The 140448-nt window shown below is 32.3% G+C and overlaps 20 protein-coding genes and 1 long non-coding RNA gene across 28 annotated transcripts in view; 11 read left to right on the top strand and 10 right to left on the bottom strand.

Moving 5' to 3' along the window:
• Positions 1-8016, top strand: part of LOC25489857 (DNA polymerase delta catalytic subunit) — a 17855-nt gene extending 9839 nt beyond the window's left edge. The window contains exons 21-31 of one of the 2 annotated variants that reach the window (XM_013606117.3): positions 117-230; positions 352-466; positions 537-709; positions 856-927; positions 4494-4568; positions 4663-4752; positions 4834-4994; positions 5681-5754; positions 5867-5954; positions 6228-6326; positions 7710-8016. In XM_013606117.3, the coding sequence (XP_013461571.1) occupies positions 117-230; positions 352-466; positions 537-709; positions 856-927; positions 4494-4568; positions 4663-4752; positions 4834-4994; positions 5681-5754; positions 5867-5954; positions 6228-6315 (1050 nt within the window). In that variant the 3' untranslated portion in view covers positions 6316-6326; positions 7710-8016. Of the gene's footprint in view, positions 1-116; positions 231-351; positions 467-536; positions 710-855; positions 948-4493; positions 4569-4662; positions 4753-4833; positions 4995-5680; positions 5755-5866; positions 5955-6227; positions 6327-7709 lie in introns of those variants that run through there. The other variant, XR_005645296.1, reaches the window with a different exon arrangement.
• Positions 8017-8232: 216 nt separating this feature from the next.
• LOC11418943 (E3 ubiquitin-protein ligase RGLG3) lies at positions 8233-12847 on the bottom strand. Of its 2 annotated transcripts, none has more exons than XM_013606115.3 (12): positions 12652-12847; positions 11693-11987; positions 11425-11509; positions 11197-11337; positions 11001-11114; positions 10233-10330; positions 10058-10137; positions 9876-9981; positions 9296-9423; positions 9077-9215; positions 8923-8979; positions 8233-8534 (listed from the first exon to the last, which is right to left on the bottom strand). In XM_013606115.3, the coding sequence occupies exons 2-12, from the start codon at positions 11972-11974 to the stop codon at positions 8451-8453; spliced, it is 1314 nt and encodes a 437-aa protein (XP_013461569.1). In that variant the 5' UTR covers positions 11975-11987; positions 12652-12847; the 3' UTR covers positions 8233-8450. The 2 variants fall into 2 exon arrangements, with proteins under 2 accessions (XP_013461569.1, XP_003602643.2); XM_003602595.4 differs by having other exon boundaries at positions 9077-9218; positions 12652-12843.
• Positions 12848-14324: 1477 nt separating this feature from the next.
• Positions 14325-18294, top strand: LOC112420253 (uncharacterized). Its single transcript, XR_003010285.2, has 2 exons — positions 14325-14505; positions 15213-18294. It is a non-coding gene; the product is annotated as an uncharacterized lncRNA (long non-coding RNA).
• Positions 18295-25911: 7617 nt separating this feature from the next.
• Positions 25912-28768, top strand: LOC11424005 (gibberellin 20 oxidase 2). Its single transcript, XM_003602593.4, has 3 exons — positions 25912-26584; positions 26935-27256; positions 28246-28768. The coding sequence occupies exons 1-3, from the start codon at positions 26016-26018 to the stop codon at positions 28507-28509; spliced, it is 1155 nt and encodes a 384-aa protein (XP_003602641.2). The 5' UTR covers positions 25912-26015; the 3' UTR covers positions 28510-28768.
• A 7806-nt stretch (positions 28769-36574) lies between these two features.
• Positions 36575-42201, bottom strand: LOC11424994 (probable methyltransferase PMT26). Of its 2 annotated transcripts, none has more exons than XM_024780269.2 (9): positions 41846-42201; positions 40259-41269; positions 40026-40175; positions 38970-39240; positions 38462-38572; positions 38205-38379; positions 37525-37797; positions 37231-37425; positions 36575-37145 (listed from the first exon to the last, which is right to left on the bottom strand). In XM_024780269.2, the coding sequence occupies exons 2-9, from the start codon at positions 41222-41224 to the stop codon at positions 36917-36919; spliced, it is 2370 nt and encodes a 789-aa protein (XP_024636037.1). In that variant the 5' UTR covers positions 41225-41269; positions 41846-42201; the 3' UTR covers positions 36575-36916. The 2 variants fall into 2 exon arrangements, with proteins under 2 accessions (XP_024636037.1, XP_003602637.1); XM_003602589.4 differs by having other exon boundaries at positions 40259-41258; positions 41846-42200.
• A 9086-nt stretch (positions 42202-51287) lies between these two features.
• Positions 51288-52797, bottom strand: LOC11430449 (uncharacterized). Of its 2 annotated transcripts, none has more exons than XM_024778219.2 (2): positions 51978-52797; positions 51288-51645 (listed from the first exon to the last, which is right to left on the bottom strand). In XM_024778219.2, exons 1-2 carry the CDS (start codon positions 52688-52690, stop codon positions 51543-51545), a joined length of 816 nt encoding a protein of 271 aa, XP_024633987.1. In that variant the 5' UTR covers positions 52691-52797; the 3' UTR covers positions 51288-51542. The 2 variants fall into 2 exon arrangements, with proteins under 2 accessions (XP_024633987.1, XP_003602634.2); XM_003602586.4 differs by having other exon boundaries at positions 51288-51642.
• Positions 52798-53488: 691 nt separating this feature from the next.
• Positions 53489-55910, bottom strand: LOC11429490 (pentatricopeptide repeat-containing protein At2g21090). Of its 2 annotated transcripts, XM_039831713.1 has the most exons (2): positions 53900-55910; positions 53651-53819 (listed from the first exon to the last, which is right to left on the bottom strand). In XM_039831713.1, exons 1-2 carry the CDS (start codon positions 55356-55358, stop codon positions 53788-53790), a joined length of 1491 nt encoding a protein of 496 aa, XP_039687647.1. In that variant the 5' UTR covers positions 55359-55910; the 3' UTR covers positions 53651-53787. The 2 variants fall into 2 exon arrangements, with proteins under 2 accessions (XP_003602633.2, XP_039687647.1); XM_003602585.4 differs by having other exon boundaries at positions 53489-55909.
• A 12506-nt stretch (positions 55911-68416) lies between these two features.
• LOC11429488 (pentatricopeptide repeat-containing protein At2g13600) lies at positions 68417-71547 on the top strand. The gene is made up of 2 exons (XM_039831712.1): positions 68417-70928; positions 71008-71547. Exon 1 carries the CDS (start codon positions 68526-68528, stop codon positions 70641-70643), a length of 2118 nt encoding a protein of 705 aa, XP_039687646.1. The 5' UTR covers positions 68417-68525; the 3' UTR covers positions 70644-70928; positions 71008-71547.
• A 488-nt stretch (positions 71548-72035) lies between these two features.
• LOC11434075 (ABC transporter G family member 5) lies at positions 72036-74417 on the bottom strand. The gene has a single exon (XM_003602582.4). It carries the CDS (start codon positions 74140-74142, stop codon positions 72211-72213), a length of 1932 nt encoding a protein of 643 aa, XP_003602630.1. The 5' UTR covers positions 74143-74417; the 3' UTR covers positions 72036-72210.
• A 2810-nt stretch (positions 74418-77227) lies between these two features.
• On the top strand, positions 77228-78369 carry LOC11420727 (NAC domain-containing protein 104). Its single transcript, XM_003602581.4, has 3 exons — positions 77228-77412; positions 77589-77863; positions 77986-78369. Exons 1-3 carry the CDS (start codon positions 77250-77252, stop codon positions 78172-78174), a joined length of 627 nt encoding a protein of 208 aa, XP_003602629.1. The 5' UTR covers positions 77228-77249; the 3' UTR covers positions 78175-78369.
• A 908-nt stretch (positions 78370-79277) lies between these two features.
• On the top strand, positions 79278-82550 carry LOC11424992 (2-oxoisovalerate dehydrogenase subunit alpha 2, mitochondrial). Its single transcript, XM_003602580.4, has 8 exons — positions 79278-79645; positions 79735-79917; positions 80503-80660; positions 80818-80917; positions 81283-81394; positions 81504-81643; positions 81777-81962; positions 82248-82550. Exons 1-8 carry the CDS (start codon positions 79343-79345, stop codon positions 82413-82415), a joined length of 1350 nt encoding a protein of 449 aa, XP_003602628.1. The 5' UTR covers positions 79278-79342; the 3' UTR covers positions 82416-82550.
• A 1336-nt stretch (positions 82551-83886) lies between these two features.
• On the top strand, positions 83887-86999 carry LOC11420726 (cation/H(+) antiporter 15). The gene is made up of 3 exons (XM_003602579.4): positions 83887-84510; positions 84596-85594; positions 85692-86999. The coding sequence occupies exons 1-3, from the start codon at positions 84301-84303 to the stop codon at positions 86997-86999; spliced, it is 2517 nt and encodes an 838-aa protein (XP_003602627.1). The 5' UTR covers positions 83887-84300.
• A 3369-nt stretch (positions 87000-90368) lies between these two features.
• Positions 90369-92127, top strand: LOC11418942 (U-box domain-containing protein 25). The gene is made up of 2 exons (XM_013606112.3): positions 90369-90995; positions 91314-92127. Exons 1-2 carry the CDS (start codon positions 90857-90859, stop codon positions 92069-92071), a joined length of 897 nt encoding a protein of 298 aa, XP_013461566.1. The 5' UTR covers positions 90369-90856; the 3' UTR covers positions 92072-92127.
• Positions 92128-96963: 4836 nt separating this feature from the next.
• Positions 96964-103368, bottom strand: LOC11424003 (ras-related protein RABC1). The gene is made up of 7 exons (XM_003602576.4): positions 103207-103368; positions 102937-103078; positions 102792-102860; positions 102639-102704; positions 98602-98723; positions 97880-98008; positions 96964-97354 (listed from the first exon to the last, which is right to left on the bottom strand). Exons 2-7 carry the CDS (start codon positions 103067-103069, stop codon positions 97250-97252), a joined length of 624 nt encoding a protein of 207 aa, XP_003602624.1. The 5' UTR covers positions 103070-103078; positions 103207-103368; the 3' UTR covers positions 96964-97249.
• Positions 103369-114130: 10762 nt separating this feature from the next.
• LOC11424001 (probable polygalacturonase) lies at positions 114131-117330 on the top strand. The gene is made up of 5 exons (XM_024779339.2): positions 114131-114713; positions 115180-115300; positions 115567-115741; positions 115966-116036; positions 116187-117330. The coding sequence occupies exons 1-5, from the start codon at positions 114279-114281 to the stop codon at positions 116810-116812; spliced, it is 1428 nt and encodes a 475-aa protein (XP_024635107.1). The 5' UTR covers positions 114131-114278; the 3' UTR covers positions 116813-117330.
• Positions 117331-117333: 3 nt separating this feature from the next.
• On the top strand, positions 117334-118459 carry LOC112420373 (germin-like protein subfamily 3 member 4). Its single transcript, XM_024779340.2, has one exon. It carries the CDS (start codon positions 117366-117368, stop codon positions 118227-118229), a length of 864 nt encoding a protein of 287 aa, XP_024635108.1. The 5' UTR covers positions 117334-117365; the 3' UTR covers positions 118230-118459.
• A 1859-nt stretch (positions 118460-120318) lies between these two features.
• LOC11434074 (probable gamma-secretase subunit PEN-2) lies at positions 120319-121781 on the bottom strand. Its single transcript, XM_003602573.3, has 2 exons — positions 121393-121781; positions 120319-120684 (listed from the first exon to the last, which is right to left on the bottom strand). Exons 1-2 carry the CDS (start codon positions 121631-121633, stop codon positions 120524-120526), a joined length of 402 nt encoding a protein of 133 aa, XP_003602621.1. The 5' UTR covers positions 121634-121781; the 3' UTR covers positions 120319-120523.
• Positions 121782-122472: 691 nt separating this feature from the next.
• Positions 122473-127650, bottom strand: LOC11434535 (GDP-mannose transporter GONST1). 3 transcript variants are annotated; one of them, XM_003602572.4, is made up of 8 exons: positions 126996-127650; positions 126556-126695; positions 124835-124964; positions 124199-124297; positions 123861-124015; positions 123518-123634; positions 123159-123256; positions 122473-123038 (listed from the first exon to the last, which is right to left on the bottom strand). In XM_003602572.4, exons 1-8 carry the CDS (start codon positions 127224-127226, stop codon positions 122980-122982), a joined length of 1029 nt encoding a protein of 342 aa, XP_003602620.1. In that variant the 5' UTR covers positions 127227-127650; the 3' UTR covers positions 122473-122979. The 3 variants fall into 3 exon arrangements, with proteins under 3 accessions (XP_003602620.1, XP_039687644.1, XP_013461563.1); XM_039831710.1 differs by having other exon boundaries at positions 126556-126717; positions 126996-127648; XM_013606109.3 differs by lacking the exon at positions 126556-126695 and having other exon boundaries at positions 126996-127649.
• Positions 127651-128437: 787 nt separating this feature from the next.
• LOC11424991 (ABC transporter I family member 10) lies at positions 128438-132613 on the bottom strand. The gene is given in 6 exon segments (XM_003602571.4): positions 128438-128899; positions 128901-128924; positions 129934-130056; positions 130143-130268; positions 132101-132359; positions 132451-132613. Coding segments are annotated over 6 exon segments (675 nt in total). The 5' UTR covers positions 132531-132613; the 3' UTR covers positions 128438-128836.
• Positions 132614-135083: 2470 nt separating this feature from the next.
• Positions 135084-136575, top strand: LOC11420725 (NAD(P)H-quinone oxidoreductase subunit O, chloroplastic). Its single transcript, XM_003602569.4, has 6 exons — positions 135084-135409; positions 135514-135569; positions 135663-135728; positions 135819-135860; positions 136010-136069; positions 136197-136575. Exons 1-6 carry the CDS (start codon positions 135160-135162, stop codon positions 136224-136226), a joined length of 504 nt encoding a protein of 167 aa, XP_003602617.2. The 5' UTR covers positions 135084-135159; the 3' UTR covers positions 136227-136575.
• A 2908-nt stretch (positions 136576-139483) lies between these two features.
• On the bottom strand, positions 139484-140179 carry LOC11430448 (F-box/kelch-repeat protein At3g23880). The gene has a single exon (XM_024779017.1). It carries the CDS (start codon positions 140177-140179, stop codon positions 139484-139486), a length of 696 nt encoding a protein of 231 aa, XP_024634785.1.
• Between the last annotated feature and the right edge of the window lie 269 nt (positions 140180-140448).

The raw sequence follows: 140448 nt of genomic DNA, 5'->3' as shown, positions 1-140448 counted from the left end.
TTAAATTTCAAATATAGTCTTGGTGTAGTTTCATGCTTTGCTAGCACAATCAATTGGCCGTATTTTTATGTCAGATTCTCATATGACTTTCAAAGTAATTTTATTCTTGCTGTTAGGTAATATACGGAGACACAGATTCAGTCATGGTACAATTTGGTGTTTCTACTGTAAAAGATGCTATGGATTTGGGGAAAGAAGCTGCTGAACATATTAGCGGAACTTTCACAAAAGTACAGTTCAAATTACATTTTCTTTAGACATTGTTCTTATTTTGAATGTATTAGAAATTAATTGATTCATTTATTTGGTATCTTGATTTTTCATGTTCTTGTTATCACTTTGATCGTGAAGCCTATCAAACTAGAATTTGAGAAGGTTTACTGTCCATATCTCCTGATTAGCAAGAAGAGATATGCTGGTTTGTTTTGGACAAAAGAGGATAGTCATGACAAAATGGACACTAAAGGTAAACATTAATCTTTATCTTTCCGTTGCTTTTTTGGAAATGCCTCTTAAACTACATTTTCATTTTTCAGGTATTGAAACAGTTCGAAGAGACAATTGCTTGTTGGTTAAAAACTTGGTAAATGACTGCCTTCACAAAATACTGATTGAGAAGAACATTCCTGCGGCAGTTCAGCATGTCAAGAATGCAATTTCAGATCTTCTCATGAACCGTATGGATTTATCACTTCTGGTTATTACGAAGGTGAGAAGTCTATTAGGTCTACGGTGCCTCTATTGATTATTATATTGCTATTTGCATCTTGTGGACCATTCTGATATTTGATTGAATGCATTACTAAAGTAGTTTTGCTTTAGACTTTTGTTTAACATGCATGCTTGCTTTGATAGGGTTTGACAAAGACAGGAGATGACTATGAAGTAAAGACAGCTCATGTTGAACTCGCTGAAAGGATGCGCAAGGTTGGTTGTTATAATCAAATGTACTGGCTGTTCTGCTTTTTTTTTTTAAACATGTAGAGAATAATAGGTGAATGCTGTTCTAATTTATTCCTCAACTAAGGGAGCTGGTTTAAAATTTAAATAGTGAGATTACAGCTTAATTATCTCCTTAGATAAAGGCGAATAATAACAATAGAAAATATTAGAATCCTAGTAGCTGTAACAATTAAAGGGAAATAGTAAATAGGCAAATACTCGAATAAATATTCCAACCCCCCAAGTTCATGCATAGATATCTTATATCTATCATGCCCAACCCAACCTGTCTACTAGAAGTTACAGAAGGAGACATGATCCCAACATCAGGATTTGCGTTCAGATATCTTAGGATTCTGTAAACTGCATCGAGATGTTCCTCAAAAGGAGAACACATAAACTAACTTACTACATTGACTGATAAGGCAATTTCAGGTCCTGTATGTGGTAGATAAATCAGTTTACCAACCAATTTTTGATATCTTCCAGAATGCATAAACTGACTTACTACATGGGAGTATTTGCTGGTCGACGACGACAACCGCTCATTCCTGTTTCTTTCTGATCTAGGATGTATTTTTGTCGCGACACTACTATCCTGCAACCTCCATACGAAGTAAGTATCTCAAGGATTCCAAGTCTTTGATTTCTAAGTCGGAAGCTTGTTTCTCTTTCACTCTTGCCATCTCAACTATATTATCTCCGGTAAAAACAATATCACCAACATAAACTACGAGTGTAGAGATTTTTCCATCATGAGAGCACTTTGTGAACAAGGTGTGGTGAACTTGGCCTTGATTACCCCCTTGTTTTTTTATGGACCGAGTGAACTTCTCAAACCAAGCTCTGGGAGACCGCTTTAATCCACACAAAGACTTTTCCAATTTGCACACATTTGAACCAAATTTATCTTCAAATCGAGGAGGAACATCCATACATACTTCTTCATCTAAATCGCCATTGAGGAAGACCGTTTTAACATCCAAATGATGTAGTGGCCAATCCAGGTTTGCAGCAAGAGATAAGAGAATTCTTATAGTGTTCAACTTCGCAATAGGAGCAAATGTTTCTGAGTAGTCCATGCCTTAAGTTTGTGTGAACCCCTTAGCAACCAATCGAGCTTTATACATTTCAATTGATCCATTTGAAATATACATTACAGTAAACACCCACTTACATCCCACAATCTTCTTGCCATCTCCTCAAGTAACACTTCTCTCCACTTGAGAACTTCTAGAGCATCCTATACATTCTTTGGAATCTCTACACTAGACAATTGGGAGGTGTTAGCAGAAAAAGACAAGAACAAGTTTGAATATGATATAAAATTGGACATCAGCTGTTTAGTGCAAGATCTAACATGTATTCTAACAGCTATTAGATCATCTATATTAGGATAAATGATACGACTCTCAGAAGCAGATATAGACTTATTATTCCTTTTTGTAGGAGGTTGATTATTCCCTGATTCAGATTATAATGGCAGTGTTGGGATGTTGACTCATTGCCTTCATCATTGTTTCCCACTTCGAAACCTGTTCTCTTTAGATGACTCATCATTTTGTGGCATTTTAATTAGTTCATTATCTTAATTTTCAAGATTCTCAATGTTTTGTTCATACGAAAATGTAGGCTTGGATTCATCAAGTTCCTTACTCATAGCAGGAGTAGGTTCCGTTGGTGAATCATGGCCATTTTATGTTGGTGCAGAAGTACAAATTCTAGAATTGTGATATAGGCAAGAGAAAATCATTTAAAAAAACTTATGTTCTCTGTTTGAAACGAGTCTTCCTTTGAATTCCGTTCCTAGAGATGAGTATCATAAAAAAAAGGGAAATGCTAAAGAGTGCCCTTAGGGCACTTGTTAGCAAAACCCTAAAAAAAGGCATGTTTTCAAAGAATGTGACATCCATAATGACAAACATTTATATCCCTTCTGGGTTGGAGAGTACCCTACAAAAACACATTTTATAGCACGAAGTTCAAGTTTGCCAATGTTCTTATGTTCATGAACAATAGCTGTGCAATCAAAGATTTTTTTAGTGTCAAATCATTTGAAACGAGTAACTGGCAAACGTTCTTTGAAAGTATGAATTGGAGTTTCAAACTTTAGAACTTTGGAGTGCATTATGTTAATTAAATATACAGCAATTAAAACTGCTTCGCCCCACAAATAATTTGGTACTTTATTTGCGAAAAGTAAAGCTTTAGCCACCTCCAATAAGTGTCTATTTTTTCTTTTTACAACTCCATTTTGTTGAGGGGTGTTGGGACATGGACTTTGATGCACAATTCCATTTTCATGAAAAAAAACCACCCATCATTGTGAGTCACACTCCGGACTAATGCTTGCGAGTGGGCTCCACGCGCCGGTGAAAAAGCCGCATGGTACGGCGTCTGGCGGTTGTTTTTTAGTGAGGGTTTCGATTTTTTGAGACGAAAGCAATGGTGTTGTTTTTGGCACAAAATATGCTGTGTATGATTGTCAAACACCTGAACATTAGCGAATTAGGTTACAATGACATCAGACTGGGAACTGGCTGCATTGAAAGAAGAAAAATAACCGCAATGAAAGCGGAACAAATGCCGATGATGGCTAAGGCTTATGCGGAAGCGAGACCCGTAAGGTCGGGGGCCCTGATGCCATGTAGAAAATAATAGCACTTGCACATGGGTTAGTTGATCCTAAGGGACGGGGAAGCCCGTCTGATAGTGCTCTAAGCGCGTACACCAAAAGGGAATGAAGTTAAAATTCCTAAAACCGGGACGTGGTGGCTGACGGCAACGTTAGGTGAATGATGTTCTTATTTATTCTTCAACATGAGCTGGTTTAAGTAGTGAGATTACAACTTAATTTTCTCCTTAAATCAAGGAGAATAATAACAATAAAAAATACTAGTATCCTAGTAGCTCTAACAATTAAAGGTTAATAGTAAATTGGCAAATACTCCAATAAATATTCCAACAAAGCATTAGACTCATTTTGCAAGAGAACAATAGTATTGTCCAATATATGATCATAGGCTCATATGTGCCAAGAAACTAAATGATTTGCTATATAAAACCATTTATCAGACCTTGTAAAGATGATTTTCCTAATAGTTATGCCATTTGTGGAACTATGAAGTTTTATTTTGTGCTAGAGTTGTATTTATTGTTTTAGACTTATTGAGTATTAGGTTTTCATATTAGGCCTAACTCATCTTTACAAAACCGGCTTGTAAGGTGAGGGATGCGACATTTTATAAACTCATTTCAGGCCTTCTCTCTTTCTAATGTGGGACTTGGGTTTTTGTCAACACACCCCATTACGGCCAGCACTATTGAGCTTTGTGTGTGGCCCATATCGATAAATTCTGATACCGTATTAGGTTTTTATATTTGGCATAACCTATCCTTACAATACCAGCTTGTAAGGTGAGAGGTGTCACTCTATAAACTCATTTCAGGCCTTATCTTTACTCTATGTGGAACTTGAGTTTTCCCAATGTTGAGCGTTGAGTTTCTTTTATGGGCCACTAATGTATTCTATTTGATTTTGCGTTGGACAGCGAGATGCTGCTACTGCTCCAAATGTTGGAGACAGAGTACCTTATGTTATTATTAAAGCTGCCAAAGGTGCCAAGGTAATATCAAATGACCCCGATCCTTTTATTTGTTGGCAAGTTTTGTAAGCATTTATTGAGATTTTCTCTGAACTAACCTGTGTGAGAAAACCAGGCCTATGAGAGATCAGAGGATCCTATCTATGTGCTAGAGAACAACATACCCATAGATCCTCAGTACTATCTTGAGAATCAAATTAGCAAGGTTGGTTTTATGAATGCTTCTAATTTCTTCAATGATTTCTCCAATGTTTGCTGTTCTTTAGTGGGTTCATTCATGTTGCAGCCAATTCTAAGAATTTTTGAGCCAATTCTAAAGAATGCTAGCAAGGAACTTCTCCATGGAAGCCACACAAGATCTATTTCTATTTCTACTCCGTCAAACAGCGGTATAATGAAATTTGCCAAGAAGCAGTATACTTGCATTGGTTGCAAAGCTTTACTTAGGTATTATTATTTTTCTTCCAGTCTCATATTGTATTAACACACTGGGATTTTCCTGGCTGATTTTATTTTTATGTATTCCCTTTCTAATGGTTACTTCTTTTGGTTATAGTAAAGAAAGACATAGAAACTAGAGAGATTTGCCATTTATTCTCATCGTAACTTTTTCATTTGTTGTACTGTATATTGAGGTGACATTAATGCAGACCGTTATGAGATCTTGAATGTTTTCTTCTTGATGCCAGTTTCTATGAGCATATATCATGGTTGCATCTTAAGTTTTCAAATTAAAATCAGATTCTTAGGGTGATACATATAAAACCAATTTTTGTCTAGTAATTAAGATGAATGACTTTGCACTTTGAGCAGTCTAGGTATAATTTGCACTAGTTGGACACCTGATAGTACATAGGTTTTACTTTTTATGATAGATTTAGCATGTTTACAAACACCTTTTTGCTATGCAAATAAGAGGGAGTCTAAGTATTGGTTTGAAAAATTAACATGATGTGTGGTAAAGCTTTTGGAACTTTGATTTTCTTTTCAAATCAAAGTTTTAAGCAGAAGCAAGAATTTGTTTCTTTTGTAGTGGATTTTCCATGTTGCTTTTCATTCAACTTCTTTGACATTTTTTACTTTTCATGCATCTAATAACTTCCTTTTTTTTTTTTGTTTTGCGTTTGAATCAGTACTGGAATTAGCACTCTCTGCATACATTGCAAAGGAAGGGAAGCTGAACTGTACTGTAAAACTGTTGCTCAAGGTAGCTTCTCCCAACCCCCTCTGTTCAATTTCAAATGCTTTTGTTGTACTCAAATGGTACTAGCTGTTTTTTATTGGACAAAATAAGTGATAGTGTGGGCATGTGGCTGCAGTGTCGGATCTAGAGGTACTTTTTGGGAGGTTGTGGACACAGTGTCAGGAGTGCCAAGGTTCACTTCATCAGGATGTTCTCTGCACAAGGTATTTTCATTTGGTTTGTATTTCTGTGAAATTTATGTTAAGGGATACTTAGGTGGCTTGAGTTACTCAATTGTTTTTTTAAAGTGCCGGCATTTTTTAATATCAATTAATAATGTCATTACGTAAGGACAGTTTTGTTTTTCTCCTTCTCCCTTGACTTGTTTGTAGTGCTGTTATTACTTATCTACTCTTATGGATTTTGCACAAGAGCCTGGAATTTACTTGCAGTTACTCATTGTCACCACTGATTTATGCTGCATTACTGTGTTGCAGTCGAGATTGTCCAATTTTTTATCGACGCAAAAAGGCACAGAAAGATATGGCTGAAGCAAGGTTGCAATTGGATAGATGGAGCTTTTGAGGCTTTTCTAGGTCATTTTTTTACTCAGCTATTATCTCTTTATCTTTATAGCAAGCTAGTCAGTGACCCTTGTGAATTTCACCCATTACTCCATTCTATATCCAACAATTGGAACATGTTTGTATATTATTTAACTCAGGAGCATTCATTAAATATCAAATATTTATACAACTACTAGAACGACCAAAATTGTTTTCTTCTATCTTCGCAGCAAGCTAGTTTTTTTCTTTCTTTTTTTTCTTTTGTACGATAAAATTTTCCTTGCATATTTTACGGGGACAGATACAGAAAGACAAAATTGAACAAACGTTGGCATGCATTATCATATATATTATCGGGCTACAAAACTACATCATTTAAATAAAGGCTCTTTTATAAAAGAATGAAGGTTTCCCATGTTTGCCTTCTAAATTTGTCTCCAATACGTCATGCAATTTTTTAATAAAGTATAATAGGATTGATGGTTTCAAACACATGTACTTTTTTTATCTTTCAAATACTATTTGTGAGATATTTATCAAATAAATCGGTATTTCTTAAATATTTTTTCATTGTATATGTTGTTGAGAGGGTATGGAAGAGTGTTGGACGGTGAAAAACCAACACGAGAATGAAATAAGCTTAGATAAGATGATAATGTTATGTTGGATGTGTGATAAGACTATGAGATGGGACTAGAAATTACAACATTAGTGAGTTGGGGTAGCGCCTCTAGTAGAAAAGATGGTGGAAAATAGACTTAGGTGGTTTGGACATCTAGATAGAAGATTTGTGGTAAGGAGAGTAGAACGCGAGTGTAGTCAGATCACTGGAGGCAGATGAAAACCTAAAAATTATAAGAGAAACTATTAAGATAGATCTAAAGATTAATGAGATAGATCGAAATACAGTTCATGATAGAGCATTATGGCGTATTTGATCCATGTAGTCGATCTTATTTAGTGGTATAAAGTTTGGTTGTTGTTGTATATGTTGTTGAGAGGACTTGAGCTATGTTAATAGGGTTGACACAATGTTTTGGAGCTCAGTAGTTCATATACTAAGGAAAAAATAGGAGGTTGTTGCTTTGAGCTCGATCTCGGGTCAATATGGAGTAGACCTTTTCTTGTCTATATACTATGTAATTTAGAACCAGTTTAATAAGAGATTTAAAGGTTTTCTGTGTATTTCTGTTTGTTCGGAACCATCTGACATCCTAGTATCTCTATCACACCCACAATGTAAAATCTGTATGCATCTTTTTTACTTAAATTTCTGCTATACAGTTCATTATCGTTGCAGTGTCATAACAATTGTATTGAACAATACTGTGCATTGTATACCATAATAGGCAGTAAATGTAAATATATTCCAAGTCTGGTTATTTGGGGTTGACACCAGTGTTACAATTGTAGGCATCTTTAAATTCCACAAGTTATGCAGACGGAGTCCTACGACCTGCTCATGTGACCGTATTCGTCTCTCCTTCATGTATCAAATGGCTGATTTTTTTTGGCACGGTAGATGTAAGAGAAGCCACTGAAGAAGAGGAGTGGTATTGTAGATTTAAGATTTTGTTTTTGGAGTAGATTTAGGATTTTAGTAATTAGGACACTAGAAAGACTGTTCTGTAGTTTCGAAATTTGTTTGCAATAAATTTGTAATCTAAATAGTTAAATATGTTAACTATAGATTTCTTTTAAAAAAAAATTGTTAACTATAGATTTAATGGTGAAAAATAGTAGTCAGCAACTCCTATGAGGTCAATTAAATTTTTTTTTACTTACGAGTAGCCATATAGTAAGCTACTTCATCTGCAATACGCTGCAAGGAAAAACTTGTTGCACGTGAAAAATGGTAGGTGAAACACATGTACAAACATGGTGGGTGAAACACATGTACCAACAATTCGCTCTAAAATCAACTTCACTCAAATTTAAGGGAGGTAAGTAGAATTTCAAAATATTTAGCAACTTCAGAGAAAATTTAGATATACATCTCAATGAACACTTTGTTTAAGGACCACATTTACACTCAACATTTCTATACATCTCATTCTTAAGCTGAATTGTAAAGAAATGGTGTAATATATACGACTATTTATATATCAATGGGGGCGATACAATGTTATAGAATAAATTTGCAAGAAATCTGACTCAAGTATATAATCTCAAGCGAGTAGTAATTTGCTGCCTGCACATAGGGCATAAAGATAATGTTGCGCCACACTCCTTGCAAGTCTACATAAAAAAAATAAAAATAAATAAAAAACAGAGCATATAAGAATAAGAACCAGATCCACTTTTACATGGAGGTTAAACAAAAATGCATTTGTTCCTCTGTGTGGTAATTCCACTTGGCGGGTGAAAATAGAATGGTTCTTTTGGCGGTGAAAATAGAACATTTTTTCCAATGAGGTATCAACATTCAAAATGTTCACATCTGTGTGATTTTGATCGAATGATGATTGTCGCTAGTTTTCTGTTAAAATTTCATTCTTTTTACGGTGGATCAAAATCTATGATCTACAAAAAAATGATGCTTAGCGAAATGCAACCACTTTACTATTGCATTTAATCCACGTCTCAAGTTTTATTATTTGCACAAGTATATAATAAATTGACTTACTGTATGACCGCATCCAAAAGCCATGTCCTTTGGATTTGTTAGACAAATGGGGCATACCTTCAATACAAGAAATATGTTAATCTCACAGTTCATTTATCATTTTGAAATGAATCGTTGCAGTAGGAAAGATACAGGGAGCGACAAGGAAACATACTGGTTCTGCACTGGCTGGAGCTGTTGGTTCAATTGAATCGAAATTTGTAATGCGTGGAGTCGCTATGAATGCATTATCGTGATCTATTATTTCCTTAGGTGGTGGGAGAGGTCTTTTATGTTGATAATGAACTGGTTCACTACTGCATAAATGGGAATTGACACTCAGTTATCCTTGAATCTAGTAGTATAGCCATTATATTTATAATCCACAACTTACTTGGCAAGTTGTATATTTTGGGCTGCACGGTACTGAAATGGAATCTCCATAAGGGCAGCAAGTGCAAATTCTGTTTCCTTCTTGGATGCTTCTGTGTTCTCAGACATGATCTTTGTGAAGTTTACAAACTACATGAATAAAATGGAAAACAGTTGATGATTAATCAATTTCATCAGAAGGAAATTCATAATGCTAGAATTAAGATTAACTTTCTAAGATATGGAATGCTGGATGCGTTGCAGCATATGATTACCACGGAACAGCGTGGAATTTAAAAATGTTAAATTTGTGAGAAAAGGTTTATCACTTTATCTCAACTACTAACCCAATGTCCTGCATAATCTAACCATGGTATCAGACATTAGGTAAACCCATTTGTAAGGCATCTTACATTTACCAATTTTTAGAGTTATGTCTCAACTCTCAACCATGAGAACAGTTTCACAAAACATTTCAAATTAGCTGACGTGATATCGCCTTTGTCATTTATACGACAAATCCTGATAATTTAATATCTCTCTACAACGGTGAAAGTTACCATAAACGCAACAGTATTGAATGTTCAAGTGCTATTAAATACCTGAAAGTTGTCAAAAACACGCCCAGTAATGTTATCATCAAAGTGTTTCATCTCGTCCCATGGTCCATCTCCAACTCCAACCAAAATAATTGAGAGAGGATAGTGACTGAAAATCATAATCTCTCCACATAAAACACAAATACCATAAACAACAGCAAAAAAATACAGAAAAGTTACTTTACCTTGCAGCAATTATGGAAGTAATGGTTGCCTGTTCCTGTGGACTAAGCTTTCCATGCGGTGTACCAGGATTTCTAGTAACCTGGGGGGGAAAGAAAGATGTTCAGGAAAAAAAAATAGAAATGTAGGAAAATAAGCAAAGAAAGCATGTCATGCGAAACAATAAATAGATATAACCTGTCCATCAGCAATAATGACAAGAACGTGATATTGACCGTTGTTTCTTTCCACAATGTCAATTGCTGCATCAATTACAGGGGCAAATGAAGTTGGCCCTATAACAAAAATGAGGGAGTTGTTATAATTAAATTTAGATATCATATCATTGCCTTTGTACCACCATTCTGGATAGAAATGAAGATTAACATATAGTAAGGGGCTCAGATTCAACGTTATTCTGACATTTTAATTCATACTTCCAGTTCAAGTTACCTCACAATTCAAGATATGGAGATTATTTCAAAAAATCTAGAGCATGTAACACAAAATATCAGGATAAAGGCCGTGTCAATCCTATCATGTACCACCATCCAAACAAAAAGGTTAACCGTAGAAGGAGCTTTGGCAGACCAAAGTATAAGTTGTCAAGTGTAGAGTCAGCATAGCATAGTAGCTAGTTAGAATCAAAGAATCAAATCCTAATAATAATTATTAGGATTGGAATTAGAAAATCATATCAATTAGTATTTATTGTGTTTATTTATAAATAGAGATGAGTGTCAGTGTAGTCTGATTTAGACACATAATCACAAATTCAACATAGCTCAACCTCAATCCTAGGCTCAGAGGTGCTTAAAATTTTGAACTCATGATATGCTTAGCGCCATATACAGGAAATCATAATGCAACTGTCTCTCTATCTAGAATAACTATGGTATGCCTATTTGTCAAAAAAAAAAAAAAAGTAAAAACTGAACTGACAGATAAAGATGTAGTAACACAAACCTGACAGTTTCAAATGTGGAACAATCTGTCTATAGCGTGCAAGTACTTCCTCAAAACCATGACAAACTCTATTATCAGGATAAAAGCTGAACACATTCTGATCGTGTGTAGAAGCTACATAAGTAAATGCATTGAAATCAACAAAAGAGAAAACACATAATTTCTCTAAATTCAGAAGCATCTGCTTAATACTCACCATCACCAAACCCAAAACATGGTATCAGATTATCTTCATCAAAAGTAGACAGAGTCCGGCCAATTATGGAGATTGCTTGCTCATATGGATTAGGAGCACTTCCGATATGATGAAGGCTCTTCCGATGGAACGAATACTTACCTATAATTATCACAGTGTGACATTTCTACATTCATACGATCATATCCATATATGCATGTAAAATAAATTCATTTTAAAAGGACTAACCTGTCCACTCATTGCTTTTGGTGAAATCAATACCAAGTATCAAATTTGAAGATTCCAAACCAGCTTCTCTCAAAGCAGAAACAACCTGAAAGTGTCATAAATCTTCTATTATAAGCACGAAGTTTCTATTAGTCAAGTCTAACATGTGAAGGCTAATTAATATTCTTCAAAATAGCTGCATAAATACAATCGATGCAGCTTGAAAAGGGGCTACCCCTTTACTGCTAATATGCTCCATAAATCACATAACAAAATTAACAGTGAAGACCTGATCCAATGAGCTGAAATTGTCAGCTATATATGTTGGTTGCTTGTTATGATGATGGCGAGTATTCACCGAACTTGTAGCATGTGAAGACGGTTGATGATGGTTAGTATTCCCCAAATTTCCGGTATAAGCAGAGGGTTGATCATAGGTAGTGCTATCCAAACTCCCAGTATAAGAAGAAGGTTGATGATAACTGTTACTCACTGAACTCCCATCATAATTAGGAGGGTGTTGGTAGTAAAATTCATGTTGAGATTGAGACATTGATTCTGTATTTCCCATATTGCTACTAAGCCTGCTTTCAATAATATCAAACAACAGAGGTAAAAACATTGGATTGATTGAAACAAATTAAAACAAAACACCACCACCAGAGGCTAGAATGTGACAATGCGCGCGGTTCATCGTAAACAAACCGGTTATTTTAGTGTTTCTTGTTTCCATTTTCATTGATAAAGTATACTTCAGAAAAGACACTTTGGAAATTCTGAAAAATTCAAAATATTGTTTTAAGTATTTCTGGAAATGCATTTTTTCTAGTTAGCTTCCATCTTCTATGTGACAATTATTAATATGAAAAAGTCATAATCAAATGTCATTCCAGCAACTCAAATAAAAAGTAAAAAATGAAAAATGTTGTTAGAAAATAAACAAGAGTAATCAATTAAAATATCAAAGCTAATCCAACTGATAGTAAGGATATACCAACCATATTTTGGTGTCATTTACAGTAACTTATGCAAATATTATAGTAAATATATTCCAAGGTCAAACCTATTAGAAACAACTTTGTTCTAATGATTACCGAGGCAGAACCAAATTATGTGCATAATTCATAACAACTATAATCACCAATCCAGAAGCAGTCTATTACTTCAAGTCAATATAAGCAGTTAATAGCCAAAATCATACCAATAGATTTATTTCAAAAAATAAATAGCAGGATCAAAGTTTTTCACCTTGTTGATTTAATTTGCTTGGTTTTGTGATTGATTGAGGTTGCTGCTGAACTCCAGAAAGGTGATATTTACCTTCTTTTTTTTTTTAGGAAGACTTTTTCTTTTTTTTACGTAAGTTTTTGAGAGATACAGAGAATTTTGTTGATGATTCAGAGACAGAGACTAAGGAATTGAATACTGTATTATTATTATTATTAATATATTTATTAGTGTATATGTTTGTTAAAACGTGGTGGCATTTATTTATATTACTATTACTATATTGATGCGTGCACTGCAATCGTTGAAAAATCGTTGCTTCTCTGTTTCTAGTTTAGGAGAGAGTGCGTTATCCATTGTCAAAATTCTTGAATCACCGCTTTTTGTTTTTCTTTTCTTCCAAGCTTTGTTCCATCTTATCTTCTTTCTTCTTAATATTATTATTACTTGCACCTCACTTTTTCTAACCCCTCCGCATCCTGTTGGATTAACTAATCATTGTTTAAGGAGGAGTGCAAGAAATCTACCATTCTGTCATGCATTTTTCGTTTGTTAGAAATCAAAATATTATATTATTTATTTATTTATTTATTTAAGGGAAGTGCTATGCACACTTTTACTTTCACACATTTTTCAACGTTCACCATAAAATAGCTACATTTTTTTTTAGTGTTATACCTTAGTTTACAATTTATATACGCAGAAATATTGTGATTTTTTTCTTATAAAAAATTCTTCTAATCTTGGCCACCTATAAAAAAATTGATTAGCTTCGCCGGCTGTATACAAAGGAGCGAGATCCATATAAATTTCATCAACTAATCTTAAAAAAATAGGCTTAATAGCAGTTTTAACTCTCTAATTTTCTCAAAGTTGCGATTTTGGCCCTCTACGAAAAAAAAACTACAAAATCGCCCCCTAAGCTTTGCAACTGTAACAGTTTTGACCCCAAGGCTAATTTTTGGTAATAAAAATAACACGTGGCACCTTACTTAGGATGCCACGTCAGCTTAGACCGAATCAAAATTGGCCTTGGAGCCAAACTGCCAAAGATACAAAACTTAAGGGGTTAAAACTGCTATTAAACCTTAAAAATAATATGTTTCTTAACTTCTCTTTATTAAAATCTCCATGTTTTACCTTTTGCTTTTCTATTAAAAAAAGAAAACGTTAGTTAGTATCATCACTAACGTGCTTCAATATTGTGCTACCTTCAAACATTCCTATAAAATAAGAGAAATGATATTTGTACAACCTTTTTTAACAATTTTTATACAACTTTCTCTCCCATACTCACATTATATTCTTACTCTCTCTCTTAATTTTTCTCTCTCCATTGTTTTTAACCAATGAGAAGAGAGAAAAATGAGGTTGTCATAAAAGTTGTTAGCAAATAGTTGTTCAAATATCACTAGTCAACGACAAACAACAAGTAGTATTAAATTAACAATCATTTTATTATTATTGACAACAAGAAAAATTATTTTATTATTATTATTATTATTATTATTACTTTTTTTAAAGAAATTATTATTATTATTATTACTATTACTATTATTATAATAGATTATGTTATGAATAATAAGCTTAGTGGATGTCCATCTTTAATCTTCCACCTTCCACCTTCCTATTACCACTATCAGTGAATGTATGTTTAATGGTCCTTAATGACTTTGATCATTCACTTGCTCATTTGTGTCCTATAAATAGGACCTATATTGTAATGTGAATGACACACTTGTGAAGAGAATAATACAAAGTACTTTCATCTTCTTCTTTCTCTTCTTATTTGATCTTATGCTTTTAATTTATTTCTTAACATGTTATCAACACGAAGCTCGATCAATAGAGACAGGAGCATCTGATGCTTTGCAGGTAATTTACTTCACTTTATACATATCAGCTTTTAAGAACCTCTTATGTGATGTCCATATTAAATTCAACTCTCGGCGAGTTGCAGTTTTTGATTTTTTTTTTTAAATTATTAATATTAAAAATGGTGTTGCAGGGAATCGAACCACTTTACTATAGTTTTGAAGTTGTTAAAGCTTTACTTTGTTAATATATATAGTTGCAACTATATATATATAGTAGCAACTATATATATTAACAAAGTAAAGCCTTTAACAACTTTGTTATATTAACTCTATAACTTGTGAATGTTTCAGATCATTTCTATAGATGTTGATATTTAATAAGGTCAATGTTGCATGATGTTATGATATGATTATAACAAGCACTTAAGCACACCAATAGCTAGTTATTGTCCTTGGGTTTGGGTTCAATTTCTTTGGTACCTGCTTGATGTCGCAACTGAATTTCAACCGGTATTCTTTACCTTAACATGAGCCGGCAATTTATTTGGTAATACTGAGTTTTTGAATTCGTAATCTCTACAAAATTTTGCCAAACTCGATATATTGATTAATACTTATTGTGTGCATCTCTATCACAATTATATATTTTATCACAATTCCTTATTTAGTCTTGAATCATATGTGAAATTATTTTTCAAGTATAACTTGATTGTATTTGTTTAACCAGTTTTTTTGTATAGTTAACTTGTATTTATTCTTGTTCAGTTATAATATATTTCTTTGAAGGATTGCATATCGAAAGAATTGTTCTTCGTTATTATGAAGATCATGTGTAATATAATTCCTGAAGAATTAAATATATATGAAGAACAAATGATTTGTTCCTGAAGGATTGCAAACAATCAAATATTTATCATTGTTTATAAAAGTTTTGAGATATATATAGTTCTTGAAGAACTAAAATTTAATATTAAAGCATCCCTAAAGGATTGCTCAAAGAATGATTTTTTTTCCCTTATGAAGATTTGAGATATAGTTCTACAAGAACTAATAACTTAATATCAAGCATTCGTGAAGGATTGCATAATAAAACTATTGTGATTTCCTTTGTCATTGTTGATAGAGGTTTGTGTTTGAGTTCCTGAAGAACAAAACATTTAAAACTTGATCTTTATAAGATCTATTTGATCTATATAAATAAAAGAGAGAAAATATGAGAGAATATGTATATTTCTATGTCATTTGAAATGCTCCTGAAGTAGCAAAATAAATGAGTATCTTCAAGAATATTTTTGAAAGATTAGTCACATTTGTATTTGAACAAAGAGTGACTCTTGATCAAAATGGTGAAAGGTCACATTGAACGTCATTCCCAGAAGTGAATAGTTCATACTATTAGTTTCATATAACCAATGTTGTGGCTATGGAAATTAGTGTTTGATCAATGATTTTCTTGATACGATCATATTTCTATTATATGGATTGAAACGTGCAATATTGTTTCCTTATTCTACTATCAAAGTTTGGTTATGGTTTTCTTCTTTCTTATTGCATAAGACTTCTAGAAGGCCTGAATTACAAGGTAAGCAATCACAAACTCTTTTCTACATAACTCTTAAAAACATCTTCAATGAATTGACGTTCTCTTATTTACTTATAATTCCTTCAAGATTATTATATGTTAGATATGTATATTTTCTTACGAAATAAATTTATTCGATTTTGATCTTACATATAATATAAAATTTGGAGATGTCAAACTTGAAAATATGTCTTACTGACAAATATGTGATGTCTAAATTACTAATGCGTATGATTTATAAAGTTTTATTTGTTGGAAAAATTGTGTTTAATTCTTTTTACATTTGATCTATCTATGATAATGCAAAAAATGATCCAAGACTTTAGAATATTTATTATACAATTTCATTTCAACATAATTATTTTGTTGTTCGTTAGTTTCAAATTGATTAAAATAAATTAATCATATATTATTGTAAACCAGATGTTTACAAATCATGTTTCAAAATGTCTACTCTTGAGTGTATTAAACAATCCCTGAAGGATTGCTTAAATAATGATTCATTTTGATCATATATATTTCCCGAAGAACTACAAGATCAATGAAGGCTCTTAAAGAGCTGTAATATTGTTACATGAAGGAACAAAGTTACACATTGAGATTGAATTATATTAATCTAAGTCTCATAAAAATTCATTGAGTTTTAAAATAGCCATCTAAATGGATATCATACTAAAAAAAATGGAGATATTAAATATCTCTATATCTGAAGAAAATAAGTGTAGTGGAAAAGTTATTTTTATCTTTGATTTGACAGCGCTTATATATTATCCCGGATCTATTATGATGCAAAAACTAGATAATAAAAAAAATGGAGATTATTATGTCAACAAATTTGACCAAGAGTTTATTTTCTAAACTTTTCAGAAATCATTTGATAAATATCATTTGTCAATTGATATTGAACAACTAGTAGCATATGCTCATAAAAATGGACTTGAAGATCCATTATTTAGACGTCTAATGTTAATTGTATAATTGATACTTATCATATCATGTCTTATAAACTCTAGTTTGGTTATGAGACCATGTCTTATAAACTCTATTTTGAAAATCAATAATCTTGTTGAGATATTGATCTGCATCAAGCCAACAAATTACTATATATAAGTCCCCCCTTAATCTATCATTGGTTTCAGGTTAACAACCTAATATTTCTCATCCAAGTGAAATTTGGATGTGTTGTGTATATCACAATTGCTCCAATATAATGCACTAAGATAAATATTGAAAGAATATTGGAAAAATATATTTGATATGAATCTCCATCTATCATTAATTGTGCTGATTCAACTTATTTACAGTCCAGTAGGCTGATTATCAATTGATGGATTATTTTTTCCAAGGGGATATAATAAGCAGCTGAGAATGTGAACTTGAAGTTCAAATAAATTATTTGAAAGGAAATATTATTGTCTCATCTTGATCCTCACGATATAACTCATTTGCAAAGTTAAATAAATCGAATATCAGCTGTTAATGCTCCAAATGAAATAGATGTCCTTGTCGGATAATCTAATATGCAAATGAGTCTCAATCGTGCATGAAGCATGATAGATCAATTGGTTCCAAATATAAAAATCCTTGAATAAGAAAAGAAGCTTAAAGGAAAGATAACCCAAACAAGGATATAGAAACTCTAAAAGAGTTTTCTGACATAATTTATTTTTCAGTTCCAAATAAACTAATCAGGTACCTGAAACTTATCAAATATTATGTCATGAATGAAAATCTCAATGGAATGAGATGGAATCGAAATAAAGTCAACGTCGACGTGTTTTTAAAAATAATATAGCGCTATATGTGACAAGTGATAATGAGGATCATGAATTCAAGTCTATTAAAGATAAAATATCTGCAGATGGAAAGAGACAATTTCAGTAAAATCAAACTCGCTTTGTAAAGCTGAATCTTTTGGACCTGTAGTCCGCATCGAAGATGTGAAGTTAATTAGACATGTATGATTTTTCACGTGAAAAGAGAATTAAAATGGTAAAATAAATATATATAGAGTTTGATATGTTCACCTGAAGTGAATAGAAATATCTACCATTTATTTTTAAGAGACATATATTCTTTAAAGATAAATTTACCTGAAGTGAATTCAAGAACTTTTTCATACTTGATTAAGTTCATAGAACATGAAAGGCTCAAATTATATGAAAGATGTGTTACAATTTATTTATATGACTCACTTGATAGTGATATATGAAACCTCCTGAAGAATTTCATTTGCATAATACAAACCATCAAAATTATTGAAAAGATGTCATCTTTTTGCTTATTATATATATATATATATATATATATATATATATATATATATATATATATATATATATATATATCGTGGAATTTTAATTTTGTCAATACAGATATTGCAACAAAGTCAAACATACAATTTGTACCTTAGAGAAAGAACAATATCACTCAATCGTTTGAAAATGCTAACACCATAACAAGGAACTGGAGAATGCTCTTTATTAAAGATTATGATTTTATACATACAAGAAACTTGTGATTTTATAATTTTATAAGGAGACTCTTTCCACAACTCTATATGAAGACAATATCTCAAGAACTGCTAATTTGGAGAAAAGTATGAAGATATATCATATCTTTCTGAGAGAGTCACCACCATGTAAAGATTTTGAGTAACTAATGTGAAGGATTATTTAAACTTCTTTGTTGTCTTTATGAAGGGGGACAACAATATGTTCTGCACTCCTTTTCCCTTAAACATGGTTTTATCCCACCGGGTTTTTCTGATAAGGTTTTTAATGAGGCAGATTATGACACAAAAGGATGTTGTACTCTTTTTCCTTCACTAGATTTTTTTTCCCATTGGATTTTTCTATAGTAAGGTTTTAATGAGGCATATCCTGATGGACATCCAAGGGGGAGTGTTATGAATAATAAGCTTAGTGGATGTCCATCCTTAATCTTCCACCTTCCTATAACCAATATTAGTGAATGTATGCTTAATGGTCCTTAATGACTTTGATCATTCACCTGCTCATTTGTGTCCTATAAATAGGACCTGTATTGTAATGTGAATGGATTTCAATAATTAAAGTAGATATGCTAAATATAAATATGAAAGCAGATTGGCTACAGAGATATATAAAAATTAAATGTAGATCCGAATATTAGTAATAAATAAAATTAAATGAGAGGGGAGAACGAGGGCATAATTATTACCGACACTTATTTCTTTTTATTTTCTTACAAGACTTATATACTTTTTTATGTCAATCTTCCGTATCATAATTATTATATAGATTTTGCTAACAAGTGTTCTGAAGGCACTTGTTAAAGAATTAAAAGTAGTGATTTTATATTGAAAATGTCAACCCTTTTATTTAGAAAGTTAAATTCAACATTTTTCAACAAATTATTTTTTTCCGTAAAAAATAAAATCAAATTATTTTTATTTATTCTTTAAAAAAATAAATTATTTTTATTTATGTTCTCTTATTTTTTTCAATCCGTAAAAAAATACATGTTCTTCTTTCAAAAAAAATTATTACATATACTTTTATTTTTATTTTTTTTCCTTTTAAAAGGATGACGTGCATAACAAAACTCCTTTTGGAGAACATCAAACACTTTCTTTTTCATGGCATAAAGCAAAATTTGCAAGTTTTAATTTTAAGTTTCATGATTAGTGCTAGAACCTGTTCTTATGTTTAGGTATAGTCTAATCATTGTTCATTTTTGTTGAAATATCCCTGTAAATATTTACTATCTCTTTTGAGTTTTGACACATCTTATGCTAGAAGGATAGTCAGTTATTTTAATATTATCCCATTTTAAATTCTTAAAAAAGAAAATCTATTTATTAATATATTAAAAGGACAACATTTAAAATGAGGGTAAAATGTCATTTAAAAAGTAAACACACTTTAAAAGTTGTAGCTTTTTTTTTTTATATACAAGATAAAAAAAAAAACTCTTATAATAAGGATCATCGAGAGTACCATATTCCGATAATTGTCTTTTCTTATAAATTATATTTGTCCTTTTTTTTTTACGATTGGCTACTTTTTTTTCACATGAACTAAAAGTTGCTTTTAGTTTTTCAAATAAACTAATTTATTGGGGTTGATATGGTAGTAGTATTGACTTGAGATTTGAGAGTGTATTCTCCCTCAAAATCTTAAGTTTGATTATCTCTGATATCAATTTGAATTAATTAATTTAACTTTTTAAAAAAAGTTTTTCAAAAGAAACTAATAACTTTGTCTTTTCTCTTTGAATTCGAAAATAAAGTACCTATTTTAGTCACAAAAGTTTTCGTTTTTTTTAGTCAATAATATATGAAACTATAGAATCAAAACTACGGATTTAGAAATACATTCACTGTCAGATTCAATGATCGACTAACAGAAGTTAATTAAAGTCAAAGCGAAATCCTAGAAGGATTGAACTAACATAAAAGAGTTGAACATGAGAAGACACCCCTAAGATTAACATGAAAATATTGATGATGAATTTTATCATGAAAGATGACAACCCCACAACTTGATAGCCTAGTCATCAAAATCAAATACTACATTAAAAACAATGCCACGTTTAACAAAGAGCAAGCAATCAAAGAATGAAACGTGGTCCCGTTCACGTGCCCAGCATCGTGTTATCTTAATTGTGGGGTTTAAGAGGATAATCAAATCCTATCCAATCTTCATCAGCAGCAATATTTGACACTTTGAATAGATGTAAATGTTGTACTTTAGCGAAACAATGTTTCAGTCTCAGTTTGTTCGTGTTTGACGAGGATTGTACATGTTACTGTTACCATGTGTGTACCCATTGGAATTTTATTTTCCTGGGGCCAAAATTACATATGATTAAGACTTCAAACATTTTAAAGAAGTTTTGAAACTTTATATGGTAAAATTACCAAAATTTCATATATACTCCTAAGTTCCTTTTTTAGCAACTTCAAAATGTGCTTGCTAAGTAACTTCAAAGTGATATAGTACACACTGATTAAGTAAAAGAAAGTAGTAATGTATTACAAAATTTAATTAGAATTTTTGTTAATATTAACATTTTGATTACCATCTTAAAAAAAAATTGATAAGCATGACATCGATACAAAATTTTCATTAGAAAAACTAAGTTCTACATCTATTAAAGATAGATTCTTAAAAAAGTATATAATGAACGATACATCTCATCTAACAAACTGATTTTGTAATAATGAATTAAACTCAATATAACCTCAAATATGATATTAAAACATGTCATTTCGGATCATGATAGAAATTAATGTTTACTATCCTCGTACAACAGTAAGAATTCCAGTTTTTATCAAAAGATAAAATATCGAATCCACTCGGACCACACTTATCTTGATTTTTACTCGTAACGACAAATATTGTGAACAATGTTTTATAAAAGTGTTTTAGTGACGTGAATCAAAATAGATAAAGTTGTAATGAGATTGAATTTCAATAATTATTACTCTTAATTGATTGCATACTTTTTATGCCCTAGATATAACTCCTCATATTCCTCAACGTACGTCTCTTACTAAGGTTAACGAAACGAGATCCATCAAACCAACTGACTTCTGATGCATATGTGACAAAATAACTGATTGTTCAAATGACATAAGCTCAAATAGTTATACATGAATATAAACATACCCATTATCTCTATCATGATGACACCAATACATAACTTAAACCACATTCTTTAGATAGTCAGACTGACTAGGCTCAAACTAAATCAAAAGACCAATTGTGGAATACCACATCATCGACAAAGCATTAAAAACAAGTTTAAACTAAATATTATATTGAATGTATAAATCATATACAACCAACCAGTTAGTAGTACTGCATAGATTCCTAACTATTTACTTCCAATAATCCCAACACAAAAGAGAGTTTAGTTACTCATGCTATGAATAACTAACATAAGAGAGTTGATAGATGTTTGTGAAGCGTCAACAAGCTTGATTTCAAGCTTCCTAGCCCTCCAATGGTGACTTCTGCTATCTGCCCTTCGTCTCTCTATTTTGGTTCGGTTTAACAATGATTAACTCTACTGAAATGACCTACACTTTTATCTGTAGAGGTTGTGAAGTGTTAGTTCGCTAGGCAGGATCGAGGTTTTTTCTTTGGAGGGAAAAATTAGCTGTCTTTAAATATTTTCTCGAACCGTTGTAGTTCGCTTCACAGACCAAATGTCGCCAAGCAAACCACCTTTGACTTTTCTTTCTAGAAATCTATTTTTGCACGCTTTCACCTCGCTCAGCTCGTCTAACGAGTCATGATTTTCACTAGATGTCTTTGTGATGTTGTGGCTTGGCATCTAGCATGTGTACTTGCCTTCTTTTGCTCAAAACCTATAAAAAAAAAAGTATGGGAAATTGACGTAATAGCTTTTAGGCGTAGTTTACAAATATAAACGATATTTATATATTCGCGGTTCTTATACTAAATTTCTTACAAAACAATTTGATAAGTGCTATGGGAAATAACAGTAATTTGACCCTTATCACATCACCAACAATTTATACCCATGCATCAAACCAAATAATGTTGGATGTGATAAGGTGTATCATAAAAAAAACAAGTGAGACACTTAAAGATGAATTCTCATATTTCAACCAAATTTTTTAATACATAAGATATAAATATTGAACTCATAACCAATTACTTAAAGAGCTCAAATACCTTACTATTTGAATATATCTTATTATTTGTTACTTTGTGTTAACATCATTCATAATTTTCTTGACAAATATTATACTTCCTCTGGTCCTTATTATAAGAAACAATTGACTTTTTAGATTCATTATATAATTAATGTATATTGTTATAAATATAGACTAGATACATCATTTACACAATGAATCTAAAAAGTCAAATATTTCCTATAATAAAAACCGGAGGTAATAATTTCTTTTGTGTTATTTTATGTTTTTTTTAAAAGGCTAAGAAAAATATATAAATAAACCAAACAAAACACCTCTAGCACAAGGTATATAAGAGAAGTTCAGCCATCCAAAAAGTTCACATTACAAAATAAAGCTACTCAAAGTAGCCACAAGACATAAATTAATAAATTATCTTTAAACACAACAGATGATTTAACCTCCACGTTAGATAATTTAACTCAAATAAAAGATAATAAGATTTCAACCACCAAAACGTCTGAACTTTAACCTTTTCAATTAAAGATTGAAGAAGAGTTGATTTATTTTCCTTGCATAATATTTTTTTTTTAATTGTATGATATTGCATAATGTTTTTTTTACTCGATATATTAGTTCTTAAATGCTTAATTTATAATATTAAAGAATTTATTTATCAAGTAAAATCTAAAACAAGCATGAAGACATTTGTAATCTTGTTTTAAATTGGGTTAGTCTCCATATATACTTCAACTTTTTGTTTTAATCTCATTAAAAAATTTCTTCGACTTATAGTCCTTCAAAAGTTTTTCGTCCACACTTTTAGTTCATGCTTTTATGTCAGGTCATGTGCACTCTTTAAATTTTTTAATGAGTTAAACATGTTAAGAATATTATAAACATCTCTCCCAAAAAAAATATAGTATTTTTTAAACCAAACATTAAATATGAATTTTTAAGCGTCATAGACATACAAATTTATATTTAATTCATGGTTTGTTAAAAAATCTAATTTTATAGAGATATTTGTATAATATTATAAACCCATTCAATATCTTGAATGATACACGGATTCAATAAAAAAAAATCTTGAATGATACACATAAGTTAACTAAAAAACATGGACCAAAAGTGGAGGTTGAAAACTTTTGAAAATTAAAAATCGAAGAAATTTTTTAGAAAAACTAAAATAAAAAGTTGTAGTATTTATAAGGATAAAAACATATTTAATCCAATTATAAAATCACTTAAATATCTTAGCTAACAATGGAGAGTTCAAGTATGATAATTATAAACCGTGCGTTTGATTTGCTAAAAAATGAAGGACTGGACAGAACAACTCTAGTTGTCCAGTGTTTGATTTGTAAAACCGTTTCAGGTACAGGACAAACTGGAGGCAAGGGACAGGACAAAAACTCATATTTTTGTCCCTCATCAAACCACTGCACAACTTTTTGTCCCACGTACAAGTTGTCTAAAATACAAAAATAGCATTTTGTCCCTCAAAAATCGTATAAAACAAAAAATTACTCAATGCCATAAAAAATTTGTCCTGTGCTGTTCTGACTTGTGTTGTACTGTTCTATCCAGTACTTGCTGTTTTGCAAACCAAACACATATATATGATGATATTAAATTAATGGCTTAATTGATCCTCCGGTCCCTTAACTTAATTCTTTTATTTAAATTGGTCACATATCTTTTAAAAGTCTCAAGTTGGTCCTTTATATGTGTTTCCGTCGGTTAATTTAGTCCTATTTCGTCAATTTTAATCTCCTAAAAAAGGAGACCGTTGGATAAAGGAGGTCTGGGAGATTTAAACATGTATCACCAACACTTAATTTATTCCACTTTCCTTCATCTTATTCCCTCATCTTCATCTTCATACAACATTGAACAATCTTCATCATCTTCATAAAAAAAAAAAAAACATTTCTTTTAATCAAATTTTCTAATAATAAATTTTTTCAAATTTTCATACTTGTTCTCCGCAAAGGGTTGAGTAATCTGTAGATCTTATCAAGATAAAGGTTTTCATACTTTTTTCTTCATCTTCCTCTTCATTAACTTCATAAATATTGAGTAATTAAACCAAAAATAAATCCAGCAAATCTGAATTACCCACAAAATCAAAATTACCCATAAATATTAATATTCTTCCTTCCTCTTCCTATTCTTATGTTCTCTTCTCCTAAATTAGAATTACCCACAATAACACCATCACCAGATTCGCATCACCAGAATCTCAACACCAACACCATCTCAACAGAATCGCTAGAACATGCATGTGTTCTTGAACCTGCACCAAAATCAAATCTCCATCTCACGGTCCTTTGGAATCATATTACAATGGGAAAGCAATCAATTGCAAGTATGAGATTTTTTATGCTGAATGGGTTTTTGAGAAATGGGTTTTGAGATTCATTTAATCAAGCATTGAGTTTTAAGATTCTCTTTTCCTTTCATTGAATCTATCGTTGTAGAGAGATTTACTGTTGATGATGAGTTTTGAAGTGATGACGGGTTTCAAATTTCAAATGGGTTTTAAGAAATGGATTTTATTTTGTAAATGAAGAGGTGAGGAGTTAAGATGATGAGTTTTGTTTTGTTTTCTGGGTTATTTGTTGTTGATTTTCTGGGTTTATATTAATATGTTGATGATGTTAATTCTAGATTTAAGGGTTTGATTATGTAATATTTATTGAAATTAAATGGTTTAATTTTTTAAAGAAAAAAAATGGGTTTTTCTAATGAAGATTGATGAAGCTTTTATGAAGATGAAGATGAGGGAAGAAGATGAAGAAAAGTGGAATAAATTAGGTATTGGTGATACATGATTAGATCTCACAAACCTCCTTTATCCAACGGTCTCCTTTTTTAGGAGATTAAAATTAACGAAATAGGACTAAATTAACCGACGGAAACACATATAAAGGACCAATTTGAGACTTTTAAAAGATATGAGACCAATTTAAAAAAAGAATTAAGTTAAGGGACCGGAGGATCAATTAAGCCTAAATTAATTACTTGATATACTGAAGAAAAAAAACTTGATGTGAAATTTGAACTAAATATGTTTGACTTTTTAATTATTATTTTTTATATTTCATTTCAGAATATATATATATATATATATATATTAATCATTTGTTGATCTTTGAGCACTCAAAGAGACAAGTATAATTAATTTTTGAGAGAATGCTACTCACACACTTAATATATATATTTTTTATTTTGAACTTTTAATTATTTTAAGTTATATAATTAATAGATATGTTTCTAAGTTTTTTCCTCCCCTGCTAGCTATATATAGAACTACCTTCGATTCTTTTGGTACATGCAAATGGCTCTCCTAATGAACTCAAGTACTTCAACTCATGTACTTTACCCTGCATTAAAAACAGAGGAACCCAAAACAGAAAACATGGTTTCTATTTTTGATTCAAATTTGCTTCAAAATCAAGTGAACATGCCAAAAGAGTTCATTTGGCCATCTATGGATTTAGTTAACACAGCCCAAGAGGAGCTAAAAGAACCTCTCATAGACTTAAGTGTCATGAAAAGTGGTGATGAAGAAGCTATTGCAAGTGCTGCTGAGCTTGTGAGGAAAGCATGTTTGAAACATGGTTTCTTCCAAGTGATTAATCATGGTGTGGACCAAGAACTCATCAATGATGCATATTGTGAAGTTGACCCCATTTTCAACCTACCTATCAACAAGAAGCTAAGTGCTAAGAGGGTGCATGGTGGTGTCTCTGGCTACTCAGGTGCTCATGCAGATAGATATTCTTCCAAGTTACCATGGAAAGAGACATTTTCTTTTGTATACAATCACCAAAATGATTCCAATTCTCAGATTGTTAACTACTTCAAGTCTGTCTTAGGAGAAGACTTTCAACAGACAGGGTAAGGTCGATATTAATTGAATTAATTGATTTCGATATGGTCCACTTTTGTCACATTATTTTGTCACCAATAATTATACATGGACACCTAAATTTCATATTCAACATCTTATTTTATAATAATAATAATAATAATAATAATAAACATATATATCGTTAATGAATGCATATGGAATTGTGGCGACAACAATCCTATTCAAATCCCACTTTACCCTGTTGGGACCTAGCCAACAATTCAAGTACATATTGGCTGATATGCTGCTTATCAAAAATTATTTTTTGGCTGATATGCCTCAATTATTGAATGACAAATGCACTATAATTTACTCCACTTGCAACTTATATGGATAGATGGGTGTATCAAAAGTACTGTGAAGCAATGAAAGAATTATCTTTAGTGATTATGGAGCTCTTGGCCATTAGTTTGGGGATAGATCGTTTGCATTATCGAAGATTTTTTGAAGATGGTGACTCAATAATGAGATGTAACTATTATCCACCTTGTAAAAGTTCTAATCTCACACTTGGTACTGGCCCTCACTCAGACCCAACATCACTAACCATTCTTCATCAAGATCAAGTTGGAGGTCTTGAAGTTTTTGCAGATAATAAATGGGTGGCTGTTCGCCCTAGACCTGAAGCCCTAGTCATTAACATAGGTGACACTTTCATGGTATGTAAACTACTCTTTTCTTCTTCTTTTTCTTGATATGCAATAATATCATGCGTTTTTTTTTTTTTTTTTTTTTTTTTTAAGAATAAGTTTACATTTGATCAACAACACCGAAAAAATATTGTAACAAGGTTTCTAGTGCAAATTAGATATCATATTATCAAATATAATTTTATATTATTAATGAAAATGACATGTCATAAAAAAATAAGTCTCGATCGATTATGGAAAAAATCTAAGATTTGTTAAATTAGGAAACTAAAATGTATTTAAGTCTATTTAAAATTAGCCTAATAAATTGATATGGTGATTTCTCTCTATATAAGCAAAAGATACTTTGTCAAAATAAAAATAAAAATTAAAGATACTTAAAATAAAAATTAAATTAAATATTTAAAATATGTGCATAAATAAAATAAAATAAAATAATGCAACTTAATTCATTTAAGCATGTGCATATCACTTTTACACAAGTAACTTTAATAAGTTTTACTAATAAAACTCCAAAAATAAGTTTTACTAATATTAGCCACAAAGAAAGTCAATAGTATTATTTAGCCACAAAAAGTCAATAGTAGTAGCCACAAAAAAAGTGAATAGTGATCCACTAATCCTAAATAACCTTTTAATTACTTGATTACAGAAAAAAAATCACCAGTAGTAGACAACTATACTCTCTTTACAATTAGTGTTTATTGTGATATCATTTTATTATATTAATTAATGTCTAATCTAAAATATCTTTATAAAAATCAATAGAAACATTTTGTAGCCATAATTACTTGAGTTTATATTAGTTTTTATATTAGTTTTGAGTCGTGATATTTGAGACAATTTTTGTGATAATTTTTTTTTATTGTTTAAAAACAATAGAGAGAGAGGAAGAGTGAGAATAAGAAAATAATGTGATTATGAGAGTATTGTAAAAAAATTATCAAAAAATAGTTGTACAAATAACATTTCTCATTAGTTTTCTTGTATATTTTCAGGCGTTATCAAATGGAAGATACAAGAGTTGCCTCCACAGGGCATTAGTGAACAGATACAGAGAAAGAAGGTCACTGGTTTTCTTTGTGTGTCCAAGAGAAGACAAAGTGGTGAGACCCCCAGAAAATTTGTTAAGCAAAAATGAGGCAAGAAAGTACCCTGATTTTACATGGTCAAGTTTGTTTGAATTTACACAAAAACACTACAGAGCTGATGTTGCTACGCTCCAAAGCTTCTTTCAGTGGCATTCCTCTTGCAACTTATAATTAATCATATGATATGATGATTTCTATTTGTTAATGTTGCCATTACTATTTTTTACTTCACTTTAGGCGTTATTTCCTTCCACATGTTCGGTTGAGTTGTGCCCCGCATATTATTCATTGGCTACAGTTATCCTGTGTATATTTGATAGCCATGTTCTGTTATATATGCCCCTGTTTGGAGTACCCTGTACAATGTTTGTGCAAGACTATAGCTTGCACCTCAAATTTGAACGTGATGTACAAATGTTTGTGATTTAAATTCAATTTTCTCTCTAAACATGTTGAAATTTGAGTCTGACTATTTCTTAGAAAATTGACTTTTAAGATGCTGAACAGTGGCAGAGCCATGCAGAAGGTTGTGTGGTAATTTAATTTAATTTTTTTCTTCTTCTAGATGCGAAGTAACTAATAATTGTCTCTATATCATGTTCTATTATATCATGCGAAGTCGCTAATAATTGTCTCTATATCATGTTCTATTATATCTTTATCAATATACAAAATGGTTAGACTATTCAACTTTTCTGTGACATTGACGATCTCAAGTAGTTTTTCAATAATTTTAACTTCGAAAAACTTCTTTTGCAAATGTCATAGTCATCGACATAGATAAATACTGTTTTTTTGTCTAATGAACCCTTAATATTTTTTGTTAGGGGCCCAAATTTCATATTTATTTTTTGGGGCCTATGATGGTCGCCCTACTCGCCCTGCCTCAGATACTACTTTCCTCAGTGCCCAAGATCGCTAGTTAAGAAAACAAAAAAAATATCAATTTTGCATTGAAAATAACATTTTTTTACACTTTTAAGTACTTGATTACACAAATTATAAGAAATTCTTACTATAATTGTTTCCTTAACTATTTCCTAGTTAGCATGACCCTGAAAAATGCTACCTAGTTTCCTTTTTCAAATCTTAATTGTGTTATTTTTATTTTATTTCTAGCAGTAAGCAACGGAAAAAAAAAAATCAAAAGAAAAACAAGTTCAAATCAATCATCAACTCCTAAACGTGAAACGTTTGATGAATGTGGAAGTATAAAATTGGGTTTACTTTTGGAAAAAAATTAGAATTGGATTTAGAAAAGCTTCCTAGTAATCATGAATTGAGGCCAATAATTTCAAATTATCATCCAAGTGATAGAGAAGAAATTAGAAGAATGCTATTTTCAAAAAGGCCCTTATCAGCCAAAAGAGATTGATTTTCCACTTACAAGATTTGGAGATGTCTCTCATAAGCTTAATTTGGATTGCTTTATGCCCACGTAAGTTTAATTCGCATGGGAGATCAATGGTTAATTGTTGTTTAGTTACTTATATAGAGAGTGATATTTTTATTGAGATCGAAAATGAAAAAATTATTCAATATTTCTAAAAAATGACAAATCATATAAAACAATTGTGATGTATATTTTACTTTCAAGAATGAAATGAATATTTTTTCAATGCTATAAATTATATATGTGGTGTTTTCACTATTCAGAATTCTTGGTTCCGCTATCGATGATGAATACTCTTATATAAAATTCTATCTTTTCAATATGTGACTTAGTACTTAGTACTTTTTCGGTAGTCTTCATAGAGCATCAACAATGCAGAAATCCATTTTTTAAGTACTTAAATGGGTCACACGTGTACACATAATTCATTTATAATTTTTTAATAGTATTACCTAACAAACATCTAATCCCTTCAATCTATCACTTCGCACAAATTTCTTAAACGAGATTCTTTAATCATCTATCAATAATTTCATATCATTACATTTCATTTTTAATGATAAATATGTGTGAGACATTCAAAATATATGAGATGCATATTTGAAATCTTCAAATTTATCAAATACTCAAACTTTTTCCCCATAGTGATGATACATAATACAGACCAAGTTTTATAGGATTGTGAATGATCTTATAACTTATGTTTTTTCTTTCTAATATATTTCAGTGGAGTTATCGTTGTAGTCGTCTTAGTTGATGGTGTCAACTTTGTTTGAATTATAAAAAAATGCAAGTTAATCGAGAACCTCATTTTTCCTTTTTAAAGCTCTGTATCTCAGTTGGATGTAAAAAAAAAAAAAAAAAAAAAAACGAAGCCAAGTTTCAGAAATGTTAATAATCTAATAAACTTGAATCGGAGACCATATTTTTGTCACATTAACTTAATTAGATAGTTGAACTTGCCATCTTGAATTTGGGGACAAAATGAGGAATCATTCATCTCAATTCCGAATGGTCATAGTCATACAACCTTGCTTTTTGTTATCTTGTAGTAAATGGAGGCCTGTCAGTGTTGCCCATGTGTGCATGTCTTATGCACTAGGTCCGGACGCAATGAAAGTTGTGACAGAAAATTGTATCGATTAAGGATGTAATGTGTTCGATTTGATTCAGTTTTGTTTTTGATAGAAAATAAATTCAAACTAATAAAAATTAGCCAACGTGGTTTAAAAAGTTTTTCGCAAAAGATTTGAACTAAATTAAACCGATGAAGAATGTGTCAGTATCATTTGCTTCAATTAGATTTGACTTATTTACAAGACTGTGAGTTTAACTATCATTAATTCTTTATTAATATATGAACTCTTTATTAATTCTCATTAAATTTTATCATTTATTTCAATCCTCATGAGCCTCTATAACTCAATTCACCTAGACTTTATTCTATAAAAAATATATTAAAAAAAACCATTTATTTTTCAACTACTTTAGACCATCTACAATAGGGTCCTTCCCCTATTTAGCATCATTTTAAATAGACACCCATTGTGACATCAATGAATATGGTGTTTATAAGGATGTGTGCTTTTATAGGCACCCTCTCTCTCCTATTATTCATGGGTCCCACATATTTAATTAATTATATTTTTTTCTCTATATTCAATAATTGTATTATTTTGATATTAAAAAATAAATTATATAATAGTTGAATTTGAATTTGCTTGTAGCATATATCCTTTGGAAATTTTACACAATTAGCAATTGACAATTCTTGTATTTAATTACTTTATTTTTTCCTTTTTTTATAATTAAATTACTTCAATATTTTAAAATTATATAATTATGAATTAGTATATAATTTTTTTTAAGAGGCTAAAATGAAATATATTAACACAACAAAGACCTTCCTAGCACAAGGTGTGACAAGGAATAAAAACCTCAAAGTCGATCCAAAGTCCAGAACCACAAAACAATAATATATAAATTATTATTAAAATTTAATGATATAGAGTTATTATCGTGACCCTATTAATAATTATTTTGAGGTACTGGGTTGAAGAGATTGAGTGTTTATTAAGTATTAATTATAAAATACATGACATGTACAGTCAGGACCCATTTAAGCACCCCGCCCAAACGGGGTGCTGCATTGTGGATGGTCTAAATACTATTAAAATAAGTAAAATAATATAAATTGAAGAACAAAATATAAAAAAATATCCTTATCAAAATTATAAAGTAAAGAGTGATGTAGAAACAAAGATCCAAAACATAACAGATAACCTTTGTATTCACAATGGATGTAACGAACAAAACAAAATACAGCTATATTTCTGTTTTCTATAACACGTACATTCCCCACGAGGAGGTGGTGGTGTGTGCCTATGTCTGTCTACCTTCACCAGCATTGGGACAACGGACAAGGCTGTGAACTGTCAAAGTAGGTCAGCTTACAAAGTTGGAGAAGATGCAAACACAAGATTCTATAGAACAAGTGGGATGGATAATGAATATAATGGGATTTTGTGAAGTAAAGTGGATAAAATTAATTAAATGGATGGTGATGATAAAACGTAGTATTATTAACACGCAGAACATGTATGGTAAGATGACGCAATATAGAGGAGTATGAAGACACACATAATTAGAAGAAACAAACAATTGATGTATACACGACTGAGAGAGGGTTGTTTAAAATTGACAGTTCAATTCCCCAACTATGTTGATTTTAGTAGGCTAAATACGTACTCGTTTTAAATGGGATTTTGCAAATGAACGATGAGATTGAACCTTTGGATTAGTCAGTAATTAAGTGATATCAATTTTATTTTTTTAACAAAAAAAAAAAACTAAAAGCATTTCAAATGGTTATTTTTAAAGAAAACATTTTAAATTTCATACTCTACTATTAAGTGGTCTCCATAGGGTTACATCATACTTCTATTCCAATGATACATAAAAATAGGTCAAATATTTCATGTTGTCCTTAAAGTTAGATATATGTAACGAGTTTGTCCTTTAAGTTTTTCTTCTTCTACAAATTGGTAATTTAAATCGTAAAATAATTTCACCATTACCTTATTTTCATCAAACTCGGTTAAAAAGTACTTATATCGACGTTTAATGCTACATTAACTAGTGGGACCAAATTAATTGCTCTCGAAACTATGATTCATACATGTATTACTCAGTTTTGATTTGAAACGACATTGATTCGATAGCTTGATTTATAATGTTGTTCATAAAATATTTATGTGTAAAATTAAGTTTGAATTCGAAAACAAAAAAGTAAAAATGCATGTTAGTAATCATGTCTGGTGTAATAAACACTTTTGAAGTTATCGGCATTATGTTAAATGGTAACATAAGCACTTTTTAAAGAAGTTGAATAAAAAATGATAACTTTGTAATTATTTAATGACTTAAAGAATGAATTTGTTACAAACAAAATTGTTAAAGGACTAATTTGTAGCAAAATAAAATTAAACGATTAATTTGTTATAAACAACAAATTTACAGAACCGCGAGTGGTATTTAACCATAAAAATATGCAACTCTTGAAACAACACATTTTTTGTAAAGGATTAAACAACTCATACTTTTTGTCCAAAAAAAGTAACACACTCTTTGATATATATTTTTATTTGCAGATTTTTCTTTACCACAATGCAATCAAGTTTGCCAGCTCTAGGTTTTACCAATGGATAGAAGAAAAAAAAAAGAAAGAAAGAAATGAGTTCATATTCTCCTATGTATCAACCATACCTTCATTGAGATACCTCTAAGGTAGGACAAAGATTTTAACGGAGTGGAAAATAATGAATTTTAGGAAAAGAAGATAAGAAATTCTAAATGGAGAAAAGGTAATTTTTTTTTTTTTTGGTAAATAGACGAAATGACAAAGCTATTATAAACTCACACACACAAGTGGAGGTACCGAGGTTCGACCCCGGTCATGGCATCCGGCCTAACAATTTCAACATTTTGCCAGTTGAGCTAGAACTTGTGGATAAAAGGTAATTTTTTGTGTGTATAATAATAGTTAAAAAAAAATTGACAAAAAAGAATGTGTTAAATGGAGTTTTTTTTTTGGGTCAAGTAGCCTAGTGGCGAGCTCAGTACTAGGCATGGCAATGGAGCGGGGTGGGGACGAGTTTTACCTTCCCCGTCCTCATACCCGATTCTCATATACTTACCCGTTACCCTACCCATACCCAACGGGGATGAGAAATTGAATCTCATCCCCGTCCCCGACGGGTTCGGGTATTCCCGCCCCATCCCCGTCCCCGTCCCCGCATTGAATAATTTTTTTAATAAAAAAATAGAAGGTTTTTTGCATCACCAAGAGCAACGTTGTAATACATTATCCAACAATAAACTCACTTTCACATTTGTAAGACAAAATGATTTAGTTGATCCTTTAAATATCAATGGTAGTTTTTATTAACATGACAATTATCAAACAAAATAACATAACATATTAACATAAAGTAATTTTTTACATTTGGGACGGGTTTGAGTATGGGTTCGGGGTAGATACCTATATATCCGTTACGCGTCCCATACCCGTGTTTTAAGATTGGGGAAAACCATACTCATACCCAAACCCAGTCAAAACGGGGAAAACCGTCAAATTGAGTTTTGTTCGGGCGGGTAATCACGGGTATGTGTTTTGTTGCCATGCCTAGAGCTTACACAATTTAATTGTGGAGAAGTGGGTGTCCGGGTTTGAATCACGGCCCCTGCATATAATATGCAATATCCCTAGCAACTGAGTTAAGCCCAAAGGGATTTAGTATAATAATAGTTAATAGTTTTTTTTTTTTTAGGGGAATAATAGTTAATAGTTAATACTAAAAAAGGGAATAATAGTTAATAACATTTATATTTAATTAGTAAGTCGCTTCACCTATGGCGAAATGGGTCGTAGATTCGAGTAACGGCATTGGGGGGAGGGGCATTATCGATAGGAAGGAAGGAGGAGGTAGAGATTTAGCTCTAAAATTTAAATAAATATCTTCACCCTTCTTGACCAATAAAAAAATATATCTTCACCCTTTAATAAGTCTAGCATTTTGGTGGAGAGTTAGCATTGGTTTAGGAGAATTTCGATCCCCTCCTTCATTCCAAAAATTTAACCAAAGAACTACTCCATCTATTTCAAAACATTAGCCGGCAACATGGAAAGGTTCTCTTCTTTCTATTGTAGAAAGAACTCAACTAGTGAACTCTGTCAACTATGGTATATTAATGCACACTATTATTATTTATTCTTGGTCTGCAAGTCTCATCAAAGTTAGAGAAATGCATCGGAAATGTTATTTGGAGTGAACCTCAAATTTTGGTAATCCTCACAAAAAATGAAAATCCCATTAACTAATGATAGATCCTTAGCAGAAAGCAATTTTCTTCCTGTACCAGGATAGCACAACTTCTCAAGAAAGAGATTTACTTAAGGCCTTTTCTGGTTAGAAGTGGTATTTTATTAATAAGCTATACATTAATTATTTTCATATATACGAATAATTACCATTAGTGAAAATGAAAGAAAAAAATGTCCCAACACAAAATCTTGGTCTAATTACTCTTAACATTGTCCCACTGAATCGATCTGGTCTTGCGGCTGCAGTTCTTTCTAAATTGAATTTGGGGGAGAATGACAGTGAAAATAATTTATCTATAGCTACATATGGAGGCTGAGAGATAATATTTTTTTTAGGAATATACACTACTATAAGAGGCTTCGACAGTAAAAAAAGCTGATGAACTCTGATACACATGCTTAAACTGCTCTCTTGCATCCTTCGAAACTCAATTTCACATTAGCAGGGAGAGGGAAGGGTTGCTTTTTTCATGATTCTACCCACATTGGCTATAGGAGAAAACGATCTTGTTCTTTGTTGTTGTGTTTTTTCAGTAAGGGTTTTCATGGCTTCCTGTAATGAGCCCGTTTGGTGAATTGCTATGGCCATCATTTTTCATAATTCTTGGAGGGACATGTGTGAACCTTTTACCTTTGATGAGATATAAGAGAAGAAATTGTATTGTAGGGATAAAAAAAAAATGAAAGATGAATCCTAAAACAGACCCCTCACCGCTGACTTGCATTTTCCTCCAATAGACACGACTCAATCCAACAAATAAATCTCAATTGTTTACAAATAATATACTTTTCTTGTCATTAATTTGGTACCTAATTGGTGTCTTGAAAATATTTGTTACTCAAGATCATGCCCTGGATGCCTTTCCAATATCTGCTGATGGCTCCAAGCTGAGAGTGACCATTTTTATAGAACAGAAATCGTAGTAGTTCTATAACTCTGTATCAACGTCATTGTTTCTCTGCTTTCATCCAATCAGCAATGATTGCTTTTTCTTCTACCGTGGTCTGTGGGCATGATCTTCGTTTTCTCCACTTGAGTATTGAAATAAGGCTGTTAAGTTTATATTATATTTTAATTAGAAGGACAATTATATATTGTTTTAATTAGGATAGATAGACATAGTTATGTGTGAAAGTTATATAAATAGGAAAGTTATTATGAGACAAGGGAAAGAGAAAGAGGGATTAAGTTATTTGGTAAAAAGGATTGTAAGAGACTAAACTCAAACATTTGGGAAGGGAATGCAGAGTCTTGACTTGAGTTCCCGATTATCTATTGTAATAATAATATTAATTGTATTTTGCTACCAGCTTCTGTCACATTTTCCTACCATCTTCAAATTTCTTTTAGGAAATCTTCGAATTTGAATCCTTTGATTCTGAAACAAGCTTTATTCGTTGAGCAGAAATATTTGGAACTAACAGTTGCACAACCAAAACTAAAAAAGGTACAAGTACAGTATTCAACATTCAGGTCATAATCCAATCCATATATTCAGTTGCATAAATACTACAAATTATAGTGTCATGCATATTCTGAATTCCCGACTATTACGCATATAAAATAAATAAATCAATGGCCTCTACATTTGCAAGAATGTGATTGGATTTTCCTCACCCTATGGCACCATATTATAGAAGAAAACACCAATCTCTAAATATAAATAAAGGATATCAAAATTAATGACCAAAGGTAAAAGACGAATACATAGATTCCTATAACTAGAATGATACATGACTAGTACAGTTACACAAGAATTTTGAGCAGCCGGAACCCAAGTATTTTGGCATTTCATCCGTGCTTAAACAATAGCATACTTGAGTGTCTCCGTCTCCTTAGGCCGCCAGGTGGACTTCTGGACACATAACAAACCCTCCTTATCCTTGGAGTAGGTCATGCGAACCTCCCACTGCATGGACTTTACCATGCTCTCAAGCTCATTAATGACCTCAACAGTGTCCCGGACAATAAGCTTTCCTTCAGGCCTGAGAATTCGATCAACCTCAGCTACCAGAGAAGCTAGATTGCATCTGCGTGACCACCAAATAAGTATTAGCAAAACAATAATAAAAAGTTTGCTGGTTATTAATGTGGGAATGAAAAAATTATTTTCACCTTTTCTGAACCTTCGAAAAGAGATGATCTGCATGGAGGAGATCATACGTCCTGGGATAGGTGCTAAATGATTCACACCAATCATGATATATACCAAAAAGACCCCGTTCATAAATAATGGGAAGGGTATCTGCGGAGTCTATTGAAACTACATTCATGACCCAAATATTCAAATCTTTCAAAGCTGCAGCAAATCTAGAAGCCACAATCGGTAGAAGATGTCAAACACGGAAGGACATATTAGTCAGTATATAATAGTTCACAATAATATTTGAAACAATGATTTTTGCTCACCCTCCATAGATTGAGTTCATATCCATGACATTCCGTACATTTGACCACTGAATTCCCAATCCGTTTAGATAAGACTTGGACACTACACGTTTCCAGTGTTTATTATCAGCAGCAAAATCTTCAGGGGCCGGCTTACCATAGACTCCAACTTGGGAACTTGACAACCAATATGGTACATTGGTCAGCCTGGCTGGCCACTTTTCTGGCCACTGTGACCCACGTTCACTTGAACTAACTGGCACTTTGTGTATGCATGCTTGCAATTTAATATACCTGTCACATCAGAGAGATATTAGACTGCATGAACATTATAATACTAGTGTAATTGAAAATTCCGCAGATAAATCTCGAAGTAAAATAATTGTTCATTTGCAGCAGAAACATCTAAGACTCCAGCCAAATAAAAAGCCCTGTTTCATTTTTATACTTGTTTTATACAAATGTTCCTCACTTTTCCAAGACAGGAAGGGGGTAAGAAGCAACTATCAGCTCTGTTTTAAAGTTTTCTCAGTGTAAGTGACTGCAATCAAAGACTAATTCAGCAATTAACTCAGCAAAATCTCAATTTCTATTTTGGTTTTTGCTTTAATAAAAACCATGTAGCCGACCCCACTTAGTAGGATAAGGCTTGGTTGTTGTTATTGCTTACGAAAACACCATGTCAGTTAAGGAAGGAATACCATGCTGCATTGGGATCATCAGATTTTTGACACAGTGGAGGCTCATTCTTTGATCGTTGCTCATAACAATCATTGGATAGTGGCTTCTTGTATATGGCTACACCAACTCCATTAACTTGATCCTTGCTGATTGAAACAAGTTCCCAGCATATTGATTTTGTTAGTGCTTTCATCTCTGTGAACAAATTCATAAATGTCAAGATTAAAAACCTACATAAAATGCACAAAAAAGGAACACATGACTAGTTATTATTTACCATTCCATATTTCAACATCTTCAGGAAGCTTCTGATAAATAGGAGTAGCAGACCATACAAAAAAACCACCAGGCCGCAATACTCTGTTCAGCTCCAAAAGAAGTTTACCACCTGCAGTTGTAAATTGTTTTTGTTTAAAAACATGTAAATAAGATAATCAAATCCAGTAATCATGTTAACTAGGATATTGGTGATTCTCATAATTATTGCATTAACTCTATAAATAGTAGAGTCTCTGCTGTGTAATTTAAACACATGAATTTCATCAAATGTCACACGTTTTTCTCTTCATCTTGATAGTAAGAATAACGTAAAATAATCCAACATACCCACCCCACCAAAATAGCTGCATAACAAAATCCAGTGGCATTTACATGTATTATATGTTGTCTGTCGCTACAATTTACATACCAAGTTAAGATTGATAAATGCCTAAATGAATCCGATTCAAAATTCTATATCATAAACTAATCTAATCATGTAAACAGAATCTGTGTAATCTGAATACCTTCAATGTGCCATGGAACTCTACAACGTGCACAATGGACTGCATCAAATACTCTCCCAGGGAAGGGAAGCCTCTTTGTGCCCATTACAGCAGATATAGCAGGAATCCCCCTCTCAAGAGCAAATTGAACCTGAGCTTCATGTTCATCCTTTGGTGCAAGTGACATTGCAAGTACATCTCTATCAAAGAGAAAGCCTCCGAAGCTGGCAACTCCACATCCAACATCTAGTATAACACGTGTGCGTTTGCCCCAAGCAATGTCAGGCAGAGTCTGCATCGTCAAAGCTCTATTAGGTAAAATGCTTGACTGCTCGTCCACATCGAGCAAACATTGTAAATTCTAGAAATCTAAAAAAAGTTTAGAATCAAAGTATGTGGATTTCACATAACTTCTTCTGATAAAGAAGCTGGTTTGTAGAAGATCAATTAATGAAGCTAAATCAATATTATGGTAAGTTTTGGTTGTCATCCAGTGCCTCACAGATGTGCAGTTCATATGTATTAGGATTTGTCCTGTCGTGCGTAAACGCGCGCCGCGGGGGGGGGTATTTTATCATCCAACGTATCTTAATTTCCTCTATCGGCAGTTGAGCTGCAATTTTTGTATCTCGTTTACTATTTGTTTATTAGTCAATGCAGATCATATGTGCCATTCCTACCAGTTCAGTCTAAACTGTCAGAACGTGAAAAATAATCATAATTGTGTTGAGATAGCAACAAACAATTTCTTCACTCCAGGTATCATAAAATAAAGAGAAACTTGGACGAGAAGCTACCAATGAGCTGCTTCCCATAAGCTTAGATCAACAAGATTTTTACGCTCTATAGAGTTGAATTGCCATAATATTTTTTTTCATTCCAATATTAACAGATTTTTAAAGGCTATACTGGTGCGGTGATTTTTTTTCTTAAAAGGGTGTGACAAGTTAGGGATTACATTGATTATATATTGATCTTGAAAGTTCAGATAATATACAAGTTAAACAGAATTTTGTGGAAAAATTAAATACAAAAGCAGCAAATAAATGTCAAATTTAATCCAAACAAAATGCATACCTCTTGTATAAAGTCAATGTAATGAAGTGCCCCATGCTTGAATTGGGTTCCACCACCAGGAAAAGTAAGATACTCACCCGTAACTTTCACCCAATTTTGATGCCCCTTAACTTCAGCAAGCTTAGTGTGTGGAACATTGTAATACCATATCTGCAGGAGAAATAACATATAATTATAGGAAAGAGAAAAACAGCCAGAGAATGAAATTACAATTGAAAAGATTTGATTTTAACCTTTTCTCTGCTTTTAGGCCATTCAATAGAGCACTTATATCCTTCAGGAAGAGAGACAAGGCAGGTGGGAGGTTCTTCAGGACAGTGCCTTTCTCGATGTTCATAATGTTTAGTGCTGCGAAGACTCCTAATCACTTTCCAGTTGTCAAGGCATGGGATAAAGTCGGGGCCAGCGGTAACATTACAAACTTTCCAATTGTACCCAGTCTTGGAGGACTCTTGAATCTCCTTTTCATTCTTTGACTCTGCTGCCTGAGTAGAAAACGATCCAGTTTGTGTCGTAGTTTCATTTAGAAGCTCAGACTGAGCCCCAGAAGGGAATACCTCATTTGAACTCTGGTCTTTGGCATTATCATCTGTATTCTTCTCACTAGCGTTTTCATCAGATTCTTTGTTCTGGCTTTGTTCCACCTTCTCCTCTACATTACTATCTGTTGTTTCATTCGAGTCACTAGATTTCTTTTCACTTTCATCTGAATCAGACTTGTTGTTCTCCTCTGATTCATCTTTCTTTTCACTCTCATCAGATTCAGATTCCTTAGTAGACGCCTCTTCGCCATCTTTGTTATTTTCTGTATTGGAACCTTCATCCTCTGTTTTCTTACCCTCGTCTTCTGTCTTCGTATCTTCAGAAGACTTCTCCGTGGAATTTTCCTCCGACTTCTCTTCGGAGCTGACGTTGCTATCCCCCTTGGTCGCATCCTCAGGCAAATCACCCGGATTATCTTCAAACTGCCGAGCATTGCTATTATCAGTTTCACTCACCTGTTCCCTCACCTCAGTCTGTTCCTTCACCTCACTTTTACTCTCCTGAGGCACGTCCTCGTTTTGCACAGGAACTACAGAAGATGATGTCATCATCCAAACCCCAATCAAGGCTAGAGCAACAAACACAACTATAGTCACTGTTGAACAGTAACTCGATGATCTTCTACCATCTACTCTAGAATATTTCCCTAAAGCCATGTTGTCGGATCAAACTCACCAATGATGATTGTACCTGATTAATAACTACTCAATTAATTAAGACTTTAAAAATAAATTACGAAAATATGAGTACTAATTATTCTACTATAAACCAGAATCACAAATTAGGAAAAAAGAAAGAGAAAAAAAAAAAACTAAACTAAAGTAATGTAACGTTGAATTAGTAAAACGGTAAAAGTATTAGATATGGTAAATAAATCAGATATAAGAAGTGAGATAATGAAATCACGATATGAAACAGTTAGATCAGAACGTTTTCACACTTCAAAGTTAAATCAAATCACTAAGCATAGCATAATTGTTATGATAATCAGCAAGATTTAACATCTAACATGTACACTATTTTTTGTTTTTTCATACTTCAAAGTTAAAACAAATCACTAAGCCTAATTGTTATGATAATCAGCCAGATTTAACATCAACACGTATACTAAAATCGAACTGAGATTCAAGAAATTGAAATCAAGTAAAATTGAAACGGATCTAGATTCTAGAATTTCAAGAAACAAGATTCGAATGAACGCGGTTAGCTAGTGAACAAGTAAAAGAAAGAAATGAAGAATGCGATCTGAGAGATGAAGATTGGGAACAGAAACGTACCTCTGGTTCTATAGCAAGAAGCAGATCTAGGAAGAAGATGAAGGTGCTATCTGAGCATTGTGTGAACGCGGAGAGAAAGTGAGATTCGAAATTGAGAGAAAGGTGTTTGACAGTGTGTGAATGTTGGATTCTGATTTATATATATAGCCGAAGGAAGAGAGAGTTTTAGTTGCTGCTCTGCTAGTGCTAGTTGCTTCTGCCAAAGTCACACAATTAGTAGTATTATTTTCTGATTAAATAACTTGCTAGATTTGCCGACGAAAATAAGTTAAAAATATATTCGAGAATGTAAATTACTAAAAAATAGTTAAGGGCCGGAGGAGAGGGAGTGACTTAAGGAAGAGGAAACCATCAGGACTGAGGGAGACATTTGCTTACTCGCCTAACCAAGAAACACATGCGGCTGAGGATACTTTTGTAAATATCTATCTATTCCCTACAAGATTCTGAGATTTTATGTATTTCTATTTCTATATTTACAAATATAAATACTACAAAAATATAAAATACAGTACAAAGCATATTTCATAACCATATCTATATAAAAAAACAAATTGTAAAATTTTCTAAACATAATAATTTCAAACATCAGTCAATTATGTCAAATATATTTATTTTAAATATTTATTTTATTATTTTTGACATGTCGCATATAAATTTAACATGAAACTTCTATATTCCCTTTTTTGTTAAGTAACCTAATTGTTAGAAATTCAATTTTTTAACGTGAATAAATGGGGTTTCGAGGTTTTTTTTGTATATAATAATGGATTCATTTATTTTGTTTTTAAAAATGAAAAAGATTTTAATATTGTGAAACTTGTTTGTTGGTGGAATCCACTATTTTTTTTAGCGTGTCCGTCTTTTTTTAAATGAAATCTTGTATTATATGTGTCTCTATATATCATATGGAGATGATCTTATCAAATTTGAGCTTGCTCAACTCCGTGATAAGTAGGTTGATTTAGGTCGGGTCGGTCCATAATTTAAAGAAAAATTAACAGTATATACTTAAATGACATTTAATTTTATAATGATTATAACCACTAGACAAATTTCCACAATTTATATTTTTAACACTAAAATTGAAAAACTTAGATCAATACACGAGTTCGATTAAAATACAACTTGTGGTCGTTTTGGTCATCGAGTTGAAGCAATTATCTAGATCGATAAACTTATTTCCGCCCATGTAAATATATCCAATTTTATTTTTAATCTATTAAAATACTATTTCTTTTAAAATTTTGTCTAAAATTTTCTATTATCAACTTAGTTTTTTTCTTTTTGAAGAATTTTCAACTTTTGGCCTTGCCTCTTTAGTTATTGTGATGTCCGTTCCGTTTAATAATGAAAACAATTGTCTTGTTTTTTTTGATTTGTTTTGAAAAGTGAGAGATATTGTCAAATGACCAATAACTTGACATAAAAATGTAAACAGTCAAAAGAAGTTTAGGTTTTTTGTTCTTTGACCAAAATATATTCAGTGCGAAATCAACAAACAACCGACAACGTTAGACTCAAGTCCACTAAAAAAAAAAAGTACACCCAAATTTTGGTATTTTAGCTTCAGTCCGTAAATTAGCTTGATAAGTTAAACAGCCGTTCACACTGCTGTCAAAAAGAAAATTACAGCTTATGGTATTAATTTGGCACAGGTCAAAACACCTCCCAGCTGGGATCTTGAAGACGGTCATATTTACCGGCAAGATTAACAAGCGGTTTTGAGGACTTGTTATAATTTTTTTTATTGTTTAAATAATGCTCTAAGAAAGTTTGGATTTGTTCCATTTTAGTTATTTTCATTAATGTCTACTTTTTTTTTTTTTTTGAGAAGCAATTAATGTCTACTTATACAAGAGATAAACACAAATGAAATATTACTGAGACACTCTTATTAAAATAAGTCTTACTAATTTATCAGTTGCATCTATCTATTTCTTAAATAGGCAATAAATACATGATAGATAAATATAGTAAATTTGGAATGGATCTGAAGATGTTTGTTGGCATTTTCCCATATTTAATTTTAACATTTGATTATTCTAGGAGAAATAAAATAATAAAATACTAGGCAATATGTGTAAATGCATGTATCATAATAATAATAATTCCCTCAAAATAATAATAATAATAGTAATGGAATGTGTTTCTCAAAAGAAATAATAGTAAAAATTATAATAATCGAAGGTGTTATGTGAGATGCATTTTAGCGATGGTTAGGACTTTCTCCTATAGGATAGTGCATGCACAATGCAACCGACATGGAGGAGTGAGTATAACATACTGACCAGTTGAGTTGAATCACACAAGTAGAATTGATAATTGTACGAAAATAATATAATACTCCCAAGAATAGTAATATTATTCTATATTGTGGTGATTACTATCAATCATGGCATTAATTTGAAGAAAAAAATGACCAGACATGTGGGTTTGGCAGCAACCCATTTCTATTTCTAGGAAGCGAGAAAGTGAGATCTGAAATTTGTCTCATGTTAAAATCCAAATGCGACCATTGTAATTTATGACGATATGTGTTAATACCTTGCACCGTTTATGAAGACAAAATTGATGAGAACGACAAATGACCAATGCACAGAATTTCTCGATAAAGTATTTATATTTATATGGAGAAATGATATTGTATAACCACTTTCTCACAACTTTTTAACAACTTTCTCTCTCATACTTACATTTATCCTCTTATTCTCTCTCTTCCTTTTTCTCTCTCCATTGTTTTTAACGAATGAAAAGAGAGAGAAAATAAGTTGTTACAAAAGTTGTCTGGTTGTTCAAATACCACTACTCATTCATATATAAGTGTATATATAACTATACGTTTTATTTTTAGGTGTCATATAAATATATCAGTCAAGAGTGAGTAAATAAATATCATATTAGAGGATAATATACATGTTATTAAAAACTAGCAAGTGAGATGATCAATATACTTAATGATTTAAGGCTTTGGCTAAAGATGTTGGGTTGGCTAAAGATGTTGGGTTCAAACTATTTGTGTGGTTGCTCTCATAAATTCAATGTAATGATCACCTTATAATTTAGGCTATGGTAACCTAAGAGTGGTGTTAGAGTCGTTTTCTGCTTTGCAAGAGTGGTGATTCAACTTGAATATGTTTTGAAGCAAAAAGTCGCTTAATCCAAGTATTTAAATAACATGTGGTATGTTTCACCTTTGAAGGGACAAGTTAGTCCCTTGTTATTTTAAAAGGAAAAATATTTAAGAGGGGCAACAATATTTCTCATAATACCAATGTTTATATAGGGGCACAACTCAGAACCACAATGGTGATGGCAACTTAGTGGAATAAGCGCTTCTTGAATGATGGTGTTTGGTCATAATTCACGTCGAAGAGGGTGATCGATGATGAGAGCCTACATGCAAACAATTTTACGTTTAGGTTAGTATAATATTTGAGGAGTGTAAGAGGTTTAAGATGAAGCATATCCTAATAGGTCATAGTGTGATGTTTAATGGATGCGGTATTATGCTTGGCTCAACCCAAAAGCTCAATCCATAACATTACCAATACTTGAAGAAATTTTACTCTAACTCATGTCATGATCAATATTATTCGTTTATATGCTGAGAGTGAAAATTGAAAATTTAACGTCCTTATCACTCAATTCCAACTCATCTATCTAAACAAATGGAGCAAAATAAATCAAATAAAGTTGAACTATTTGAATTACATGTGATCAATCATGATTCAACAACACACAAAATATGACCGTGTAAAAAAAATGTCATGACGAGAATTTCTAGTCACATCCAAAAAACATCCTTTACATCCCAAAATGATCGAAATATCCTTAAAGTAAAATAAATATCCAATTGTATCAAGAGTCACGTAGCGCTCACAAACCGAATTTACATAAATTTAGTTTAATTTGCATAACATGCATAAACTAAGTTTACGTGCAATGTGTATGTAAATTGAGTTTACCTATTTTTTAGTCGTAATATTTCCTTAAATTTGAATTTTGAGACGTACTTAAAATTAGATGTTTTAAACTTAGATTACCTACATGCGTGTGACTTGAAAGACCTTGTGATTCAATCATTAACCTTTAATTGAGATTGGTTACAAATCTATAGATGAGTGGAGGTGAAAATTTCGAGTGTTACTCAAGAAAGAGTTTTTGAAAAACTTATATGAACAATGACAATTTCAATATTATCATTTAATTTTAATTAAAATTGGATATAAGATTTTTGGGGTGCGACTAAAAATTGTCAAGAACTAACATGATATGATCCACTTTTGTGATGATTAAAAGTTGCATTTTTCTTCTTCTAAAACTTATACAGATTTTATGTTTTAGTGTAAATTGGATCCTCTTATTCTTTTTTTTATCTCATTTCATCTTCTAATTTTCATCCTCTCTTAACACTATTTTTTTCTTTTTAATGGAGAGAGATATAAAGTCAAGAGAGGAATGAAGATAAAAGAGGAGATGATCTATATCGATTTTAGTGAGATCATATTTTATACTTTAATTTCCTGTAAAAATTAAATAATTAAATGAAGATTGTTGCCCAACCAAATCTAATGTGAAAAAGTTAGTAATAATATAACATCGATTATATATCTATATGACTAATCAAAAATATCTGGCAGCTGTTAAAACATGTCCATTTCTAATCGGTTCCATGTCCCTATTGCTCCAATGAATCCAGACGTTAATGCATTCACTCACACTCATTTTACCTACAAACAGTTTTCAACACATGCATACTCACCAGGTCCATGCTTATCATAATTCTGAGTGGAATTCAAGGTGATGTTTCTTTCTCAACTCTTGCCTTTTTTCCTTGTTCCTTTTTAGACCAATTTCCCTTATTGCTTCATCCCTATCATATAAGCAAATGGTCCCCTTAAATATATCAACATTTGATTTTAGTCTCCTGAAAATATTTCTTAGGGTTTTGGTCCCTCCAAAAAATTTTATCCATGAAATTAGTCCATGTTTCTCAATGTAGAGTAGGGACTAATTTCATGAATAAAATATTTTAAAGGGACCAAAAGCCTAAGAAATATTTTAGAAGGATTAAAATCAAATGTTTGGTATATTTAGGTGAAAAAAGAAGCTAAAATTAAAATATAAGACCACTAAGATTGGAGAGGGTTCGAATGATTTGCATGAGCTTTTAGGTCCAAAAAAGAAAAATGCCGAAGTTCCACAGGCCTTCTTGCTACCTACCTGTAGGTTTGAAACTGGAGGGGTACTGTCTGGAGTATGATGGTGGATATGTGGCAGTGTGGAGGATAAAAATAAAATAGATTTTCATGTTTTATGGAAAGAGAAGAGACCATGCATGCTAAATTTGGCTCTTTTGAAGTGAGTTAATATGTAAAGGGAGAAAATAAAGGCTTGTTATTTCAACAAATTCGTGATTTGTGTTATGATAAACTTGCAATATCCGTTTTTGATTTGTTAATCAATGGTCCCATAATTAATACTGACTTTAGACTCTAAAATGGCTTCCTTATTTAGAGGAGCTGAATCCATGATTCACTGATCTACATTTCATTGAAATTTTATTAAATTAATTGATGACACACTTAAGTTTTGATGTCATATTATTCTAGAATGAAAATTATGTGTTAGATTACATGGGATGATTTTTTTAGCACCAAGTTGGTTGCCATTTTATATGTTGCTTTTATCCTGGGTGTATGTATCTCCTGATTCTGAAGTCTTTTTACAAATTTGGTGTCTGATCAACATTTCTCTTCTGCAGTTTAATTTGTAATTATGCCAATGGACAATGGTAGATTAACTACTGCGGACAAAAAGAGACCATGTATTCTGGGTTTGGCTGTAAACAATGGTTATCCCCAATGTGGCCATGTAGACGGACAAAACGAGCAGATTTCACATTTGAAGGATACCGCTGGCAGCCAGAAAATTGTGATGTGCCAGAGTTTGTTTGACGCATCTGGGTTCTTGAGGAAGTAGGTATAATCCTTTGTTCTTCATTTAATCATGTATGTAGTTGTTACGTTTATTCACTGATTTTATTGGTAGTGTTTAATGTAAATATTAGTATGCATGACAAAACAATTGCATTCGTTGGGTAGACAACAGTTTCAATCTATGATGTGTATGGTCACTGGTGGACTTGAGAGGCCAGAAGTTGAAAATGTTGGATGGTAATATGGTCTTGTAAAAGCACGTGGAGCTATTATTCCTGACGGATCGATGGGCTTACAGATTTCCAAAAACCAATATGACCATCTTATAATATTATTGGTCAGCTAGCTTATGCGTGATTTGGAGCCGAACCGCTTAACATCACAGATCCACTTCCTCCATGGGTTTGATGTTTTGGCTCTTAATACAACACACCACTGGAACTCAGGAAAGGTTATTAATGCAAACAGGTGGAAACTGCATGTAAATGCCAAGAACTTTATCACCAAGGCATTCTTTTCAATGTCCCATTGAGTGGAGGAAAGATTAAGATTTTGGATATAACTACTATTTCATAGTTAAGGAATATCTGGAATCCCAGATAATTGTAATGAACTCCTTGTTGCTCAGATATAAGCTTGGAGATTGGAACCTGTCAAATAGTATCTACGACTACTCCTTTGCAGTTAGGAAGTGAGGTTGTACTCTTCATAACACATATTCACTAATTGGTTGAAATTTAAATGAGTCTCACTAAATCATGAGTAATGATACATTGATCACTTTAGGTGGCATGTGCCACTTGTACATCCACACAAAAAAAAAAACTCTCATTCACACACTCTTACATGAGAGTGGTACATAGTTTGTAGAGAGAAAAGGGTGTTCATGAAACATTATCCCTAAATCATACTACATGACATAAAAGTTTAATGAAACGGTCTGAATTTCAACCAATTAGAAAGTGTATTGCTAGCTTAATTTATTTATGTCATTGTATTTTATGTGAACCGGATAGGATTGGATGATAGAAAAATGCTACTACCTCTGTTCCTTTTTAATTGTCACTTTTAGAGAAGAATTTTGTTCATATTTAACTGTTACTTTTAAAGTTCAATGCAACATTAAATGTTGTTTTACCAATATTATCCTTAAATATTTTATCCTTAAATGAAGGGAGTATATTTCTCGTGAATACACTTTTATGTTGTTTTTTTTTTCTTACAAAAATTTCCTGTTGAATTATAAAGCGGTTCCGTGTATTGTGGAAATTGAGATGGAACTTCCCACTACACTACACACACTACTAGCTTCCTTGAATTGTGGAAAGGCATGAGTTTTAATTGGTTAAACTCTCAGAACTTCATACCAAAATTGTACAATTTCAATACTTAGCAAGTTGGCAGACTAAAAATAGAAAAAATTGGTGGGAATCCACTCGCTGCAAAAGAGGAAAAAGATTAAAGATCAAAATCACAAAAATGTGGACCAAATTTTTTATATTTGCAATGTTTAGTGAGAGATAGTTTAGATACCATGTTTCTAAATTTTAATAGAAAATATGTCAAATATAACGTTTTATTCACTCTTCTCAGATTAATTAATATCATCCACATTAGTATTTGCTCAAAATATACACGACAAGTAATTAGTGAGGTACAACCTAGCAGATTGATGTAACCCCTAGAAAGATAAAATTGAAACAAGCCATCTTTAATTTTCCCAGTATGTTCCTCGTCAACTAATCATCTTATATAAACAGTACCTTATGTGCATATATATAATACAAGCTTTATGTATATAACCTCAATCTCACATTGTAATGCCTTATGGTATAAGGTAGATCAGGGAGATACCAAGTTGATAGATTCTTCCAATCAGAAGCAAGTGGAGGAGAAAATGAACAAGTTGAACTGCGGCAGAGATGGTGGCAAGCGAGTTCTGCTGCCTATGATAGGCCGCATCAAGCGTCGCATATATTCCATTATAGTGGACGATAAAATATTATGTTCATGCATTTGTCTTTAACTAAGTAGTCTTCTACGTATAGTTTTGCACCATGTAAGTTGCATTTGGAGCATTATATATATACACTCCTTTCATGTTTGGAGTATTATATCTCTTTATCTTCCATTTATGTATAATTATTATGTTACGTATGTATTTATCTATGTAGAAAAATTTATAGAATGAATGAAGCAATTTAATGTTTAGCTATCTAATTAGAATTTGTTACAATGTCACTTTCTTGAGTGCATATTTTTATGCTTCTTGGCCATCATCATTAAGGAACAGATGGTGTGTTTTCACTAGCTTCTTGGCCAACAAATTGAGAATTTGATCCATTTAGGGAGTGTCTCCACAATCTACTGTTTAAGTAAGCTATTCAATATATTAATTAATTGTTTTAAAATATTTAATTAAATATTTATTATCTTGCTAAATATATACCTGAGTTTTTAAATATGTTTGGAAAACAAAAAGAAAAAGTGTTTGGAAAACAAAATATATTGGGTCACCCGCATAGAGTTTTGGACTTGGACCCAGTTTAATAAAACCCATGAACTGATGTGCCACCTATTTGTGAAAATATTTTTATTTTAATTTCCTAAAATTTGTGTTTATTTTTACTTATTTATTATTTTTTATGCGATAGATGAATGATATATTACATGAAACTCAAATGCGGTGATTGCAAAATTTTAAATTAGAACTCAAGAAAGATGTTCAACCTAACAATATCAGTATTGTCAGTTGATCTAAACTTTACAAGTGTGTTAGTTAATTTTATTTGTTAATAAGGATATAATAGACTAAATATGAGCAAAGGTATGTGTGTTTTTTTTTTTTTTTGGAAACAATGACAATGCCAAAATATTGTTTCAAGTATTTCAAAAAATGTATAATATAACATTTCATGTTTTCTTCATCACAATAGTTCATTTAAAAAATCTTGCATCTTTGTTTTTTGGTCAAGAGTCTTGCATCTTTTTATTTATTTATTTATTATTATTATATATTTTTTGGTGAAATCTTTTTATTTAACAAATAAAATGAACACAACAAGTTAAAATGAGTACATATATATACTTAAAGAAATAACACAAAAAAAAAAAAAAAATGCAAAGAAATCAAAGCCTTATATTACTAACTGATTTGTTATTATGTGAAATAAACGTCTCAGGATGGATTATTTTAAGCATAGCTCAATTATTCTTTGAAAAACGTATAGCTTAATTATTAAGGACATTGCAATATACAGGGGTTAATAACAACAACAAAAAATCTAGCAGGGATAGCTTGGTAAAATATTTATCATATTTAAAATTTGTCATATTATCTCTTCTTCGCTGTTTGACTATTTCTTCTACAAATGAAAATAGTAATTGTCCCAAAAGTTGCTGGTTTATTATTTAAAGAAATATTTCATTTAAATCATGACCGGGTAAAATGTTTTCATAGGTATGCTTAATGTCGTTCAAAAAAATAAAAAATAAAGGTATGCTTAATGCTTCCTTGACTCGTCTCAGTATAATTAGAGGATATAGTTTTCTAACTAACTACCAATACTTCGCTGATGCACTCAAATAAACAGATAATTTTAATTATCAAATATGTAAAATGAATGTCACTACTATAATCAAAACCCAAGAATTCAAGAATAACTCAAGTGTCCTTTGCAATTCTTCACGCCTTGAATCCTCTATTTTACATATTCTGAATTTCCATCAGGCAAAAGAACAAGAGTATTCATAATTTAAGCAATCCATCCTCCTCCTAGTTTCTTTACTTTGCTTTTTATATCATATAAGAATGGGAAGCAACCTTCTGAAAGTGAGAAGCTGCGATCAACATACCTACTAAAAACAAGAATAAAATACAAAATCATTAGTGTATATTTTGTATATAGCTGGAAAACAATTTCATTTAGATTATGTTCATTTCCAAGTTATTTGATGTTTTTCTTAAGTTGAACAACTCCAATAAAAAAAAAATTATGCCACCGACGCTTCACATTGAATGTTTGTCCATTGTGTAACACCGGCATATGATATTACATTAAATTATTTAATTGTTTTAAATTATTATCAATGTCAACGTGTCATTGTTGTGTCTATATCATTACTTCGTAACTTAGTAGCCATCATCGTTATCTAATAAAGATTTTCTGGAAAAAAATAATCATATGTACCTGCTTTTATCATTGCTGTTGCTTCTGCTAGTGCTACTACTACTAGTATTTTGTCTATCTTCACTGAAAAATCTTTTGATTCTCCATTCTTTATCTTTTTGTTCTACCTCAGAGCCATTTTGTACTTTAGTAGTCTTCTTCATCCAATCAAAAGAAATTGGAAAGAACATCTTCAATAGGAAGGTTTCACTGTCCATGCTTTCAACTCTTAACATTTTACCATGTCTATTGCTTTTGTTTTCCTTCTTATTCTTCTTCTTATTCTTATTCAGCTTTTTCTGTTGAGGTTGTTGAAATTTACTATACACTGGTTCTGTTTCTGTTTCTGGAACTTGATGCTGCTCAACAACCATGTCTTGAAAAGAGAGTTCATAGCTAGACTCGGGCATGTCTTGAATCATTTCCATAAGTTCTTTCTTTCCTTCTAAAATATCTTTGCTTCTTGAAGGTTCTGAAACTATTGAACATTGATGATGGTTATTGAGCTCTTGTGTTTCATTGCTTCGAAGTTGAATATCATGACCATCACATTTTTCTAAAGATTTTATGATGGTATTTGGTGAAGTCCAGAAACTGAATTCTTTGCTTCCTTCATCAGTATTTTCAGGAGTGTGTGTTTGGAAGGTTGAGTAGCTCATGGTTTTAGAGACTAGTGAAAAGAGAAGAAAGGTGATGGTGGTTTTTAGTAGGAGAGAATGGGAAGTGAGGTCCATATTATCATATGAAAATTAAGTCAATTGTCTTTTTCTTGGTGGAATTTCTGAGTCACAAGTCATTGCCGTCTTAAATGGGAGTCATAAGTAAATGGTCAAAATATTCATTTTCCACATTTATATCCATCAAGTACTCAATCACATTTGATAATAAAAAAAAAGTACTAAATCACAAAACATGTGAGTGGGACGACTCAATTTTCACAATATATTTAGGTCTATGTTAGAGATCGAAGTGGCATGAGACTATGGGTTAGCACTTAGAACCTAGGACTATAAGGATTTGGATGTCACGCATCAATTGTGTGATGCATTTATTATTCATAGTTGTCTGATCTTAAATCAATGGCGTAGATTATTTAAAGATGATTTGTTGAAGGTGTAATTGACTAATGTCAAAGCAATGGTCGAGATCAACTAATGCATATAAATGTGTGTTTTTGTTAATGGAGGGCTCAGATTGCTGAGAAAACAGGAGGAAATTGGACTGGAGACAATCCATTCCCCATATCAGTAGTCCTTCACTTAATTTGTAACTGACTTTAGTGGTTGAACTTAGTGACATCATAGTATTCTATCTAAGGTTACATAAAGGTGACTCAGACTTCTAGAACCACAGTCTAACAGGAAGTTTCTAAGAAAATCAGTGGATCTTTGACCTAACACTGTCCATGAGTTTTGTGGTCTTTAATGACCATAAGCTTGTTATCATGTGATTCTAGAACCACCTTGACAAGGTCTATTGTGCTCCCAGAATCAACTCAACAAAACATTTGATAATTTCATTGTGAAGGACTGTTAAGTAGGAGACAGAATTGGCATGTAACAAATATTTCATTAAGCATTTTTATTTGCTAACTCAATCAATACAAAAATAAAAAATTACCGGAGTAACTTATGATCAATTCAGCTGTAACTAACTAAATTAAAAATCATCATCCTCATCAAGAAGAGAAGGGTAACTAATGCAAGGTTGATATCCAACATCCATCATATGCTGGACTAATTTACTATTTGCTTCACGTATCTCTCCAATCTGTGGATGAAACTTATCCTTAGCCACAAACTCATGTCTTGACTCCTTCAACTCAATCCTACTAAAAGCTGGTTCTTTCTTCAAACCTCTCTCCTTCATAACATTTCTAATTCTATTAGTATCACTCCATCTACCAGAGGCAGCATAAATGTTAGATAACATAACATATCTACCTGTGTTTTCAGGTTCTAACGCAAACAAAGCTTCTGCAGCTTTTCTAGCAAGTTCCAAGTTTCCATGAACTCTACAACCACCCAACACTGCACCCCACATTGCAATGTGATTACTAATTTCATTAGGCACTTTCTCAATTAAACACATTGCTTCTTCAAGTCTGTTTTTCCTCCCAAGCAAATCAATTAACAAAGCATAGTGATTACTTTTCGGCTTCACTCCGTATCGCCTTTCCATTGAATCAAGCAACTCTAACCCTGCATTAACTAAACCTGCGTGGTTGCAAGCAGATAGTACACCAAGAAATGTCACATGATTTGGCTCTATGTTGGATTCTATCATCCTATCAAAAACTGCCAACGAATCTTCTCCGCGACCATTTTGCGCAAATCCAGTTATTAATGTATTCCAAGAAACTACATCCTTCACATGAATCATCATCTCAAACAAATTTTCAGCCGATTTCATATCACCACACTTTGCATACATGTCCATCAAAGCATTAAATACATACACATTAAACAAATTGTCACTACTTCTACCTCTGATAATTTGACAATGAACTTGTTTACCTCTTCCTATAAGAGCTTCACTTGCACAAGCATCTAAAACACTTACAAAAGTCTGTGCCCTAGGCAGTACCCCTTCTTTAATCATTTGGTGAAACACTTCTAAAGCTTCATAACAGCGTCCATTTTTAACGAAACCCGAGATCAAAGCAGCCCAAGAAACCGTGTATTTAACTGGCATTTCATTAAACACCTTGCATGCATCATCAATCCTCGATGCTCTTGTGTATGTAACTACCATAGATGTCCAAGACACTGCATCTTTCTCTACCATCGAACGAAACAAACAAAACGATGAATTGGGTTCCCCACATTTCCCATAAGCGTCAATCAAAGCATTGTTGAGAATCAAATTCGTGCGAAATCCAACTATAGTTGCCACCCCATGAACCTGACGCAACCATTTAACAGTATCCAAACAAGAACAGTTACTCACTAGGCTAACAAGCGTGAACTCGTCTAACATCAAACCACCAACACCATTTTGCATCTCCCTAAAAAATTTAACAGCTTCTTTATGAAACTCGTGACGTGTTAAACCTGATATAAGTGAGTTATAACTAACAAGGTTTCTTTGCGGCATTTCATCGAACAGTTTATAAGCTTGATTGAAAACTCCTTTTTTTGAGTAAAATGAGAGCAGCGTGTTCCACGTACGTGTTGTCTTGTTGGGAAGATCATCAAAGGCTTTGTGAATACTCTCTTTACAGCCACATTTGGAATATAAATCAATGAGTCCGTTTGCGAGAAAAGTTTCAAAGAAAAGCGCGGTTTTGATGAGTTGAGAGTGCAATGCTTTTCCATGCTTCAAACTTTTCGCCGAAACACAGTTTGAAATCAGAGACGAAAATTTCTCGATCGTGGAACTGAAATCATTGGTGTGAAACATCACCGTGTTTCTTTCTCCGACAAGAAAGAACAGAACTGGTTTCGTTAGTGGGTCCAGTTGTCGTGGTTTTTTTACTGGGCAGGATTCAAAAATAGAATAATTGATAAATTTTAGAGCATTACTTTTCGCACCCTATGTCTTTTCTCGCGCGAATGAGTGACGGATTTTTCCGAATTATGTAATCTAAAAATCTCAAAAAAATAGGGTGTGTTACATAATTTCTTCAGATTACATAATCCGAACAGCCCTAAACACCATTTTTTTTCATGGTGCTGATGCAATCCAGATTACGTAATCCAGACAACACAAGCACCAATTCTAAACATCGATGTTCACTTTGATACTCCCAACCTTTGGAGGAACCAACTTAATTTCAATAAAATCTAATCTCTTTGGTGCTCTGCCATTGATATGAAAAAGGTTTTTCACTAAGAAATCAACCATAGAGTGAGAGCCAAGCTTGCGTATGAGAGAAACGGCCACTGTAGTTTACCTCACTAAATGATGCTTTAAATAGACGAGGCTTGGTAGGACATCTTTACTTATTATGCTGCATAGAAAATTGAACTGAACACCAATAAATTTTCTTTTCTGAAGTTAAGCAGTTATAACTTTAATTTAAATAGAAGGCAAGGGACATGGGACTGCAATTTGAGTATCTCCTGTAAGACCATGTGCAATGGGGGTGTTGAACCCCATATTCAATAAGCAAACCATTGGAGAGGGGGGTGTTGAAAGTGAGCTGGAGGAAAGAGATGATGAATATATTCAATAGGTTGAAATCTGACGCCGGAAGCCACGCGTCGCGCTCGGATTGGCTGCTGCTTGGCGCGTGCGTTACACGCGCCGACAAGGCGCGTGGCCAAAGTCAGACGCGGAGAGAGAAGAGAGGAAATGGATAAAGGAAGACACATGGCATTATATGATTGGCTGCTTGGATTTTTATCTTCTTAATAATTTGGAACCAATTATTTCATTGCAAATAATTTTTTTTTTTTTTTTTTTTTACCAAAATTCGTAATTTTTTTTTCTCTATAAATAGAGACTTGGATCATTTGATTTGGACACAGAAAAAAAAATCAAGTTATTCACTCTCTTAATCTTATTATTAGCTTTGTATTAGCCTTTCTTTTGAAGTTTTAGTGTTTATTTAGTTTGTTGTATTGCATTTTATTTATGTTAAGAAAATAAAAATAAATTATTTAAATAAATTTTGTTTTTAAAAAAAAAAAATTGTTAAGTGTTTCTTCATTTTAATTTAATTATAATCGATAATTGTAATTTTAAGTAATTATAAAAACAAAAATATAAAATTAAATAAGAATAAGAAATAAAATATGGTGGGGTAGGTGTTGAATGAAAAAACTATTGGAGAGGTAAAAATTGAAAGGGTGTTGAATTAAGAGAGAGAAAATGATGTGGAGTGTTGGGAATTGAAAAAGTGGGTGTTGAAGGTTGTTGAATTTGTTTTACCATTGTAAATGGTCTAAGTCGGAGTATAATTTACTGTACATCAATGGTCATAATTAGAGGCCAATTAGGGTATTAAATATGACAAACCATGACACAATATACCATGGAGTTCATTATATTTCAAATCCAAAAGTCCATCATCTGCAAAAGAACATTTTTGTAAATTTTACAGGGCACGCGAGAAGACAAGAGGGTTAGAAAAGTAATTCTTTAAAGAAAAAAAAAATACTCTATTTTTCGTTGTTTCAATGTCACAATTTTTAAAATAAAATTTTCACTTTAAACTTCTAAACAAGTGTAATATAGACATTTGTTATCATTTTTTTAATTGTTCTCCTAAGATATGCGTAAATTACACGCAATAACATAGGTTCTCGCTCTTGACCAAAAAATAAATGAACAGGGTTCTAGCTACTCCCTCCGTCCCTATATCTAAGCATCCATTTGACTTTATTTTTGTCCCTAAATGTAAACCCATTTTCAAATTACTAGATCCATTTATTATTTTTTCCCTAAACATACCCCTAATTAATATCACTAACTTATCTTGAAATATGAAAAGTCAAATTTAATACACATACAAACAAATGATAATTTGGTAATATTAACACACAAAATAGATACATTAATTACAATAACAATTTTTCTTAAAAAAATGTGAAAAAAAACAAAGGGGACTTACATACAGGGACGGAGGAGGAAGTAAATGATAATGAAATGTGTAAGTTCAGTAAAATTATAGATGATCGTTGTTGTTGAGCATCTTGATCAAGGTGAAGATAATTACGGGTGCATACGAGCAGTTACTTACAAATACTTGGTACTGAGAAACGTTTTAAATTTCTCATGAACGCTCTATACCTTCCAAAGATAAATAGGACAATTGCACTGAAAGAGAACTGGTTCAAGTTTTCATATTCGAGTCACATTGTTATTAGTGCTTACTTTAAGGCTATGTTTGGATGAGGAGAGAAAGTATAAGGAAAGAAAGTGGAAGGAACAAAAAGTTAAGGAAAGAAACTGAATTGATAGTGAGTAGAAAGTCAAATGATTTATTGGTTGTTTGGTAAGAGTGAAAGTGAAAGGAAAGTTAGAGGAAAGAATGATGTATATTTGTTAAATAACAAAACTAATCTTATATAAACATGAAATGTGTGTACTGTATATAGATTTCATTTATTAATTAAATAATATTTTTTTTTTATCAAGATTTTTCTTTATTAATATACCCTTTCAGTATAAACAAATGAATATATAATAATAGATTAATATACCTATTTACGAACAAAATGTCAAAATATCAAACTTTTCCTTTCCAATGCTATATCTGCTATATCTACAGTGGTTGTCAAAATATTAGGCAATATTACTATTTCTTGAATCGTTGAACTATATACATGCCTTTTGATTTGCAATTTAAAAAGATATTTGCTTAAAGTAGAGTTGTTTTCATTAAAAAATAGAAAACGGTGAGGTTATAATAGACTTTGAGTCTTTCCATCCAATATAGAGAGGAAACAAGTTTGAGCATGGACCCACCAAAAACAATCCTTCCTCGTCACAGTAAAAATAGATCCAAACTATGGAAGCCTGGATTTCAAGAAACTTCATGTAGTTTAAGCAAAATTAGAATGTGCATTGGATTGACTTCTCATCATTTTGTTCATGTTATTCTCAAGGACAAGCAGGTGTCCAATACCTCCAACATCCATGTTGCAATCACATTACAAAAAATAAATAAATTATCGAGACATGGGAGAATCGTTTTGTGGAGAGGTCATGTTTGTTTGGGGCAACTGGTGAATATTGAAAGAGGTGACCTACACCCCAAAGGAAAAAATACAAACAATTTGATCCCGGTGTATGAGAATGATGATGATGATGATGGTGAAGCAACTTCAATTGATAAACATGTATATGATTTTTTTTTTTTTTTTTAACAAGACATAGTATATGATATATATATATTTTTTTTTGGTTAAGTATCCTAGCTAGAGCTCACACAATTTAATTGTGGAAAAGTGGAGTGTTCGAAGTTCGAACCTCGGCTCCTGCGTATAATGTACGATATTCCTATCAAGTGAGTTAAGTTCACGGGGATTGGTGGTGTGTTTGTTTTGTTTTAACTTTAAATAAATAGATTTTGTGTTAGAAAAAATTATAGATATTTTAATAAAAAAAAAATCTGAAGCTAAATTATAGCGTTTGTTTACTACCTAAAAAAATCAACATTTAAAAAATAATTATTAACTAGTTCTTGTGTTACTTTCTTGTTTTTTTTTTTTAGAAAATATAATCCTAATAGTTTTCATTTTATAGTTTAAATAGATTTATTTTTTGCTAAAATTATTTTTCTTGGAATCCTAAACGAACAGTTATTGTTTTTTATAAAAAAAAAAAAAAAAAACTAAAATATTTCCTATTAAAATAAAAAACAAGCAGGCCATGATTTTTTTTTTTGGTAGTGAAGCAGGCCATGATTTTATAGTGTAGTGACATTTTTTGTGGCTCATAACACCAACAATTTTTGTGGCCAATAATTCACAGATTCTTGTGATAAAAAAACACAACTTTTATTTTTTCCTTTTAAATTTCTTGCAATTTATATAATGTCATTTCAAGTAGGGATGGATGGGCAAAGTTTGGTTTATAACCAGACCTGTATGTAAACCAAATTGAACCTTTTTTCAATTGATTAGAACCAAATTAAATTAGTTATGAGTCAACATAAACTGAACCGAACAAATTCTTTAATCAGTTAACTGAACTAAACCTTTTTCAATATGCTATTCACATCACTGTCTAGACGGATTTCTTCCTTTTTTTCTCTTCTCTTTAAATCCAAATACCTATTCATTCAATTTTTTATTTCACTTTTCATTCTTCAATCTTCTTCTACTCAGATTTTTCAATATGCTATTCACATCACTTCAATCTTTCTTCTCTTCTCAGTAAATCCAAATATCTATTCATTCAATTTGTTTTTTCAATTGTCTTCAACACCTTCATTCACAATTCCGCTTTAAAACTTCTCCAAGAACTAATATTTTTTTACCTCCTTCTTTATTCAAGAACCTTGACAATTAAACCCAACACTCTTTAATATTGAGTGAAAAATCATGTAACAAACTCCAAAAAAAAGATTTCATTATATTAGGGAATATTACAATAATCTTTCCACTCTCTTTCATATACATGAGATATAATATAATGTTTTCTAATAAGAACTGTTTTGAATATTTCTCACACTCATAATTGAAATAATGTTATTATGATATTCAAATACCATATTTTACATCAAAAAGAATAATAGAAATGTTACTACCCATTAATTTGTATTTTTCTGTCACCAAAAAATAATTGTATTTTTCTCACACTCATAATTTATTCAAAGTTTATTTTATTTTTCATCAATGTTCATCTCTCATAAACTGCTTCTTTATTTATATGTGAAATGATATTTGTATAATTATTTTGCAATAATTTTTGAACAACTTTCTTATACTCATATTTTTATCTTCTTCATTTTTCTCTCACTATTGTTTTTAACCAATAAAAATAGAAAAAAAAAGATTATCACAAAAATTATAATTAAATGATTGTACAAATATCATTAATCGTTTATATAAGTAATAAACCAAGAGAGTATGGAAAAATCATCACTTCTATTTCATCCACATTCATGCACTTAAAATGTGAAACCTGCGTGATTTGCCAATTTTTTAAAATTGTCCGCAATGCAGGCTATATATGGTTGGCACCCTAAAACTATTACATAAATTGTTGTTGGGAGAAAAGTGCAACCTTGGATTCAAGAATGATAGGTAGAAACTCTTAATATGTATATCTATTTATATCCTTTTGAAAAATTTCAGTTAATCAAGGATATAGTCTGTGTTACCACATTTTTTTAGTTGTGCGACCACTATTTTTCCAAAATTTTTTTGGTTAACTAAGTGGAAAAATAGTGGGCACGCACATTTTAGTTTGTGACCACATTTTTCAACTTCTAAATAGTGGTCACGCAACTGCAAAAAATATGGTCACACAGATTATATATTTGGTTAACTGAAATTGTTCAGAGTGGTACAAAGATATGTACACATTAAGGATATCTATCGATCTTTATTCTATTGGATTTTGTGCATAGAGACTTTGTGCATGAAAATTTACTCATAGATAATTTTTTTTTTTTTTTTGAACAAGCTACTCATAGATAATTACTTTGGCTAGACATCCATCATGCGGTCCCGACAATTATCCCCTTCTAGCTAAAGGGAGATATCCTTAGATTATTTTCCTGTGAGCCATGCCGATGAACTGGTCACAAAGTTGAAATCTTTATGCCGGCAGAGAGTTTAACAAACTCATGCAATATTTTCTTCAAAGGATTCCATTTCTTCTTGCATCACAATTCTATCTCGTTATTTAAGAGATTGAATTCATTCAACACATTCTATCTCCTCTTTATCAATGATGAGGATATACTACATACAACAGTACATTTAGATGGATGATGCTCTCTATTTGGTCTCCTAAGCTGAGATGTGTATGATTACTCTCCATGCTCAATATCTTCTATTGTTGGCTAATCAACCCAGGGTCTTCATAAGGATCTTCGACTTCAGTGACAATTATTTTAGGAGGAGTATTTAGTATAAGATCAACCTTATAACCACATGAGCTGATTCAAAGACCCCAAATTTGCTTGTTGATAAACTACGTGAAGAGAATAAATCCATTATGGTCACACTTTGTTTTAAACCATGTTATACACCATGTTTGTAACATACAATATGCAATATATCTATTGTTATAAAAATTTCTATGTTGTTTTATTTTCTTTTTCGACAAAAATCTTTTGTTGTTTTAAAAAAAAAAAAATACATGTTATTTCATCTCTTGTTTATGATATGACATGAAAATAATGTTGAGGTCGATGTTCAAATCACAGACATCAAACTTCTTTGCTTTACATTAAAATATGTGAACTCTAACTACTACGTTAAATTTTTTTCTTCAATTTTTCACATAATTGAAAACATGGACCGTTTGCTACAGGAAGTTGTGTAGCAATTTGGTATGTAAATATTTCATTGTTAGACTAAACAAGTTAATATTCTTTATAATCCTTTGATTGTTAAGTGTAAGTACTTCCTATTTTTAGTGGTGGGAGTCATTAGCAATCACACAATCTCTCAATTATTTATTTACTCGTGATATCACGAAAAAATCTAAAAAATAGAGAGAATAAAGAGAGAAGGAAGAACAATTTAGGAGATGGAAGAAGAATTAAAGAGATTAGAAACAACCTTAAGAAGTTCATCATGTAAGAATCCTATTAGCATTTTTATGGCATTCTTATTATCGAGGACTCAAGATTATTTCTCATTCTTTAAATAAAACCGTAACATGTAGAAGTTTCGATTCTTTACATTAACACATAGCCATGATTTTTTTTTTTGTTAAATAGCCATGATTTTAATTCAACCATACGATTTTAATCTGAATTTTTGAAATATTAAATTTTCATATTCCAATACAAATTAAGAGCATTTTTTTAAGAAGTTTAATTAGATCACCAAAATTAATATCGAAGAGAAAGGAATATAAGATCTCGAGAACAACATAATTTAAGGTCTTAATCAAGTGAGTTATAATTATGATATTATAAAAATGATATTAATAGAAAGAGAAATATTAACTTGTATCCTTATCATGACTTAAGAAGCTAAAAATAAAAGTATTTTCTTGAAATTTGTGTATTCTATGTTGTAAAAGTTTAATAATTTATATATTTTCAATACAAAATTTATTTCTTATTTCTTTTTTTAATTCTTCATAGACACAAGTTAGTATGACCCAATAAAAAATATATCTGAAAAAAAGTAACAAATACATATAATTATTTGTAAAGAGTTTTATATTTAAAGCATTTTTTGGGTACAATATATTATAATATATCAATTCCTTTTAATTGTTATTTCCATTGTCGCAACTACCAAAAAAAGTGATACATTTACAAAAAAATATTGAATAATAATTTATCATTTTTCTATAATGACTTTATTCATTTAATATTTTATTTTACATATTTATCTTTTCATTAAGAGACGATTCTCGAATTGATTTATATTTGTTAACCACACTATCTTACCATTTTATGCATTGTTCATACCACCAACTGAGCTAAACTCGAGGACATGCCTTTCCTCAAACTACTTAGGGTTAAAACAAAAAAACAAAAAAAAAACAAAAAACGTTAAAAAGGAAGGGAGGGAGTAATCAGAAGGGGATAACACAGTGGTTTGGTTTAGGGTCCGTTTGTTACGGATTAAAATAAAAATGATTTAGACATAAAATATTTTAGAGATTATTTATTAGAGATTTTGTGAAAATAAATAATCTAGTTTGTTTGGATACAACTATATAAAATGTATTTTTTTTGTTACAAAATTAGTTCAATCTTTTAAATTATATTTTCTCTCTTCTCTAAAAAAAATCTATCTTTTGAGAAGCTGTTTCATTTGAAGCTGTTTTTAAAATTTTTTTAGATTTGATCTATATACTCTATTAAAATTGATGCCATATGAAATTCCCATTTTGTCCTTGGAATGGGTATTTAAGTAATTTTCTAATTAGTGGGTTTGGTTTGGTGCCACCTCACCTTTTTTATGCCAAATTTCCCATTTTGCCCCTCACCAATTTTTTAAATTATTTTCTAATTTTTAATAACTTTTAACTATTTTCCAATTTTTATGTTTTTAACTATTTTTCAATTTTTTCTCCCAAATTCAGTTGCTTCTACATTGCCGTTGTAGGAGATTAAGGTATCGTTTGACCCAGCTTTTTTTCTAAATTCTCTACATTTTTAAGGAGAAGTTAGGTCAAACACAATATCAATTATTTTAATTTCAATATTGTTTAATCATCACAACCTTACAGATATATTTATTCACGTTGTCATTTAATGATATCAAATATTTTTATTTCCTTTCTTCAACCTCGCGAATATACACACACATTAATGTTTAGAGTAATATTTTATGTCTGTTTGTCTATTTTTTTGTTACGATAATGCATATAATTTTTTTTTTGTGTTGCTTGGTTGGGTGCTACCTCACCGATTTTTTTTATTTTTTAGTTTTAACTATTTCCCAATTTTTTCTCCCAAATTTACTGGCTTCTACATTACCGTTGTAGGAGATTAAGGTATCGCTTGACCCGACTTTTTTCCAACTTCTCTAAATTCTTAAGGAGAAGTTGGGTCAAACACAATATTAATTATTTTAATTTCAATATTGTTTAATCATCACAACCTCACAAATATTTTTATTCACGCTGTCATTTAATGATACCAAATATTTTTATTTCCTTTCTTTAACCTCGCGAATATATACACACACATTAACGTTTAGAGTAATATTTTATGTCCGTCTGTCTGTTTTTTTGTTACGCTGATGCATATAATTTTTTTTAGTGTTGTTTGGTTAGGTGCTACCTCACCGATTTTTTTTAACTATTTTTCAATTTTTTTTATTTTTAACTATTTTCCAATTTTTTTTCTTCCAAATTCAGTTGTTTTCACACTTCCGTTGTGGGAAATTAAGATACCGTTTGACCCGGTTTTTTTTTTCAACTTCCCTATATTTTTCAGGAGAAGTTAGGTCAAATACAATATCAATTAAGTACTTACTAAATAATTTACCTTTTTTAATGTATAAAATTGAATGCAATGAACTTTGACCAAAAGTTGTTGAATGCTTCTTCAAAAAACTACTTCTCGACAATTTATTTCACAAGCATCTCTCTTCAATTCACGTTGGGAACCTTTTTTTTATTTTTTAATATTATACTTCAATATATTTTTTTCTTCCATTTAATTTGAAGCGTTCAATTTAATTTTTTTTAAGGAGGTTCCATTTAATTTTATTACCTTTTTTTCAAAGGAATTTTATTATCTTTTTATCACTTATAATTTCAATATCGTTTAATCATCACAACTTCACAAATATTTTTATTCACGCTGTCATTTAATGATATCAAATATTTGTATTTTCTTTCTTCAACCTCGCAAATATATACGCACATACACATTAGCGTTTAGAGTAATTCTTTATGTGTGTCTGTTTTTTTGTTACGCTAATGTGTATAATTTTTTTTAGCGTTGCATAATGCGTATGATTATTTTTATAAAATTTAAATTTTAATTAAAAGTAAAATTGTAGATGTCTTTTCTTCAAAAAAAAGGTATATATATATATATATATATATATATATATATATATATATATATATATATTGCACCTTTATATCGTAACAAACTATGCATATCATTTTCATGTTCAAAAAAATTAAACATATATGTTTCCATGACACCAACAATGTAACAAATATAATATCATATAATATAAATTCTTATCTTTTTGAAAGACACAAAAAATATGGTATTCTTATAACGAAATTTGTTATAGAGTATAATTGAAATAGAAAAAATCAAATATTTTGATATTATTTATATTATTATTCCAGACTCCTTAAATTGTTTCTCCTATTCAAATATTTAACAAGTTATTTATATGATGATACTAATTTGTATTCATGTTACAGAAAATAAACGTTATTGAGTAAATATCGTATTTGTAAAAAAAATATCTTTTATTTTTTTAACATTTTTAGCCTTCATAAATTATTCTAAACATTTTATTTATTTATTATGTTAATTAATAATAAATTCAAAGTTTTGTCCTCATGACTTTAGCTCAGTTGATAGGAACAATGCATAAATACATGCCAAGTCCGGAGTTCAAACCCCTGACACCATATAAAAAATAATAAATTCAAAGTTTGTACAATATTTTGCCAAACAACATTAAACTTAACTAGCTTTAAAACTAACAAAACAAAAAAACCAAATAACTTTAGTTTCTTTCTTAAAGGCCTTTATTTTTACTTTGTTTTGAAGTAACTTTTAGACTGTAAAAAACCTTGACCAAACGGTATCTAAGTTCAGTCGGGAACACTGTTTCACTTTCTTCTTCATAAGAGGTCATTTTCTTCGTCCTCGTGAGTTTAGCTTAGTTTGTAGGACAATGCATAAAATATGCAAGGTCCGGAGTTCAAACCCCGGCCACCACAAAAAAATAAAAGGTCATTTTCTATCTTTTTTCATGGTTCTGAGACCATGCATGACTTGAGTTGACTGATTTTTATGGCTTAAGGGCTTCATTTTTCGACACCGTTTTAGTTTTTGCTTCATCATAGATGGTTTTCTTCCTTTTTTCATGATTATGCATTTTAATGGGGTTTTTTTTTTTTTCCAATTGTTATTGGATTATGTACCAAAATTTGTTATGTTGCATGGTTGTAGAAAAATCGTCTTTTGTTATGTGGAGTATAGTAGAGGTCATGATGACTGAATTTTAACTGATGGTAAGGTTTTGACACAATTGTTATTTTAGCTTTTGGTACAGGAGTTGAAAATAATTGATGCATTTCAATTATTTTAGTTTTTGTGAGTAATCCTAAAGTTGTAACAGTTTTCATATTTTATTTATTCTTTCGTATATCATTGAGCCGTGCAAAAAGTTGATTGGTGTAAATTTGTTTTGATCATATCATTGGGGTCCAGAAAGTTGATGATAGAAATTTGTACATTTAAGATCAGGTTAATTTGATGATACAACAATTGATCACATAGAAATATGTTAGCTTCTTTTGATATCAGAATGAACAAAAGGAATAAAATTAAATGATGTATTATTGTATTTCTATATATGAATTTCAATGTTAAGGGATTATGACTACATTAAGTATCTCAAAAATGATTTAGACGTTTGGAAAATAGGATTTGGAGTACTGGATTCTTGAATTGTGACTGGTAGTAATGAGAATCAACATATGAAGCTCATTATTTGTGATGCAAAGGTTAGATAAGTTAGTTAAGATTTGTAGTAATTTCTTTTATCATTTATCAATGTTACTTATTAGTATACATTTTGATTTATTTATATTTTTTGGTTTCTTTCTCGGATTTAGGGTGATCGAGTTCATGTAATAACTCGATATAGAGATTTAGAGCATTGGGAATATAGTTGATGTAACATTATGGGTAAAATACTTTGTACCTTTATCATTTACCATTTATTTACCTTGAATTCTTTGCTTCTATTTTGTAGTCAATGACAACGCAAATAGATGTAACAATTGGTCAGGTTCGAGGCTGCTCATCAACCTACATCATCCGGTTGTTGAAAAGTTTAAGACTTAGTAAGTTTGCATTATGATTTCACAATACAGTGTTAGAGTAACTTATTATTTCACAATCTGATTTGATTGTTTATTGACCATGTTTCTTGAATTGTTGTCGTGAACTTAACACTTCTCAAGCTCAGATAGATTAAAAAGTAAAGTTTAAAAAGTACTTCGTAGAACGATTTTTCCAATCTGTCTCAAGTTAGGCCAATTGATGAATCTATAAAATTAGTCAAGGTCTGCTTTTTATTTTTTTTTTATTTTTTATGCACAAACATGCTTTGAGTTTTTTTACGCACAAATTAAAAATGCATATTGCACTATTCTTTATTTCACGTGCATAATTTGTGTTAGGATACATACTCCATCACTATTTGGAAAAACAACTAAATTCAATCATAACCAGTTTGGATGGTATTATGAGAGTTGCAGCAAATGTTCGAAGACATCAATATCAAATGGTGTTAGCTATAGATGCACATGCGGGAGTGATGCTTAATTTTCATTTGTTTCAAAAATGTTAATTGGTCAACGAGGTACATATAATGCACATGCATGCATTTCTCTAGACTTGAAGATAATAGAAAGATAAATTAGAAGTCATGGTACATTTTCTTTAGCTTAAAATCAGTTATGTTACCTTCATTTCATAAGTTATATATAACTATATTCGCATACATCTTATCCATGTTAATATGCATTAGATTAATATTACAGTTATTTCCCTGTTTAGCATTTCCCAAACTAGGTGTCAAGAACAATTCTGAAAGGAAAGCGCAAAATAATTACTCTCATTGATGAACAAACATAGAGAAAGTATAAGTGTCGCTTCTATGCAATTAGAATCCATTGATTATAGGTATTTAATATGCTTCTTTTTTTTTGTTTGTTTGATCCCTATAGCCAAATATGATTTCATTTTTGACGATGCCGTTTATTTGTTTATAGTGTTTCTTCAATAACTTTTGTGAATTTTGCGGTTTTCAAACTCAGAGTCATAACTTCAAGCCTGATAAAAAAATTATAGAGAAACTCAATGAAGTCCAATATTTTTTTTGGCCTAAATTGTAACAAAAATAAGTTTAAACAAATTGTTAATTCTTTAATAAATTTATTTCTATACCCTTTACTCTTTTTAATTCTTTTATCAATCATCACAAATATTAATGTGTATTAAAGACTTGATAAAGCTTTCATAAATATTTTGATAAAGATTTATAATGTTTGTGCAATATTCATTAATTTGCTAATTTTTTTTTAAAATATTTTTTTATATAAAATACGTTATTAAACCAACTAGTTTTTTTAAAAATCTCTAACAAAGCAAAAGTGATTTTTTTCTTAAAAAACTATAACAAACGGCTCTTTAACTTCTCTCATTTGATCATCGAGAAGAGGTGGCAAAAATAAGCTCTAATGAGCATTTTGTAAGGTAATGGAATGGCTAAACATGGATTGGTTCGAAAAGTGGTGGGTGACTTATCTTTTCTGGACTCATCTCCTTTCGCCAAGCTATTGGACACTTGTGTTAAATCAAAGTCTGTTTTTGAGGCACGTCTTGTTCATGCTCGAATCATTAAGACACAATTTTCCTCTGAAATCTTCATTCAGAACAGGCTCGTTGATGTTTATGGCAAATGCGGCTTTTTGGAGGATGCACGCAAGGTGTTCGATCATATGCAACAGAGGAATACTTTCAGTTGGAACGCGGTTTTAGGTGCTTTGACGAAGTTTGGTGCTCTTGATGAGGCTTTGAACTTGTTTAAGTGTATGCCTGAGCGTGATCAGTGTTCTTGGAACGCTATGGTTTCTGGGTTTGCTCAACGGGATCGATTTGAGGAAGCTTTGAGATTTGTTGTTGATATGCATAGTGAGGATTTCGTGCTTAATGAGTATTCGTTTGGCAGTGCTCTTAGCGCTTGTGCAGGGTTGATGGATTTGAGTATTGGTGTTCAAATCCATGGTTTGATAGCGAAGTCTCGTTACTCGTTGGATGTTTACATGGGTTCAGCTCTTGTTGATATGTACTCTAAGTGTCGGGTGGTGGCTAGTGCTCAGAGGGCTTTTGATGATATGGATGTGAGGAATATAGTTTCTTGGAATAGTTTGATTACATGCTATGAGCAAAATGGTCCTGCGGGAAAAGCTCTAGAGGTTTTTGTAAGAATGATGAATTGTGGGATTGAGCCTGATGAGATTACTTTGGCCAGCGTGGCCAGTGCTTGTGCAAGCTTATCGGCAATTAGGGAAGGTTTGCAAATTCACGCACGTGTTATGAAACATGATAAATACCGTAATGACCTTGTGTTAGGCAATGCTTTGGTTGATATGTATGCAAAATGCAGGAGAGTTAATGAAGCTCGATTGGTTTTCGATAGGATGCCGCTTAGGGATGTGGTATCTGAAACCTCCATGGTTAGTGGATATGCAAAGGCGTCAAGTGTGAAAGCCGCAAGACTAATGTTTTCAAACATGATGGAGAGGAATGTGGTGTCGTGGAATGCGCTTATTGCAGGTTATACGCAGAATGGAGAAAACGAAGAGGCTGTTAGATTATTCCTCCTCCTAAAAAGGGAATCCATCTGGCCAACACATTACACCTTTGGCAATCTACTTAATGCATGTGCAAATCTTGCTGATTTGAAGCTTGGCAGACAGGCTCATACTCACATTTTGAAGCATGGATTTTGGTTTAAGTCCGGGGAAGATTCTGATATTTTTGTAGGGAATTCTCTTATTGACATGTACATGAAATGTGGATTGGTTGAAGATGGACGCTTGGTTTTTGAGCGCATGTTAGAAAGGGATAACGTCTCGTGGAATGCCATGATAGTTGGATATGCACAAAATGGTTACGGTACCGAGGCCCTTGAAATTTTCAGGGAAATGCTGGTATCTGGAGAGAGACCAGATCATGTTACCATGATAGGAGTTCTGTCTGCGTGTAGTCATGCAGGACTTGTTGAAGAAGGGCGCTGTTACTTCCAATCAATGACGATCGAGCATGGTTTAGTACCTGTAAAGGACCATTATACATGCATGGTTGATTTACTTGGTCGGGCCGGTTGCCTTGACGAAGCAAACAATTTGATACAGACAATGCCAATGGAGCCTGATGCTGTTGTTTGGGGATCATTACTTGCTGCTTGTAAGGTTCATGGAAACATTACATTAGGGAAGTATGTAGCAGAAAGGCTCTTAGAGATTGATCCCTTGAACTCTGGACCTTACGTTCTTCTTTCAAATATGTATGCTGAGCTTGGTAGATGGAAAGATGTGGTTAGAGTCCGGAAACAGATGAGGCAAATGGGAGTAATTAAGCAACCTGGTTGCAGCTGGATTTCAATTCAGAGTCATCTACATGTTTTCATGGTAAAAGATAAAAGACACCCTCATAAAAAGGACATCTATTTAATTCTGAAAATTCTCACAGAACAGATGAAGCGAGTTGGCTATGTGCCAGAAGCCGACGATGACGAGCCTTATGAGGAGGAAAGCGACTCTGAACTTATCTTACACAGTGAAATGGAAACAGCAGTAGATGCTGCAGTTGGATAAAAAATTACTTTGTTTTTTGATGATGACGAGCCTTATTATGAGGAGGAAAGTGACTCTGAACTTATCTTACACAATGAAATGGAAATGGCAGTAGATGCTGCAGTTGGATAAAAAATTAACGTTTTTTTTTGGCTCATAGCTCAAGTGTCCTTCAAAGAAAGTAGAAAGATCTGATATCAAGCTTTCTTTTCTTAGACTTTGAGAAAAGGCTAGATATCTGAGATGCTACACAGTCTTGAACATACTCCTCAGTTTGTTGTTACTACTGGCTTCAATGCAAAAGAGGTAGATTTTAGATACTCTCAATCTGCCAATTTTCTTGCAGTTAAACACAACATTTGATTGGCTTTGACCAGATGCTCAGTTTGATTGCCAGAAAGATGAGTTCAAAATGTTTAACTGCCACTTCTACAGAGTGAACATATCATGTATATCACGTGGAGACGTACAATGAAAAGGAATAACATGGATATATGAGCAGAGAATATTCTCAGTATGTTTCCTAATTGTTTCAATGTTTATTTTATAGGCAAATGTTAGTAAGTTAGTGGTTATGTTAATTTTCGGAGTTTGAACCCTGAATCTCCTTATTCTTTTGAAGAAGCTAAACTAGCCCACCTAAATTGGCACCGGAAAGAATCAAACCTGAGACCTTGAGGAGGAGCACACTCCAAGATCTCAAGCCAACACCACCACCTTAGCCTAGTAATTGTTCCATTATGATGCTAATCTTTAGTTCGCTTTATTCTACCATTTGTATTTTATGCCTGGAGTGTTGATTGTAATCGAAACTAGGCTTCCCATTGAGCAAGCCTGTGACAAGATCTTCTTGATTGTTACTGTACTAGTAGTGAGAACCCGTGCAACACGCATGAAGAAATTCGCAGAACGAAATTTTATTTGATATGATTTACAATTTGTTCTGTTCAATTATTTTGCAGCAACAATGTTTAATAATAAAGGCTAAATTGTATTTTTGGTCCCTTAACTATTTAGGTAGTATCGCTTTGGTCCTCTAATTAAAATTCGATTTATTTTGGTCCTTTAACTTCTTTCTGTTACACATTTTGGTCCTTTCTATTAGTTTTAATTCAAAAACGTTAGGTTTTCTTCATCTTCTTTTCCTCTTTTTCATTTTCATATGATCTCCATCAACCTTCAACAACAAGAATCCCATAAAAATTTCAGAAGAAAATGAAGAAAACCTAATGTTTTTGAATTAAAACTAACGGAAAGGACCAAAATGTGTAACGGGAAGAAGTTAAGGAACCAAAATAAATCGAATTTTAGTTAAGGGACCAAAACGATACTACCTAAATAGTTAAGGGACCAAAAATGCAATTTAGCCAATAATAAATCACAGTATCATATTAAGCATATTTGTGATTTAACTAAGTAACCACATAAAACTCAAACGTAATATATTATAATGATAGTACAATTTGTTGGCACTGATAAAACAAATAGTTTATATGTATATGTTTTGGCAGGTATTACATATCTTCTTTGGTTGTTGTCCGCAGAAAAATCCAAAACATGTGAACCCTCTTGAGAGTCACCATGGTTTTCAGAAGGTGGCACTCTGGGAGCATCTGTATCTGAGAATTACATAAGAAATGAATCTATAAACAAAGATGAAGCACACCATCACCCCAACATTCTTCCATCTACTACTCTCTCCTCCATACCCTTCTTCTTTAAGTACATCCTCTCCTTTCATCACACATGCCCCAAACATGTACTCTAAGCACTTCTTTGAGTTGGAGAACTCATTTATTAGAAACCCTTCAAATGGATACTTAAATAGGGACAAATAGTGCATGAAAATCCAGTAGTTTGGAATTTCATGATTGGATATGAAGTAACCAGAGAACAAGAAAGAAGAACCAATGACACCGGCGATTATCGAATTTCCAACAATGAAATTAGGCACCAGAGCACTGAAACAGACCACAACCGAGTTTGCGGTATACAAAACCAGCCATATTAGCAACAAAAAGTGCAAAAACGCTGTGAAATTTTGGTTGAGACCGATAATCCAGTAAAGCGGCACTGCGAATAAAATGGCTAGTATGAGTAGAAATGGCAAGTAAACTAGGCCATTGGCAATAGCATAAGATGAAACTCTGTAGCTTCCACTTGAAGTCTCCTTCATTAGAATCTCCCTTTCTTGTAGAAAAATCGGTAGAGCTTCAATGGCACTCGATAACAAAAACGTTAAAATGAAAGCAAATAGACCAACCCTTTGTTCTGCTCCCACGAGACCATCTTTGAGATTACCAAAGATGGATCCTAAAACCAGCCCTGAAATCAGCATCTGAATAGTCCTAAATGCAAAGAGCTCCTTTGTACGGAAAATATTTTTTGAGAACCTATGAGCTAGAATCATAGTTTCTCTCAATCTAGAATTCGCATAATCACTAGTGAAATCCATTCCTACATTCATGTTTTCTATGTCAAATACCTTGGATTGTTGAAATAGCTGTTGCAGAGTAAACTTACCGCTTCTACTTTCACCTTGATCATTGCCTTTCTTTAGTAGCATTGTCCCTTGTAATCGTTTCGGTGGTTCGATCTGAACTTGCTGACTCTTTTGTTGTTCCTGAATAGTCTCAATGGATTCAATAGCAAACTCAACAATGTTGACATGAAGAGGAAGCTCTAAACCCATCAACCTCAGATTCACATCCAACAAATCTGCAGTTCCATGATGTAACACACTGCCATTCACCAACAACAGTATTGAATTCAACAACTTCACTATCCGGAACCCGGGTTGATGAATACTTAGTATTATAGTTCTTCCCCTAGATTCAGCCATGACTTTCAGCATATCAATTATTTGCAGAGCTGAGGTACTGTCAAGACCTGAAGTTGCTTCATCAAGAATCAACACTTTTGGATCATGTATGACTTCAACACCAATGGAAACACGGCGCCTCTCACCACCGGATATTCCGCGGACCCTGTCATCTCCATCTCCTACTCTAGTACTTGAAACATGACTAAGACCAAGCTCTTGAATCAATGACTTAACCTTACAGCTTAGTTTTTCTGGAGAAAGATTTAACTTTAGTTTTGCACTAAACATCATGGTTTCTTCAACTGTAAGTAAGGGGAAAAGGGTGTCTTTTTGTGTAACATACCCTGAAATTTTTCTGAACTGAGATTTATTTACATGCTCCTGGTTCACCAGAATAGAACCACCATTTTGTGGACTAACTCTACCAGCAAGAATCTCAAGCAATGATGATTTTCCTGCTCCACTTGGCCCAACAATTGCAAGAATTTCACATGGCTTGGCTATGCAATTAACATCCTTGAGGACATGCTTAACTCCACCACCTTGCCTTTGTTCAGCTTTTGCTTCATCTTCTGTTTTCTCACCATCTTCTTCACCATCAGGTTTTGGAGGTTTGTTGAAGATTTTAGAAGGTTGCTTTGATGTGATCTTGTAGTTGATGCCTATTGCCTCAATCTCACACCATTGTTTCTTCATTGAATTGCTTCTTGTTTTGTTTCTTTACAATGTTTATCTCTCTTTTTATTCTACTTGTTTCTTATTATCAAAACCATTTAGCTCTCTTTATCTCTATTCCATGTTGTTAATTGTTATTGTTTTAATAATCAACTATTTTGGCCTAAGCTACTGACACTAAAATAATGAGTGGTTCGAAGGGATTTCAATGCAAAGATACTGAGGTCCTCTAACTTGTGTATACACAGTTCATTCACGTGCATTTGCTGTTGCTATTTCTTTATCAAACTGACATAAAAAAAATAGAACTACTCAAATATAATATAATAGTTCACGTTAGAGAGTTACTGTATTTGTTTGTCTGGTCAACATAAGAGAGTTTTATTAGTCCTTCCTTCTCAATGCCACCTTGATTACTGTGATTAGTTCTAAACTGTGTGAGGGATCCAAAATCCAGCTACATAATCCAGTAACAAACGTGTCTTTATTAGCACATTGTCACGAGGTAAAACATGGTACTAGACTACTAGTATCTGACTATCTGCACTCACTTTCATAATCAGTAATCATGTTAACATCTTTCTCGAACTATAAACTAATGGCATAGCAATTCATTCATTCGTAGGAAACTAACAGTACTTCTTGTTTTGTTTTCATCCCTACCTCTCTGTTCTTAATTGTCCTTTTCAAATTATAAGATTATCTTAACTATTTTTTGAGATAAACTAATACTACCGCAATAGAACGAGCCGAGGCAGGCTGGATTGGAAAAATGAATAAAAAATCTCATTTATCATGCAGATTTTTGATTCACTAAATTTTGCAACTCCTCTTGAGTGTGTGATTAATTTATCACATCTGCATCACAATATGTGTAAAATAATAATATCAACGAATATATTAAAGTTTGATCAATAATTATTTCATCAGAAATTGAACTCGGTTCCTCTTGAATGATTCATCTTGGACGAACTCATTAGTCACTTGAGTTCAATCACTTGGTTAATATTCTTGTATTTTTCTATTGAATGAAATTGTATTTACCATAAAAAGTAAATAAATAAAAACTTGGGGTGCCTGTACCACTATTAAACACATGCACCGTACCATTAGTCATCAATAATATTCACAAGGATGATTTATTTGTTGATATAGATGTAGAATTATAGCATAGAAAGCAAGATATCATATCCAAGGCCTTAGACACATATGCCAAAGACTGACTTCAATCTCTGTCTGTGATGAAGAGTGATAGAGTGGCCATAAAAGGTTAATAATGCATGCATGAGTAGATGTTTTTTTGCCTTCACTTTGAAATTAAAGTTTCTTTCTCACTATCAAACAAACTCAACTAATAATCCACGTAACCGTGATGATATTGATACGCGTGTGGTTTTTTTTTTCCTTCTGGCTATGGTTTTCTTTCTAGGACGAGAATTAACAAGGTTTCAAATGCCATTGCCACACGATGATAAGAAAAAGCAAAGAAAAATACATTATTGTACAAGTGCCGGCTAAAAGTGACCTGCCAACTACTTCATGACGAGGGAGAGCACATTAAACTTTATCGGTTATTGAATCGTTAATGGTGGCTTATCAATCTATATTAAGCCAAAACTTGTCGACTCTTTTTGGTTTGTTGTTTACGTAAATACAATCTACATGAGTTAGTTGATTAATTAATTATGAATATGGCATGAAGTTAGAGAGAGTGTCGAGAGCAACAATGCGCTTCAATGCTGCAAAATCTACTAGACTTTAACATCACATCTTCATTCAAAATTTTAAAATATCATATATATGAAACAAAGGAAATTCAATTAAAGCATTAGAATTTTCAACTATTTTTCATCTCTACTTCATATACGTCCCCTATATCAGATATATGTCTCTACTTCATGTATTTTTTTTACGAAACGACCTCATGTCATTTCATTTATACAACAATAATACACAAACATCTCATAATCCCTGACATTCATTCAACATGATCTCATTTGGTTTCTATCTCTCTTTCACATTACTCTCTTTTTCTCTCCAAACATTTTCTTATCAATAATGGAAGCAATATAAGCGGCTAAATAATCAAAATTATTGAAACTTGGCATAAAAGAAAAGAGGTTGTCTTAGCTCAGATTTGAGTTTTCATGTAGCTTGTGTCTGTGCAAAACTAACCATAGTAATTTTTGTGAATGAGATATTATATTTAAACGGTTGTATATTTTAGATGTTTCAAAAGTTATTTATATTTAAATATTTATTTTATTCTAAATGATTTAATTAATTTTATTTGGAAACTAAATTTGTTGACTTCTTCAACTCATCACGTTTTTTTTTTTGGCTTTTGCACCGGTTTCCGACCCACCAAAGGTGAGCGACTAATCCGGTTCATGCGTAGAGGCATGCGCATCAAAAGTAGTATCAATTGTTGAGAATTGTTTATTTTTACCAAATTATTCGGTTCTCTGCACACTACTTCCAAAGTATTACTTTTAAAACTAACCAATAGCTAATAAGGATAATTTGGTAAAATAATCATTCTCTTTCTTTTAATCATTGCATTTCTTAATATGTGTGTAAAAACCTAAAAAGACACTCATTTTGAAACGGATGAATTATAAAATAATTGTTGTTTAATCAATCGGTGGGGTCCACTGCTGTGGTTCACAATGCCAAGCAACAAGTTACAACTATTAATAGGTCATAAATCTTAGCCATTCAAATAAAAAAGTATTAAATCTATGGTTGTGGTTCAACTTTCCCATGATGGGAAAGAACTTCCCTTTTCCATACTATACCCCACCTCAAATGTCCTAATACTTATTCTTCCTAAGTTAACAATAATTTAATGTTAAATAATGTATTATCAATAAAGCTAACTTCTCCTACCAAAAATAAAATAAAGCTAACTTGAGTTGTTAGCTATATTGGCTGTCTCTTAGTATGGATTGGGACATTGGGTCTGCTTTCTTGAGATGGCAGTCTACGTACCGCAGTCTTTTCTTCCATCAAATCCATTTTTGTGAATAATTAACAACCAATCAAAATCTCTATATATAGTGACAAAATTAATTGTAATGAGTGCCAAAGTTTACAACTTAATAAACTCTATTAAAATATATCATTGAATGGGAGATACTGTCAAGCTTCCTCCTGGATTTGTCTTCTCTCCAACAGATGAAGAACTTATCCTTCATTTTCTCTATTCTAAGAAGGCTTCTCTTATTTCATCTCATCCAAACTTCATCCCTGATCTAGACCCGTCTCTACTTGTTCCTTGGGAATTAAATGGTACTCCATTCGTTTAATATTTTTCGTTGTCGTTTTAAGATTATTTACACATACACACAGCTAGGTAAATATTAATTAAGCGACATAATTAACTTAACTATACATATGTCCAATGCATGAATATTCGATGAATAAATTACTTCATGTTTAAACTCTTATTTAACATATATATACAGATAAGGCATTGTGCGGTGGAAATGATGAATACTATTTCTTCGCCAAAGTGAAGGAAAATAAATCCAGTACTGAGAATGGGCATTGGGAGGAAATTGGTGTGACAGTACCAATATTTTCAGGCACTGACCAGAAAGTGGGAATGAAGAAGTACCTATTATTCCACATTGGCGAATTAGCACAAAGTTTTGAAACAAGTTGGGTAATGCAAGAATATCATATTTGCTCCACTGGATTTGATCAAAGTACTGTTTCATATCATGGTGATAATAAAGTGGTAAGTGACATTATTTATTTGTCAATAAGCTAATTAAAAATTATTTTCTCCCTCCTCCCTAGTTACTAGTTAGCTATATCTAGTTTAATTAATTAAATGGTGCATCATTCATGGCATGACAGGGTGAAAATTGGAGCGAGTGGGTTTTATGCAGAGTGTATGAAATTGATAAGAACATGTATCCTCAAGAAGGTGTAAATTACTGCAACAGCGATGATGATGACAGTGGAACTGATCTTTCATGGCAAGACCAAGTTTTTCTGTCTTTGGAGTTGGAAGATGACATGGAAGGAATAACCATGCCTCAGTAGTCATATATAACATTAGGATTTGTGCACAACTATATTTGTACTTTCTTTAATTTGCATGTTATGATGGTAATATAAATGCTTGTCACAAGCAGAGTGATTACCTATTGTTTCAAAAGCCAGGGAGGGTGAGCTTGCAATTTGGAAACTTTGTTTATTTTTCTTATTATTTAATAAGAAATATATGAGTTCAGTTCATATACACGTATGTCAACGTAAAAAGTTTTACACCGTCAACAAATCAGAATCATCCCTCTATAATACTTAAGAGATAATTATGATTAAAATCGAACCATATTTGAAACTTCGAGGAAGAAACCGTTGATGACTTTAAGTTAAAGCACAGTACATGTATGTAATTACAAACCAAAAAAAATCCAATAAAAGAGTATCATATAATATCTCGCTAAACATGTTATAATCATGATGATCTACCGTAATTTTGCAAAGTATAGAATGTAACATTTAAAAATTCACTGTGAATTGTCGCGATACCAAACATACACTATGTTTGTACTAATTTGATGGTAAGTGAATAAATTTATAGATTAAATTGATAGTAAATTGTTACAATATAAAACTAAATTGTTAAATACAAGAACTACTTTAACAATTTAATAGAGTTAGAGACCTTTTCTCCTATAAGTTCTAGCTCAATTGGAAAAATAACTGAAATTGTTAGGTCGGACGTCTTGACCGGGGTTCGAACCCCAGCTCCTCCATTTTGTGTGTATGAATTTATAATGACTTTGTCATTTCTTATATGTACCAAAAAAAGAGTTAGAGACCTTTTAAAAATATTTATAATCTGTCCCCATGAGCTTAGAGAGATAATGCACAATATGTGCAGGGGCCGGAGTTCGAACCCCGACACCCCACTTATTCATCTTTAAGGTGAATGTCTCTAGCCACTAGACTACTTGACAAAAAAATATATTTATAATCTTAAAAAAAAAAAAAAATTACTAAAAGATTAATTAGTGGTTTGATGGAACAAAAATCAGTTAGTACTAATCCTTATCCTTATTTATGACATGGAAGTGAGTTAAGTTCCACATAGACTTACCACGTATGCATTTGAAGTCTATATCCCGATTTGGAAAAGACATTTTTGTACTCCCATGACGCAATAATCATCTCCATAGTTTCATTTTGTTTGTTTGAGTTTGGCATGAGCATGAACACGATGATCAGAAAATCTACCACCATTCTCACCTACTTCAAATCCAACTACAACAACTTCTTCTCAACTTCCACTCGTCGGAAACCTAATCTCACCAACCACCACCCACGCCGCTTTAACTCCACCACATCTCCTAACCCCATTCACGATCAGGTAATTGATTTTCCTGGAGGAAATCTCAAATTCATCCCTCAAATGACATTTTTATCTGAATCACAACAACACAGAGTTCCTTGTTACCGTGTTCTTGATGATAATGGTGAACCAATTTTTGGGACTGATTTTGTTCAGGTTAGCATTTACTAACTCACTTCATTTTCATTGTTTTTGAAAGTGAAAAATAAATTAATATCTTAGAAGTGAAATTGGTTGTTACTTAGGTGAGTGAGGATTTTGCTGTTAAAATGTACAATAACATGGTTGCATTACAAACAATGGACACTATCTTCTATGAAGCACAAAGACAAGGCAGAATCTCATTTTATGTAACAACAAATGGAGAAGAAGCTATCAACATTGCATCAGCTGCTGCTCTTTCCATGAATGATGTTATTTTCCCGCAGGTTACTTATTATATGATCAAAATTATATTTTCTATAAGCACTTCTGTATAAGCTATTTCTATAGCAAAAGATAAAATAAGGTTAAATTGTTTTTCTATAAGCTATAAGTTGTTTTCATATGATATCTTAGAGAACTTATGAAATTAAGCTAAAACAGCTTATGATTCATAAGTTCTCCCAAACACCCTCACAAAATTTATGTAAGTAGATAGATAAGCTCAAATAAGTCAATACAAACATGTGTCCATACAATATTGTCAAATAGCGGCTATAACACTACAATGTAGCTGAATTTTAACAAACTGCTGTTATTCCGCGCCGCAACACACTTAGTAATTAGTACTAGTGTTGTCAAATAGCGGGTATAGCACTTCAGCGTAGCGAAATTTAACAGTTATTTTCTGCAATCCACAACTGACAACCTGACATTACAATATGAGCAATACAACAAAAATCTATGAAAAAAGAAAATTAGCACAAATTTCATACTTTCGTTGGGGATTTCTTTTTTAATTTGTCTAAATTTTGCTAAAGAGTTAGCTAACCAGAGATGATCTTACATAAGATATTATTGATTGTGTGCAGTATAGGGAACAAGGAGTCTTGTTATGGCGTGGTTTCACTCTGCAAGAATTCGCAAATCAGTGTTTTTCAAATAAGTTTGACAATGGGAAAGGAAGGCAGATGCCAGCCCATTATGGGTCCAACAAGCACAATTACATGAATGTAGCTTCAACTGTTGCGTAAGTATTGAAAACTTCGATGTACAAGACTTTGATGTATGATATTTTGATAATATTGTTATTACTACTATTATTTTTGTTGGTGTCGCTGCTGCTGTTTTTCTCAACGATTTTGAAATTGAAAGCTACAAAATGCAAAATATACTTTGATCTGTAGTACGCAAATTCCCCATGCTGTTGGAGCTGCATATTCCTTAAAGATGGACAAAAAGGATGCATGTGCCGTAACATATTTCGGAGATGGTGGTTCAAGTGAGGTAAATTTTACAATTTCCATAAAAGCAGACTCGTTACTCCCCTTATTGAATGGAAATTTCTGTGCTATTTAAACATGTCATGGATTGAGAGGTTTGCTCTTAAAATTTTGAAGGAGTTTAGGTTATACTGTATCACTCTCGGCTAAAACTTTCAAACTCAATATCGTTATTTGGTTTAGGAGAGTTGCATATAATTTTTTTTAGGAAAAAAAAATCTGCAGTTATCCCATCCCATTAAATAAGTGTGTGATAGAATGCTTTTGTTTTCAACAGCAAATTATTATCAAGGATCCTCGATATGTTAATTTTTTTTTTCTTTTGCTTTTTATATTGTAATAGATTGAGTTAATTATGAGCTATGACAGGGAGATTTCCATGCCGGATTAAATTTTGCAGCAGTAATGGAGGCCCCAGTTATTTTTATATGCCGGAATAATGGATGGGCTATAAGTACCCCTACATCAGATCAGTTTCGAAGTAATTTATCGGTTCCTTCTATTTCAATTATTTTCTTACTGTCTACATCTTTAGCATTTTCTTGCAATATCTAACGATATATTGTGCTGGTTTTCCTGTTTATACATAGGTGATGGTATTGTTGTGAAAGGACAGGCTTATGGAGTCCGTAGCATTCGTGTAGATGGGAATGATGCTCTGGCCATTTATAGTGCTGTTCAAGCTGCTCGTCAAATGGCAGTTAGCGAAGAGAGACCAATTCTAATAGAAGTAAAATGATAACCTTTGAAGTCAAATCTTTGGACATGTTTAAAAGAAAAATGGCAGTATGCTGGTAGATAGTCTCATATTGAAGCATGTTAACGGCAGACCAATGTTGTATCTGTTTCTTCTGTTTTTGCAGGCTCTTACATATAGAGTAGGACACCACTCCACATCAGATGACTCTACCAAGTATCGTCCCGCCAACGAGATTGAATGGTGGAGATTGTCACGTGATCCCGTAGCGAGATTTAGAAAGTGGATAGAAAGGAATGGTTGGTGGAATGACATGGCTGAGTCTGAGCTTAGGAACAGTTTGAGACAGCAGGTAACTAACTATCTTTTCCCTGAAAAATCATTTGGTTGATACTAGATATCATAGTTCTGTTTCAAATGTATTCCGTGAATTTGTAACCGTGGCTGAAAGTGTTCCTCCCTATACTAATGCAATTGACACAGTTGTGGGGTATCTGATGACTTGGTTTACTGCACCTTAAAATATTTTATACCAAAAATCTTGCGGTTTTATAATCATAATTTTCTTGAATTTGATTTAGGTGGATCACTAAAAACATTGTTAAATATTTATTCTAACTCAAATTTCCTGCTACAGCTTCTACAGACCATTCAAGTTGCTGAGAGTGTAGAAAAACCTCCACTTGCAGACATGTTTAGTGATGTATATGATGTTCCTCCATCCAATCTCCATGAACAGGAGAAACGGTTGAAGGAGACAGTAAAAAAACATCCACATGTGTACCCAACAAATATTTCCATATAGTTTAACCACAATATCTAGTTTGAAGATACCGGAAAATTATCTTCAAACTTGGATCTTTCTGTGTATTATAAATTGGAGACTATAGTCTAATAATGAGAGGTGTGTGACATGATGATAGTGTACCAAAAAAAAAAAGACGGTGTGACATTCGCATTCTCAAATAAATTACTTCTAGTTATGAATTTTTTTTTACACTAGCATTTATGTTTTTTTTTTGAGAAGGTAGCATTTAAGTTGATACATAAAAATAAATGTTGCATTAACTTCAGCATCCTAAAGAAAATTACATTACATTTTTGTTTTCTTTTCCAATTTTAGTAACGTAAGAATTTTGTTGTTTTGACACAAATTTGAGGTCAAAAATTGACAATAAATTAGATAGTTGATACAATTTAAATATTTGTTGATTATGCTGAGTAAATGAATATAGCAAAGGTGTCACAATTCATTTCCTTCCTTCAAAAAAAAAAATTAACTATCAATTGAACACAATTAACCGCAATTTTGAACATCATTATAATGATTTTTCATGTGCTCAAATATACATATATCCATTAACTATCAAATTTGTGTACAAATATACATGATAACATGTGTACAAATATACATGATATTCATCATCCATGATTTGTAGTCAAATATATAACCATTGTTAATGTTTTTTAAAATTGTGATTAATTATATTTAATTTTTTTTTGTTATGATTAATTACATTTAGTTGATGGTCAATTGATTTTTTTTTTTGAAGAAATCAATTGAAATTAATTAACAACACATATTTAAACTTTGTTAACTACTAGTATTTTTTCTTCTTCTTTCATAAGCAAACTTCATTAACTATTTAATTTGTTGTCAAATTTTGATGTCCAATGTCAAAATATATTTGTAACATAAAAACGACTCTTAATTTCTCATTAAAAATTCCAACAATAATTTGAGTTAAAGCGGCAAATACACTGATTTCGGAATTCTACCGAAAAATCCATATGCATAAACTGCCAATTTCGTAATTGATAGTGTTTTGAAATTTGAACAATTAAGAGATTAAATTCATATTCTACCTCAATTCCATATTAGATGACATGTTTGAGAATGTGCACTTTTGACATGACATACTTTGATCATGTTTTTCTACTAATATACAAAGATAAATAATATGAATATTTTCAAAATATCAAATTTTTTATATATTTTTTAAATAGATAATTAAAAATAAAAAATATGTATTGGTACGTACGTCAGAATCAACTAGATCATCTAATAGGAGAATGAGAGAGTAAAGTTGATAGAGTTCAAAATTCTTGAGAAGATCGTAAGGATCATTCTCACATCCTTAACATATGCTCTTTTTAAATTCATTAGTCAATTCGGATTGCACAAATTCTTTCACAGACATACACATGTCCATTTTCAACTAATAATCACTCACATAAACATGAAATCACAATCTTTCTTAAAATAGATTCCCGCCCTCCCCTCTGCACAACATAGGCCGTAGAATTTAACTTGAATTCCCAATTGGAGTGGAAAACCACCAAAACAAAACCAACCTTCTTTTCTCTCTACCTTCCTCTAGTTTCTAATTTTCGTCAAACAAAGCAAAAACGAAAAATAGTCCTTCCTTTTCTTCTTACATTATTTTCCCTCCTTATCATCCATCTGCAATATCTGTCCAAGAACTGGACTTCAACCATATTCTTTCAAATTTAGTTTTTTCTCTTTGTACAAAGCTCAATAACAAATTGTGCTGGAATGTGATATTGTCTATTATATGCTGCTAGTGCCTTGTTAATGCAAATATGACACATGAAAGAGTCCTCTCTTAGGATTGGATATAACAGGACGTGAAAGTTATATAGCAATAGTGGATTAACAACGAAAAAATATGGCCGATAAAAGAAACAAAACAGGTGATTATATAGTGTGTTATGCACCAGCCATGATAACAACGAATGGAATATGGCAAGGAGATAGCCCTTTGGAATTTTCTCTGCCACTTTTCATCTTACAATTAACCTTAGTTGTTGCAGCCACTCGCATATTTGTCTTTGTTCTCAAGCCCTTTCGCCAGCCGCGCGTCATAGCAGAAATTCTGGTTAGTTGTTTTCTTTTCAAACACAAAAAAACTGTGATCATCTCATAATGCTGATAGATGTGACGTGACATTATCTTCGGTGCAGGGAGGAGTAATATTAGGTCCTTCAGTGCTAGGAAAAAACGAAATATTTGCCAATGCAGTTTTCCCTCTAAGAAGTGTGATGGTGATTGAAACAATGGCGAATGTTGGTCTTCTTTATTTTCTTTTCTTGGTTGGTGTGGAGATGGACATAACGGTTTTGCGCAGCGTAGGCAGAAAGGCAGTGGCTGCAGCAATTGCCGGCATGGTTTTGCCTTTCATCCTTGGCGGTGCTTTCATCTTCTTTTTGAAAAGAGAAAGCCACTGTGACACGAACCGAGGAACTTATGTTCTGTTCCTCGGTGTCGCTCTTTCTGTCACTGCATTTCCTGTTCTAGCTAGGATCCTCGCCGAGCTAAAACTCATCAACACAGATATAGGAAAGCTTGCTCTTTCGGCTGCACTCATCAGTGATGTGTGTGCTTGGATTCTCTTGGCTTTAGCCATTGCAATGGCTGAGAACCAAGCAACTTCTTTCGCTTCCCTTTGGGTTCTATTGTCTGCCGCAGCGTTTGTCGCCATTTGTATTTACGCTGTTAGACCCGCAGCTTCATGGATAGTTCAGAAAACACCTGAGGGTGAATCTTTCAGTGAGTTTTATATATCTCTTATATTAGCCGGAGTCATGGTCTCCGGTTTCATCACTGATGCTATTGGAACTCATTCTGTTTTCGGAGCTTTTGTGTTCGGTTTGGCAATTCCGAATGGACCGCTTGGTGTTTCTCTGGTAGAAAAGCTTGAGGATTTTGTTTCAGGACTTTTGTTACCTCTCTTTTTTGCCATTAGTGGGTTAAAAACCAATATAGGACTCATTAAAGGGTCTTTTACTTGGGTTATTCTTATTCTTGTCATTTTTCTTGCTTGCATTGGCAAAATTGTTGGAACTCTAGCTGTTGCAATCTATTATCGAATGCCGATTCGTGAAGGTGCTACCCTTGGCTTACTCATGAACACTAAAGGACTAGTTGAAATGATTGTGCTCAATGTTGGAAAGGACCAAAAGGTGCAAATACAATACTACTAATGATTGCTATTTGTGGTTTGCTTATTCCTCTCAATGACTCATTTTGATAAAAAAAATTAAAAAATTATTGTTGCAGGTTTTCGATGAAGAATCATTTGCAGTTATGGTGATCATAACAGTCATAATGACTGGAATAATTGTACCTGCTGTATCAATAATTTATAGACCATCAAGGAGAAACATATATTACAAAAGAAGAACAATTCAGAAATCAAAACCAGATGCAGAATTTAAAGTACTAGTATGTGTTCATAGTCCTCGAAACGTGCCAACAATGATCAGCCTCCTTGGAGCCTCGAATCCAACAAAGAGGTCACCGATATGCGCCTATGTGCTCCATTTGGTCGAACTCTGCGGACGTACATCAGCAATGCTTATTGTTCACAACACAAATAAACCAGAACATCAAGCCCTCAACCGAACCGAAGCTCAATCCGACCATATAATCAGTGCCTTTAAAAATTACGAGAAACACTCTTCGTTTGTCACGGTACAGCCCTTGTCAGCAGTTTCCCCTTACTCCACAATGCACGAAGATATCTGCAATTTAGCAGAAGACAAGCGCGTATCTCTAATAATCGTTCCATTTCATAAACAACAAACAGTCGATGGTGCAATGGAAGCAACAAACATGGCATTTCGAACCATCAACCAAAATGTACTAGCAAATGCACCTTGCTCGGTCGGAATTCTAGTCGATAGAGGCTTAAGCGGTTCGAACCGGTTAGCCTCGGATCAAGTATCACATCATGTAGCAGTGATGTTTTTTGGTGGACCGGACGACAGAGAAGCATTATGCTATGGATGGAGAATGTTGGAACATAGCGGTACAAGCCTAACAATAATGCGCTTCGTCCCGGGCGAAAGAGTAAGTGAACCGGTTCGACAACAACATAGACTCAATTCAGATGAACCAAGTGTTTTAACAGTTGAAACAGATATAGAAAAACAACTTGATGATAAACTAATACATGAGTTTAGGACGAAATATGGAAATGATGATTCGGTTGATTATTTTGAGAAGGTGGTTAACAATGGAGAGGAAACAGTGGCAGCAATAAGAGCAATGGATGACATTCATGATCTTTTTATAGTTGGAAGAGGTCGAGGAATGATATCACCATTGACAGCAGGACTCACTGATTGGAGTGAGTGTCCTGAAATGGGTGCAATTGGTGACTTATTAGCAGCTTCAGATTTTGCAGCAAGTGCTTCAGTTTTGGTAGTTCAACAACATGTTGGGATAGGATCAAATGGTGATGGATTAGAAACACCAAATGGTGGTGAAGAATATAATAATAGTAGTGACACAGATCACAATTCTACATCATCAAGGGGACACACTGTTTTTTATACAGAACGAACTAGTCCTCATACTTTATAACAAAATATAGACCTTTCTTTTTCTTTTTCCTTCTAATGCATCATAGATTTTTGTATCATGCCTCCTGGTGCAGTTACTTTTTTGCATGTAAGTTGTAAGTTGTTATAAGAAATGTACATACATACAGTTGCATACTTGTATCTCTCTTGCTTATTATGATGGCATGAATTTGAAGGGAACTTTACATAAATCCAATTGGCTGGATAGGAGCTGAGAACTACTGAAGAAGTATCAGAAAAATGTATCACTGCAAATAGCACAAGAAATGCTATAAGTAGGAACATTGTACATCAATGAATCCATTTACAAAACATCATCATTCTAACACCAAAATATATCACTTGTATAGTTTAACTAACTTTTACATATAATAACATGAAAAATACCATTATACAGTCCTTCATAATAAGGAAACCACTCTCATGATCAATATCATATCTAGAATTTTTCAAAAAAAAAATTGTATCTAGGAGGTTGTGCTTAAGGTTTAGGAGTAGATGCTATACTAGAAATTATTGACTTGATTAAGCACATGTTGCTCAATAGTATGGCTTGAAACGTAGCGGGCTTAATTAACACAGTTCTGAAAAGCTTCTTTTCCCACTTTATCGATTTCTCGCGCGCCCTATATAGTTTGGATTATATAACCCGAACGGCATAAATATCCCATAAAAACCTCCAAAGCACGTTAAAATATTTTGGATTTTATAATCCGATTAGGACGTGCGAGAAACTTATGAGGTGGGAAAAATAACGGCCTTCCGAAAATTTCTAGGATTTTGCGCTCAAGTATAAACTGCTCTATATTGCTTGTGGAGCTTGAAGGGAAAGTACTTCAAAGAAAATGGTAATACTCGACTTAGTCTCTCAAGAAAATAATAGTTCAAAGATTATTTTCATATATGATGCATTTTATTTTAATATGATTCATTTCATTGTTGAGAAATTAATATAAAAATAATCTTTCAAAGATTTACATAACAATGCACTAGTTGATCCAATATAAAGTTTATTAATATAATAAACTTTATGTTGTAGTAATTTGGAGTTCGGTTATAAATAAATAAAGTTTAATAACGAATAATTGTATTCATGAAATTTGATTGAGTGTGTATCCGTCATATTCAATTATTCAATATAATATTATATTTTTATATTAATTTCTCAACAATTATAGTATGTATCCGTCTAATAATTTAAATTCACGAGAAATAGTTTAGTTAAAAGTTGATAAGCTATCATTAACAGGGGCGGATCTCTATTGAGACCCCCAGGTGCTGTGGCACCCCCCAATAAAAAAAAAAAAAAAATTTGTATACTGAAAATTACTATAGTACCCTTGAATTCCCCTGATTGTTTTTGTCTGCTCTCTCTCGGTACCCCCTCTCCTCTCCATCCTCACATATCAAAACACCATTCTTCTCACCTCTCTAGTTGGTATATAGTATATTTTAAGTTTTAGTCTCGTGTTTGAGCTATTGCGGTGATATTTTTTGGATGAAATTGTATATAACTTTTATGAATTTCAATTATAATATTTAGTTCATATTTACCGCTCCCCCCAATATTTTCGGCAAGATCCGCCACTGATCATTAACATTAATTAAACGAATATTACTAGTTTTATCTTATGTCTCAATAGCAAACAAAATAGGGTTCAAAGGTTGAATTCTTTTACACTAATCTTTACTATAAAGTTTTTTTGGTGGCTATCTTTTTGTCAATTAGTTGTTTGGTCACTTTCCCTATTCCCATTTCTCCTTGTTGCCAAACTTACCTGTTCTTAAGGGAACACTTTTGTAAGCTGGTTTAGTTGTCTTTGCCTACCCACTTGACAGAGATATGCAGAATAATAAATCACTACTTAACCAACACTACACCCCCCCTTACTGATTAGAAGAAAGTAAAAAAGAAAATAGAGGTAGAACATTTGATTTTAAATTGCAATTGCAGTTAGTTACGTTAAAAGCTTTTATGCTGCGGATTCAAGGTTCAAACTCTGACTCATACATATTATAGAATGATGACTATAAACTATTCAACTTGTGCACACTGGACGGTATAAAAATAGAAAAAAAAAGTGTACTATATGAATTGTTTTGAGGATGCTGGGAAGAGTCGTATAATTTTGACAAAATGGCAATAGTTGTGGAAATTAAAAAAAGTTTGGCCAGTCAAAAACTCGAAATACAGATGAGTTAGTTAGAGGAGCAAAGCTCGAGATGATTGATGATTCGATCTTTTTTGACTCAAGATTCCTTCATTGCACATGGTTATTCTCTTGCAAGTGGATATACTCAAATTCTGCTATCTTCCACTTTACTCTACAAAGTTACTCAAAATAATGCATTGAGTAAATAGAATGTAATAGAAATGATTGTCTCAAACAGTATATTTTCACATGTACTAGTTACCTGTTAAAATCATACATTATCATTATAATTTGATTTTATTATAGTAAAACTTTGACTATTTCATTAAAATTGCATACTTTTCAATATCCAAAAGAATGAAAAAGCAAATCATTCTCTAAGAAGCTACCCTTTTAACTTTTCTTTCTTTTTGAATCTTGCTATTAACATAATGGGGAAAGGACGAAAATGCAAAGCAATTTGAGGTGAATTGAAATGATTATAGTTAATAATTTGACAATGTGCAATAAGCTTTTTTTTCAGGTCTGTTAGGATATCATTAGGGCTCATAAATGTGGCACTTGCTATTATCACAAAATTGACCGTTGAAAATAATGTTCATTTATTTTAACTGTACTGTTAAATTCAGGAAAGCAAAAGAGAGAGAAAATAAAATCAACAAGATATAGAATATTCTTTGTCATCCAGTGGTTTCTTTTCTTTGTATTATTATGTCTCCACTCACTAGCCTTCTGTGGACCGTTAAATTCAGCTCCTTCCTCTATTAAACACAGTGACAGTAGCAATAGTAAACAGCATAAAGAACATAGAATAATTAAGTAAAACAAAAGAAAACAAATTTCACACTTTTCTCGTAAACATTACATTGATTCGATTGAAACTGAACTGATTCAAACTTTAATAAAAAAATGTAATTATGATAACATGATCTTCCTAAAGACGGTCAATCAAATTCCATAGCATAAAATTATCTGCTGTAAAATTATAGATATTTCGCACTAATAACATGGTTGGAAGAAATGCCACGGTTTTCTTGCTTCTACAATTTGATACAGTTGTTGAATTCAAAGTTGAAGGACATTAACAATATTAATTTTTTCTTTTTGGTGGGTCAGTTTTGACTGGACTGGTATGGGGTATGTTGGGGACCATTTCCACAATTATTTAATATTATGTTGTGATAAAGTTCTCATTCCTACACCTCTAGATGTGGGGTGTTCTTTCCTGTTTTTTCCAACTAAATTTACACTTTTTATCCTTCTCTTTCTACACACTCTTTTCTGTCAGAAAAATACTGCAGTTTTGAATAAACTTCTCAATTCCCATAATCCAATATGGAATTTTAGTAAGTTCCCAACTTTATAAATTTTCTCTACCAATCACTTCATTTTCCCACTTTCTAGTTTCTACTCTTTGTCATTGCTTCTTCACCTCTCTCAAGTCTCAACTCTTATAACCAAAGGAGGCAAAAAAATAAAAATAAAAAGTTTGCAACTTTCTGACACCATCTTTATAGCATTAATTGCTAGTGTCTTAAAAATGCTTGTTTTGTATTGGCTACACCTAAAGTTCCAAACTTTAAGCTACCTCAAAAAAACCCACTTTCATTTCAAGTTCCATTAGATTAGATTCACCAAAAAAGACTTTGTTTTACACAACTATTTTCATCTTTTTTGGTGTGTGGAATCTTGAGAGTTTCTTTCCATGAACAAAGCTCAAACTGAAATCACTATCCCTCACTTGTTTAGATGCCCTATAAGTCTTGATTTGTTGGAAGATCCAGTGACTTTAACCACTGGCCAAACCTATGATAGATCAAGCATAGAGAAATGGATTTCTGCAGGTAATTTTACATGTCCTGTAACAATGCAGAAGCTTCATGATTTATCTTTTGTTCCTAATCACACTCTTCGCCATTTGATTGATCAATGGCTTCAACTTGGTGCACAATTTGAACCTTCTAGTAATAATTCTGCCACCATTGATTATTTAGCTTCACTTAAACACACTCTTGAATCTCATGATTCTACTTTAGAAACCAAGCTTAAATCACTTGAGAAAATTAGTGTTCTTTCTGATGAGTATTGTTCTTTCAGAAAATCTTGCTTCCAACAACTTAGTTTCTTACCTCTACTTTTGGAACTTGTTTTTGGTTTATCAGATTCTCAACTCTCAGAAAATCACATGGAATTTGTGGAGATAGCACTTTCTTGCATCCTTAAATTGTTACCTATTGTAAATTTGGAACCTCTAAATATCATCAAAGATGAATCTAAGTTGGAAAGGTTCATATTTTTATTTGAAAAAGGAACTAGTTCAATCAAGACTAGTTTGTGTCTTGTTATAGATCATTCAACAGCAACAGCACAAACAGAAGAGGTTTGTGAAGTACTAGGAAATTCACAAAAACTAGTACATGAAATTGTTCAAGTTGTTTTTAACAAAAACTATGATAAAGTTTCTGAGGCTGCAATTAAGGCCTTATCAGCATTATGTTCATTGGAATCAAACAAAGAGAGTCTAGTGAAAGGAGGAGCAATAAATGGAATCATAACATATATTTCAAGATGTGAAAATAGACAGAAGAATTTGGCTCCACTAGCAATGGCAACAATGAAGAAACTTTTGGTGTTAGAGAGTGGTAAAGAGGCATTGGTGAATCATGTAAATGGTATTGAAACTTTGGTGAAGATGGTTTTCAAGGTGTGTAATCAAGAGTGTAGTGAGAGTGCTGTTGAGATACTTTCAATTGTTTGTAGTGATTTTGGGAGTGCTAGAGAGGTAGCTATTGGAGCTGGTGTTTTGAGTCAGTTATTGTTTCTTCTGCAGAGTCAGTGTGGTACCAAAACAAAAACTAAGGCAAGAATGTTGCTCAAGTTGTTGAGATCCAAGTGGAATGAGGAATCAATGCAGCTTTAGATAGATTATACTAAATTGTGAATATAATAGTATTATTGATCAGTATTTGATTTGAATACTTTGCAATCTATTGATATCATCAGAATTTTAAACAGCATTGCCCTTTGGTAAGAAGTAATTTATATGAATTGTGACAAGTTTAGCCCTCACCAATTTAGTTAGTTTATCATATAGTAGTTGTATATAATAACGAGTAGATGGTAGACATAAGTGGTAGATATTTGTATTCCTTAACCATTTGGTACAGGGTTGATCTCTCACAACCTAAGAAAAAACATATGCTTGACCATTAAATGAATTAGACTTTGCAGTTGTACGTACATGATATCTTAGTTTATTAAAAATAAAAAGATTGTAGCCCAAGATTATTAATCAATGAAGAGTGGGAATTTATTTAAGAGGGTTGGACATTTGTCACAATCATGCAATTTGGACTATCGGATTAAAATTGGACGATTCACATTTTACTTTGTACTTTGGATTTAAAATAACAAACTCGAACCTAAACTTGAAACTCTTGATCATACAATCTGAATTGCTTGAATGTATATTTTTCGACAACGAAATTAGAAATAAAAACAACCTTATATGGATTAGGGCTCAGGTAAAAATATTTTACTAGTAAGTGGTAAGGTTTGATTGCAACATGTCAACCTTATACTCCCTCCGTCTCAAATTGTATGACGTTTTGAGCATTTCACACATATTAAGAAATGTAATTAATATTATGTGGGAAAGATATATTATGAGTTGTTTTACAAAATTGTCCTCAATAAATGATATGAGAAAGATAAATGAAGGAATTGAAAGAAGAGAGAGTAATAAATAGTTAAGGATATAATAGGAAAAATAACATTAATTTTTTCATTAGTATTGTAAAGCGACATACAATTTGGGACAAATATTTTTTCTAAAGTGACATACAATTTGGGACGGAGGGAGTACATACTTAATGGGGATTATAAAAGATTATAGTTTTTAAGTGCTAAAAATTTGACCTAATGTTGTCTTGTTTAACTATATATTTATGGAAAACTTATTATCATGTAGAATGTTACCTTTCACTCTAAACAAAATGCTTCATCTCATCTAAGTTCAAAATTTGTGAACTTGAGGATAAAAAAACAGAAAAAGAGAGAGGGAACATTAGTGCATGTTTGGTCAAGTTTGGTGGAATTGATTATGCAAAGTACCCTCATTAAAGTAATTTTTTTTTACTTATAGGCAGTGGCGGAGCCAGGAATTTTTAGAGTCTGGACAAAAAATTTATCGCAAAACGTTACTTCTTTCCTACAAATAATTTCACATTTCCTGCAGATAAATTCACATTTCCTACGGATATATCTTTCTTGCGGAACCTAAATCCTTGGCAAAATCTGCAGGAAATACATTTCCTGCGGAATTTACACAAAAATCCGCAGGAAAAGCTAAAAATTCTAGTAATGGTAGGGCTTGCTACAAAGAAAGTTGGAGCTGAGCCTGGGTACTAGCCCAGGCTAGCTGGGGGGTGGCTCCGCCCCTGCTTATAGGTTATAACCAAATAAAATTCTGTTCCATTTTACGTAAGATGTCAATTGCTATTTCTATTCTGTCCTTAAAAGAGTAGTTGAAAGGTCATATCCATACAAATTTCAGCTTCGATAACTTTCTAAATTTATAAGTAAAAAAAGTTAATATTCCAGTAAAAAATGGTAAAGTTAATTTTACAAGTACATATTATTCTTTACTAAAAAAAAGTACATATTAATTTTTTTTTTTGGGTACATATTACTCTTTTTTCTAATTGAAGTACATATTATTCCTCATTACAGACTTTTTCTGTTTCAACATTTTTATTACAAAATTCATTATTAAAAGAAGTTCCACAAAGTAAAAGTAAAATCCAAAATATCCTCCTGATATTGGACATGATTCAAGTCAAGTAATGATATATATATATAAATGCAGGTACGATCCATCTTATTTACTATTTGTTTATTTGTTTTGACAAAGTGTCGAGAAAATATACGAATGGTATACTAGGTATAAAATATAAAGAATAATGCGTATCTATTAACATATATAAATACGTAGGTGAGTACTCCATTATATTGTTGCAAAATATATACGATAAATCCAAACATGTTACGATACACGATCTAATTATACATATAATGCATGATTAGAGAAAAATGACATGATAATCAATTGAAAATTACATTTGATTCGACAAGAATAGAGTCACTTTCTTGACTACATTGGTTCAAGGAATGATTTTATATAGACCTAATTAATAATAGGATACTTTGAATGCTTGGTCATGATTGTATTAAAAAGTTTAGTTTGACAAAATTGTATTTATAAACCAGCTTAACCACACAAGTTAATTACATTATCTTATGCTACGTACATGTTTTGGTAAAATGACGTTTTAACACAATCATATTATAGTTCCTCAAAAAAAAAAAAAAAAACACAATCATATTAGATTTTATGTGAAAGGCAAATGCTTTCAAATCAAATTAAATTAGTTGGTGCAGTCATTTTTTCTAGTTTCTCATAGAATTTTTGATAAGAAATATTCAACTCTGAATCACATTTAAATATTAAATATGAGTAATTTTTTCAGCCGAATTCAAATATTAATTCATCATGTTATAGGAGACTAACTACTTCCGTCTGACTCCAATCTCGTTGGTGTTGTGATGATAATATTATTTGGTAGGTGTATATCTTTCTTTAACTTTGATGCAACAATTTTTAAGGCTTCTTAATTACCACTACTACTAGAGACACTTCACATCCCCATGATCCGGGGCTCCTAAAGTGTCATCTGCACCTTTTGATTTTAGGTTGAATAAATTGAGGGCACCAACTCAAATGATTTAATAGGACAAATTCTCTTGTCACCTTTTTCTTTTCCTTATTGTTGCTCATTTGGCTTTTATTTCTTATTTTTTTCCTCCAACCAAAATTCGACTCCATCTTTAAAGTGATCTCACTAGACACAACTAAATACTTGGACAAAACTTAAGTATAGCTCCTTAGTATTATAGAATAAAGACAAATAATCTTATAAAAAATATATTGGTTTTATTGGAATTTTAGTAAAAAAAACATTAAAATGACAATTAAAAAAAGGAGAAAACAAATTCAAGAGTGTGATGGATCCTATATATTCATTTTCAACCTTCACTTTTTAATTCAATATAGAACTTTTATCTGATTAGAGATCCTTTTCATATTTCAATTATAATTTATAATAATACATTTAAATTCATTGATATATTTAAATATATTTAACATGAATTATTAAAGAATTTGGATATATATTATATCATATTTCAATTATAGTTTATAATAATTCATTTAAATATGCGGAAAATTAATGCTTACTAATAAGTTTAAATTACTGAAAACGTTTACAAAACTATAATTAATTAATTCAAAGTACAAAATATAATATAATAATATTCCTATTTACTTAACTGGACCAACCTGATAGGTATAAGAGACTTTTCTATGGCTTTTGGTCTGGCTTTTTTTTTTTAGCTAAATAAACTTATAAATTTTTTTAAGTCTTCTCTATTAAAAAAAAAGTTTAACCCATGATAGGTTAGGTCTCTTATTCACATTTCAAATACCAACAAAGTGAGTGTGTGGGGTGAGTGGTAATTCAATGATTGCCAACCTTATGATAAGAGTTTAATGCATTTTTGTGGACAAGAAGGAGAAGAACATGTCCTTGGCCGAACCCAATATGTTGCACCAATTGGCAAACAATTTCCACTGTCTTCTCTTTATGTGAGTTGATATAAATTGAAAACAATAGCATATATGTCGACATGTTGCTAATTGCTTAGGTGCAAGTTGATGGGACTTGGGTTCTATCCCTCTCCTCATGTCCTTATTACTTGTACAGGAAAAAGGGCCCAAAGAGTTAGGAGACGTTGATTGTACTTAATCCCAACTTTAACCTCAAAAATCTTATTCCTATAAAGAATTGGTGAGGGAACGAGTGACTGCACTGTGCTTGGAATCATTGAAAATCCTGTGTTGAAATTTGGTTGGGAGAAGACAACTAGTGCTGTTGTGGGCACCATTTTAATTATGATATTCAATCACACACACAAAACAAACAGAACATACTATTAGTATTAACTAGGTATTACGAATATGAGAAATGTTAATTCGATTAAAAAATTGTTCTCTTTATATAAGGTGCAGATATGATTTCATTTCTTTATTAATTTTTTTCTCTTAAGAGTCAAATCAATAGTTTATAAATGATGTATTTTTATACCGTGTCGAATACGTTTAATTTTTAGATGTTCAAAAAACATCCTTAAAAAAAAATAAAAATTCAACAACTATCATCTCCCAAATAAAAGTTACTGGGTATCTTTATTTTAATTTTGTCTATTTGTTTTACTAGATCTTGATTGTGTGCTGACCATGTACGAGTCGTTTTAAATTTACATTAATTTTATTAAAATGAATTCTTGGAATTTTTTTAACATGTTAGATTAACTCTGATGAATTTGTGACGTAATATTTATTCAGAGTTTTCTTCTTTCAATAAGTTTTGACTTCTAAACACACTTTCACTCTATTGCAAACGCTATTTGTTGATTTTTATTTTTTGTAATAATACCAACACCGCAACGTTGTCATTCCTTTATTCATTCTTTTTTTTTTCTTTATAATAATTCTAGTTGTCTTTTTTTTTTTTTTTTTGTGTGTAATATTTATCAGAAGGGTCAACGGAAACCAGCGTTAGAAGTCCATTTATAGTTGAATCAAACAGACACCCATAATGCTTTTTAGAGTTTAGACCGATCAAAAGGTACACGACACCTTTGTCCAAGTTTCTCCTTCTTTTTTTTCGTTCAAATAAAATAGAAGTGTTCAAATAAAAACGAAGTGTCCAAACATTGTATACAACTAAAGTTGGATTCCATAACATATAATAACATCAAAATCCAAATAAATAAAAAACCATAATCATTATATTACAAATATTCCAGACAAATCAGGAGCCTGGGTTCTTTGCTTTTTAACACTTCAGCTGCTGCTAAATAACCAATAAGCTAGCGTGTGTTAGAACTCTGATTCTGAAAATGTATTCGACGAACACCCTTTTCTTTGCAATCTTCATCGACACTACTGAGTTTTAACTTTGAGTGAAATGGCATCTTCTTAGCAACAACCACTTGTGGATGCATCGGACTGGGGCTTGTCCTTGAAAATGTTCTTTTTGTTCCCTTTAGAACCTTCGGCTAGGAGGCTAGGTGTGTCCAAAATCTGGGTACGTATAAAGACCAAAACTTACATATGTTATAACAAAATATGCTTGTATTCCATGATGTTAGCATGTTTGATTATCACAACTCAAAATATGCAATTCAAATCCATTTCTCCCATGTACCATTTTTCCTTAATGTTTCCAATTTGTGTCTCATCAGAAACAGATGATATGGTTGGCGTGTTTGGATTCCCCCTACAGCAGCTGTGGGGACTTTATTTTCAATTAAACATTTGTGTCTTTCCCAATTATAAATAGGAGGCGTATCTATGGAAATTCGAAAGGATTAACATGTTATAAGAGTTAAGAGGAACAAATTATGATCTTCAAGTTTATATCGATGATGAGGGAGTAATAATATGCAGCAGACCAATAAGAAACTTTAATACTGGTCTGGATTCAGAAATTTTAATGTGTCAGTGCGTCTGCTTGGAAGTAGTATGGTTAAGGGAATAATAATATGCAGCAGACCAATAAGATACAAAGGTAATGTAAGAAAATAGGCAAACGTGTTCTCAACATACCTTCAAAACTAGCTCTTCAAAGCAATGTTGTACGTTAACTCGAGTCTTGGCACTGCATTCAATAAACAGGCAACCATATTCCCTTGCAAAGTCTATTCCCTCTTTCTTTGTCACAACTCTGTCACTCTCCTGCGAAGTAAATATTATCCATTTGCATGTCAACTCCTCTAGTTGGATGCATGAGAGAGAGAGAGAGAGAGAGAGAGAGAGAGAGAGAGAGAGTAACATGCTCTAATTCAATGCATAAATCAGAACAATGATGATTCTTAATGGGCCACAATGGAAATAATGGACCATTAATATAAATTCATTATTTACATTTAATTTAAATACTATGTAAAATCATACAAATATACTGCCTCCTTATGTTTCTTATTTAAATAAAAATCGAAGGATGATGACTATCCAACTACAGAGACTTCCTCACAAGTCACTAAAATTGAAACTGTAAACACAACAAAACAGACAATAGACAAGTATGCTAGCCCAAAAAAAGATCTCCATAAAATCCCCTTTGTGACATTCAATAATAGAAACCACGCATAGATTTCCTCCCAAGTCACGCCTATGTTGAAATCAGAAAAACAACTATATTCCATGACAAATGGGAGGGGAGAAACTTCTGATAGAACGTTCAGGAATCATGCTCTGTCCATAAAAATAAAGGCTAAGTACTCAAATGAAAACCTTGAGATAATTGTAGACGTCCTAAAAGAATATACCTTATCAACTTTGTTTCCAACAAGCATCTTGATGCAGTCCTGATTTGTTGAATAAAGGTCTACTTCCTTAGCCCATACTTCTGAGAGATTTGTAAATGTATCTCGTCGAGTAACATCGTAAGCTGCAGCAGTTTAAGGAATGAATTGCAGTTAAACAAAACAATTTCAACAGTTCATCTACAGTTTCCTAAATTTCACAGACAGTCAGCATAATGCAAATTTCCAGGTGAATTCAGTTAATAAATTCAATGAAAATTTTAGTTAGTTATTGAATTGCCGCCACAGCTCCGTTAGATGAAAGAGCACTTACTTAACATGCCATAGCATGATATATGTAAGAAAGTATATTTAATAGTGCACACCTGTCAATATCATATTTATGAGGGTGTATTGAATTGAGATTTCATGGGATTTTAAAAATAAAAAAGTTTTGTGGTATTCAATGGTATTCAATCAAGACTTTTATAGAATATAAATAAATCTTGTGGTATTCAATTAAGACAATCAAGATTGTTTGTTCAAGGCAACGAAATCTGGTGGTATCCAAATGAGATTTCCCCAGACTTATAAAATGTCTCTTGGTATTGAAAAGTATGTAGATTTTAATAGATTCTTTTGTGGAATGGATTTCATGAGACTTTTTAGTTGAAAATACACATAACATACTCTTTCAACAATCTCAAAGAAAACCATGAGACTTTCTGAGACTTTCATAATTTTTTTAGCAGGGTCGTAACATTTCTTGTTTATACCACTCTCATACACACTTCTTGTTATTATTCATAAGCCCCTTTTTGATATTATTCCTTTTCTACTTTTTGAAAAAAAAAATGATATTATTCCTTGTTCACAGTACATTTTATTGTTGTGTCTTTTTTTTTTTTTTTTACTGGCGTTGTTTATGGACGTTGTTGTTCATGTTACAGTAAAATAAATATTGTCCTTGTGCACGTTACATATTTATTATCATTATATTGTTGCTTCTCATATGTTCATGTTCCTGTAACCAAAAAAAATTGTTCATGTTCAAGATTTTTAGGTTTTTTTCAAGCCATCTTTTTCATCTAAATTTATTAACATTATAGATTCCAAGAGAGTTTATATTAAAAAGTAATGTAATTATTACTTAATAAAAAGTGACAGTTTATATTACCAAGACAGAAAATTCTATTTATAGATTCATTAACCAGTGCCCCCCGGGGCACTGGTTACTGGTTAACAAGACCCTTGTTTATTGGAGAATGTTAACCAATGCCAGCAGATTATTTTGTTGTTGTTAGATACCTAATACCTTACGATTACTGTGCATGATTTGTTATTAGTCAATTTCATATTATAAGTTTATAATCTTTTGTCATCCACCACCGTTCATTTTGAATTTTTCTTAAAATTCATACAATCCTTTCAAATCCTAAAATCTCATAAAGTCCATTGAAATCTTAAAAAAAAACTCTATTATAAATCCATTTTCAAAATCCTGATTGTAAAGAGTCATTTAAAAAAAGTCTTCTAAAATCCAACAAAATCAATATAATCTCGCAAAATCTTTTAAAATCTTCAGAATCTTGTTTGACAAAATAGTCTCTTAAAATCTTAATCCAATACACCCCCCTTAGAATAATAGAGTGGAGTCGCCGTTGGAAATACTTAAGTTTGAAGGGATTATAAATAGGAATAGTTGCTGTGAAAAGAGAAATCCTTTGCGGAGGGGAAACCCTTTGAAAAAAATAATAGTCTCCATCTCCAGCTTATTTTTCAATAACACAGTTCTACTAATTTGAATCTATCTTGCTTCCATTACAACTTTTTCTGGTTCCCAATAAATTGGTCCAACCTGCCAAATCTTTGGCTGAGGGAGAAATGAAGGTGGAAGCAGTGTCATTGAAGGAGGCAATGATAATGGATTGCAGCCATGTCTGTCGGAGTCTAACATTTATGAAATCAAAAAGATGTTGTATCAATAATGATAAGTTAAAAAGGTTGGGATAAGTTAGGTTTGTTAGTAAGTTAGAAGGGATTATAAATAAGGTAAGTTAGGATAGAAGGGGTCATTTTGTACATCTGATAGTTGTTGTCAAAGGAATGTGAAGGGGAACCCTTGAGAAGAATTCCATTCTTCGCTTTCTGTTCACTTTTCAATAATACACTTCTATATTTTTTTATCATTTCTATCTTTCTTTCATTATAGTTTCTCTGAATTTAAAACAAAATGATCTTTATCCCACCCCCACCCCAAAAAAAAACTAAAAACAAAGTGATCCAACTTGTAAAACTGTTGTTGGAGGAGAAATGAAGGTGACAGTTTCATTGAAAGAGGAGACCAACAATCATGGATTACCCTTGTCACTGAAGTCTAGCATTTCTTGAACCAAGAAGACGTCGTATTAGTTCATTGAGATGCAAGGAATCAATTGTGATGAAAAAATGGGAGTGGTAGGAACCACTATGATCAAAAAGAATGTCAAAGGGATTGGAGTAACCAAAAAATACAATGGTCAAGAGACGGAGAAACAGAAACTTGATGTTGAAGGGAAAGGGTGGAATTTTGAGAGTAAGAAGACGAAAGGGAATTCGTAACCGAACAAAAACTGTGGAGCATACAATGGAAAAATCGAATGAGGTGACCAATGAACATTGGTCTCAGGCTCAGCTGTTGGAGATCAAGGCGAGACTCAGTGAAATAGATGAAATCAACACAGCTCTTTGTCGTCTAATGTAAAAATAGGGATTGACAAGGGAGGATGATGGGTTCAACCTACAAATTCTAGGTGGAATGAAGAGGACCAAAGAAACCTCAAATGATCATAGTAGTCTGAGTGTGGCAGCGACAAGACCGTGTGTGGGCAAGAAAGATGGGTGATATAGGACCAATCCATCAGCCTGTGTCACTGAAAGGTTCTCAATAGATGAAGCCACAGGAACAAGCAAACACAAGGATAGAATCGGAGCTTTACCTAGTGGTAAAGATACTTGTATTTAAGTTGGATGGCGATGGTGGAGAAGGCACTGACCACAACCGATTAGAAGCCAAGTCGATTATTCATGTTGATGCAACAAGGAATAATATGGAAATTGTGGCAAGGAAGAAACAAGGAGAAAAGAGAACGGAAGAAAGATGTAACCATACAGAGGTGAGAGGTAAAACAGGGAAGGAAACTCAATATATGGATACTGTGAGGGTATGGTATGAGAAAAGAGGAGTGAAAACCTTGAAATTTGAGTCTCGGACAATCCAGGTAAACCCACTGCCTCCACTAGAACTATCAGGAGTTGATTCACTTACAGTGCCCAAAGAGATCCAGGTAACACTGAGTCTAGTAATATACACATCCTGTCGAAGCTACAAGATGCTAGCCCAGTTATGATAGCAGTTAGGTCATTGTTAATTTGATTTTAATGAGCAAAAAAACAAATGGGAGGGATCGGCATTCCATGCTTGACCTAATGGGCCATACCCAAATGCATGTCGATAATGAGATCCATGAGAGAAGGATAACTAGCAACGCCTACCAACCTAACTTATTGTTGAACTTAATCAACGAAGTCTATGGAGTACAAGGAGGGGAAGATGGTCATTCTTAGACTATGCCTGCAACAACATAAACCAGGGATAATCACAAAGCTATTGCCATTGTAACCTATTTGGATCCTGTTGTGGAAATTACACAAGTCAAATCTATGCAAAGTTACAAACAATGGAATGTAAGGAAATTTTGGGAGGCATCATTAAGTTATTCTCCTAAAGCTACAATAATGCCCAGAGAATGATGTATTTGATTTAAACATTATTAGAGTTCTTTGTGGACGGAAACGCTTGGGGAGAACCTATTCTGTATTTTCTATAACGCGGTTTTATTTTCTTTTATCCTTTCTATATTTCTCTCATGCCAATTTCTCCAGGTTCCAAACAATCATTAATTGTATAGTTAAGTTATAAAGAGCTACACAAATGGGTTTCAACACTCACAATAAGATTGAAGTGAAATTCTAAGATTCATCACAAATAATAGATCAACATATAAAGAAATGAAACTCACCCATAATGATCCCTTGAGCGCCTCGATAATAAGAACTAGTTAGTGTTCTGAATCTCTCTTGACCAGCTGCATAATTAATCATCGTATCATCATATATACATTTAAACACTACTAAAGTGAATCACAAATAATGAATAAAAACAATGTTGAGACCTGTATCCCAAATGGCAAGCTTCAACTTTTTACCGTCTATAGTGAAGTATTTGACCTTAAAATCAACACCTACACAATGCAATGGTTATGAATGATACCATGACATGAAGAATGAAATGAATAAGGAAAAAAGTGAGTGACTCACCGATTGTGGGAGATAGATTTTCGAAAGAATCAGAAGTGAAACAGAGGAGGAGACTACTCTTGCCAACACCGGAGTCTCCAATCATCAACAGTTTGAACACATAATCGAATTCCTGAGGCGTACTCGAATCCATCGCAATTAACTAATTCCATCATAAAATAACAAAAAAAATTATCTATAATCAAATTTCAATGCATGTTTCTGATTCATTTAATTCTGAAGCTGATCATTGAAATCAAAGTAGAAAGATCAGATGAAAGATTTTCATACCTGGGAATTAGGAAGATGAAATCATGGCATAGAGGAAAGAAGAGAAGATGGAATTTTAACGTAAAAAATGAAAGAGGAACCGTATCCGATTTACCAGGTCGCCGTACCACTTTCTTTCTTTTATTTTTCTCATCTCATCATCGTACATGCATCTCGTATAAAAATTACAAACTTTTCCTTTAAAAAAATATTAATAAATTACAAACTTTTTTATTTTTATTTTCTTTTTTCTTAAGAGATTTTTATTTTTATTTTCATTGACGTATTAAAAGGACAATAATTAATTGATGTCTTTTTTTATTTTTATTTTCATTGACATATTAAAAGGATAAATCCAGAAGTCCTAGCTCAACTGGCAAAATGCCGAAATTGTTAGGTCGGATGTCGTGATCGAGGTTCGAATCCCGGTACCTCTACTTATGTGTGTGAGTTTATAATGGTTTTGTCATTTCATCTATCTACCAAAAAAAAGGACAATAATCAATTGATGTCTTTATGACGTAAAAAAAAAATTAATAAAAATAAATAGCATGTTGTTTTTTTTAAACGAGATTTAAATATGTAAAAAAACACCCCCTAAAAAAAAAGTATGTAAAATAACACGAGATTTAAATATGTTTTTAGTCGATATAGGTTAACACTTTTTGGTTATGTTTCATGTATTTTATTTTATTTTTTGAAAAAGTTTGATTGATCAAATTTATTCGTTAAATCCCTTTAAAAAAAAAGTACATGAAATATCAAATTTGTCTGATGATACCCTAAAGAAAGTATTGTTGTACACCATCTATCGTTGTTATAAGTAAAAGTTCACTTTATATGTTCATTCAATAAATGATATATGTGGTCTATTATATAGATCACATACGTCATTTATTTAATAAATCTTAAGAATAAATTTTTATTGGTAAAATTACACTTTTAGTCTCTTAGTTTAATTTCAGGTAACAGTTTGGTCATTTATCTTTTTTCATTGCAATTTGATCCTTTTTGTCCATTTTCATATGAATTTTTAAGTTTAAAATTCATGATTTTATTTTCTTATGGTATTTCAATCTTCAAATCTATGATTCTCGTCTATGTTTGCATAAGAATATTAGATTTGAAACTTGAAAATGTATATAAAAATGGATAAAAAGGACCAAATTGAAATGAAAAAAGATAAAGGACCAAACTGTTACCTGAAATTAAGTTAAGGGATTAAAACTATAATTTTGTCATTTTTGTTTATTATAGTCACCGAATGGTGTATGTTAAAAAACACATGTGGCAAACAGATGATTACACGACAGACAAAGATGTGGCAAATGAATGACAAGTATGATACATTGTCGTTGACTCTTTTTTTTTTTTTTGACTCGAACCTTTGTTTATATTATGCATGATCCCTATCAACCGAGCTTACTTCACGGGAGATTGTGGTTAACTCATTAAATATGAGGGATTAATTTCCAAAAAGTCACAATTTTGAAAATCCCTAATTTCTTCTTTTTCTTGATCATGTCTCGTCCTCTTTCTTCTTTATCTTGTCACCGGGATCTTCTTCTTTTTTGTCTCATCTACGTATTTTATTTGTTGTTAACTCTGCTCCATTTGAATTGTCAAAATTTGGTTGCAAAGAAAAACAACGAAGTTCATTTGTTAACTTTCATCTATATATGTATATATACTATTTTATTCTTTTTTTTCTTCTTATAATTCTTCTCAAGTGTGTTAGTGTATTCAAATATTTATGATCAACTAAATGTTTTCCATCCCAAGTATTATAGCAACAACAATTATCACTTTTTAAGATAATAATGACATTATAGAAAAATAAAAAAAGTAAAAAGGAAGTAAAAAAAATACACAAAAAGATCATACACAACTAAATGAATATAAATCAAATAGTAGAGAGAGAATTATTTATTTTAGGTATGTAACATGGTTTGCATGTAGCTCTTCTCTACGCTTTTTTTCTTCTCTTCATTTGGTATTAAGTTATGGCCTTGTAGTGAAAGGAAATCACTTATTTTGAGTATATTGTTTCATGGGTTAATTAAGTTTTTAGTCCCTATAAATATTCACAGTTTTGTTTTTAGTCCCTTCAAAATAAAATTACGTTTTTTAGTCCCCATAAAATTTTCCATCAGCATTTTTAGTCCCTATAAAATTTTCCATCAGCACTTTTAGTCTCTGTCAAAAATTTCCATAAAAAATTTTGGTCCTTAAAATGCTTAAGGAAAATGTCACAAGGACTAAAAAATGTAATTTTATTTTATAGAGACTAAAAACAAAACTGTGAATATTTATAGGAACTAAAAACTCAATTAACCTTTGTTTCATCATCTGTCAACTACTACTCCTACTCTCCTTCATCATAGTACAAAAACTATTTTCTCCTTATCAACTAAAAAGAACTATTTTGTCCCATTATAATTACCCTTCAACAAACAACTATTGTCTCAACATTTAAAACATCAAGGTTAGTATTATATATTACTCCCTCCGTCCCAAATTGTATGACGTTTTGGGCATTTCACACATATTAAAAAATGTAATTAATATTGTGTGGAAAATAGATATTATGAGTTGTTTTACAAAATTGTCCTTAATAAATAATATGAGAAAGATAAATGAAAGAATTGAAAGAAGATGGAGTAATAATTAATTAAAGTTATAATTGGAAAAGTAATATTAATGTTGCATGGGTATTGTAAAGCGACATATAATTTAGGACAAATTTTTTCTCCTAAAGCGACGTACAATTTGGGACGGAGGGAGTAAAAAAGTTGCATCGGTATTGTTGTAGTGACACTCACACACAAAAACACAAACAAAACATTTTCATTTCCAAGTACCGAAGAACACAATCGTGTAACCAAGGAAGGTGAAGAGACAAAGGAAGAACAAAAGAGTGAACTTGGGTGAGTCTAAAAACATTTCTAACTCAGATTCAACTACAAACAACGTTAATAATATGGTAATGTTTCGAACCATTTTCTCTTGTTTTAACTTTTTGATTTAAATCTCTTTATTTGTTGGTTAATTTGTGATGTCTATGTTTTTAAAAAGTGCAGGTTGTAAATTCTTCGTATGAGACGATGAACTTGATGGACATCCTTCATATGTCTCTCTCATAACATTTGAACCATAAATTATTTAAGGGCGTCGGGTTGTGCATTGTCATCTACTGACATGAATTAGTCTTGTGATTGCAACTATGCAAAGCTTGTGAAAGACATTACCGATATTGTAAAATATTTTGTAACTAAGAAAAAAGATAATATGAAGTTGGACAATGAAAGGGAGAAGGGAAAATTGACTATAATTGTATATTGGATTATATTCTTTCAATATTTGGAGATGTATATTTGATGAGAACGATGTAATGAATGTTACCTATTTAAATGTAACTTTCGTATGGTCTAATGTAACCTTTTGTTTGTATATTTTATTATGGTTTTTTTAATGAATGAGGATCTTAAAAAAGTGTTGTATCTATTCAAAATTGTCACATAATTAACCTATTTTCATAAAAGGTTTACACATAACTAGAATGACATAACATATTCCCGCATTCATTTCATAACCTGTAAGAAAATTTTGGTTTGACACGTAACTTGTTTTCACAAACTAAGTATAATGCAAAAGACATTTCTTAACATTACCTTGAAATTGTCTTAAATAATCAAAACATATATAGTCAAAAGGCGTATGAACTTGTCTTACACAACCAAAACTCACGACCATTGCAACCATGAATCATATAACAAGTCTCAATTATCAAAAATTCTTAATCATTGTAAAAATAATAGCCAAGATACATAACAATTTCACTTTGTTTCAAGTTACAACATATTCAAAGTTTTTTTTTTTTTTTACAAAACAAAATGTTCAAGATGCATAACAATTTCTCTTGTAAATGTCATTTCAATTGTACCGGTCGTAATATTGATATATATTTTAAGTTTTTCTTTTCTTTTCTATACAACTTTAGAACATCAGACTTTGTTGTTTTTAGAAATTCCCTTAACTTCATAGTGTAAAAAAACAATGCAAATCTTCAATCCCGTCATGTTCAACAAAAGAAAATGATAATTATTCACGACAATTGTCTGAGCAACCTTCTCCCTATACTTTTCTTGATTTAGTGATAGATAAGAGAAAACGTCTCTTTCGACGCATTTCAGCAAATGCTTGTTAAAATTTATTGTGCCACTATCATCTTTTACAATGTAAGTATTACCACAATTTATGCATTTTGCCCTTGACAATCCTTTCTCGCCAACATACCTCTCAAAATAAACCTAAGCAGACAAAGTTTTTGTCTTTTTTGAACTAAGGATTGAACTTTTATCGATCTTCTTCATTGAACATATTTCCTATACAACAGCTACAACAAGAGGTTAAAAAACTAATAACAGAGTTAAACATCCATACACCAAATCATAAGGAGTAGAAGTATGGTTAGTTTCACTGATTTGTCTCATAAGTAGGGGTGTGCATAAAAACTAGTTCACATGAACCATAACTTTAAATCTAGTCAATCAATCCAAAAAAGCCCAAACCAATATTTACAAAAACGGGCTCAGTCCAATTTTAAAATAAGATAACAGTTTGGGCAACCATTTATCAAAACTTGGTACCCGTTTCACAATCCATATTTCTCAAAACCTCAAATATGAAAACTTGATTTCACAAACCCTCAAATTTGAAAACACGATTTCACAAACCCTCAAATATAAAAATGTGATTCCTTCACAATTCTTCTACTCCAAACGCGATTTCACAAACCCTCAAATTAAAAAACATGATTCCTTCACAAATCTCAACTTCTTCACAAATATCAGCTTCTTTCTTCACTTTCAAAAACCCACACAAATCTCTTACGTGTGGTTTCAACTTTTTTACAAATGAATCAAGAGAATAGTTGTACACCTTCCAAACTGAACCATACTATATTTGTGGATTCAACTTTTTTACGTGTAACTTGATCCTCAATCAAGTAAACCAAATCCGGTTTCTTCATAGATCGTTTTCTTGGTGTCCATAACAATGTTTTCAATGGTAAAAAAATAATCTGGTTCAGGTAGCATGAACCGAATTGAACTGTATCGAACTGATTTTAAAAAAATCCATTTTATTTTTCTGAAATTAGTTTTTTTATCCGAAATGTATCCATAAATCTATTATGGTTCAATTTGGATAATGAGTTTGCACACCCATACTCATAAGTATATTTGTTCATTGTTTTCTAACCAACAAATAACATTATGGATCATACAATGACAAGATATAACTAATAAACAATAATTTACCTGCAATACAATGATATATTCTCTAATATGTAAATATAATTTTTTCACAATGCGAACAAATCACCGTTGCTTTGAACTTTTAATAAGGGTATCATAAACAACAATACCCCAATTATGCTTTTCAATCGACTTAAGTCATCTAGCAATTCAAAGTACCGACAATGCACAATAGAGGTTGAATTAGGCAAGAAGAACTTCGTCAAACCAATAAGTATATAAAGTCGTCAAAATTCTCCAACATCTCCATCACTGTCATTATTAACAAGTATTTCAAATATGATTTTTACTATAATGTCTTCCCCACCAAACCAATATTTACGTAACACACATGCGGTCTTCTTTGAAATCCACTTTTTTTTGCCTACTGTGTGAAAACACACAGTAAAACATTTTGTCCTATTTTGTTTATGAAAACTCAAACTCTTTTCATCTCATCATTTTACTAATTATCTAATCAACATTCCAAATATATCAATTTTTTTCTAATAAAAACATTAATCATATATACATAACAAAAAGAGAGGGCTCTCTCTCGAAAAAAACGCTCTCTCTCTCTCTCAAAAAATGCTCTCTGACCTCTGTAATTGAAACGCGCCGCCTCCTCCTCTTGCTGGTCACGATGTAGACGACGGTGGTCGTGGTGTGACGATGGTTCATCCGTCCACACCGCCTCTCGACCCTGATCTTTCGGTGGTTCGTCGGAAGTGCGGGTTTCCAGGCGCGTCTGTTTTGTCTGATGGCTGCGCTGGTGGTTTGGGTTTGCTCAGATCGTGCCACCGTGATTGTTATCTGGTTTGTTCTGTCTTTAACTTGCTGAAATTCTGGTGTGGGTTGCTTTGTCGTCGAATTTGTATCAGATTTTGGGTAAGTTGTGGGTTTCTGCGCTTATATCTGTTGCAGATCGGTTTTTAAAACCATAGCTGGTGCTGCTGCGGTGGTCAGTCCCATAAACGCGGCTAGTCTGTGGCGGCTGCGGTGGTTGTAATCGGTCCTATTTTATTCTTAAAGGTGGTGAGGGCTCGAATGGGTGTTATTCGCATCCACTTTGTTGGTCCTTCAACTTTGGGTTGTGATTCGAATTTTGGTGCTCGAAAAGGCGATGGCTTTGTGATCGTGGCCTACTTCAGGTTGATTCGTGGTCGTAAACTTGTTGCGGTTTTCGTCGCATTAAGTGGTGTGTACATGAAATTGGATTGTTTCCGTGTTGGCGAACAATTTCATTTACCAGTGTTGTTACAAATGAATGATCTTTGTTATTGTTCGTAATTGTTAGGCTTGAAAAGGCATTGATACCTGCTGTGATTGTCGCTTACATGCATGGGGTTGTTGGAACATGAATTTGATCGTGTTGGCGGTCAATTCATTCGTCGTATTGAGAAGAGTAGACTCATCTTGGTCTGATGCTCGTCAACCTATATGGGTCTTCAATCCGTTTTGATCCTCATAAACTGTTGGAGTATGGATTGTTTTGGACTCGAAAGAGTCGTCAATGCTTGTTGCGAGTGCAAGGAGTTGATGGTACATGATCCGCTCTGTGTTGACAGTCGGTTCATTCACCTGCTTTTAGACTCGGTTGGTGCTGGCAAACATCGTTTGTTAGAGTTGACTAGGGTAGAATCAAGTGTATTGTTGTTCTTGGTTGTATTTCTCATTAGGGTTGACACACTTGGATTCACTAGGTCAGGTTTTATGTCCCCCCAGTTTTTATGTATTTTTTCCTTTTTTTTTTTTTTAATAATATATATGAGCATTTGACATACGTAGGCTTAGAGTGGGGTGTCAACTTCGTTGAGATGTCCTCTATTCTTTACATGTCATTTTGTTCTGGCTTTATCTAAAAAATAAAAAGAGAGTTTACGTAATCAATAATAAGACAACAACGCAACGTATGTTTGTTGAATGAATGAAAATTGTGCGAATGTTATATGTTGTTGAAAATTTGTACACACGATAGTAAATAACCAAAACAAATTATCATAAACATGATACTGAAAATAAGGGTGGCCATGATTTTCCAAAACATGTCCAATTTTCAATTTCAAAATTTCTACTAAAAAAGATAAAAGCAAACTAGTATGTGACAATAATATGCACGGCAAACATAATTCATGGACATATTCTCCATCGCTCATACAAATACCTCGTTGATAGTTAATATATGCATAATTCTAATACTTAATTATTATAATGATCAAACTTGAACGTCTATTTCTTCTATATATATCTATGAAAATAAAACATTTCCTAATCTTTAATATGTACTTTTGTCCGTAACCTTATGAGCACAAAATGATCAATAGAATAACAAAATTGATCAAACTCATTTCCTTCTTTACCCTATTTATTCTACTATTATATAGACCTTTGTATAAACAATATATTTTGATATTATCATACTTCACCTTTGATATTGCAACAAAATCATTGAATTCATGTTTATTTTGTAACAATACTCACAACGGTGACAAGAAAAATAAATAAACATTAAGCATCCATATGCATAGCATGCACAAACTGATTTTAAGTATATATAGTGAGATATTTATTAAATGAACATTTACAACTAATTTTATGTTTTTTTGTTTTGTTCAGGGAAACGTAGTTTATGTTAAAAACCTAAAAATATTAATAGTGGAGAGATGTTGAAATTCCTTGAAGTTGTTAGTTACCTCACCTTGATTGTTTTGGGAGTGACGAGTTCTAGCGGCGGCGAAAACTATAATGATGGCTAACTCTCTCACAAGATATCATACAAAAATTATTCAAGATATTTGTACCATGAGTCAGGATCCGTTGACATCTGGTGTCAACGAATTCGTTAATACTAAATCACATATGTTGATTTAATTTAATCCAATAGTTTTTGTTAATTTACTTAACAATGCATGTGAACCATCACTACATGATCTTTTATTCCATAGTTTTCCATCTCCTTCACGTGTCTGTCCCATTTTTTCCATCTTTTATACAACAATTTACGATCTCCATTACACAAATCTGGGGTAATTCTTGATTTTTTTTTTTCTTTCTATTTCTCCATTACCCATTTTGATAATGCTTTCTAACATGGATATTTTTCAATTACTGCAAGATGGAAAGAAAATAGTTGCCGCATATTGAATGTTAAATTGAATATTCACACATCTTCAATAATAATTTTATAAGCAGAAAAAAATGCAGTGCCCCGATTTTGAATGAATGATGATCATCGTCATCATAATTGATTACAAAAAATGCAAAACCTTCTTATCGTTATAGATTAAAGGTGCATCAAGAGTGCCGAAACCGTACATAAGAGAGCGAGAACCATAGATTGAGGAAAATGCAGTGATGGTGTGATCAAACTCATGTGGTGTATTTAGTAAATTAATTTGGACCATTAGATTAAAAGAAATAAATGGCTAGGATTTTGTGTCAACGAATCCATTGACACCTGATGTGAACGGATGCTTTTGTGGATATGTTGTTTGACCAAACTAAATAAATCATCCATAAATACTAAATGAGACATTATTCGACCACTTCTATCAGCTCTCAACACCTTTCACTTGACATATGAATGAACACTCGTAACATCCAATCTGAATCATGTCCTTAATTGAATTATCTGGTAAACCAACTTCACATAATATACTGAATAAATGACCAGCACAACATGTCACATGCCTTAGTTTTTTTTCCTTGACTAAATGTTACAAGCCTTAGTTAAATCCCCTTAAATAGCAAAGTGTCCAATATTTTCAATCTTCTTATTCATACTATGATTACTTTCATTAGCAATAATAATGTTCTCGTGAATACTTACAAGGAACAAACCCAATTTAAAAAGGAGAAACAATAAGAGAAATATACTCTGCCAATTGGTTAACAATCACCTTACAGAAAGAAATGAGATAAAATTGGTTAACAAATTCCTGTCTAAGAGTGTTTTATCATCTTCTAGAGCTAAGATTATGATCTTTCCTATGCAAGCAAGTGTCTTGGACAGTAATAACACCCATGAATCATTTTACTCCCGCTCTTTAAAACTACATTAACTTTTTGCAGAATAAAAATACTAGATAATTTGCATAGGAGATTGTTCTGGGCCTCATAAACCCTATATTCAACCTTCCCTCATTCAATTCATAAATAATTAAAGATATTTTAACATCTATAATTAGTTATGTAAACAAACATTTATTTTTATTATCAAAATAAAAAATGATGACATATGTTATGATCCCGACTAGGGGTGGGAATAGGTCAGGCCGTTCATCAGGGACCTATGACTCAGCCTACTAAAAGTCCACTCGTTTAATAAATGGGTCAAGTTTGAGCTTTTTAAAAAGCCTATTTATTTAATTAGGTCGGACTTAGGCTTATAAAAAAGCTTATCAAGCCTATCAGGTCGGCACGTATATGAATATATTACATTTTTCCATATTTATTATTTATATTTATATATATCAAAAAGAATTACTGATCCTTTAATAAGATGTACTTCATCTAACGAGGCAAGAGTTACTCAAACCAAATACCAACCACCAAAAATTAAAAGATAACACACGGTACTCACATCAATAAATTTTACAATTGTGTTTTATTAGTTTAATTTGTATCTAATTAATGTTTGTTTCTATTAAGTATACTGCACAAATTAAAAGGAAAAAAATTGATAAACAAACATTGTTTGAAATTTGTAACACAAACTAAACTTTTAGACAGGCTAATAGGCCAGACCAAATTTTTAAAAAGGTCAGGTCAGACTTAAAATAAAGCCTTTGACCAATAAAAGACCAAGACTTAGACTTTAATTTTTTCAACTAGGCCTAACCTATTTAAGCAAAGCCCGATTTGACCCGCTCATTCCCACCCTAATCTCGATTCCACCTATTGAATGCCAGCTTTCCATACACCATATATATCAATTAATTAATTAGGATGGATCTGATCCAACACCTTAAAAAAGAAACAAATAAACACAAATTTTATAAATGCCAACATTTTATCTCTTATTTACAATTTACCATATCACGTACCAGCATGATTACACAATTTATTTATTTATTTTTGTACACATAATTAATAAAAAAAAAACAAGTTTTTTTTGGTCAGATATAAAATTCGCACTATGTGAATATGAAAGATAAAATTATAAAAAGTTGTACTAAAATGATTTTACACATCATTTTTCAAGAAAATATGGAAGATACTCTTTTTCTAACGTTGTGTCTGTGTTTATCAGTTCCCACCAAATCATGTGCGGGGTCCGTGATCTACGCTTTTGCTCCACTTTCCTAATGCCACCGTCATCTTTTCTTTCTTCCACAAATATTATATGTATATATACAGTAATACAGATCCTCTCAAAAAATGGATATATATATATATATATATAGATAAACTTTGTGTTATTTTTATTCAGAAATGATATTTGTACAACTATTTTATAATATTTTTTGACAACTTTCTCTCTCATAATTATCTTATTCTCTTATTCTCTCCCTTCCTTTTTCTCTTTCCATTATTTTTTACTAATAAAAAAGAAGTTGTCATTCAAATATCATTCTCTAATTTCTTTCTCTGAATTTCCGAATCTGACCCCACCAACACCAGTTTATTATTATTATTATTATTTTTCTCTTCGCTGCGTTGAAACGCGCTCTCTCCAAACCAAAATACGCAAATAACAGTGCAACACGCATCTTCGTCTCCTTCGCCACCACCTTCAATATTATATTTCATTCATCAGGAATTATTAATCGATCGATGTAACATAACAGAAGAACAATGGAATCAGAGAAAACAACCCTTATGATCCTTGGATCATACACAAAACCATCATGTTCAATCTTGTTTCTCTTCTTCACCTTCCTCACCATCCTCTCTCTTCAATTCTCCACCCGCTCTCTCTTCCCTCTCTCCATCCTCCTCTCCCAACAACCACAACCCTCCCTCGTCGATCCCACCACCTGCTCCGGTTTCTTCAACAACGTTCCTCCCAGAAAAATTATCAAGTCGATCGTTGATTTCGGCGGAGTTGGCGATGGTAAAACCTCTAACACACAATCGTTTCAGAGAGCGATTCGTTACATGCAACGTTTTCGAGGGAAAGGTGGGTCCCAACTTAATATTCCCAATGGAACTTGGCTTACCGGTAGTTTTAATCTCACCAGTGATTTCACACTTTTTCTTCATCATGGTGCTGTTGTTTTAGGTTCTCAGGTACGACCATTTTTTTATTTTATTTCTATATATATTTACCTTTTGAATTTTAACTATATTATATTATATTATTATTCTGTTTTAATATATTGTTACGTTTTCATGTGAAAATTAATTATACTTTCCACCTGCAATCTGGGTTTTGCATGTGATTTTGATCATTACTGTCTTTAGTGGCAAAAATTTTGAATTAAAAATGATATTTTCAGTTTTTAAATTTTTTATTTCTAATTAAATGAAATTTGTTGTTTTCTGTGTATCTTTATTAAGAAAAGTGGTGAGATGTCTTTTGACTTCTTTATGCATGGTTGTACAATTAGTGCAATCACATGGAACCCACCAAACCAACCAAATGATGTTTGTTTAACTTTCTTTTGTTGCTAATTATATACTTTTGAAAATTTGATGAAAATGTGATTATTTTTTTTTTTATTATTAATTTTAAGTTTTATTCCACATTTTACAGGACATTAAAGAATGGCCTATTATTGAACCATTACCATCTTATGGTAGGGGAAGAGAGAGGTTAGGAGGAAGACATATTAGCCTTATTCATGCAAATGGGGTCCGTAATGTTGTCATTACAGGTAAATAAATATAACTACTTTTTTCCCCTTCATTGCAATTCCTTCAGTACTGTAATAGTATTAATAACTAAAGGAATTAGATTATTTAGACAAATAAAGTATCAATGTAGTGACTAGTGAATGACTACTTTTCAAGGGAAAAAGCCAACCACTTGTTTAACTTTTTTGTTGTTGATATAATCAATTACCTTATTTAGTTATAATTTGTAAAGACCTGTACCGTATATAGTCCACATATTGCTCATATGCATTATATCATTTTGTAGGAGAAAATGGGACAGTGGATGGTCAAGGGAGGATGTGGTGGGAGCTTTGGTGGAATAGAACATTGGTGCACACAAGAGGCCACCTCCTTGAACTCATGAACTCAGAAAATGTTCTTGTTTCAAACCTCACTTTTAGAAATTCTCCTTTTTGGACTATCCATCCTGTTTATTGCAGGTTTGTCCTTTCGCTGCACATTCTTGATAGTTTTGTCCTTTAAGTTGAATTTATTGAGGAATATTGAGGATATTTTTAGTGTTATATTGTGCATAGGTGTCCTGTTTAATTTTATGTATTGGATGCTCGATTTAAGAAAATCATTTCAATTATGCCTTGTATGTTGCTAGCATTTGTAATTACATAAACTTTGAGGTTTAATAAAATGTTGTGTTTTGATTCAGTAATGTTGTGATCAAAGGGATGACAATCTTGGCTCCTCTTAATGCCCCAAATACTGATGGCATAGACCCAGGTTTGTAATTTGCAACTATTTACCTCTCTATTTATTGCGTTCTGTTATCGTGCTTGTTGTTTCCTTGTTATGCTCAAATTCAAGTGAACAAATGTTAATACAAATCGTTTTATAGTCTCTTACAAGTGAATTTCCTTTCTTATGATTCAGACTCGAGTACCAACGTGTGTATTGAAGATAACTACATAGAAAGTGGGGACGATCTTGTAGCCATCAAAAGTGGTTGGGATCAATATGGAATCGCCGTGGCTAAGCCTAGCACAAATATCATAGTAAGTAGAGTTTCAGGAACTACCCCAACTTGCTCTGGAGTAGGAATAGGAAGTGAGATGTCTGGTGGAATTTCAAATATTACAATCGAAAATTTGCACGTGTGGAATTCTGCAGCCGGTGTTCGCATAAAATCTGATAATGGTAGAGGCGGGTATATAAAAAATGTGAGTATAAGCAATATAAGAATGGAGAGAGTGAAGATACCAATTAGGTTCAGTAGAGGTTCAAATGATCATCCTGATGATGGGTGGGATCCAAAAGCTGTTCCTAGATTTAAAGATATTTTAATCAGCAATGTGATCAGTGTAAATTCAACCAAAGCTCCAGTTTTGGAAGGTGTAAAGGGTTCGTCATTCGAAGGCTTGTGCTTCAAGAATATTACTTTTCTTGGTGTAGCCTTATCTGCAACATGGCATTGTGAATATGTAGCTGGTTTCACCAATGGGGTGTTCCCCCTTCCGTGTCCTGAGTTGCAGAACAATGGCACTTCATCCTGGTGTTGACCTTGCTGATTTACTGTGTGTGGATTGTGGATGGTTCGAAATTCCAGATATGGTGAAAACAATATCAGCTGGCTCATATTGTTGCTTGATTAAGCAGTTTTCGAGTCCTGCTCAAGCAGATGATTTTGCTACACGTGAAATATGAGCTGCAATAATGGATTGGGCTCGTGAAGCCTGAATTTATCTGACACTGACACGAGATCTTCCCTCCTGCCTCTGGTGACATGGACAAACAATCTGTTCGGTTTCAGATTTGCGTTTGGAACATGTAGTATTACCATTTGGAATTGATTGATTTCAGGTCATTCTCCCTCTCACCCTGGTTGGTGGCTATATAAAGTGGAGTTGCACCTTAGTTTTAGAGGTGTAACCAATGATTCTTGTGGTTTCCATAACTAGATAATTTTCTTGAACACTAATGTTGGTTGTATAGAAAGTTTATTCATTGGGAGAGAACCCAAAATTTGAATACAGGAGAGACAATTTTGAATCAGATTTAATTTCTGTTTACTCCTTGATATTGAAAATTTCATTTTAAAAATATTATTTATTAATGTTTTTCTTTAAAGCAATGTACTTAGCAAAGCCAGCAGTGAACTCCAAGACTGTCATAACTTGTATTTCTTGCAACCTCAAAACACTCATCTGCAAAGACCTGTTACATCATTCAACAGTCAAGAAGACCTTACAAAATGGTATATTTACGTATCTTGTATATTGGCAAAAGCTGAGAATCAAGATGAAGATGAAATCCCATTCTTCATTTTTCTTCACGTTCCTCATTGTAGCCTTTAGCAGCATACAAATAAGCTTAGCAGACTGTGATAATCTACATGACACATGCCCCACATCTCCATCAAAAAAGCAGACAACATTCATCAATGGCTTCTCTTGCAATAACCCATCTAACACATTAGCTCATGATTTTAAGACCATGGAATTAAGCAAAGCAGGTTCAAGAGATGATTTTGGTTCATCAATCAACATTGTCTCAGCTTCTAAGTTCCCTGGCCTCAACACTCTTGGTATCTCAATTGGTAGAACAGACATCGAAGTTGATGGGATTGTGAACCTCCATAATCATCCAAGAGCTAGTGAGATGATCTTTGTTAAGGAAGGTGTATTGGATGCTGGATTTCTTGATACACAAAACAAGGTTTTTCAGAAGTCTTTGAAGGAAGGTGATGTGTTTGTGATCCCTAAGGGCTTGTTCCATTTCTTTCTAAATCGTGGTGTAGAAGTTGCAACTGTGTTGTCTGTGTATAATAGCCAAAATCCAGGGTTGGGATCTCTTAATGCCACACCACCTTCTTCTTCTGAATCAGTTGAGAAGATAAAGAGGAAGCTTTATGAGTTAGAACTTGATAATGTTAATGATATGAGTTTGGATGATGTGTCGGAGATTATTTACAGTTAGCCGTTTCAGTGTTTTGTATCATCACTTGGTTTGATTGGGAACTCCATTTCAAACTATAGTTCTATTTGTTGCACAATGTTACTATTCACATTGAAGGCATGCTATATGAGTTGCTGGTATATTTTGTTGCTATTGATGAAATGGTAATGATATTTGTAGTTTGAAATATGATTTTTTCCACTCCCTTTTCTTTTTCTCTTTCATGTCTACACTCTATCTCTCTTGCTTCATCAGATTTTGTACTTTCCACATCGCCCTCCCTCATATTTCTCTTATTATGCTTCACTCCACTGTATGAGAATTTTTTTTCCTTGCAGTTTCTTGACAAAACAAAGCCCTTTTGAAAGGGAGAGAGATAGTGTTTTCATGCCCTTTGTTTCAGAAGTTAGTTCTCCTCTTTTTTATAAGGTTAAAGAAAATCACATATCTCAATGAAAACATGCAAAGTAACTTGCATATAAACATACAAAGTAAGTTACATATAATCTATCAATTAAATAATTCTGAACTTGAATCTAAGTCACAATGGTTTCACAAGAGTATTTTGTATTAAATTGTACAATTGCTTCTTTTAAGAAAAAAAGAAGTTCAAACTATAATTTAATCTACGGTTTAGTTCTTGATCACCCCAGAAACAAATAGCAAGGCTTGGGCAAGAAGCAAAAGTCCCTTTGCTTTAGATAGGATAGTACCTTAGACCTACTAAGTATTTATGGCTTTCATGTTGGAAAATAGTATAAACAGAAGGTGGCATTTAGCATGGAAAAGGAGAGTTGTTTTCCACCATGGGAAAAAAAAATTTGACCATTAGATTAAACTAGGAACATACTTTTATCATACACACTCAACACATGATTTTTTTCACTCTCCTCCATCTCTCTCCCACCACTTGTAGCAATCTCAGAATCTGGAATTCACTCCTCACCAATCCTCATTCAACCTCCATGAGTAGTGTGATTCAAATGGTATGCTCAACAGTGACAAACTCTTAGAACTTGGTTCAAGATAAACCCTTCAAAGATCAAGAATAAAAGATGAAGAAAAAGAGAAAACTTTTACTGCTTGTTTTGTTCTTTATCTGAAATGGTAGAGGATAAAAAGCATGACCCATTAATCTACTTGTCTCATTTGTTAATCACCATTTTTCTCTATCTATGCTAAATAGCAATCACATTTCTATTGTTTTTATCTCCTTCTCTTCACTATTTATATATTTATGTTTTGGATTTCTCAGAATGAATGCACGCTGTTTATATCGAAGCTATCACCTAAATGATTCTCAAGTTTTTGCATATACAAGACAAATTTTAAATGGCTTGAATTCATGAACGTGATGTGGTCCACAGGTAACATGAGTGAATTTGTTATCATGATGCAATTCAATAACTGGGTCTAAAATTCCAGATCTTAACAACAACAAAAATCAGTGTCAAAGAGAAAGAAAAAAATATGGTGTAGGCATTCTATGATAAAATCAATATTCCTCTTTAATCTAATGGTAAAAAAAAAAAAAAAAAAACTTTCCCATGCTAAACCCAAAAAAAAAAAACTTTCCCATGGTGGGAAACAACTTTCTTTCCCATGCTAAACCCCACCTAAACTAAACATAAACATAAGTTTGAGATTATCTTTTTTTGTTAACATGTCATTCGTAGGACGCATGCAAAACATGGGAAACATAAATCATAGGACATGCACATTACAATATCCAAAATCATCTCTTGAATCTGCTTTGAGTGAGATGAAAATACTTGAGTAATTTTATTTTAATTTTGAAAATATTGTTGATTTGAAAATTTATTCAAAATCCTTCAAAACCCTCTTCCAATATTTTTGAGTTCCTCCATATTAGAGGGTTTAGTCCAATGGACAACTATAAAATTCTCATATAAGGTGGAGAGACTACTCCCATTCTCTTTACTCCTTCCTTTATCATCAAAACCTTCCCCCTCCCTTTCCCCCCAAATTCCTAAACAAAGTCTAAGGGGGTGAACTTCCAATATCTGTATGATGTCTTGCAGCATATGGTCACTAGTTTCCTTCCTCAACATATTATATCAAGATGCAAAACCAGGAAGAAATAAAACAATGAATCTAAAAGCTAAGTTGTACATTATATCCACCCCCAGCCCAAAAAGCAATAAAGACACATAACCATCCTCTTGAAACATTGCTCCAGGATGAAATCCACTAATTCAATAACAGAATACATAGTTTATTGTATCAGTAATACACATCCACTCACCCTATAAGTAAATAAGGTGATATTTTCATCTACAAGGGTCCAAGTACAACTAGCTCCAGCCTGTTAAGCCGAACCTATCAGCAAGATTGTACATGACCAACTGGTCCCAGACAGGGCCGAAGAGGCGTTCCCCTCCAATGGAAAATGTAAGAGCCCAGGAACAAAGAAGCGTCGCAAATACAGTAAAACCAACGGCAGACCCAACAACATCTGCACAAAGATATCCAACAAATCAATGAGGTTTTCCATTTAGTACAAGACAAACGTTACAAATACACGAGAAAGGAGGGAAAACAGAGTAAAAAACAAAGTTTTCCATTAGGTACATGACAAACGATACAAATATACGAGGAAAGAGTAAAAACAATGATTCTAGTGCAGTTACACCTTGGGTGTGGAAAAGACTAAAACTGCTCCTTTGAGATTAATTCGAATGGAAAAGGGAACGTGGTTCTAAAAATATTGAAGAAATTCATTGCACTTCACTAATATGTGAATAGATTCAACAATTCAACTGCAACCACCAATACTCATCCCCTTCCCATCCAAAGACATAATATAATGAAGCTATGCAGCCTCCTCAAATCAATGTGATTTATAGTTAGAAACTAAAAATTATCGGAAGCAATAAATCACAATCATATCAACAATTGATTATGAAATCAATGCTTGTTCTACTACATGCATAAAAAATCATCACTGCGTTGAATAATCAACTCTTAATGTCCTCACTTCACTCTAAATTCAGCCAAATCCTAAATTACCAAAATTCAATACATCAATTCTATCTATCTAATGTGTATGAATTATCCTAACCAACTTCCAGAATTAAACAATACAATATTTCTACTAACAGTAGAAATTAAAGAAGCTAAAAGATAAAAAAAGAAAGGATTTTGAAGAAGAAATGAGACATACAGGGGCGAATGCGAGGGAAGGAATGGGAGTGACGAATGACAGGCCAGAAGTAGAAGCAATTAACGGCCCAAAGAAGAGGAAGAAGTGCGAATCCGAATTTGTAGAATCTTCGTGCGTATTTCACTGATTCTTCCTCTGATAGTCCTAGTGGACCGTCGATCGTTGGCCATACCGGAACCGATAAAGCCAGCGGATTGGGGTTCGGATTAGGGTTGTTGGTGTGTGATTGTGAAGACTCCATCACTTCCGATCTATGCTATTCTCAACAAATCTACACTCTTTCTTCTTCTTCTTCTTCTTCTTCTTTCTCTAATCTTGTTCTTGTTAAATTTGAGATCAGATTCACGTGCCTAATTGTGGAAGGTTGTACTTCTTCGTTATTCATCTCCCACTCACTCTTTTAAATTTTTACGTCACTTCTACTTTTACTTTATTATTTTTTTCATTTTTTTTAGGTATTTTATTTTTACCCTCAATTGAGTTAGACTCTATTAAAAGTCAAAAGTAGAATGTTTGTATTAATATTTTAACTTTTAAAAAGTTAAATTCACCATTTTTTAATGATATATTTATATTTTTATCCCCTTATTCAATGCTCCAAGGATTCTCCTTAAAATAATTATAGGTTTACTTAATAGGTAACAACTCATAAATCTATTTTTAAATTTGAACTTAATATTTTGAGAAATTGACGTGATCGGTTAGTCCATTTAAAAACTCATTTCAAATGATAATTTGATCAGTTGGAGAACTAACAAACCAACAACTGTTTGGTTTCGGTTTTAGAGCGACCAAAATTGATTCTAGATGTAAAAAATTGATATGACATGGTTGGTTACTTACAATTGATTTTGTATCCTCAAAATGATTTTTCCCGACAAGTTTTTAGTTAAACTCACTTTTATATAAATATATCTATTTTTTTCACCGCATAACTAGACATACACATGGATTATATCATATTGTAGTCGTAATTTATAGTGAAAAATTAATTTAGATTAATAAGCCTAAAGATTGTTCAAAAAAAGATTGATAAGCCTAAATATACAAAATACATAATCCCTTAATATTAAAAAGTATTGAGTTGAAGGTGGACCTATTCAGTAAAAAATGTATCTATTCTTTTCAAGAGATGTACTTGTAAAAAAACTGAACAAATAAGTGATCTGTACATCTGAAACCTTCACATGAGAATGTGACCATTGTCTCAAGATGCAACATATACTTTTTTACTTCATTTCCACGAGAATTTTCGCATCAAACAAATTGTTAAGTGATACATGAGGACAATAAAGTCACATGATACAGAATCCAACATAAAAATAGGTTAGTGACGAATTTTTCCTCCATTGCTAGCAATGCAATCCAAGCAACTCTTCCCGAATCAGATCCAATCGAACAAGGCCCAAAAACTATCCCTCTGAGAGAAGTAATCATGAACTCGCACAAATCAAACCTCTCCAAAGGGTGAGATAGTTTAACTGATATAATCATCTCTTTGACAACACCTCAAAATCCCAGGTTGAACTTCTAACTTCACCCCAGAAATTAAATACCACAGATCAGAAAAATTCCTTATACTGCTCTTCAGGATTGAGATCTCTCCCGGATTTTGGCTCTAGCGAAAAGTACTCCTGCCAAAAGCCCTGCAATTTGCATTTCTACCTTCAGCATTGAATCAAGAACGTAACACAAACTTGTACAAGATTTACTAAATAATAACGGTAACAATAAATGCAAACTTTCAGTTAATGTAAAAAACTAACCAAATAAAATGCTAGCAGAGTTCTCCAAACTAGTAGGAACTTTAAAGAGAAGGATGCCAGCAACTGAGAGTGGTATCTTATTCAGCGATCCTACAAGACTGCAGATGGCAAACTAGTTATTAGTTATGTGCTAAAAAGAACTATAATTTTTCTGATATAGCACGGCGTTCTAATAATCATGCATAACTAGTTTTGACTTGAGTTGGAACCGAGGTGAATGCATTAAGTCCTACTATTCACGAAGTCCAATTTAATATATTGATTGGGAATCATAACTACAATAAAATTTGCCGCATTTAGGAAACTGAAACCAAGCGTGTATATATCAGAAGAGCCACAATTGGAATTTCTGACCACACCTGTAAGTTGTAGCCCCTGTTTGATGAAGAAACCACATGGAGGTGAAGCTAATTGCTAGACCCAAAACTCCACTGAAGGTCATCACTAACCAAAAGCTAGGTAATCTCAGAAGTGGCCTGTCAATTCAAATACATTAATATATTTAATACTGAGATTTGCAAAACGAAAATATAGGGCATAGATTTTTACTTTTGAAATCAATATAACAAACAAAAAGCACATTTCTGGAGATTCTAGATCTGTTTATTGTTTAAAGAAAAACAAGCACGCAGTTAAAGATGAAACATAGGATGTATCGCCTCATATAATGATTTCACAGACAAAATGTGGGAGAAAACTCACGTTCTTAAGAGATAATCAACCTCATTGAAAACAAGCATCAGGAAAATTCCCAAAGGCAAAGAAAGAGTGTTGTTCAACAAGACCATCGTAAACTCATTTAAATTTCCAGATTTAGTATATTGCTTTGCCGTATCCATGACCCTTCGTAGGGTCAGCTGAAATAATAAAGAAAAAAAAACCAACTCATCAGCACACTCAACTAAAATCTGAAAATTGGTGCTATCTACATATTGTAAATCGAAACCAAACTAAACCTCTTCTGTTAAGAACTCTTCTGTTAAGAAAAGTAAGATAAGTAAAAAAAAGAATGAAACTTATCATAAAACACTAATACTCACAGAATATGATGCAGTTAAGAAACAATTTAGTGTCTGCCACACATAGCCAGTTGCATTAAAAGAGAGATCAGTAATCCCTCCAGTTATTGCTGAAATGATCTGCAAGGGAAAGGGAAACTCTTTCAGTCTGTCTTGTTTAAAAACATGAGATGATTAGGAAAGCACGTATCCAAAATTGGTGCTTGGTTCAAGATCATCATAATAATGAAGAGTTTCAAGAGGCAAAATAAATCCTAAAAAATATTTATAGTAAGTATGAATCAAAAGAGACAAGTCATGCAGTCAGCATGACAGATCCCTGCAGAGTATTTCCAAACATCAACCGTAACCGTCCAGCTCATACTGAATTTGGAATAAAAAGTTCAGATTAATATCTTCTAACTATCCTAAAACACCAATTCCACTCCAGCCATTATTAATTTTACCTAAAAAGTAGAGAAATAAAATATAACCCAATATATTCGACCTTTGGAAACCACAATAAAGCAGTATATTGTCAACAGCACCGGTTGTAGGAGATGTAAGTAAAACAAACCAGAACTTAAAAGGTAAAACACGTGAGTACATTACTCCACATCAAAGTGGGGTATCAAACACAGAAATCATAAGTTTCGTATGTTAATTTTTTAAACATACCATTAGAAATAGAGCAGCCCAGACTCTGCCTTCGTGGTGCTTACTGAACAAGTACATTTCACCAACGGCGGTTATGACATTAGTAACATTCTTCAAGACTGTCACCATAGCTACATTAATGTATTTTAAACTGCAAGTAGTACAAATGAATAAGCAAAACAATGCAATCAAACAACATAGAGTAAGAAACTGCATTATGCAATGTAAATCCATAAATTGAGACTGGAAAAATTGAAACGTGAAATGTTTGACAATAAAAAATTAACATCCTTAAGAATTCAGAGCTTGTGTGCTCCCCAAATATAGGAATAGTGTTTCCAAGACGAATATCAGCGTAAAGTTTCAATTTCATTATTACACCAGAATACTCATAAATGGAATCTCTCTGAGCACATTCCGTATACTACCACTTTTAAAATAAAATAAAAAATCAATGCAGCTTATCTCAAACCCATCAGCAAACAGAAAACTATTCTTTTTTAAAAAATAAACTCACTTATGTACATAGTACCTGCCAATAAACAATAATTAGGAAAGATACACTTGAGACGAGATTAGATTTCAAAAAACTGGAGGCATATGAAACATTACAAAAACCAAAGCCATTTTCCATGATGGGGACATTAATCAAATGAAGCCCTAGTATCTTATCATAAATAATGTCAAATGACAAATCAGTTAAAACCAAATCCATATTAATGGTTTGGCCATGGCCTATAGTTTTCCTTGGCCTCCTTTTACCTCTAACTAACTATTGAACATCCTCCAACTAGTCTACCCATCTTACAGGTGCTTCACTTTGTCTTTTTAAAAAATGCTCTAATCACCGAAGCTGAGACTCTTATCATTTCTAGCCCTAACTTTCTCTCTAATGCTTTCATTCTTAATCATATTCTGAAGTGCAACCACTCTTCTACTGTAATACTCTCATCTCTGTAACACCAAGCTTACTTTTGTTGATTTTTTACTACTCAATCTCATACAAAATTACAGATCTTATAGTTGTGTTGTCACAAAAATATTTATGTTTAAGAGGTGCCTCTCTGTCACAAAATACATCAAAAGCATTACTCCATTTCATATATCTTGCTTAAAATCTACAGTTGGCATCCCCCTCTAGTGTACTTTCATTTTAAATGTACTTGTAATCTAGTATGTTGTCTAACTTTTATCGCTAAGCTAATGGTAGTGTGGCTCGTCCTAGACTAAACTTGTATTTCAAACGCTATTTTCCCTTCCACTTCTGAAGTTGTGTGTTATCTCCACATCTCAAACTTATTAACAAACAGGCCTTGTTTGGATAAACAAATTAATTTGTAGTTTATAGCATACATGTTTATCATGATAAATGCTTATGTAGAAGCTATTTCCATAACAAAAGATAATATTAAATTGTTTATATATTAGATATAAACTGTTTTCACAAGATATCTTGGAGAACTTATAAAAGTAAGCCAATGACAACTTATGAACAGGTCATAAGCTGTTTTCATAAGTTTTCTCAAACAGTCTCACAAGTGTTTATGCTAGTAGATAAACTCAAATAAGCCAATCCAAACAGGCCCATTATCAAATGATAAAAGTATATGAAACATCGATAATTATTATAAAAGCAGTCACAAAGTATCTGCCTCCATCACCCCCTTTGGAAGATGATTGCCATATTCTAATGAAAGTTAAAAGTAAATATTATAATAGCCAGAAAGTTGAAGACTTCATACCTAAACATGCTTGTAATTAGCATTCCAACAAATATAACATTGACCGGAAACCAGACTTTAATCAACCTCCATGTCAGTGGTTCAGTTGAAACTAAACCCAGAAGACTCAACACAGATACAATGATCACCGAAATGAAATTCTGCACCCACAAAAGTATCAACCTTTACATCATCATTAAACTATACAGATCTAAGGGCCTGATTGGATTGACTTATTTGGGCTTATCTACTGACTTAAGCACTTGTAAGCTCTCCCACTTATGAAAGCAGCTTATATCTTACACGAAAAAAATTAAACTTTGTTTTATCTTTAGTTATAGAAATAGCTTATACATAAGTGGTTATGCTATAGGCTGCAAAATAAGTCATTTATCCAAACAGGAGGGCCTAAGTTAGAGAAGAAAACACACAAAAAGAAAAGGGGGAAAGAATTAAATTACCTGATACACCATCAAAGATATGCCAGCATTAAAATCATAACTAGAGAGTACAAATTTGTTAACTAAAATCATGCCACAGGAGGAAAGACAATAAGCAAGTCCAGATAATAAGGCTTGATTGTGAACTTTAACAACAACCCTTCCATTTCTGGAACCTCTTTCTTTGCTTTTTTCCAACAACTTCCCTTTTTCTTCATCATGTTCATCATCCGAAGAAGACTTCATTTTCATGCTCTGTTGTCAATTGCGCCGCTTTGAATCGCGGCGGTGTGGAGCTCAGTTCCGACCACCAGCTCTGACTGTGTTGAGTGCAGTACGATGTGAAAGTAGAAGAGAACGTGAAAATGAAAAGAAAAAAAAAATCTTTTTGACAAAGTCTTGTTTGTTTATGATCGAGGAGAGAAACCCATGAAGGGTTACGAGTTTAATGGTTGTAATAAATAGAATTGGATGAAGATGGAAGAAAAATATTGAAATTTGAGGGTTCGAATGAACCCAGAAAGGAACAAAAGGGGTTCTGAATTTGAAAAAAGCTATACCAACTTTTGTGGATATTTCAACTCAATATTGGGTTCATGTATGTAGCTTTCGTTTTCAATTACACACACACACTCCAAAACTCATGTGCTTCTTCTTCAATTGCGTCTCTGATTTGATTTCACTTCATTTATTTTATTTTAGTTAAATTGATTTCAGTTCGTTTATTATTTATTTATAATTTCAGTTCATTTTCATTTATTTATATTTGTATTAAAGGACTGTGCGTGCATCGTGTGCCCCACATGGAAAAAACTATAAAAATAATCACAATGATTGGAAAGCACAAAAACATTTTTATTCAATAGTGATCGTATCAAACTACTATTATGCAACTTGTACTCTTTTTTTTTTTTTTTTTTAATAAATTATGCAACTTGTACTAAAGTGTTGACCAAAATGAGTTTTATTGATATTGGCTAGAATCCACTGACTTGTGGTGTGTTTGGTGCTTCTGTGTCTGTACCACCGAAACAGACATTTCAGCCATGACTATTGACTACAATGAGAGGAATAATTTTGCCTAATTTTTGCGTACCCGATCGAAGTTCCAAATACTTTTATCATAGTGGACTTGTTCTGATTTTTCAGTTACATTTCAACTAAATATATTGCAATCATACTTTCACCTAAAACATTTGTTCTTTGAACATCAAGTATACACATTTGGACATACAGACAGTATTTGACATCAAATTTTGATATACAAAAACCATTTCTCTTGATAAAATATCACAGGCGATAGACGAGTAAGCCCCCAACATGCATTCCATTTCTAATAATTAAAAAAACAACTACGTTTTGTATGGTTTAGTCAAAGCAAATGCTAGATCGGATTGGTCATAGCCAGTAAGAGAATATCCATTAAGTGGCAGATAGTAGATAACTGGACGTGGTTCCAAGAGTAATCAGAAAATTTAATATAATTTCTTCAGCATCATATACAAGAATAATTACCATTTACAAGTTGTTGCCCGTCCTTGTGGCTTATAGTTTGGATGGAGAAATTTTGGACAGGAAAACGGATGGGGTAATTTTTCATTTTAAACAAATATTCCCCTTACTTGGTTTTTTTTTTCAAAGGAGAAAAATAAAATGAGATACTATAACGTAACCTTCAAATTATGCGAGTTTAATTTCAATGCCTAACAAAAAACAATTTAAGATACAAGGATAATTTATTTACGGATTAATCTGGTTAATATAGGCAGATTGTCTGGCTTCAATGAAACTCCTTATGCTTGCCGCATCTCCTTGCATGACTACCTTTCCATCCTCCATGTAGATTGCACCATCTGCATATTCTAGTTCTTCCAAACGATGGGTAACCCATAATGCTGTAACTTCTTCGGAAGTATCCAGACAGTTCCTAACTGCTTTGATAACACCAACCTTTAAGGGAAAATGCAAAGCATATATCAGTAAGTGTTGGTCTTGCACCAAAACTATCTAATCTATTACTTTCAGATCTACTGATATAATAGATCTAATTATAAGCACGATGAAGTGAAGTCATGTTTCGAATAGAAAGGCCTGCATATTCAGATGTAAGAAAAGCTAAAATAAACATTGCCCAGCACAGCGACATTGTTATCTGTCAGTGTGCAGATGTCAGATGCAGATAAAAGGCAAAGGAAAATAAATGATATAAAGAAGAAAAAAAAGAACTGTGATTGTTGCTAGTATTGATTCTTGAGTAGCCAGTAATTTGACCTAAATTGCTGCAATTTGAAGATCTCAATCTTCAGGATTTTTGACAAACATGACTATCGAATTGAGATTCAAATAGAGAATTTGAAGATATATTTTCAAAATCGTGAATTGGATATTATTGTGAATCGTAAGATATGATCAATAAAATTTGACATTTTTAAGTAAAAACAACTGAAATGCAAAAAGCATAAGCTGATGCTGTTATACATCATATACAAACTTCAAAATAATTCAAGATTCATATCATAAATCAAAATGAAAAGAGTTGATGGGCTGGCTACACAAAGTTCAAGGACAAGTTGCAATTCATCATTAGGTGGTTTTGTGGTTTGGAGAGAAGAACATAAAGCTTGAAGCAATAAGGGATTGTGGGTTCAACTTATAAAAAAAAAAAGGGATTGTGGGTTCAACTTATTAAAAAAAAAAAGGGATTGTGCGTTCAACTTCCTCCACTAACATTTCTAACAACTAATTATTGACATTTAACATTTTCAAAAAAAGAAAGTTGCAATTCATCATAATGAATCAAGATTCATGTTGAAATTCTATCCAAAGAATAGACAAACATAAATTTGTATTGATTGGGTACAATTTTGTTTTGATGTGAGATAAAATTAACAGGTATCACAAGATATTGACCATAATCACAAGAAAATGAAGGCATAAAACACCACAATTTATAGATCACCTGGTCAGTTTCATCTAGGAATGTTGTGAGCTCATCCAACAACAGAACCTTACAAGCTTCTGCCAGAGCACCAGCAATAGCAACCCGCTGCTTCTGACCACCACTCAAAGTTTGGACAGATCTCTGGACATTGCAACAGACAGCAAATTCATTTAGTATATAATAATTCACACATTTGTTTCGGTGTTCAAGGTTGAAGTCCATAATACCTTCATGTAGTCAGATAAACCAACAGCATGTAAAGCTTGTGACACCCTGGATCTGACTTCATCGTCAGCTAAATTGATTTTACCAAGACCAAATGCAACATCAGAATCTACTGTAGGCATCACCACCTGCAACAAATGCAATACTATTATACTACACACTTTACAGATTAGTATATACACACATTCCAGTTGTATGATAAAAAATGGTGGAACTGTTTCAATAATTATAGATTGATAGCAAAATCAAGTTTTTAATTTTACATTTAGTGAATGATTATTTTGGATCACAATAGTTTAATCTGAACAGCAGACATCAAGATAATATTCAAATGAAGATTAGATAAAAGTATATATTAGTAAGTATATCTAACTGAACGATTCAAATTCATAAGAAAACCTCATCGACGATGAAACTTCTATCATCAATTGTTTTTGATTACGCAGAAAAGATAAATCAAGCAAATTTGTTGTGCTCTGTAATGAAGAAAAATTTAGAGGGAAAATTTGGAGAATAACTGACATGGCGTGCACTAAACTAAATTAGTGTCCTCTCTTTGCCCTTTCACAAGGCACCCTGTATCAACTATTGATATGCTGGGCTTTTACATATATCAAAACCTGACTATGTAATAGCAAACCTAACCATCACTGTTAATCAGTAAAACAAAATCAAACCTGTTGGATTTAAGAAAACATTTGCTGTTTCCGCTAATATATTTGCAAAGGTGTCATATTTAGTTCTTGTCTTGTTTTCAGATATTTATATAGGCACATTGAAAACAACTTTTTACGGTAGGTCCTGGTTAAAAAGTAAATGTGAAATGTATTTATTGAAATGTACAGCTATTAAATGACACACCGATCAATAAATAATTTCCATTTTTTCATTCTTAAACCAATGACCTTAAGTCCCCATTAACAAGACCCCTCTTAAACTATTAGTGAAAACATTAAAAAAGAAAGTGAGAAACTAATGCCACTTCTTACACTTTGAGATGCAAAGGAAAAATAAAGCACACTTTTTCAGCACAATAGATTGTAGAAAATCAAGCAACAAAAATCAAATCTCTAGAATGATGATCGGATACTACTTGTAGTCAGTTCGGACTCAGGACTGGCCATGGCAATACAAACTGTGGAAACTGGAAATTATGACAGAAAGGAGTGTTTGTTTGCTTGCAAAATAAATAAGGCATGTGGAAAGGTTGGAGAATGCCTCAAAGCTGGCTTGAGTAGCTTAATTGTAGGTTGTGGTGTTAAGGGATTGAAATCACATATCCTCTTTGTATGTCAGTCCCTCTAATTGAAACAGGACATATCATACATCACTAAAGTATTTCTTTTCATATAGTATTATGCTCCCTCTTAATTAGTTTTCTAGGGGTGTTACTTTGTAATTGGAGAGACATTGAAGGAAATATACAAAAGGAATAGGTGATAATCTGACTCCCAGAAAGAAAATCACATAAAAAAAGAACCTTTATATCCTATTTTTTTCATATCAACCTACTACAATTTAGACAAGCTATACAAATTGAACCCACAGATAGCAAGAAAAGAGTATCAACATAAATATAAATTTGAGGATTTGATTGATATACAGCGTCGGTGTAAAGATGTTTCAAACTGTTAATCAACTATAACCGTCAAATCATTAAAAACATTTGACTTTAATCATCACTAATATTAAAGTGACACACATGATTGGTTGTGATTCGGTCCTCGAACTTTTTAGACTAATAGTGTATCATAAATAAACTCAATTCGTTCCTCCTCCCTTTCTAACTTCAACATACCACTAAATTTGACAAGGCACCTCCTTTGAATTTAGAGTTTATAAAATATCATAACAAAAACTTTAGCCTATATTTTCGTTCTCATGGAAAAGAAATCCAATGAACTTCCCTTGGAATATACTACTAACAACAATGAATCAATTAGCATTTAAAAAAAGGAACCTGATGATCTGGGTTTTGAAAAACAAAACTTTTAGGCTCCTTCACATATACAGTTCCTGAAGTTGGAGTGAATAGACCAGCCAAAATCTTCAAGAGTGTTGATTTTCCACAGCCATTGGGTCCAAGAAGCATCCAAAATTGTCCAGAAGGAATGCGAATTGAACAATCTCTAAGAACGTGCACATCCTTAGTTTGCCTTGCAGTGAACGAGAAATTCAGATTACGACCTTCAATTGCAATACCATCCACGCTTTTGCCCCTGAAAAAACCGTCAAATACACAAACTGGTTGAGCACAAAGTGTTTGAGAAAATGCCGAAATGAAAAATAAACTGAAAGTTAGTTATAAACCTTGTAGTTTTGGTGGGAAGTGAAGAATAGATAGGAGCAACAAGATGATGAGGGGTAAAACTGAGAGAAGAGAGATTCATAGCATTTCCTTCTTCTTCTTTCTCCTCCTTTATCTATTCCAGCGAAAGTTAAACAAAATAAAACGATAAAGTAAAAAGAAAATAGCTTTTGTGTCTGTTTGGTTTTTCAGTAGCAAAAACTTTTTGGCTTAATTGCACTTTTCATCCTATAGTTTGCCAATTGTGCAATTTTGCACCTCATAGTTTTAAACGAGCAATTTTTCCCCCTATAGTTTTCTCCCTTTCTGATTTTATGGTCCTCGTGACATTTAATGCTGGTTTTTTTATCAATTAATGTGTGCCACATGTGTAATTCCATTTTTAAAAAAATAAAAAATGATATTTTTCAGATTTTGAGAGAATGAGCACGTGATTTTTCAGATTTTAAGAAGAAATATCACGTGCCTCCTTCTCTCAAAATCCGAAAAATATAATTTTTTTATTTTTTAAAAAATGGAATTACACACGTGACACACATTAATTGATAAAAAACAGACATATCAGCACTAAATGTCATGGGAACCATAAAATCAGAAAGGGGAAAAACTATAGGGGGCAAAATCGCTCGTTTAAAACTATAAGATGCAAATTTGCACAATTGAAAAACTATAGGGAGGAAAAGTGCAATTAAGCCAAACTTTTTTGATTGAATATATTTTGTATAATTTGATAATAGAAAGTTTAAGGAAAATGACTGTACCAAAAAAAAAGTTTTAAGGAAAATGATTTATATTTACTTAATTTTATTTTAAGTCAATTGAGTTCTTTTAAATATTTGGTTCGGAGTTTCGATCATGAATAATATGAAAAATATATATATATATATATATATATATGTTAAGAGAGGTCAATTCTAATGAATAGGTGAATTCATCACCAAAATTGTAATATCAACCAAAATAGTTGTAATATTTGTGAATTAACAAATAAATCCATGAGATTTATTCAAAAAAAAAAATCCATGAGATTATAAAGTGCTGGTGAAAATAGTTTTTTTTTTTTACAAATGAAAATAATTGTTATGTTAACTTTTTATTAATAGAGGCTAGAACGTAACACTTTAATTGAATATATGACCCCCTTTTAATATATAGCTCACAACAATGTTGCTAGAGCTTCCCTTAAAAAAAAAACAATGTTGCTAGAGTGTTTTTGTCAAAAAAAAAAAATGTTAAAAGAGTGTTATTTGCATATAAAATTTAAGTCTCTTGCAGACTAATTTATCGATAATTAGTTCATTCGTAATTATAATTACTAACCAATTTATCTTTAAAATTACTAAGTTTTATAGACAAATTAGTTCACAGTGAACTAACATGGATGTGAGATGAAAGTGAAATTTGACATATGTAGTTATCATCTCACATTATTGTCTCTAATGTCATAAATTAATGAATTAACCATTTTGAATATTGTAAAAATAAAAACCATTTGCCTATTTTTTTTATAAAAATAAATTGAAAATTGTTTTTTTGACAATGAATATTTCCTATCGACATAAGTAAATGACGTTTTTTTACCTCCAATGATCGCTAACTACCGTTCGAAGAACCACCGGCAGTTAACCGCCGCTGGTGCCAATTCTTCTCTCTATTATGTTATCTTCCCTCCCATCTCTGTTCTTCATTTTCCTTATTAATCCACCAAGGATTTTGTTTTTGTTTTTCCTTTTGTTGTTTTTTTAGCTTAATTTTCATACCGTTGAATTGAATTGGCTTCATCTGTGAGCTAAATTTCTCACTCTTGTTTTTTATGAAATGGGTTTATGAGAAGTTTTATTTTTTTGCCACCCTTTTGATGGATCTTCATAAATTCAATAACTTTATTTTATTTTTTTGCAATATGAAAAAATGGGGATTTATTAGTAGCAGATTAGATCTTTTGGGTATGATGGTTCTCCGTAATTGATATGTGAGATCTGATCACAATCTGCAAATAATCATGTTACGATTTTTGTATTATTAGTTGATAGAATTTGAAAATGAAGAACATAAAAGCAAGTATATCCAAACACATTGAATATGAAAGCTGGAAAATGAAGAACAGAGATGGTAGGGAAGATAACAGAATAGAGAGAACAGAAAAGCAATTTTTCAGCGGTAGTTAACTGCTGCCGGTTCCTGAACGGTAGTTAACTACCGCTGGGGGCATTTAAGTATTTTACTTATGTCATTGTGAAATTTTCAATGTCAGAAAAGCAATTTTCAAACAAATTTAGGAGAGTTGAGCTCTAAGGACTCACTAGAGTCAAGACAGATCTCAAGATTCAATTAACACTTATAAGTCATTCGTGAAAAAGGTCATTGAGATTTGAACCTACATCCACAAATCAACTTTTCATCGGTTGAGTAAATTTTCATTGTTTTTTTTGGTTACAAGTAAATTTTCATTGTTAAGTTAACAATTGTTTGGAAGATAAATTTGTCTATTATTTACCAAATAAAATAAGATGTCCAACGTTAAAATTTCTAGCACCAATTTTGGAAATTAAGTTATTTTAAACTTTAGAAGCTGATGTGAAATTCCTCTAAAGATCAAAACTTTTGGTACACTTGAATCCCTCTTTTTTATGGCGTGACATTATTTGTTCTTATTCACACTACTATAGTGACGTGCCCAACAAAAGAGTCATCTTCTTATCTCTAGTTGTATGTATGGCATTGTGTCTCTCTTAATGGCTTTCTGTGTGTCTCTCTGCTGCTACACCTCCTTCCCTTCTCTTTCCCATTTCTCAAAAACTTTGACAAGGAAACATGTCCGTTCTTCTTTCCCTTTGATTTGTGCAGTTCAATCCGGCGAACCAGGTGGCAGCTCACAGTCACAGCCTAAGAGTTCTGATGCTTCCTCATCCTCCTCTACTACTGCTCCTAAGACTCTTCCTAAGAAACCTGTTTATTCCAGTGAGTCAAGCAACCAAATAACTATTTATTTGGATTTTATATGTATGCTGAATGCTGCTGCTGTCTGTGTGATTATTTATTCATTTTTGTTAATTGTTGGACAGTGAAGAAAGGTCAGATTGTGAGGGTGGACAAGGAGAAATATCTCAATAGCATTAATGTAAGAAGACTATCATTGATTTAGTTTCAATTATAGTTATTTCAACTGTGAGGAGGAGGACTTAAATAACATGTACTAAGGTTAATTTTTCAGTATCTTTCTGTTGGGCACCCACCCTATTACAAAGGATTAGACTACATTTATGAAGACCGTGGTGAGGTAAACAAACAAACACCAAAAGATTATGAAAACAAAATAGTTTATATGATTAGTGTTTATCTAACTAGAAATGTCAAACTGTATTTGTAGGTCTTGGATATGCGTATATTTGAAACAGGAGAGCATGCACTTGTAAGTAACTTGTCAATAGTGTGTGTGTTTTAGGTGTGAACCAAAGGCAGCTGACAGCGTGCCAATTATTTTTCATACCAACAGCATGATATTTGAAGTTTAAGTTTTAGTATTCTAACACAAAAACTGTACCATTGCTCAATTCTCAGGTTGCATGGGTAGGAGTCCCCACTGCTCCAGCTTGGCTTCCTACATACATGCTTATCAAGGTAATGCTTAACTTGTTCCAATGAAATCTGATGTAAATTGTTTAACTTTATCTACATATACGCGACCTATTTTCATTTTAGTTGCTTTGAAAGCACCCAAGTCCTAACTCTTACTTTTTTGTTGCAGTCAGAGAAGCTCAATTATGAGAGGCTATAACACTCCTTTTCTTCTAGTATTGTAAGATGCGAGATTCAAGAAGATTGATTCAAAATACCATCAGAGACGCCCACCATACCCCATTTTAGTTGAGCTGCGTGATCAATTCGAATGACTACTGTCAATTATTTGGAAAATTTAGTTGTGCTACCCAGATGATGTTTTCGGCCATGACTATCATTGTATTTATGCTTCTATATTTTAGTTTTTAATAAATGACATAGTTAAAGATATGATGCACATCAAGGGCAATCATCAGAAAAATAACGAGATGTGAAAATCAACTGCAAATACACTTCATTTGCACCTGTAGGTCAAATAAAGCACTAAAACAAAATGTTTTTTTATATATTGTTTATTCAACAATGCAACTTATTTTCCATGTTAGGGAGTAGAATGAATCTCTTCACTAAAATTGCATAATTGTAGAACTTGAGGTATCAAATATTTAACCAAGATTGAAGGCAGAAAAAAATGCCACAAAAGCTTATAACTTTTGCTCTCCAGTCATTGGCCTCAAACTTGCATTTATATGTGATACTTTTGGATGGAAAAAAAAAAAAGAAAAAAGATTTCAATTGCCATCATAGAACATCATATATATGAACTCTCTCTCAATCTAGATCCTCTGTGATTAAGCATCTTTTATTAAAAGAAAAAATATCAACTATAATTGGAACAAATTACCAACATTTTACTGTGCTGTGCAAATCGGCGACATCACAGCTAAGGCACTGTCGATGCATCAGGATGCTTCCATACACATCCAACAACCTGTTTTATTGTTCCATAAGCTGAATTGTCAAATGTGCCTAGTTAATGATGTTGAAGAATAGTGAATTTTCTTTTTACTAATGTGATTGATCAAACGACTTTGAATTGGAAGAAATCGAAAAGTGAGCTTCACTAATTCTAGAACACTTTCCAAAGCAGATATCAAGTTATCAACCATGCCATGATCTAATAAATTTTAAAATCTAAGAAGGCTATGCCTTTCCAACTTTAGACTCTTTCCCCATATGTGGAATGGGCTTAAGCCAGGAGAATGCGTGAAGCTTTCGGTTCAAACTATATATTATCAGATATAGCTGGCCTGAATCAAAATTTGGAGAAGAATTACAGGTTCAAATTTTCATAAGAATTCATTCACATATACAAATATCAAAACAAAACAGAAAATTTAAGGCCATGGTAATAAAGAAGCACTACACAGTCCATTTATAGTGTCTCCATCAAAGCATGGTCTACAGATCTAGGTCATTACTAAAGCCTCATAATTGTAAGAGATAGGATGATAGGTTATACAGGAACCATACATTGTTACATGAATAACCATATACATAAAATAAAATGTACCTTAATTCGCATTCTTTACGATCTGATGCTATTTCAAGGTAAAAATTATTTAGGGGGTGGTGTCAATCCCAGACTAACTACCATCAATTCACATTCTATTCAAAACAAATTAAAAGCAAGTAAAAAATCATTGTCCTTTAGAAAGTCTGATTTGTGGCTAAAGGTAAAAATAGGGGCAAAGTTTGAAACATACCAAACATAGTACCATTTTCCCTTCGAAGAGAAAGTAATTAAAATGAGAACATGTACTTCTAATAAATAACTACGAAGATAAATAATCATAGACGGTGATATAGTTCCATACATTCTCCCTATCAAATTGGAGACCCGGCTCTCAAAATAAAATAGGTCCCTAATAAAATAAAAATACAACTATTTAAATTGAAAAAAAAACATTTGTAAACATAAAAATAATCATCATTGTAACAAATACAAAAATAAATCCATATCCACTACTTAAAATGAGTTATCAAATTAAAAGTTCAACTAAAATATATAATTAAAATTATCTTGGTTATTTAATATTATATAGTTTGGTACTTTGACCATTGAAGCACATAAGTGTCTATGGCCTATTGTTGGTTTATGTTGTATGCCAATGTTTCATTCTTGGGTTCGACTCCCATTGAGTTTTTTTTTTTTTTTTTAAATTAATATTAAACTGAAGAAACAATTATGATGAAAAAAAGTAAAAGACATGGGTCAAACCGATGACCTAAGGCATGCAACAACTCGGCACAACCACTGGGCTGCTGAAACCAATATAACTAATGTTGGACATCACAAATATATATTTCATATTTGGATCTCATGCAACAAAAAAAAAATTATTTTGAGGTCCCATAAATTGAAGGCCCAGCTCCATAGAGCTGTTTGCACTCCCTCATGACCGGCCCTGATTGTTTTCTCCAATATGGTGGTTATATATATGTAACAGATATACTAATTCTTAACAAAAAATTCCAACCATTAACGGAAAAAATTACCAGAAATTCACTTTTCAAAAGGCTGCATTTTTTTTTTAACAAATTTTCAAAAGGCTACGTATTTGCTAAAATTGAATATTCTAAAAAGATGACATCACAATAGTATTATTATACTATAACATTTTTAGTTCAGTTCAAAATGCAATGTGCGAGATTTGAAGCAAATATTAAGAAATTAGAGCAGCACTTGGCTGACATTATAACATCTAAATCGTGACTTCAATCATGGAAAACCAAATGACAAACCATCTAAGTGCTTGTTTGTTTTGAAGTTGCCTCCGTGTGTTTGCCTACCACATCAAATCCTAGCTTCTTCAATACCATGGTCATACAGCCTAGGGACTCCAGAATATCAATTGTACAGTGTATCCAAGCATACCATAACGCAATGCATGATTGTGAACTATTTAAAATTTAAAACACAATGAGAGAACCGACCGCTCTAACAAATAAAACAAGTGAAAATAATATCAATTTGTCAAATTTTGTTTCATCAACCATTGATTAACAAGTCACCAGTAATCAAAACAAATAGAAAAAATAAATAACATAAACAAAAATCAACCGATATCCATAAAAGTCACCAATAATCAAAACAAAGAGAAAATAATAACATACAAAAATTAATCCATATATATTTTGCAGTTGAATCTCATGCTCACATGTTAGGAACAAGGTGATATCAAACTCTCAGCGTAGATTTCTGGGCCCATCCAACCATTGATGTTTTGAATCATATGGAATTTTAAAGTACCAATTTTGGAATCATAAACACCCAACTTCATTTTGGAACTTGTCCTCTCATATAAATCAATTAGAAATTGATCATCCTCAGAAATATATACAACCTTGGTATAGGGATCAAAATCATGGTTTCCCATGGCACGAATAGTGTACAGTTTAGTCCAAGACTCTTTAATTCCATATTCCTTCATAAAACATAACACCATTTGCAAAGATGCACAAACAATCATTAAACACCCCCAAGGTCCAAGACTTCTTCTCAAAATCAGGCAGCGAAAGCTGTTGATATGACTCCTTTTCAAGATCAAGAGAAACAATGTCACAGAAAGTAGCGCTACTCGAAAAATCAGATGCCAACCAATTAACAGTGCCACTCACAAATACTCCTGGTCTAGGCATGCTACGAGAATATGGGAAGTTATGGATCCTCCTCCAATAACCAGTACCCATACTATGAACACTAACTTCATTCTTTTTGTTTGTGTCATGGAGGTGAGAAATAGCAACAACCTTGTAAACATTACTGAAATGATCATACCCAAAGCTATATACATAAGAAGTACTTCCGTCACTCTCCTCCGGATTTTCCAAAGGAGGCAATACATTGTATCTTCTAAGGGACGGGTTCCACAGAAAAGCATAAAGTCCAGCAATGGCAAAACAGAGAATACCGTGGCAAGAGCAAATTTCCAAATTATTGCCGTATAATAACCTAAAAAGACTATTGAAGGAAATTGGGCAATTGAGTTGAGTCTGTGTGACAGTAGAGTTTGATACATTGCTGAAAACAGATGAAATTGAGGAATCCCAAAGAAGTAGTTCATCTGGATCGTTTACACTGCTTACAATGAGACGCTTCTTTGACATGCAAAGCTGCTTCTTTGCGAATGTACTATCATTTGAAATTAGAGATTTCCAGGACTTGCAGATGCATCGGAGTTGCAGGAGTATCTTCACCGGTAACCTACACAAAATTTCTTCTCGAGTTCAGACGGAAGAATGGGTAGCGAAGGTGATGATAGGATTCCAGCGGAGGTAGAGAAACGCAGTGGCATGGAGCAACAGTACGAGAGAAACAGAACGATGAATGTTGTTATAAAAACTAGGGTTTAGGTTTTATAGGTGATAATCCCTTA

The sequence above is a fragment of the Medicago truncatula genome, chromosome 3 (genome assembly GCF_003473485.1).
Source record: "Medicago truncatula cultivar Jemalong A17 chromosome 3, MtrunA17r5.0-ANR, whole genome shotgun sequence".
In the NCBI taxonomy this organism is placed as follows: Eukaryota; Viridiplantae; Streptophyta; class Magnoliopsida; order Fabales; family Fabaceae; genus Medicago; species Medicago truncatula.
Note: the sequence above shows the minus strand (reverse complement) of the source record. Positions and strands in the feature narration are given on the sequence as shown.

What these genes read in the sequence shown, in the direction of transcription:
- LOC11424992 (XM_003602580.4), top strand. Translation starts at nt 79,343, where the DNA reads ATGAGCATGAACACGATGATCAGAAAATCTACCACCATTCTCACCTAC. An exon ending in TTGGGACTGATTTTGTTCAG is followed by an intron (nt 79,646 to 79,734) that starts GTTAGCATTTAC and finishes GTTGTTACTTAG; the next exon opens with GTGAGTGAGGATTTTGCTGT. An exon ending in AATGTAGCTTCAACTGTTGC is followed by an intron (nt 80,661 to 80,817) that starts GTAAGTATTGAA and finishes TTTGATCTGTAG; the next exon opens with TACGCAAATTCCCCATGCTG.
- LOC11429488 (XM_039831712.1), top strand. Translation starts at nt 68,526, where the DNA reads ATGGCTAAACATGGATTGGTTCGAAAAGTGGTGGGTGACTTATCTTTT.
- LOC112420373 (XM_024779340.2), top strand. Translation starts at nt 117,366, where the DNA reads ATGTTTTTCTTTAAAGCAATGTACTTAGCAAAGCCAGCAGTGAACTCC.
- LOC11429490 (XM_003602585.4), bottom strand. Translation starts at nt 55,358, where the DNA reads ATGTTTCACACCAATGATTTCAGTTCCACGATCGAGAAATTTTCGTCT.
- LOC11424001 (XM_024779339.2), top strand. Translation starts at nt 114,279, where the DNA reads ATGGAATCAGAGAAAACAACCCTTATGATCCTTGGATCATACACAAAA. An exon ending in CTGTTGTTTTAGGTTCTCAG is followed by an intron (nt 114,714 to 115,179) that starts GTACGACCATTT and finishes CACATTTTACAG; the next exon opens with GACATTAAAGAATGGCCTAT. An exon ending in ATCCATCCTGTTTATTGCAG is followed by an intron (nt 115,742 to 115,965) that starts GTTTGTCCTTTC and finishes GTTTTGATTCAG; the next exon opens with TAATGTTGTGATCAAAGGGA.
- LOC11418942 (XM_013606112.3), top strand. Translation starts at nt 90,857, where the DNA reads ATGAACAAAGCTCAAACTGAAATCACTATCCCTCACTTGTTTAGATGC. An exon ending in AGAGAAATGGATTTCTGCAG is followed by an intron (nt 90,996 to 91,313) that starts GTAATTTTACAT and finishes TTGGTTTATCAG; the next exon opens with ATTCTCAACTCTCAGAAAAT.
- LOC11424994 (XM_024780269.2), bottom strand. Translation starts at nt 41,224, where the DNA reads ATGGCTTTAGGGAAATATTCTAGAGTAGATGGTAGAAGATCATCGAGT. An exon ending in GGCCTAAAAGCAGAGAAAAG is followed by an intron (nt 40,176 to 40,258) that starts GTTAAAATCAAA and finishes TTTCTCCTGCAG; the next exon opens with ATATGGTATTACAATGTTCC. An exon ending in AGTTCCATGGCACATTGAAG is followed by an intron (nt 38,573 to 38,969) that starts GTATTCAGATTA and finishes TTACAACTGCAG; the next exon opens with GTGGTAAACTTCTTTTGGAG.
- LOC11424005 (XM_003602593.4), top strand. Translation starts at nt 26,016, where the DNA reads ATGCAAATGGCTCTCCTAATGAACTCAAGTACTTCAACTCATGTACTT. An exon ending in GAAGACTTTCAACAGACAGG is followed by an intron (nt 26,585 to 26,934) that starts GTAAGGTCGATA and finishes TTATATGGATAG; the next exon opens with ATGGGTGTATCAAAAGTACT. An exon ending in ACATAGGTGACACTTTCATG is followed by an intron (nt 27,257 to 28,245) that starts GTATGTAAACTA and finishes GTATATTTTCAG; the next exon opens with GCGTTATCAAATGGAAGATA.
- LOC11430449 (XM_024778219.2), bottom strand. Translation starts at nt 52,690, where the DNA reads ATGGACCTCACTTCCCATTCTCTCCTACTAAAAACCACCATCACCTTT. An exon ending in AACAGCAATGATAAAAGCAG is followed by an intron (nt 51,646 to 51,977) that starts GTACATATGATT and finishes TCTTGTTTTTAG; the next exon opens with TAGGTATGTTGATCGCAGCT.
- LOC11420725 (XM_003602569.4), top strand. Translation starts at nt 135,160, where the DNA reads ATGTATGGCATTGTGTCTCTCTTAATGGCTTTCTGTGTGTCTCTCTGC. An exon ending in TAAGAAACCTGTTTATTCCA is followed by an intron (nt 135,410 to 135,513) that starts GTGAGTCAAGCA and finishes ATTGTTGGACAG; the next exon opens with TGAAGAAAGGTCAGATTGTG. An exon ending in AATATCTCAATAGCATTAAT is followed by an intron (nt 135,570 to 135,662) that starts GTAAGAAGACTA and finishes TTAATTTTTCAG; the next exon opens with TATCTTTCTGTTGGGCACCC.
- LOC11434074 (XM_003602573.3), bottom strand. Translation starts at nt 121,633, where the DNA reads ATGGAGTCTTCACAATCACACACCAACAACCCTAATCCGAACCCCAAT. An exon ending in CTTCCCTCGCATTCGCCCCT is followed by an intron (nt 120,685 to 121,392) that starts GTATGTCTCATT and finishes ATCTTTGTGCAG; the next exon opens with ATGTTGTTGGGTCTGCCGTT.
- LOC11420726 (XM_003602579.4), top strand. Translation starts at nt 84,301, where the DNA reads ATGGCCGATAAAAGAAACAAAACAGGTGATTATATAGTGTGTTATGCA. An exon ending in GCGTCATAGCAGAAATTCTG is followed by an intron (nt 84,511 to 84,595) that starts GTTAGTTGTTTT and finishes TCTTCGGTGCAG; the next exon opens with GGAGGAGTAATATTAGGTCC. An exon ending in ATGTTGGAAAGGACCAAAAG is followed by an intron (nt 85,595 to 85,691) that starts GTGCAAATACAA and finishes TTATTGTTGCAG; the next exon opens with GTTTTCGATGAAGAATCATT.
- LOC11434535 (XM_003602572.4), bottom strand. Translation starts at nt 127,226, where the DNA reads ATGAAAATGAAGTCTTCTTCGGATGATGAACATGATGAAGAAAAAGGG. An exon ending in TATCTTTGATGGTGTATCAG is followed by an intron (nt 126,696 to 126,995) that starts GTAATTTAATTC and finishes TTGTGGGTGCAG; the next exon opens with AATTTCATTTCGGTGATCAT. An exon ending in ACAGGGGCTACAACTTACAG is followed by an intron (nt 123,257 to 123,517) that starts GTGTGGTCAGAA and finishes TGCCATCTGCAG; the next exon opens with TCTTGTAGGATCGCTGAATA.
- LOC11418943 (XM_003602595.4), bottom strand. Translation starts at nt 11,974, where the DNA reads ATGGGAAATACAGAATCAATGTCTCAATCTCAACATGAATTTTACTAC. An exon ending in ATTTCAGCTCATTGGATCAG is followed by an intron (nt 11,510 to 11,692) that starts GTCTTCACTGTT and finishes TGACACTTTCAG; the next exon opens with GTTGTTTCTGCTTTGAGAGA. An exon ending in CAAAAGCAATGAGTGGACAG is followed by an intron (nt 11,338 to 11,424) that starts GTTAGTCCTTTT and finishes TGATAATTATAG; the next exon opens with GTAAGTATTCGTTCCATCGG.
- LOC11430448 (XM_024779017.1), bottom strand. Translation starts at nt 140,179, where the DNA reads ATGTCAAAGAAGCGTCTCATTGTAAGCAGTGTAAACGATCCAGATGAA.
- LOC11420727 (XM_003602581.4), top strand. Translation starts at nt 77,250, where the DNA reads ATGGGAGATACTGTCAAGCTTCCTCCTGGATTTGTCTTCTCTCCAACA. An exon ending in TGTTCCTTGGGAATTAAATG is followed by an intron (nt 77,413 to 77,588) that starts GTACTCCATTCG and finishes ATATATATACAG; the next exon opens with ATAAGGCATTGTGCGGTGGA. An exon ending in ATCATGGTGATAATAAAGTG is followed by an intron (nt 77,864 to 77,985) that starts GTAAGTGACATT and finishes ATGGCATGACAG; the next exon opens with GGTGAAAATTGGAGCGAGTG.
- LOC11424003 (XM_003602576.4), bottom strand. Translation starts at nt 103,069, where the DNA reads ATGGATTCGAGTACGCCTCAGGAATTCGATTATGTGTTCAAACTGTTG. An exon ending in AAATCTATCTCCCACAATCG is followed by an intron (nt 102,861 to 102,936) that starts GTGAGTCACTCA and finishes TGCATTGTGTAG; the next exon opens with GTGTTGATTTTAAGGTCAAA. An exon ending in CGCTCAAGGGATCATTATGG is followed by an intron (nt 98,724 to 102,638) that starts GTGAGTTTCATT and finishes AAACTGCTGCAG; the next exon opens with CTTACGATGTTACTCGACGA.
- LOC11434075 (XM_003602582.4), bottom strand. Translation starts at nt 74,142, where the DNA reads ATGAAGAAACAATGGTGTGAGATTGAGGCAATAGGCATCAACTACAAG.